Here is a 137,295-nt window from a genome sequence, read left to right as displayed (position 1 = left end):
CTGCCAGCTGATCTGAGGAGTCCTGAATGTGTAACAACTCTTTTGAAGCATGGAGATAGTGCTACTTTAGACACTAGAAGTTTCACAAGCAAGCGGACATGCAGGAGGAGAAGAACCGAACTGAACGAGTTCTTGGAGCCGTCTCTCAAACAGAACTGATTCCAAAAGTTCTCACCGTTGCACTTTCAGAAGAGGTACGTCCCCAGGACACGGTATCTGTTACCGGTGGATAGCTGGAGGAGCAAGCAGGGGAGGAAAGCTGCTTGGAAATTTCTAAGGGACAATTGGGAGGAACTTTATAATCGATACCAAGGTGGATTCTTAATATCCTGCCAACTATGCCAGACGTGTGAGCCAGCACAGGCAGGACGCAGTCACAACCACAAAACCATGGATGAAATGCAAAGAGTAAATTTATGTTCATTAACCTCGCGGACCGGGGGATCCCCGAAGCAGCACCCAGGCAGAGGCAGGCAGCGCGGAGCTCCGTCCTTCCGTCACTTTTGCACAATAGACACACTTCCAGCATCTTGCGTAAGCAAGGCAGATACACCCAAAGTACTTACTACAAAACTGAAGAAGTCAGTAGGCTCTAGAATCCTTTCTGCCCACCATGCATTAAGAGCCCCAGGAGGTGCCAGCAGCTCTCCGGGCTGCGGCTTCCCGCCCCGCGGCTTCCCACCCGGCTCTTCGCCCCGGAGGGCCCACGCGGCAGAGGCCCGTGGCCATCCTGCACGCCTGCCCTCGGCTGCTGCCCGCCTGCTGCTGGCCTCCTCGGCCTGTGGTCTTCACGTATGTTGTCATATTAAAAAAACCCCAAAGAGAAAGAGTTACTTCCTCGGCAGCTGCGAAGGCCTAGTTGCAGGGGTGTGCTGCAATGCCATCGTTTTCTTCGTTCTGTAACAAAGCTAGCTCATCCAGCACCGCTTTGCCAGAGCGACATGTGTGTGAGGATTAATATCAGCTTTTCTCTGTTTTCAGCACTAGCTTGTACGCATTTAACCAGTGGAAACGCGGTGCCTGTGTCCCTTGGTACTGCGTGGCGGTCAGCTGCCCGCAGCGGAGCAGCTCCCAAGGGTGTCAGCGCCTCGCCAGCGCGCTGTTGAAGGTACCATCCACGCTCTCCGGCGCTTGGTTCTTACTTTCAGGTCCTCGGGAATTCAGTTTAGGGCAGTCATTCACTCAAGTACTCCCTCGGTTTTCAGCGTGTTTTTGTCTCTTGCAATCTTCCAAACGCAACTGTAAAACGTGATACATTTCATATCCTTTCTCCCCCTTCTTAGACACGTTATTTCTCGCCTTGTGGTAGTACGGTTGTAACTACGATGGTGGACGATTGTAGGATGCACACAAGGCTAGGGCTGCAGGCAGAGGTGTGTGCCAAGCACTTCTTTTCTCAGATGGTCTAATTGCTGTGTATGCAATTACAACCTGAGAACAATTGTTACGGGTGTATTAGCATCGGAGTTACATCTGTTACATCTTTGTGTGCCAAAAAGCATGTCTGCGTTTTCTCACTGTACAAGTGATACGATACCTTTACCTACAAACGTTTCTTGGGTCTAGTTGCCTTCTCCACAGTTACTGGTTCTCCTTGCATTAGGAAGGTTTTCTAGGAGTCTATTATATGCTGACATTTGTTTGCATTTTTCTTTATGTTAAAAGATAAAATTGTGTTTTGATGGTACAAAAGGTTAAATTTCAAAGATACTCTAAGTTACGTGATTTTTTCCTTTCTACGTGTATTTTTCCAAACCCAAACAGGCAAACTGGAATTTGAGATCAGTGTGCAGCTGCAGGGTCATTATATTCATATACCCCATACCTGCTGCTTTTCCAAAGATGCAATAAGTTGAGAAACTTTAATGTTTTAAGTCGTAAATAAAAAGTTTGATGTAGCCATACAAAGCTATTTCTTTCAAGATCTGAGAGTGGGGAACGGAAATAAGAGATAAGAAGATACACATCTACTAATTTAGGAGACAATGCTGTTAATATTTTGGTTTTCCTATTATGAGAGGGCTTATACAAAAAGTACATTGCCATTTTCTAATTTCATTGGGAATTATTTTGTAATAATGAAATGACGAACAATGAATAGAGTTAATTTTTTCTTTTATATTGAGTTCTGTTAAACTCTGCCACAAATATCTATAATTTTCTTGTTGCCAGCACAGTGGTTTTGAGGCTTTTGGTCTCATTTTCTTAGGCTTGTGACTGGCATGAGAATGCTGTCTTCCTTTTTAAGCACAATGCGTTCCATCCCAACATTGTCACATCTTAGCACCTCTGCTACCAGAGGCACTAACTCACACAAATAAGTAAAAAACTCATATTGTGCCTCCTGGTTGCAGAAAAAAAACAGTTTCTTACCTGTAATTAAGCAAATTATATGTAAATACAATCTACTTTATATTCTGTATTTCAGGGAGCAAACTACTGGAAACCGTGATCTTTTGCAATTGCAGAATATCCTGCCTACTAGGATTGTGCACGTTGCTGGAGCGGTATGGTGAGTTACTCTGTGAATGAACAGTAAGTTGTATTTCTTCTGGCAAAGAAGACAGGGAAAACTGATGTTAAGGAAATCACTCTGGCAGTGTTCTCATGTTGAGGAGAAGTGCTGTGTCATATTAATTAAAAGTGCCGCATCCAAAACTGGTAAAAGGATGATTTGCTTTTACACAGTGGATGAAGGAACTGATTCAGTTTTACACAGTGAATAATAAAACTATAGAAATCATTGCTACAAAAAATATGGGAGACTGAGCCCCTTGCTTCAGAAGTGGATTTGATGTTTCTAGAGGCAACAAGAAAATACGGAGTTGTTTTGCAGATACAATTTTGAGACAGCATTAGCTGTCTTGTTTTATGCAAAAGATATGTCTGAGACATTAGAAAGAGATCGAGTGGCATAATTATCCCACAGCTCCCTCTTGTAGAATAGTTACACTTTTCTCCGCAACCTGCAGTTTTCTAGGCTTTATCCCATTTGTTACCTACCTAGATTGTGCAGAACCCAGATTTGCTCTACTGTTACAAAAGCTTTCTTCTTAAAATTGGACAGCAAGGAAAGGTGAAACCCTGCCTGCACAAGTCATGTGATGTGTTTGAAAATCAGTTTAGGCAAAACTGGTGCAAAGGAGGACTGCATAGAGCCAGCTCTTTTGTTTATTCTGGGTTTATTCCCATTTGGCTAAAGTGGATTTGAAGTAAATCAACTTTAATGCACAGGAGCATTCACACAGAGATTGCGACATCATAATCTACTACATTTCAAATGGGTTTGATTTAAAGCCTGGCAACCAGTGCACGTAGACAAGCTTTCTCTGGGAACTTCAGGAATAGGCTGGGGAGGGAGATGGTTGGAAGAAGCTTTGGGCATGAAGCGTGTTTAAGTACATGCAAGTAAGACTCCTGGCTATGGTTCTGCTTGTGGCTTGGTAACGTCATTCCAGGAATTACGTCTGGATGTCACATACTGCTCAAGTAATTTAAAAGCTAAGATAACTTTCCATATTGAGGCTATATATCTCCCTAACTTTAGGTTGTACAGTCTATAGGAAAAATCAAACCTCCGTCTTGTCTGAAATAGAACACCGAGACCTCTTCCAAGGGACACTATGAAACTTGCATAGTTTTATTTCATAAATAACAATGATACAACCTTGCTTATTGCAGATGGCTGTCATTGCAGGTTTGACTCATGAAACTAATTTGTGGACTGCTGAAATATTCTTTCCCTAGATACTGATGTGATCAGTTACTGAGTGAGAAGCAGCTCACCTACACAATCATTTCTAGCCAGAAACAACTGAATGATGGGTTGAATACTGCCATCCACTGGCTGGCTGCATAGAAAACTTGTTGAACTTGAATTTCTTTAAGGTAATATTAAAAAGTAGCTGGTGGTGTTTTGTTTTGGTTTTTTAACGTGTTTAACTTCCCTGTCAGGACTTTCTAATCAGCCTGTATGATGATGGGATTAGTCTACAACAAGGTTACCTCAGAAATTCTTTGTATACAAGTGGGTGATTTTGCTTAGAGACTATTAAAAAAATAAAAAGGAGAAAAGTTCTTAGTCCAGCAGGTAAGGTTTGGCTGTAAGGAGAATTAGTTTTCCAGAACATAAGCTGTCCAGCCAGAGGAAATACAATAATTTATACAGAAAGTTCAGAATACGCAATCCTTCTTAATATAATTCTGTTTTATAACATTTCTGAGCTATGCTTAGAATGCGTATCAGTGGCATTAATTCTAGCGTGAGCTTTTTGTTATAGACACAGAGCTTGAAGAAGTTTCTTGGTTGCTTCCTTTTTCTAACGTCTGCTTTACAACCGACAAAGCCAGCTGGCACTGTGAATCGCTCTTAGTACAGAAAGGCAGGCTTGTGATTAAGTCACAGGAGTGGGAGTGCGAGGTTCTATTTCTGGCTCGGTCACAGACGTCCTGGGTTATCATAGGCAAATCTGCTAATTTTCACTATCGGTCATATGGATAACCCAACTGCTTGCTGGAGTGGCTTCTCCTCCCCCCGCAATGAAGGAATGGACTGAGGGCATGTCGTGCTCTAGGAGTCTCCAGCGAATGTCCTGGAAAGCAGTGGTAACTGAACACCGCAGAGCAGCGCTAAATTTAGAGTTTTTCTAACTCGTATGTGGGGATGGCACGGGCAGAAAAGTGGGTTCTTTGACAGCTTTGTTCATTCTCCCTCCCTGCTCTCAGAAGTTTCCCATGAGACTTTAAACGTATTCTTGTTAGGTACTGATGTGCCCGAGGAAGACAGTGTCAGAGTAGAACAGAATTTAATTTAGGAAATGACAGCAAGCTCCAACACCACCTTTACTAATAAAACCAGTGTGTGACAGATTTCAGTGTTGTGCCTGATTCTGATGTTAGCCACAACTGTATTATCCTGAAACAACTCATTGATAGTGACCAAACTATTTGCAGAGTTAAAAACAAAAAAACCCACAAAACACCAAAACCAATCCAGAACTTGATGTTTTGACTGCATGGGTGTCTGAGGCAAATTTCAAAGACGGCATGATTGATTAAAAGGTATATAGTAATGCAGGATGATGTCAATGTAGGAATGATTAAAGAATTAACTAGTAGCTACTTTAAGGACAGTGCATGTTGTTCTTTATTAACTACAACCATGCAAGACAAAGTCTAAAGAAATACACAGCAATCTTGTAGGAAATAAAAGTTATGTTCAGAATAGTTCTTGCAAAGGACTCAACTGCATAAAATGTACGTTAAATGAAATTCAGTCTCCAACTGTAATAAAAACTTATTTTTATGTGAATAACAAAAAAGACAAAATCAGTTCCCTCAGAGGATTCACTTGCTCTGTTTGTTTTTGCAGCAATAGCTTGTGAGATACAGGAAACTAAGTAGGACATAAACAATATAAACTTGACTGGGCCAGCAGAAATGGTGAAAAGAAGGTGCAATTTAAAATACTCATTTTTAGTGATCTTAGATCCTGCTAGTGACATCCATCTTTTTATTTTTTTTTTTTTTAATGACTGGTTTTATTTTAACAGGTCCCTTTACACAGGAGAAAAAATAACAAGAGACAAACACACCAACCACCATCTTCATAGAATCACAGAATACCAGGTTGGAAGGGACCCCAAGGATCACCTGGTCCAACCTTTCTTGGCAAAAGCACGGTCTAGACAAGATGGCCCAGGACCCTGTCCAGCCAAATCTTAAAAGTGTCCAATGTTTGGGAATCCACCACTTCCATGGGGAGATTATTCCCATGACTGATTGTTCTCATTGTGGAAAATGTTCCTCTTGTGTCCATCAGAATCTCCCCAGGAGTAACTTGTACCCATTACCCCATGTCTTTTCCATGTGACTCCTTGTAAAAAGGGAGTCTCCATCTTCTTTGTAGCCACCCTTTAAACACTGGACCATGGTGATAAGGTCTCCCCTAAGCCGCCCGTTCTCAAGGCTGCACAGACCCAGTTCTCTCAGCCTTTCCTCCTGTGCCAGGCTTCCCCATCCTTTGTGGCCCTTTTCGGGACCCGCTCCAGCCTGTCCGCATCTTTTTTATATAGCGGGGACCAAAACTGAACACAGTGTTCCAGGTGTGGCCTGACAAGCGCCGAGTAGAGTGGGACGATGACTTCTTTATCTCTGCTGGTGATGCCCTTGTTGATGCAACCCAGCATCCTGTCAGCTCGCTTTGCCGCGGCAGCACGCCGTTCACTCATCTTGAGCTTCTTGTCCACCAGGACCCCCAGGTCCCTTCCCACAGAGCTGCTCCCCAGCTGGGTAGATCCCAGCCTGTGCTGCATTCCTGGATTACGTTTTCCCAGGTGCAAGGCCTTACATTTGTCTTTGTTGAACTTTGTTAAACTTCTTCATGGATTAGATTGTGCCGTGAAAGGCTGAGGTCATCTGCTGATTCATTTTATTGCCCAGAACAAGCACGTAAAAACTTGATTAAAAATGAGTAATGGAAATGGGAAGACTGGATGGAAAAAAATTGTGCTCAGGAAGAATCTTGAGCTGAAGTTTGTCTTGCGCAGATGAGCAAGAAGGGCAAACCTCTAGAAGAAATATCACCCTTTTATGGTTAGAAGTCTTCCGTTTCCAAGCAGTATTAATGTATAGCAAGTTTATACCCATTTATTCTTGTTTTGAAATTTTCCTTTAACTCGCTGAGTTTTTTCCCCTCCCTGGTGATTAAATACTTTCTTCCCACCAAGGAAATACAATGTCATAAATAGTTGAGTTCCTGGCAACTAGAGAGATGTCTTTTAGCTCTTTTATTGATTTGGGAATACTCTGTTGGATCAGCAGCCGAGCATTCTTGCCAAAGGTGGGCTAACGGGCGTGTTCTTATGCTGTTTAGTTGGATGCACTGTAAAAAGGTACTGAATGTAGAGTAATTAAGGTTTCAATTTGGGGGTTTTGTTTGGGGCTTTTTGGTTTGGTGTTTTTTGGTGTTTTTTTTTTTTTTTTTTTAAATTACCAGAAACAGAGCAGACATCCTGTTTTGGAGCAAATCACTACTACTGCTGCCTAACTGGCTGTTACCTCCTCGCTCCACAGGGCCTGGTCACTACCCCTATCTCCTTTCCACTTCCTTCTCTCCCCTCCCCATGCCTTTTCCCGCTTTCCTCCGGCAGCACATCAACAAGGCTTAAACGAATGGAACTCGTGAAAATGTGCAGAAAAGGGCAACAAGGCTGGGGAAGGGTCTGGAGCACAGGCCTTATGAGGAGCGGCTGAGGGAACTGGGGGTGTTTAGCCTGGAGAAGAGGAGGCTGAGGGGAGACCTTATCGCTCTCTACAACGACCTGAAAGGAGGGTGTAGTGAGGTGGGTGTTGGGCTCTTCTCCCATGTAGTTAGCGATAGGACGAGAGGAAATGGGCTCAAGCTGTGCCAGGGGAGGTTTAGGTTGGAAATTAGGAAAAATTTCTTCACAGAAAGGGTGGTCAAGCATTGGAACAGGCTGCCCAGAGAGGTGGTGGAGTCCCCATCCCTAGAAGTGTTCAAAAAATGGGTAGATGTGGCACTTGGGGACATGGTTTAGTCTAGTCTACCCTTGATTGGCTTAGTGTGGACTTGGTAGTGTAGGTTAATGGTTGGACTGGATGATCTTAAAGGTCTTTTCCAACCTAAACGATTCTATGATTCTATGATAATCTTATTAACGATGTTCACTCGGTTCCTCACTTCGGTCATGAACGCGCAGGGCTTCAGAGGCAGAGCTCGCTATTCAGGAAAGCAGTACTTTTGGCTACTAGTGCAGGAAATGGCCAGTAGCCAATGGATGCGTTTGACCACTGTGGAAATATGTTTCATTTTAATGGCAAAGGGAAGTGTCCTGGGCGCACCTCGCTGTTGTGAGGGCTTTTTTTTTTTTTTTTTTTTTAAATTTTTAATGCTACGTAAATGCAAATCATGGAAAACGACGGGAATTGCTACGTGCCCCGCGTCACAGCGCCCTCGGGCGGCCGAGGCTGGCGGCACCGCCCCGCCGGGCGGAGCCGAGCCGGGCCGAGCGGTGCCGAGACAGACCGAGCGGTGCCGAGCCTGACCGGGCGGGGCCGAGCGGTGCCGAGCCGGGCCGGGCGGAGCCGAGCGGTGCCGAGCGGTGCCGAGCCTGACCGGGCGGAGCCGAGCGGTGCCGAGCCGGGCCGGGCGGAGCCGAGCGGTGCCGAGCCGGGCCGGGCGGGGCCGAGCGGTGCCGAGCCTGACCGGGCGGAGCCGAGCTGGTCCGGGCGGGGCCGAGCGGTGCCGAGTGGTGCCGAGCCTGACCGGGCGGAGCCGAGCCGGGCCGGGAGGAGCCGAGCGGTGCCGAGCCTGACCGGGCGGGGCCGAGCTGGGCCGGGTGGGGCCGAGCCTGACGGGGCGGAGCCGAGCTGGGCCGGGCGGGGCCGAGCCGGGCCGGGCGGAGCCGAGCGGTGCCGAGCGGTGCCGAGCCTGACCGGGCGGAGCCGAGCGGTGCCGAGCCGGGCCGGGAGGAGCCGAGCGGTGCCGAGCCTGACCGGGCGGAGCCGAGCGGTGCCGAGCGGTGCCGAGCCGGGCCGGGCGGTGCCGAGCGGTGCCGGGCCTGACGGGGCGGAGCCGAGCTGGGCCGGGCGGAGCCGAGCGGTGCCGAGCGGTGCCGGGCCTGACCGGGCGGGGCCGAGCCGGGCCGGGAGGAGCCGAGCGGTGCCGAGCCTGGCCGGGCGGGGCCGAGCCGGGCCGGGTGGGGCCGAGCCTGACGGGGCGGGGCCGAGCTGGGCCGGGCGGGGCCGAGCCGGGCCGGGAGGAGCCGAGCGGTGCCGAGCCTGGCCGGGCGGGGCCGAGCCGGGCCGGGTGGGGCCGAGCCTGACGGGGCGGAGCCGAGCTGGGCCGGGCGGGGCCGAGCCGGGCCGGGAGGAGCCGAGCGGTGCCGAGCCTGACCGGGCGGAGCCGAGCCTGACGGGGCGGAGCCGAGCTGGGCCGGGCGGGGCCGAGCCGGGCCGGGAGGAGCCGAGCGGTGCCGAGCCTGGCCGGGCGGGGCCGAGCCGAGCCGAGCCGAGCCGAGCGGTGCCGCTGCGCCGCGCCGGCCGTGCGCGCGCGGGGCCATGGCCACCTGGCGGCGGGACGGGCGGGTGACGGCGCTGCAGCGGCTGGGCTGCGCCGGGCTGGCGGGCGCGCTGAGCCTCAGCCTGACGGCGCCGCTGGAGCTGCTGACGGTGCTGGCGCAGGTGGGCAGCCGGCACTGCCGGCGGGGGCTGCGCGGCGCCGGCCGCAGCCTCTGCCGCGCCGAGGGCGTGCGGGCCCTCTGGAAGGGGAACCTCACCGCCTGCCTGCGCCTCTTCCCCTACAGCGCGCTGCAGCTCGCCGCCTCCCGCCGGTAAGCGAGCGGCCCCGGGCCCGGCCGCGCCTGGGCTCCGCGGGGCGGGGAGCGCTCTCGCCCCGGCCCGGCGTGTGCCTGGCAGGAGCGGAGGGGATGGGAGCGGAGAGCTCAGTCCGCAGGAGCGCTGCAGGCTCTGCCTGAGCGGTGCCGCCCGCTGGCTGTGGGTCCCCTCTCCCCAGAGGCACGCACCCTGCCTAGTAACTTCATTTATTTACTTTATTCGGCGCGTAGCAACTCTCAGGGCCCGGTGATGTGCCAGCAACTGCTTACAAAGTCGGAGGTGTTCTCCAAATGACGAGGGGTTGATAGTCTGTCAAATCTCTTCTGCTCAGCCAGATTCCTTCAGAAACAAAGTTGCGGTGCTGCCTGCAAATGTGACTGCCACGTCTGTTCTTTGCAACCGATTTATTTCATTCATTTATACGCTTTCAAGTATTTGTATTGTCCGTATCAAAGAAAATAACAACAAAACCACGATTCACATTCTTTACCCTATTATGCAGCGGTTGTTAGGCGAATTCGATCGGTTTTGAAGTCCATACGTGACATTATTCGGTGCAAGATCTTGTTTTCGATAATACACAGGCATTAAATTAAGGTAAACACCGGCAGGACTGCAGCAGGAGCAGCACGGAGCAGCGCTGACTGAGCTCTGCCAACCCACGCTCTTTCCTAGCATTCCCTTTTGCTGCCAGTGTCTTTTAGCCTTTGAAAGGAGTGCCTGGCTGTTCGCATGCACCAGCACGTTTTGCCGCTTTGAGGGTTCGTTTTCTTTCTTTCCTTCGTGTTTTTTTGGTTTTTTGTTTTTTTTTAATTCAGGTCAGCTGTGTGCATGGCATCCACTTGACATTTCCGCCCAGCTGGGCGATGGGTTATTCCAGTTCGTGGGCCGTGCTGGGTGGGGAGAAGCGTGGGCCCAGCGGGCGCTGGCCAATCCGTCCCGCTGCTGCTCTCGCCCAGCCTGACGCTGCGCAGCCTGCTGGGGTTTGTCCTTCATCGGGCTGAGCAAGAGTCATCCTCCCAGCTCTGCCTCCGCCTTTCAGGAAATGATCGATGGAGCGACCCTGGAGTCGGGCAGCTTTGTTGTGTCCTTCTGCTTGTAACGCAGCGTAATGCAGCTTGTCATACTTGTAATGCAGGCGGTCGAACGAGGGGAGGGATGATGGCAGTGGGGAAGCAGAAACAGTGATTTAAATGGAATTTAAAGTTCCCAGAAGAGTCAGTGTGTTGCACCGGTATAAACAAGTTGATTTTGAGCAAAATAACTTCATCATTTGTTCAGCTTGAAACAGTGTATTCCCTTTGCGAGGCTATAGTTTGTCTATAGTTTGGATAGGGTGTTCTTTTGAATTACAAGTGGAAGTCAGCTACCAGGAAATGAAATAAAAGCTGCTTACACATATTTCTTGATACATTATTTGAGAATTTTAAAATGTGTTTTCTAGTGAAAGAATGATGTGTATAAAGGCAAGAAACACAAAAAGAGAAGTGTTATGTGGTAGCTGAAGTAAATAGTAACGCCAGTTGCAGAAGGACCTGGGCTGAGTACAGCCAGCAGCCCCAGGAACGGCGGCGCAGGGGGAGCTGGCTGGGGAGGGGGGGTTTAGCTGACTCCGCACCCCGTCTGCGGTTACTGCGCACAGACTCTGTCTTTCCGTGGCGGTTTTAAATGTTATCTGGGTAGCGCCTAGAGACACCTCACCACCCTCCCCACGCATTCGTGCACGCACAGGAAAATCAGGCTGTGTTGCTTTAGGGACTGTACAAGACACGTAGGAAAAAAAATGTTTATGCCCTTTCGCTTCTGCTTGGGTAGTCTTTCTGCTCTGGAGTCTCTCCAGGGCACAAGACAAACAGATGCAGGGATCTGTCATGCAGTAGAAAATGCACGCTCGTGTGAAAAAACGTTAACCGAGCAAGCAGTGACTTGTAAATCTTTGAAAATTATTTTGTTTTGGACATGACAACACCGTGTAGTTTAAATGTAAATCTGCTGTTTAGGCGGTTTAGTGAATGCTTCCAAAATAGAATAGAAGTTTCTATACCTCCAGCTAAGATTCTCCTCTCAAGTGTTTTTACTTGCTTCTTGCTGCCTCTGTGACACTTCTCCCTGCTGTGGCAGTACCCTGCATACATAGAAAAGTCCTTCTGTGCATCACAAATGCATGAGTTGTAGGTTAGCCTTTAAAACTTTGTGCTTCAATTTCAAAATTTTAAGTTTAGACTTAACCTCCTGAGCATAATAGTGCCTGGACATAAGTCTTCTCTAGAGAAGTATCCCTGTGGACCTTTCTGTCCCAACATAAGTGAGAGAGGAAGGTTCAGTTGTTCCCAGAAGGCCTGTGATGATGTTATCTGCATAATACTTCTTACATGGTAACTTTGACTGGGGGGTTGGACCAATGTCTCTAACTGATGATCAGAGAATTTCTTGCAGATATCTTTTAAGTCATGGCAATTTTAACCGTGTAGATGGAAATATAAATGACGATTCTGTGGTCAAAAATTACTCTGAAAGTCTCTTGCAAAGCAAACAAGTAAATAGTTTGAACAATTAGTCTCCGTATCTTTGAAGATGTTTTTGTTGTTGAATTGGTGCTCTGGACCTCCAGCACAGTACCGCAACTCAAGCTATGTGAGCTTAGTCTGTGCTGGGAACTGTGCTGCAGGTAGAGCCATGCAAGCTGCCTCTAAAAAAGCTCTTTTGGGTAGTGGAAGTATTTTAGGTCAGTAACACCAAAATCAAAGCAAATTGCATTCGCTGAGTTCTATATTCCAGTCCCTGACTTTGTTGTTAACTATAACTTTTGCATTTCTGCACTTCTGTGCAGCATGGATTTACCCAAAATCTCTTTGGGCTCTTAGGCATGTTTTTCAGACCCTGCTCATGTTTGCCCGTTCAAATGTTCTGTTTTATAGAGGTTCCGATGCTTGTGTGGTGTTATATATAGTAAGGTCTTGGATGAAATACATGTTAAAGTTTCAATTCCTGCTGCTGAAGGGGCTTGTGGGCAGAAGAACAATTACATCAAGAATAATCTGCCTTAATTTTTCAAGTGTTTTGTTCATACTGTCATTAATAGTACCTCTTCTGTGTGTTTACTCTAGACTTGTTATACTTTTCACGGACGAGTTGGGTCATATTTCCCACTGGAGAGCCATCATGGCAGGAAGTCTGGCTGGCATGGTTGCAACCATCGTGACTTACCCCACTGACGTAATTAAAACACGGCTCATTGTGCAGAACCGACTGGAACCATCTTACGAAGGAATTCTTCATGCATTTTACAAAATTTATCATCAAGAAGGACTCCTTGCACTCTACCGTGGCGTTTCACCAGCTATATTAGGTAAAATAATAATGGGGAAAAATCACCTCATTGCACGTTGTTTATTGCAGCTGTGCAGTGCATTCATTTGCTCACTTGATTTCAAAAGCAAATAGTAATGTTGTTCTGTGGAAGGTAGGTACATTTACAAGGCACAACAATACTCATTACCTCTGCTGCAGCTTTATTGCTTCAAATTATGACCAAATGTGTAGCATTTTACGTATGGTTAAGTGTTCAACAAAATACTCTTTTCCTTCTTTTTTAGATGATCTAGTTGTGCTTGGATGCAAGATTTCCACCATTTGACTCTTAAAAAAAATTAAAATATATATATACACACGCACACACAGAGTGTTCCTAATTCCTTCCTAGGTGTGAGATTGTCTCCCTAGCTGTTCAGTGAAACCAGTTACGAGCATTAATGTATAACTGATGCGAAAAGTGAAGATTAGTGATATTCTCTCTTTACATGAAATTACTTTTTAATTACTTATTTACTCTCATAGCTTTTTAAAATGCCATTTAACTTTGAGTCCACTTTTTCACAATATGACATTCTAAAAAATGCATAATAATAATAATATATAATCCCACTATAAAATTGATGACAGCATGAAACAAGCAAAAGAGGAAAGAAATATCCCTGATCAGCTTGTCTGAAGAGGCAACTCTGTTTACCTGTACAACTGCTAGGGTTGGGCTGGCCTGGAGAAAGAGCTTGTCACAAAAGAGATAACCTGGAGAAAGAGCTGACCTGTCATGGGACTAAAGCAGTTAATAATTCTGACAATGCGCACATTTTAATATGTAAATATATGCCCCCAGCAGCACATGTAGATGCTACAGTATGGCTGTTTGGTGGTAAACCAGTGACTAAAAAGTAAAGTTCTTCAAAGTATTGATCTGGTTTGAGCAATGCAAGGTGTAAACTGGCAGCAGCTCATCCCATCTTTCTAGGTTATGCGATGAGCAACTGTTTTCTTCGTGTACAGTGTGTTGATATAAACCTGCCTGGTTTGCTTTCTAGGTGCTGTCCCATTTTCTGCAGGCTCATTCTTTGTTTACATCAATCTGGACAGAATCTGGCGAGAACCTGTAGTTCATTTCACTCCTCTTCAGAACTTCATAAATGGCTGTGTCGCAGCAGGTGTGGCACAGACACTTTCTTTCCCCTTTGAAACTGTCAAGAGGAAGATGCAGGTACAGAGCATTCATGTTACTCGTACTTTGTTATGGGTGCTCGCTGCAGGAGCTTGGGACAAGACTAGCCAGATGATCATGAGTGCCACTTTGTTTCTCTCCCCGGAGGGCTACAGAGACTTTGTTTTAGGTTGGTTGGGTTTTGGTGGGGTTTTTTTTTGTTTTGTTTTGTTTTTTTTAAAGTCTGAAAATTATTGTTACTAGCATGTTGTTGCAATTTTAAGGCGGGTTCAAGTGCTATCATAGGATATATGTATACTCTCAGACTCTGTGTCTCTGGCTTTACTTCTTTTCTTTTTCATAGCAATTCCATCAAATTCTCACAGTTCAGAACTGGCAAGCCTTCAGTCAAACACAGGCATTCAGTCCCCTTGGTGGTAGGCAGGATGAATGAGATCCATCTCATTTTCAGAGTGTGTGTGTTTGCCATTTATGCCTGACCTACGTACTGGCAACCACAAGAAACTTGCACAGCAGGTATTAAGTCTGAAGGGTCAGAACTATCCTTGGTCTTATTTCTGACTCCTCTAGTTAACGAGTGACTTTCCAGCTGCTGGTGCTGCTGCTTTCCTGGAGCATCAGTGACACGAGAGTTACTACATCAAGTTACTATATCATTTTATATTATCTTGTTGATCTTTTCTCCTGAAAGTTTAGTAATAATGATCTTAAAAAAAAAAAACAAACCCAAAAGACGAAACAACCACTATCCCCACAGCTTCCATCTCACTGATATAATTCATTTGATGATGTTGACTTTTCATTAAAACTTCATCAGTAGAGTGACAGTGAATAGCTGTCATTGTCTGGTGGCTCTCTAGCTGGGGCATACGAGTTTGTTCTTTCAGCCTAGTTCATGGGACTGCAGATTTATGGGACGCTTTTGTGATCTTATAAAAAAAGCAGTTATTTGGTGTGGCAGCATTATATAGATGCCCATCCCCCTCATCAAGTAGTAGCCTGGTTGGTAAGTCACAAGCTAGAAGAATATCAGTGAAACTGTGAATTCCCCTCTCCTGCTCTCCAGGTTCCCTTTTTCAGACAGGGCTCAGATCCAGGGGCCTGTGGCACAGAAGCCTTCGTTTGTTGCCCTCTCTCCATCTTGTAACAGAGGACCTCAGCATGAGAAGTAATGTCTCATGTGGCTGATGTGTCCAGAAATCAAACTTTAAGCTGTGCCCTTTCATCAGGTATCTCATAAAATGTCTCGGGTGAGAAAGATTCTGAACACGAAAACTTGATCATTTTTCCAGCTGTATCAGTGGCATTTACTGTGCTGTTTCCCTTTTAATATTTTTTGATGATACATCAGTTACTTGAACATTCAGTTTTTGTAATCAGTTCAAAAGTAACTTTCAGTTGTAACTGGTGTGATGTTAAGTTCTATGTCAAGCTTTGTCTCAACAGGCAAGTAGAGAAGTGAAACAGGCCCACCTTTCATTTTCCTGCCACTAGGCTGTACTCTTTCACCAAAGGGATGCTTAAAACATCTGATTGGCACTTCTAGGATTAAGAAGGAAACTGGATTTATTGCCTAAATATGTAGGAAGTGGATATGCTAAAAATATTTTGGATGGAAAAAAGGCTTAACAACAGAAAGGGTTTTTTTCCTCATAAATGCATTACATCAACTGAATAGTGATTTTTCCAAGGTTAGAGGAACACCTCCTGTTCAGTGATGTATTCTGAAGGCATGGGAGAAGGCAAAGGTGTTTCGGAAGAACTAGCTGCCCAGGTGTGAAAGCCCATAATTTGTTTGGTACTGGAAGTACAGCCGGGCTTTGCAGGGATCAGCTCCGCTTTGTGCGTACTTGCTGGTCTGTTCAGTTTGCGGGGTGGTGGCCGGAAGAGAGGAATGTACAGGACAGCACCAGAAAAGGTATCGTGCCAAGGGACCTAGAAAGGGGGAGAATAAAGAAGGGGAAAAAAGAGCTTCAAGACATTTCAGTGTTCTGTGGAAAACAGGGGAGCAGATACTTCTGATCACAGTTTTTCTCAGACATCATATTCTGATCAGCCTCCATGCAGTGATTCACCTTTCTAGCTGATAGGAAGAGGGGTGCACCAAAGCCTTCAGCTACCCCGGGGCCTGGTGCAAGTGCTCTGCAGTGCATGTAGGGAAGTGCTGGCTTTGTTTTGAAGTAATGAACACTGGATTCATGTATGAAGAGGAACCCAGCACATTGCGGAGGTCAGTATCAAATTCCTCTTCCTTCCCTTCTGTCCCACTGATCTGACAGATGGAGGTAGAATATTGCCAAAGAAGAATTTTCCAGTGAACCTGTTGGTGATGGGGAACCAGGGAGTTGTAAGACAGTCTCTGGAGCCTCAAAAACTGAGAAATTAGGACACAAGGCTGTCTTTGATTCTGGGATGGAGTACAAGCCTGAGACCAGAACATCCAGTTCAGATCTTTACCTGACATGGTAGGCAATCTTGGAAGAGTTAGCTCCATCCATCTCCTCATCTAGACAACGCTTGATTTGTTTGCACAGGTTAGAAAATGAATTCTGCTATGGGAGGAAGGAGAAGGTGTTATTTTTAATCTCAGTTGTAATAATTTTGTTTCATCCTTTCTCACGTTACATATCTGAATCCTACACTTCTGACGTTGGCAGCTTCTGTCACTGACATCTGTGGGAGTAGGAGCTGACTGTCAGTGAAGAATTCTTCCTCTCTGTTTTGATGATGATTTATGATGTCAGATTTGCTCTGTAACCATGGCTTCTTCCCCCTCTGCTATTAGAATTATCTTCATCGTGGTGTTTTGTTTCTTTTTTTACAAAGATGCTGTGTTTGCTAAATATACTTGAATGTTTTTCTTAAAAGAAATGTTAATTAATGTGAGTGAGTCTTACTGAATGTGAGTCCTCTATGTTGCGCTTATCCTAATTTTATTCCTTTGTCTTCCTTTTTTCACTTTGCTCCTGATTGGCATGTTAGAGAATTAAGAGGTACTGTATGCATGTTTCAGCATGGAAATATGGCTTTTGTTATGCATCTGTAGAAGGGGATTAGTGAAGGAGAGGGTTATTCAAAGGGATGTTCTATATCAAATGCTTTCCTGACTCACTCTTATGCTATATCAGTTTCTGAACAAAAACTTACTGATCTTTATATCCTTCTGACTGTTATTCTTGGCTTTCCTTCCTTACCGCACAATATGATGTTCTTTGTTAAATCCAGTATCTAAGTGATATCCAAGTACTGCACTTTTACCTTGTATGCAGACTTGCATACAAGAACACTTTGGTTTTTTTACCTTAAGCAGGGAAATACCTGCCTATGAATGAGTCTGGGTCTAAGGGAAGCACTGGTACTATGTTTCCACTTCCCCACATCATCTTTTTGCCTATGATGACCTTCATAAGTGCAGACTGGACTGAGCTCTGGCATTTCAGTAAGGGAAGATGAATTTAGAGCCATACAGAATATGCCACGCAGAAGATTATTATTAGAATGACACCGATCCCAGGCTATGTGTAGAGCACATATCTATAAATATGCAAATGGTCAACGCAAACCTAATACCCAAGTTTGGCACTTCCCTCTGTGCACATGACCCTCAGAGGAAGGCTCAGATACTCCTGGCTGGCATTTCTCAGCCTTCATTCCAAATTGACTTGTGACTTTGGTAGTTTTGTTAGGCAAAATGCGCAAAGGTGACCCTAAAGTTTCACAGATACTCCATCAACTGTACCGTTACTCCTCACCTGCTTACATGAACAAACTGCATGGTTTGCAGAAGCTCAGTCCTGGCCCCATATTTTGATGGTATAATTTGTTTTAATTTCTGTGACTAAAACTTGCTGAAACTCTCCTTCGCCAGTAAATGCTACTCAGGTATAGCTTTACCGTCAAACCCTTGTAATACAGAAAAAGCATACTTTTAGTGTACTGCAGGATTTAGCACATTCTTGGTGTTGATTGCACAGCAACCTCAAGTTGTGAGGACATCCCTCTGGGGAAAGCATTGCTCAGTAGTGATCTTTCTGTTTTAAAATCCAGGCTTTGAATTCCCTCCACTGCCATAAACAAACAGGCTCACTGTTTCTGATTAGTGTAGACTGTTGCCATGCATCACCCAAGAAGTGGCCTCTTTTTGATGACAAAAGTGAATCAGTTAGGCCTCAGCTGCCTATAAATCTGCAATGTGATTTTTTGTTTGGTTGGTTGGTTGGTTTTTTGAAGGGGGGGTTGGTTCTTTGGAGCACAAGATGCTCTGCAAGTGGAAATCTGTTGTAAATTATGTAAATGCTATGAGTTCGCAGTAACCTGGAGAAAACTAAGCAGTCATTCCCTTTGTGAGGTAGCCTGTTTAAAGTAAATGCAATCTTGTGCCTGGTTGGCACATTTGTAGTCTGAAGTCAGTTAAATGAGATACTGAAGTCTCTCTTTAAAAGTAGTACTGTTATTTAAGTATTTATTTAATAAAGTTAGCCCCCTAACTATGTTTCTTGCATGGTAAAAGTCAGTCTAGCAAGAACCCAGTGGCTGGGTTATAAACAAAACTTTGGAAAATAAAATTATAAATGTTTGTTAGAAAAGCACCTTCTCCCTGCTGCAATGAGGAGACAGCGCTCCTGTGTTGCTTAAACATGAGTGACTTGCAAAGAGTGCTCCGTCATTGGAGATGCTCACCGGTGCTGGCATGGCAGCCTCTGAAAGCTCTCAAGCTGTGGTGTCCCTGCTGTTTGTGAGATCTGTGTTCTTGTCAGCTGGGAATATGAACGTTATTGGAGTCATGACCTGGTTTAAAAATAAGAAATCCTTTTTGGGTCATGTGGTTCACACGACATCTCAAAAGCATACGTGCTCTGAGACTTCGTGCGGGAGACCCTTTAATAGTGAACATCATGGGAGCCTGAGCCTTGAAAATTTTCAGAGATGGAGCCATTTGACCACACAGAGTGGCAAATTCCATAGTGTGGAAGCAAATAAGGAGCAATATTAATACTTCTAGTCTGACTTGCTGTGGAAGTAAGGCTTTTATGGTTGCTAGCTGTCTGTCCTTGCCCCCAATAACTTTTGATCCTGCTGTCCAACTTCAACTAAACTCGACAGAGGCGTGGAGGTTTCAGAGATACTAACTTCCTTCAAGTTGTGTGAAAACAAGTGCACAGATAGAGACGAAACTCCAAAAATATTTCACCTGAGGGAGAGGCTGCAGTGTGAGTTCTTATTTTTCTTACTTCTCCCTATGATCTCACGCTCCCCTTCATGCTGCTGGGATTCAGGCATCAGCCAGGACCCCATGCCCTGGGTGGTACTTGAACTTGGGACCAGCCTGGCTCCTCTGATTATTAGCAAATAGGTAATAGACATCAGATTCTGGTTTTGGTAAAATCCCTTCCTCCCTTCTCTTTTCCCCTATGTCTAAATGCTTTGAGCTACCAGCATTTTTTTATTGTTTCATTGACGTTGCTATAAAGCTATTTTATACCACCTTCTCTGAGGCTGTTGCAGTAGTGCCCTACTGCTTTGGGAGGTACTTGGTCCAGTAAGTGGTTGAGACAATGCCTGAAAAAAGCTACCAAGTGTAACATGGGCTTTGCCCTCTGTAACAGCCTGGATCAGCTTTTGTGCATCTGAACAAACCTTGGAAGCATTTCTCTTAGGTGCCCAGACTTCCACAGGAGAGAATCATGAAGACTGACTGCCTGTGAAGTTGAAACACTGAACAGTGCCAGTGGAAAAACTGGATAAGAGGGGAAAAAATCATAATTCAGGAATCAGAAGCAGGACTGGGCTGATCTAACAGTCAGGTCTGCCTTGTGACAGCTCGTGCTATGTCTAGTGGTATTTAACCCTGTTCATCCAAGGAGCTGTGGTGTGTTAAGTATGTAATGCTCGCTCTGAGGTGGATTACAGCAGTAGCTTAGCACTGCAGCACAGTGGTCTGCCGAAGAAAGGCAGGAAAACACACTGTACCCATTTGAAATGCAGGAGGCCTGGGGGAGGGCAGAATGCAGTTCTCTCCAAATGATTTTCCCAGCCACTGAAGTGGCCACCACGCTCCCATCCTAGATTTGGTAGTGCCAGCTGAGCATGGCCACCGGCCTCGTACAGCCTCCGCAGCTCTGTGATCAGTGTGGTATGAGCAAGAGCTCTCTAATCTGCTTCGGGGCAAATCGGATGGGTTAACTCAGCCCACCTTTTTAAACTCAGTAAGCTCACCTAGCTGATGGGGCCTGACAGGGGTTAGGGTACGCTGCTGCGCACGCATAACTATCATAGCCGTAATTTTCAGCAGGGAGACAGTAATGTCTCCAGAGTGACAGCTATCTGTGACTGTTACTCCTAACATGAGTACTCTTGCATCAGTTATACAGGAGAGCCACATATCCATTTGTCTGTGTTTAGAATGATGTGCCTGCGACATGTAAGGTGATTAATTATGCAAAATACTCCAAAAACAGGAGGTAAAACTTGATGGACTCTCTCTTCTTTTATGTCTGATTTATTTTTATTTGGTGCAGTTACTTACCTCATCCACATAAGGCAAATGGAAATATGTCCTCTGTAAAGCCCCAAACCTGTAAAACGTTAATTTTCTTTACGGAAAGGGTGGTCAAGCATTGGAACAGGCTGCCCAGAGGGGTGGTGGAGTCACCATCCCTGGAAGTGTTCAAAAAACGGGTAGACGTGGCACTCTGGGACTTGTTTTAGTGGGCACGGTGGTGTTGGGTTGATGATTGGAATGATGATCTTAGAGGTCCTTTCCAATTGTAATGATTCCTAGTTTTTACTTTTCATTATGAATAATCCAGCCACCAAGCCAGGAAACACGAAATTGCTGCTCTCCCCTTAATTGGTTTAGTGGTGGACTTGGTAATGTTAGGCTAATGGTTGGACTGGATGATCTTAAAGGTCTTTTCCAACCTAAACGATTCTATGATTCTTCTCAGTTCCTACACAGACAGCAGGAGGTACGGGAACTAGCGTTGCTATTCACTGTGTGAAGTGTGGGACCAAGCTAGTCTGCCTAAGGGTTTGCACCATTAAATAAACTAGTGCTAATGTGCATTAAAATGGTGCACCCATTTCTAAGGATTGAGCTGAACCATCATGAGGCATTCAGGAATCACGCAGAGGTGTCCATGGTGCAAGGGGTTTGCACTGCCTTGAAAAAAAAGACCTCTGTATTCCATATCAAAGATTTCTCCATACTGCAGGTGTTAAAAGCGGGGAAAGCTTAGGTTCAGTAACAAAGGAGGGATTCTGCAACAAACCCTGAAGCCTCAGGTTACCACAGGCCTGGCGATAATGTATTTCAAGCTAAGAGTCAAACTTTTGAGCAAGCAGTAAACTGTTTTGCTCATTTGGTGCCATTGATCTCAGAAGGGTGAGCCGATTTGGCCCCAGTTCAGGTTACAGAGGAAAGGACATCGTGTTCCTAGAGTGCAGGAAGCTGGAGGTCAGCTGCTCCGCCGTGCTGCTCTGGAACCGGTTGCCTCCTGATAGCTTGTCATCGTTTACCTTCCCACATGCCTGAATACCCTTGGTGGACTTTAGCCAGGGGTAAGTCAGCGTTACCAAACCAGTGACACAGAAAAGACAATGCCTGCCGAGGAAAGCTGTCCTCCAGGAGAAAGGATTGAGTAGCCCAAGAGAATGCATGCTTTTTTTCCCCAATATTAATACTTATTTACATTTTAATTCTTTCTTATTTGAGTGGAATGAAATACTCTTCCAAGCATTCAGCCTTCTCTTGAGTGAAATTTCTGTTGACTGTAGTAGCATTAGCTTGAATGAAAACTGCAATCTTTGTCCTTCGGTTTCCTTTGAGCTACAATTACGCTTGCCCGTTGCATGTGTCCTTATTAACCCAGACTGCAAAGACTTCTTATTTTAGCTTCCAGATTAAGAGTGTGAACCCTTGAGCTGTGTTGTGAAGTGTCTTCCTGTGCTTTTATTTTTATTAAATTGATCAGAAAGTGTAGGATGCCTGAATCTATTGAAAATAAATAAATAACAAGCAATTTCACTGTATCTACCATCAGAATAGCATACCACTTATGGCAGCTATTCACTGTTCGTTGATCTTTCATACTCTGTGCCAACAGTACTGCACACTCAAAAAATAAATAGCAAATCTTTGTACCAACAAACTTTATGAACAGGGAAGGGGGGGCGGAAAGTACATGAAGTGAGAGGGATGTATTTCCAAGTAGTCTCTGATACATGTAAATTCAGATAGTTGCAGATAGAGTCTTCAGGTAACAATTAACTTTAACAATTAACTTGACATTTGTCATGACACTTCACCCTTATTTAAATATTTTTTAAATATTAAAAAATGTGAGTGCAGGTAGGTTGGGGTGGGGGGTTATATATACATGTGTCTCTTGGGTTTAGATTGTCGAAATAGAACAGAGTGCTGACTTTGGGGATGTATCACAGTGACTTAGTAGACCTGGTGACCTCTGGAAACTAAAAGATTGTGTTCATGAGAGAGCAGATGGAGCCAATTCTGCATTTGATGTGCTTTAATCATTTAGAGAACCCATCGTCCATCAGAGGTAAAAAGATTAGTAACTTAGCCCTACTACTAGTATGACTAACAACTTGGCACTCTGTACCAGCGCAGTGGGCTGTACTGTATCTCCAGCCTTCTGCAGTATGAGACAGCTGTAACTGGGGGGGGGGAAGGAAGTCTTTAAAAATGTTCGTAACAAACAGGTTTCCATGCACCAGCCCGTAGTGCCAAGGGGTGTCAAAAGAAAGGAATTCAAGCTGCTTTGAGGTGCATGGTGTGAAAAGTCTCTGTCATAAACCTGATCTTTTTGGTGTGAGATTAGCTGTTTGTTTTGTATGTCATAGTAGGTTTCTGCAAAAAAGGTAGAGAAACTAGTTTGATCTGTTTGGTTACCTCTGTTTTCTGGCTCTGGTGCCATAGGGCAGTTGTGAGGATTGTGGTGTTGCAGACATGCTTAGATGATGCAGAACCACCCGAAACCCACAGCTATTTTTTTCATTAAAAACCATCCCAAATGAAAACGCCTTTCTAATTCTTTTCTTTTATTAATACATTTTAACTTTGTTTAGCTGTGTTCCAAAATACTGAAGTTTTAACTACACACTGATACAGTTTTTAGTTTTCCTTTTGCAGTAGGTGATTCTGAGATTCTGTGGACAATTCTTATTTAAATACTGTGTCTGGGGTCCCAGAAACATACTGCTCCTGTAAAGCAGAAAGACTGGCAAAGCGTACTTCACCCCACAGACTGAAATCTTGAAAATGGCTGTAACCGTGGTGAATGTTACTATAAATAATCTTTCAGTAAATCTCTTAAGAGATCAATGTCTGTGGGCAAACTCGAAATCTGGGGGTTTGACTTACCTGTTCCTTTTTAACTGTCTTCTGGATGCGTTTACTGCATGCAGAATCTTACTGAAACCTGCAGTGTGCTTGTCGCCTGTCTTGGTGTTGTAGGCAGGGGTACTGTAATCAAAACCCTTTGATTTGTGCCTTTGCAATGTATACGGTAACAAAGAGGATTAAGTCAAACTCATGCAGTTAATTCTGGCAGGTCATGCCCTGCCTACCACAAAAGGACTTAAAAAGGAAGGGAATCGCATGTTAACAGCATTCCTGCTTTCCTGAAGCATTTTAGAAACCTGTCCCTCTTCACTGCTTGGCTGCCTGTAACTTCCTTTACCAAAAAAGCTCGTGGAATCTGTCTGACAGTCCAGAAAGCAGAACAGGGTTTTGAATCCAGCTCTCCTATGACTGCAATTGCATATTTAAGGATACTTAAATCATTTGGGTGCTCTTCGGAGCATCCCTGGTGCTAATATAACCATTCTTAGTGGTCCCTGAAGTCTCAGTTGCAGCACTTGGCATCTTCTGCAGTACAATCATGAGAGTCTTTGTGCAGGAGTTTCTCAAGTACTGTGGATTAAGGCTTGAAAAGTTATTTCTCTCTTTCTCACTGTTGGATTTAGCTATTGCTTTTTAAACCGTTACACCCTTTAAGTAACAGAGCCAAGCAGACAGCTGAGCTTCCTTGTAGCAAATGAGCATAAGCGAACACGTGCACGACCTTTGGCTACCAGACTAGCTGAGTTACCTTGAACTACCTGCAAAGGCAGGGCTGGTAATACTGTAAAATCACAGCAGTCTGCTGCCTCTCTGGGTCCTAAAACAGGAAGCTGTGGGAGCTTGCACCACGGTTAGGAATTACAGAAACAGCTGTAGGCCCATGGAGTTAGCAATGCCAATGCAGAGACAAGGGGATGAGCAATTAGAACAGTTGAAATACTTTCACCCCCACAAAAGTGATCCCTCTCTTACAAATCAGGTACGCTGTTGAGAAGGTTCAGAGAAGCAAATGCTTCTGTTTTCTCCTCCTCAAACTGTAAAAGACCACGGGTTAAATCCTCAGCCCTACTCTCATCTTGGGTAAAAGAGCCAGGACATGATAAAGGGATAAAGGGGATAACAAATCAGGATGTGGTGGAAGCCTACTTCCTTCTTTCTCACTGCAGACAGCTGCTTTCCCAAAATCACCTCCCTAAGCACTGTCAAAAGGAAAGTGTATGGTTTTACCTGTTACCTGCCATTAGAAGTATTTCACATGCATTTCAATCATGCACAAAAAAAGTGAGAAAAAAATAATGTGATTTTTTTGTAGATAAAGACAACTATGCAGTTAGTGTGTGGGGTGATAAGGGTTTTTTTGTTAGCTTCAAAATTTTAGCAGTAGACTTGCCAGTAATGCAAGGGGATGCAACATTATTAGAACTATTTGATTAGCAACTTCTCTTATATACCTGGAACATGAGTTTTGGTCTGTTTCCATTTCCAGCATCTAAGTTGCCAAGTATTTGAAATGCTATAGCTGAGGCATCTAGAAAATGTCATCACCACTTGTCAGTTTATGAGAGGCTTGTCATAGGCTTAGCAGCTCTGAGAAGCTGTAGGTTAGTCTGGCCAAGGAGGGACAAAACGCTACACCACATGGTGTTTCAGATCAACAAGGGGATAATGATACCCATATTCATCAATCAGTTAACTGTACAAGTCCCATTTTTATCAAACTTCTGCCCTGTGGTGATCAGCTTGCATGTGCAAGTCACCAACCTGTGTCCCAGGGTCCCCATGCACTCCTGACTGGGAAGTGTCACTTGCCATATGTTTGAGTGAAACCCTGATTTGCCAATGCAAAATAAACCCATGGCTGCATGTGCACAGATGGATGAGAATGGGATTATTCAAGGTCAGGTTATCCTGTCTGTGCTAACGCAGTAGGAGATTAATGAAGGAAGGATTTTGCTGTTAAAAATGACCCTCTACACTTCCTCCATGTGAACAGACACTGTCTATACTGCAGTCGGAAATGTCGCTGCAGTTCGGCAGGATGCTCCCAAGCTAACCTTAACCAGTCTGGATCAACTGGCCGTGTAGCGAAGATATGGGAGCGCAGGCACCAACTGCTCACCTACAGCCCTCGGTGGGCTTCTACAGCCTGGGCTGAAATCTCTGTTCTTCGTTTCTCTGTGCTGTTGCTACTCAACCCGTAGTACATGGGTTCACCCTTCTCATTGCAGTGTGGACGCAGCCTCAGCAGCCAGAGTGAAGTCGGCGCGCTCTTCTTTTTGATCAGAGTTACAGGAAGGCAGTGTGGCACCTGGGGCCAGCCCCAAGCTTCCCACTCGTGGGTGCTCCGCTGCCAGTGATGTGAAATACCTCTCCCCAGACCTGAGCAGCTGGCAGATGTGGGGCTGATGCGTTACGCGGCTCTGGTTCGCACAGTTTGTCTTCACAAGGGTGGGATTTATTTCCAGTAATGTGACATGGCACGAAAGGAAGTGCTGTGTGAAATTACTGCTCTCTTTCTCTTTCGTACCTATTAGACAGTGAATTCCCTCCCTTTTTAGGTTGTATTTCAAGGCAAAATAGCTGATTCTTTTGCGTGGACGGAAGAATCCAGATCAGTGTTGAAACCTGGCATTAAGTGTTCCTTATGTACTAGAATGGAGAAAGTAATTATCTTTAATTACTTTGGTTTTCCTTTGCTTGTTCTAAATCCCCCTGGGTGTCTTTTGAACAGGCACAGAGTCCTTGGCTTCCCCACTATGGAGCAGTTGATGTCCGTTTTACTGGCATGGCTGACTGTTTCCGGCAAACTGTGAAGAACAAAGGCGTGCTCGGACTTTGGAGTGGACTCACACCCAGTCTGCTCAAGGTGAGGTTTTGCTTTCATCCTAATCAAAGACTATCCTGAAGGAATCAAGACACGCTTTTGGACAGCTGGGGTTATAAAGCTTATGACGTGCCTCTGTACTTATTAGCAGCTTACAGATGACAGAGTCCGTGACAGAACAGGTATTACCTCAGGCAGGTTATAAATCATATTTCCCCAAATGTAAGCTTGGCTTCTAGATGTCACTGCTTTTGAGTTCATTTGAATGCCCTTAGAGAAGGGAGTGCTGCTAACACACAAGCCAGGGTATGGATAGGGGCTTGCAAGTGATCCACTTAAGACAGCTAAACAAGTTCTACTGCTCAGCTGAGCTCCCATAATTTGAAATGTTGTACCAAGCTGTAAAGAAAATTGCGCTTTTATAAGCCACTTCCTCAGAAATCAAAAGTAGTACTTTCAACCAGCTATTTAATGCATGCGTATGAGTTACTACAGCCCTTACTGAGTTGAAAGCATGAAATAAAGCACAGTAGCTTAAACAGAAGGTAATTTGGTTTACATAAATACATTTTATAGTGGTGCAGTGAGGATTACCTATGTGGAGAACTACAGGTCAGCTAATGAATGGTAATTGAGTGACAATGTGATTGATTGCAATGGCCTGCCTGTGCCTGGCCCTATCTTGGCTGGTATAAAGCCACATGGCACCAGAGCTGCTGATTCTGCATGGGGCAAAGGGAGAAAATTGTTTGGTCACTCTGCTGTATGTAGAATAAATCCCACATTTCCTACCAGGATTTGCTGAGGTTTCTTAGGATTTGCGTAGGTATTTGACAAGTTGTGATAATCTATAGGCATCTATATCACAGACCTTGTTCCTTACAGTATTGTTACAGTGAGTTATGTACCAATAATAAACTCCTACTCTTAGCATGCTGCAGGTGCCAGCCTAGTTTGAGGAGAGACTGATTTTATAGAAATGAGCACAGCTCTATTAGCAGATCTGATCAGATTTGAAGTCCTAGAAGTTTCCTTGTTTAAAACATCTAAGCTAAGAATGCTACTAGTGAGTCTAATATTGCTGTTTTATCTTATGTTGCCTTTTTTTTATTATTTTATCAGATTGTCCCATACTTTGGTGTTATGTTTAGCACCTTTGAATTCTGCAAGCGGGTCTGTCTGTACAGAAATGGTTATATTGAATCTCCTTTAAATTACAAGCTAACTCCTGGCGTGGACCAGAGTTTACAGCCACAAGAACTGAGAGAATTAAAGCTCCTCCGAAGGGAAAATTTTGAGTCAAGGAAATCAGCTCTTGAAAATTGACATCGGAGTGTCCATTGCAGATATACACACTACCTTTCTTGAGGAACTTTGGAAGAAAGACATGCTGAACTACAGGAACCAGCGTCTCAGTGGATTGCATGGTTTTAGTACCGAGACACCAATGCCAGGAGTGAATAAATCTTATATCTCATTTGCTGCATGGATATAAACAGTATGAAGAGCAAGCATATACTGAAGAGGAGAGATGCAACTAGTTTGAAAACACTATGCTATTGGAACTTGAAATTACCTTATTCTAGGTGCTTTTCAATACTGAATAGCCATTTTGAGATAAAACCACTTGCAGAAAGGCAAGAGAACTGAGATGAGAGTACAAATTGTATCTTCAAAAATATTAAGAAAATTCAAATGGATTTTTTTAAAGTAATCTGAGATACAGAGTCAGCCAAAAATGATAAACAGACTAGAATACATAAAACATGCAAGAATTTCTACTGAAATATCTTTTTTTTTTCTTTTTAGTGATACTATGTGGACATGACATTCTGCAGATGCAGGATTAGTCTCAGTTCAGTCACACTCCGGAATCCACTTTTCAATTTTTCCGACTTACTTGAGAATAATAATTTTATATGAATCTTTGGCATAAAGATGTCAATATGCTGCTGCAAGTGTGCTTTTGCTAAGAGAGAACTGTAATGTGCAAAACTAACTGTAATACACTGGAATGACAATCTTGCAAACTTAAGTGCATACTAGAAAATCTTCCCCCCTTTCTCCTGTGTTGTTACTGCATGTACATGAATTATTTCAGGCTTTGAAAAATAGTTTTCCTTAAGTTCTCTAACTGAAATATTTCCTGAAAAATGCAGTTCTTAAATGCGTTAGATATTTCAGAGCCACAAGCCTTGACATGTTGTTTTGGTATTCATAAAGCTCTATTTTTATATTAAACTACTTTTTAGTTCCTGTGCACAGACTCAGGCCTACTGTGTTGCTCAGAACTTGCCAGCAGAATAGCAGTGTGCACACACAGCCTGTGATTTTGCTGCTTTAACTGCTGTGATCCAGGAGTCACAGATAGTTCCTGTAGGTAGGAACCTCTCTGCAAGACCACTAGCTTATTGCCAGTGCCAACGCAGTTGACAGGCCTCCGACCAGTCTGTGGAGCTTTTGGACAATAAAAAGATCGTCTTGGTATTGTACCTGAGGACCTGCAGTATTGCTCTGGTTTATTTGTAGAAATACAGCTATGGAACAGGCCTATCGTAGTGCCTTCTGATAGAAAACCTTAAACCCCGTGTCCACGTGGGAAGGCGGCTCTGCCCTCTGCGGCGTGTCCCACCAGCCGTGGCACCGTGTGAATCGCAGCAGCTCGGTAAGGCGTGTGCACACCAGCTGTGCTCCTGCCCCGGCTGCAGCAGGATTTGCCTGCTGGTTTACACAGCTTCTTGTGTGTGTTTTTGTACTGTTTGCGTCTCTGCTGGGTGGAAATAAGTAAATCTCGGAAACTGCTTGGTTAGGCCAGGTCACAGCAGGATGAGGCAATGGCAGATTGATGCAGGAATAGTCTGTGACTATGGAGAGAGATTTGCAGGAGGATTTGGGATAATTGTAAGGCAAGCCTTGCACCCGGAACTCAACACTGGCGTACCTTACAGCTGAGGTCTTGCAGTATCTCTCTTAATGGGCTTGCTTGGTTCTGCTGCAGTGGTGCTTCACACTGGTTTTCTTCTCAGAGAAGAAATGCAAGCACTGATAGCAAAAAATAAGATGGTAGAGAGCAGATCTGGTGACTCGTGCATCACACTGAGGCTGTAAGTGCTTTTCTAATCAACCTGCCTAGGGAACGTGTTTCTCCATGCCTCAGTGCCTCAGTTTTCTCCATCTGCACAGTGCTGGTGGTAATACTGAGACTTATTTGAGACGTATGAATAAGGAGATGTGACTTGTGAGCGCATTGGGGAAGAATGGATTTCTAAAGAGTGTCCTTACCTTGTCTAAGCATACCTGTATGGTTTTTACTAATGTTGTATTTCTAAATAGATTTTGAAGATCGAGTGGTGGGTGCATATGAATGTCTGATCAGCTCCTCAAACCCGGTAAGAGTCAAGTGAGTCAAAAAGTTACCTCTAACTTGGTTTTGATAAGCTAATAACACGTTTGGATTGTAATGTACTCCTACGACCTATAAATCACTTACCTTTTATCAACCAAGCCTCTACTTTGCGTAATCAGATCTGTGCATGAGAAATCCCCCAAAAGGTAACAAATATTTAAGACGGCACTGAAGCAAAGTGCCTCAGCACTGGATCACTGACGTGTAAAATGGTGTACCATCATGAAGAACCAGCTAATAGCAGAGCTAAATGGTAGCGTCACCTACCTAAGAGTTGCAGGTGAGCTGTAGCTCGGGCGACGTTTGGATGTGGCCACGCAATAGAGGGGTAGGTGGTACGTGGTGGGGTGTCAGTCTGAGCATCTCATCGCCGCCGAGCCCAGCCGTGTGACTGAGGCAGGGAATCCACGGGATACCTGGAGCTCTGTCCCTCCCGGGGCATCGGTGGGCAGGGGCTGGCGATGGCAGAGGCCTCCGAGTGGGGGTCCGGCTCCCGAGTGGGCTGGATCCTGGCCCCGTCCCCAGATGAAACAGACCCTGAGCCTCCCCGCTCCTGCCTGAAGCACAGCCCTGCTCTCTGCCCCGCTACCTTCTGTATCGCCTTCACGACGGCGCCCGGGCGGCGCGGAGGGGCTGGGGGGGACGCGGGCACGGGAAGGCCCCGTCACGCCAGCGGGCTGCCCGGGCGGGGGGGGGGGGGCGAGGGAGCGGGGCCGGGCCGGGCAGCTCCGACCCTGTTCCCGCCGGCGGCGGGGGGCTGGCGGGGTGCCCCCCATCCCGGGGATGTTTGGCTGCGTGTGGTCCCACGGATCCCGCCCGTGTGCCCGCCGGGGGGCCGGGCCCCCTGCGCCCCGGGGACGCCGGCCATGTGCCCCCCGCCGGCTGCCGCGGCGGCCCCGTCCCCCTGCGGCGGCCACGCCCCCCTCCCGCAGCCAATGGGCGAGCGGGACGCCACGGCGCGACGCCACGGCGCGGCGCGCCCCCGCCCACGTGCCCGCCCCGCCCCTATATAAGGGCGGCCATTTCGGGTGCCCGCCCCGCCGCCCGCAGCGCCGCCTCCCGCCGAGCCTCGCCCGGCTGCTTCGCCTCGCCTCGCCTCGCCTCGCCCGGCTGCTTCGCCTCGCCTCGCCTCCTCCCGCCGCCGCCTCCTCCCGCCATGACCGATGCGGCCGTGTCCTTCGCCAAGGATTTCCTCGCCGGCGGGGTGGCGGCCGCCATCTCCAAGACCGCCGTCGCCCCCATCGAGCGGGTCAAGCTGCTGCTGCAGGTGAGCGTGGGGGCCGGAGCCGCCCCAAGGTCGTCGCAAGGAGAGGGGGGGCGGCGGCGGCGGGCCAGGGGGTCGCGGGGTCGCGGCGCTGACGGCGGCGTCTGGGCCCCCGCAGGTGCAGCACGCCAGCAAGCAGATCGCCGCCGACAAGCAGTACAAGGGCATCATCGACTGCGTGGTGCGCATCCCCCGGGAGCAGGGCATCCTCTCCTTCTGGCGTGGCAACCTGGCCAATGTGATCCGGTACTTCCCCACCCAGGCCCTCAACTTCGCCTTCAAGGATAAGTACAAGCAGATCTTTCTGGGCGGCGTGGACAAGCGAACCCAGTTCTGGCGGTACTTCGCCGGTAACCTGGCGTCCGGCGGTGCCGCCGGCGCTACCTCCCTGTGCTTCGTCTACCCCCTTGACTTTGCCCGAACCCGCCTGGCAGCAGATGTGGGTAAAGCCGGTGCTGACCGGGAGTTCAAGGGGCTCGGTGACTGCCTGGTCAAAATCTTCCGGTCGGATGGCCTCAGGGGCCTGTACCAGGGCTTTAATGTCTCTGTCCAGGGCATCATCATCTACAGAGCTGCCTACTTTGGCATCTACGACACCGCAAAGGGTAGGTTGACCAAAATGGCACTAAAAGGGAGATGCTGGGCTGCGGCAGGCCTGTAGTGCGTTTCGGCAGATGCTGGTGGCTCACCTGCCGTTCTCATCAAAACCTCTCTCCCACAGGCATGCTTCCGGACCCAAAGAACACCCACATCGTTGTCAGCTGGATGATCGCTCAGACGGTCACTGCTGTCGCCGGTTTGACCTCCTACCCTTTTGATACAGTTCGTCGTCGCATGATGATGCAGTCTGGCCGTAAAGGAAGTAAGTTTCTACCTCCTTGGGTAGGAAGTATCTGGCGTCCCTGAATCAACAGTTGGTGGTGGAGCTGAGGTGAAGGCAGAGTGGCTTGGCTTTCACCAAGCCATGTAGATATTCTCACCTCTTGCAAACAGCAGGGTGTGAGAGGGGCTGCAGAAGCGGATGTCAGGTGGGGGGCACAGATGCAGCACGCCTGTAAGGTGGTGTGCACAAGTCGGGTATCTGTCAGTAGGTAGGAACAGCAGAACTTGCCCAAGGATGTTGCAAACTAGTGTCTCTGGGGCAAGAGGAGACATCCCTGGTAGCAGGCACAGCCTTGCTGGCTGTGCAATAGCTTTTGGGTCTGGAAGCGTTGGTGTCAAAGCAAACAGCAGCTGCCTTCTGCTCGAACCGGTCCTTCCAGTGTCTCCTAGGGGTAACACAGCAGCAGTGTATCTCCTGGGCGATCTTGTCCTCTGATGCACTAATACTGGGGAAAGTCAAGAAATGGGATGCACTTGAGGTTATGAAGCTGGCAGATATGTTAGGCCATTTCTGACCTGGATGCCGGGGGTCACAGGTGTCTGATTCCTAACGCTGTCTGTCTCCCGCAGCTGACATAATGTACACTGGCACTATTGACTGCTGGCGGAAGATTGCCCGGGACGAGGGCTCCAGGGCGTTTTTCAAAGGTGCATGGTCGAATGTACTCCGAGGAATGGGTGGTGCTTTTGTCTTAGTCCTGTATGACGAAATTAAGAAGTACACATAAGTTATTTCCTATTGTGAACTGGCATGTTGTTATATGTAGTCTGTGACCGCTCATGGACTTGTTTGAAAACCGTCTAGTTACTACACAGCGACGGTTGCTGTTTATACAGGTTGGCATGGGGCAGGGGCAACTGCCTGCCCTGTCTTTCTCAAGTTTTTCCCCCTGATGGGACTCACCATGGTTTCTATTTCAGTCACTCCTGCTTAAAGAGTACAAAGAAATAAAAATCTGAAACCAACGTTCCTTGTCTCATGTTTGTTCTTGCTGCAGCGTGAGGGGGGTGGGGGGTCTCTGCAGTGATTGTAGAGAAGGAGGAAAGACGAACCACCTCCATCCTGCACACCTTGCTACCTGCTAACTACCTGTGGCCTCTGGCAGGGAAACACGGTGCAGGCTGCTGAGGAAGCTGTGTGGTGTTTCCTCCCCAGCGGTGTGGGCTGGAACAGGGACTGGCAGCTCTGAAGGTCTCACCCAGCCGGAGACCCTGGTAACCAGAGATGATGCAGTGGCTGTGTGCCACCAGTCCTGGCTCTGGCCTGTCTGCTCTCCAGAGCTGATGAAACCTTGTTTTGAAAGTGCCAAGTGCCTAAACCTTCTGCAAAGCACAGCCCTCCCCATGGCGCTGAATGCCTGGGAGGCTGGAGAAATGTCTAAGGGGTACTTGCCGCTGTCTGGAGGAGCGGAGCTTAGAAACTCTGGCTTAGAAACTGAGCTCCCTACTCGGGCATGTTAAAACCCAGCCAGGGAACATAAGTACAGGTAATTGCTGCTTTTCTGTAGAGCCCCTGGCTAGCCTTGCCCTCGCATGAGCTGTTGTGCTGTGGGATGTAGTAGCTGAGCAGAGACAGCTCCAGTGCCAGGGCTGTGCTCGCCAGGCAGGGAGCCTCATCCCCAGGCTCATCCCTTATCCCTGGAAGCTAAGTTTGTCCCAGCCCCAAATTCTGGGGGGAGGGTGAAATTCCTTCATGCTTGCTGGGGTAATTTGGGGAAAACGCTGCAAGACTGGGCAATGCGTGTGGCTTGGCCTTTACCTAGGCATCTCTGTGGGTCTGTGAGCCGCCCCACTGAAGCTGCCTGGTTTCTGCCAGGGGAGCTGGGGGGGTGGGTGGATGCTCTCCTGGTCCTCTGCCCTTCAGATCAGCGAGTCTTTCCTCACTGCCCCCACGCCTTTGGTCCTTTCTGGCTGCCCAGGCCTGCTCAAAGCAGTTGATCTCAATCACTGAAACCAATCTCAACCACTGTCCGAGACAGAGAAGCAAGGCCTTGTGTTGCAAAGGGCGGTAGTTGGTTTTATTGCTGAAATCGAAGCGGGGCAGCTGGCCATGAGAGTGCAGCACCGTCCCACCGCAGACAGCATCGGCGTGCTTGGGTGCCTGCAAATGGGCGTGTGGTTCATGATGGTTCTGACACATGATACAAATAGATGGTCTCATGCCACGCTGTTGAGCCAAGAGCTTTTGCTGGTGATTTTCAACTGCCCCTGGGCTCCTGCGGTGTGAGATCCCCCGCTGCCTGCCGTGGAAACAAAATGGGCTGAAAGTTTCCCCGTGAGACGCGGAGCAGTGCCACAAGTGGTGGGCAGCATGCTGGGGGGAGCAGGCAGCAGCCTGGCAGGGGGCTGCACCATGGGGCAGCCTTACAGGGAGCCCTCTCCTGCTGCACAAATGCAAGCTAATTAATTAAGGGCTCTCAGCTCTTATTGCTTCCCGCTGCTGAGCTCTCCTGGATTTCAAGGGCTGTCCTGAAATGCTGCTGGTTGCTGAGCGTGGGGCATCCTTTCCTCTCCTTTCCTTCGCAGGGGATGCGTGGCTGGGCTGTTAGCACAAGGAGGTAGGTGCATCGTTTCTTCCTCCACACAGTGGTGGGTGATCAAGGCGCTGTGCTGGCCTGCAAACGAGCTCGCTGGGGGACCTGTACGTCCTTAGACCGACAGCATTTCGCGCTGGGCTTGAGGTGCAGGGCTGGCACCGAGTGAAATGGGTTGTAGCTACCCATGCTAGTTACTGCCTTTGGGACTCAGGAAACAAGCACGAGTTTCACAGCTTTATTTAGCTCTGGTGCAAGGGAGACGCGGGGCAGAGCCCACCGGTGGGTTTTCCCTGCGCTCTGCTGCCGGCGAGCGCGGGCTGGCAGCCCCTCTGGCCTGGGACCCCCTGGGGATTTGACCTCCCCTCCCGGCAGCAACCATGGGAGCAGCTTTAGCTGGGGAAGCAGGTTGGGGGGTTCAGCTGCTGCTTTTGCCTGCCACAGGAGCACGTTAGAGAGGGATTAAAAGCTTTGGTTTTGCAGGGAAACTGAGGCACGGGAAAGTGTCTGGGGCCAGCCCGTGGCAAGGCAGCGAGCTGAGTGCAGTTCCTCCAACACAAGTGTTTCGTCCACCAGACTGTGCTGCCCCAAGGACGGCAGGGGCAGGGGTGGATTTTCCTTTTAAACGCGATTCTCTTGTGGGGAATACCGAACATCTCGTAAGTCACGATTTCCTCCACGGGAGCCGTGCCCAGCCCAGCGTGTCGGCCCCTTTGCTGGTGGGCAGGAGTGGGCGAGTGCCTGTAACGCCGCTTTCATCTCGGCCCCTCGCCCGGCGGCCGTAAATCCCAGGATTAGGAGCTGTTGACACAGCATGGCTGCGCACGGGATGGCATGAAACACTTGTCAGTGGCTGGGGCAGGTGGCGAGTGGTGCCGGATATTTGGAATGGCTCGGTGCGTGCCAGCCGCCCCGGGCTGGGCTGGCCGTGGTGCCGGGGGGGCTGCGGGATGGGGCTGCCCTTGCCCCCCGCCAGCGCTGCGGGGCCGGGAGCGTGCCGGTTGGGCTGGAGGCTGTGGGACCACCCTTTGCCTGGAGGTTTGGGTGCCAGGCGAGGCAAGGCAAGGGCAGCCACCCTCTTCCTAGGGGGATTTGGGAGGCACTAATGGCGGCAGGGATGGGAGCAGGGCTCTGGGGCCCGCCCCGGGTGGCAGGAGGGAGGTGTGATGGCTGAGCTTCCCGGCTCTCTCCTCCACTGGAGATGGCTGCAGGGCCAGGCAGTGACCGGGGAGGACAGCAGTGTCCCCCAGCCCCCATCTCACCCCACATCCAGGCTGAGCTGTGCAGACCGCAGGGGAGCGTCGTGGCCGGGGTGTCGCAGGGGCGGTGGGGGGACAGGGGCGAGCAGGCACACGCGGGCGGGAGGGATCCTCATCCACCTGGCGCAGGCAGGGAGCAGAGGCTCGGGGTGTGCCTTGGCGGGCAGCCCCAGGCTCGCTCTGCCTGCATGAGGCTGCATTCCTACCTCGTGTTTCCAACTTCACGTCTCTGCCTTCCAAGTGCCACGGAAGCCTGACCTCCTCCAAGCCGTGCCCAGTGCTTGGCGCGGCTCGGTGCGGGGTCTGAGCGTGGCAAAGCCGAGCCCCAGGGCCAAGACCCCTCAGCTGGAAGGGGAGCAGCAGAAATCAGTTGTGTTGGGTGGAGTTAACACGCTCCTGAGGAAATAGGGGCTCCTCTGAAAGCTTTCTCCAGCGCACACGCTGCACCTCTCGCCGCGGGGGCTGGTGCCTGGATCTCACCAGGCTTTGCAATGGAGACCGTCCCACCTCAAGGACCTGACCTGCAAAAATCCAGCGCGGCGCCAGCTCATTGCTATCCCCCCCGCCATCCCCTTCAGCGGTTGTTGGGCTGCCCCAGGCTGTGTCTCTGGGCTCTGGATGGAGCCAGGAGTCCCCCTGCCCCTGTGTCCTTGTCACCCTGGGCCAGGCACGGCCCCAGCAATCCCCACGTGCTGCCTGCGCTGCTCTGGCAGCAGCTGGCGCAGAGGGGCAGGGGAAGATGCAATGCTTTGGGTCACGCAGGGTAAAATCGGTTGTTCCCCGTGGGGTGGGTATGTTGAAACCACAGGCAGGACTGATCCTGCCACTGCCCAGCCATGCGAGGTGTCCCCGTCGGCTGCCCAAGGCGCATAGGTCGGGCTGCAGGGCGGGAGCTAAAGCCAGCGTGCCCGCGGGGACACAGCCCCGTGTCTGCACACCCTGGTGCCACACCGAGCTGCAGGGGGGGAGCAGTTTGGGGCACACAGAGCCCTCAGGAGCTGCCGAGACCCACACCAAGACCTGCAGCATCGGGGAGGTTCTGGGAGGTGTTGTCCCACCAAGGGTTTGCTGGTTGTCACTGTCTCATCCTGCTGGGGTTGACGGGAGTTACAGCCCTGGCTGCAGGGACGGGGCGGCATTTTTCTGGCTGACAAGCAAGGAAAGATTGGCCACTTGTGCCTTGAAATCCACCCAAAAAACCAGCATGCTGCAGCCAGCTACGTTCATAAGATCTCCCCAGCAGCGAGCTACAAGGCTTCCTCCCCCATCCCTCGGAGCCCAGCCCTGCAGCCTTTTAAACAAGCCCATAATTTTTAATTTGTATTTTTAAATGCCTGGATGTGGCAGTGCCCCGTGGACCTGTGGGGCTCTTTAGGATAACACCAGCAAAAGATGAGTCTAGTCTGATTTAGACTGACTGGTCAGTGCCATTCCCAAGCTGATTGCGTTGTCATACACCAAAAAAAAGTTAGTGTGCCTTTATTAATATTAATTTCAATAGTCTAGGGAGTCAGAGCAAGCCATCTGTATGCCAGTCTAGCGGGTGAGATAGCAGGAACACAGAGCGCAGCCCAAGGAGAGCTGTAATAGCCGACCAGAAATATTTGCCTTCAGGTTTCGAGGCTGAGCTCTGCACATGGTCCGGCCACCTGGTCCCTGCCAGGCACCGCGGTGCCATCGCCCCGTGGGGATGCATGCGGAACTGGGGAGCTGAGCGCGTCCCGGCTGGGGCTCGCTGCTGCCGCGTCCCGCAGGCAGACCCTCGCGGTGGGGCGGTGGGCGCAGTGCCCCGCGCGGCTCCCCGGGCACGAGGCACCAGCCGTGGGCGCAACGCAAGGGAAGCGTTGGCCCTTGCTCCCTTGAAGGCAGCTTTCTGCCCTGCGCAGCCGTGCTGAGCGGGAACATCTTCCCTGTGCAGGGTTACGGGGCCGGGACAGCAGGGCCGGGCAGCTCCGCAGGGCTCCCCAAACACCCTGCAACCCTGCCCTGCGAGACAGCCCTTACGCGGCTCCCAGGGCCCCGCTCCCTCTGGGCTGTTAACCTGCCCGGAGCCCTGGCAGCTATATGCCAGTAAATATAGAGATACCAGTAAGTATAGAGATACCAGCTTCTGAACAAGCCTTAGCGTTATCAGCACCCCGGAGCCGCTGTGGTGGCACCAGCTGTGTGCGGGGAGGCAGGCGGGAGGACCGATGGGCTCGCATTCACCGTTGCTGCGTCTCTTCAGTGTTTACAGACTGCGTGGGGTTTTTTACAGGTTGTGAGGAACAAGGCAGTGTGGAGCTATTCTGCCACGGTAATTCAGACTAGGTTCTTGCAAAGATGCTTAGAAACTGGACTAAGCCATGAAACACGCTAAGGTAAGTCTGGCCATGCGTGGCATTATTTTTGGAACAGATCCCCTCCTCCACTTTTATTTCACGCGCTACTTTTTGCTTTGCAATACCTCTGCATCCAGACAAGTTCTTCTGTACAATATAGTGCTCAGTTAAACAAACAAATCTATCACCTACCTGTATTTACAGATTTATAGAAACTAATGTTGGCTTTTACAGTAACACAAAATCTGACTTTTCTTTGGGTCTGAACACTGCTGCAGATTACCCAGTTGCTACCAGGGTGTGGGAAACTCTGCAGAACAGCTAGTTTTATCTATTATAATAGGACATTTAATCAAGCATTTGAACTAGGTGCCCTGCTTCCTGTTGCTGTAGTCAGCTAGCACCTTTTAATTCATTTAGATCTAGAAATGAAAAACCCAGCTGGATTTAAATTGTTGTGAACTAGATCTAGTTAGGGTAAGAAATACATACTCAATGTATTGGATCAGATTCTGTGTGTTGGAGTTGTTTCAGCCACTGGCTGCATAACTGGAGTGTATTAAAAGTATCTCAGGGACTGCTAGCGTGACAAACTACATACTCCTGTATCTGACTGGGTCCGTGAGCGCATCCTGAGCCGAACTAGGCAGATCTCTAATGACAAGAATGAAAACCACTGACTGAAGACGGGCTGCTCTTCTAAAAGGCAAAAAGGAGGAGTGCTTGTGCTGCAAACGCTGCCTCAAGGCTCGAGGTGCGCAGCTGAGGGATTTGATGGCTGTTGGTAACTGCTACTTTGGACAACTTGCGCTGAGCTGTGCACGCACCACATCTTCTTTGTGCCTCACCAAACTGCAACAGTGGTCCTAGCCCCACCTGGCAGCCCCTTCACAGCCCCACATCAGCTGAAGCCCTGTGTTTTGTCACTCCCAACCTTAACCCTAACAGTAAATCACGCTATCCCTGAGTCAGCTTTTGTTCTGGCTGTCGCTTGAAGCAGGACCGTGCTTCATAGAATCAAAGAATCTTTTAGGTTGGAAAGGACCTTTAAGATCATCCAGTCCAACCATTAACCTAACATTACCAAGTCCACCACTAAACCAATTAAGGGGAGAGTAGCAATTTCGTGTTTCCTGGCTTGGTGGCTGGATTATTTTTTAATTAAAGTAAAAACTAGGAATCGTTAAGGTTGGAAAAGATCTCTAAGATCATCAGTCCAACCATCAACCCAACACCACCATGCCCACTAAACCATATCCCCAAGTGCCATGCCTACCTGTTTTTTGAACACTTCCAGGGATTGGTGACTCCACCACCCCTCTGGGCAGCCTGTTCCAATGCTTGACTACCCTTTCCGTGAAGAAATTTTTTTCTAATATCCAATTTAAACCTCCCCTGGCGCAGCTTGAGCCCATTTCCTCTTGTCCTATTGCTTGTTACTCATGAAAAGAGACCAACACCCACCTCACTCCAACCTCCGTTCAGGTAGTTGTAGAGAGCGGTAAGGTCTCCCCTCAGCCTCCTCTTCTCTGGAGACTAGGTAGTCTGCATCGCAGCAGACCTCACGTGGTTCAAAACCTATTTTAAAATAATTTCAAAGTCTTTGACGCCTGCTTGGAAAAAACTTCCTAATTTTTTATAGAGACCAACCCGCAGTTACTCGGGGTTTGGGTGGCTCCCGGAGGAAGCCTGAGGCCCTCGCCTGGCTGGACCGTGCTACCGCACTCGGGAAAGGGGTTTGTGTAACCGAGTTGTACCCACTCCTTCCTCCTGCCCTTCCCAAGTATTACACACCACCTTATCACTGCTTAACTGGAGAGCCTCTGCATATAGTCTTCTGGAAATAGGCTTCAGATTAGCAGATGATCAGCAGTGACCAAGACCAGCGCTGCCTGAGTTAACCTGAACACATGCTTACCCAGCCCGGCATTAAATTGGCAACAACTGGTGCATCCCAGCCTGCCAGCTCTGGAGCAGGGTTCACTCCATCCCTTACACCTTATTTTCCCAAAGAAAGGAAGGATACATCCTTAGGCTAAGCAGACCTGAGTTTTCCCAGTCAGGGTTATAAAGCCAGAATAGAAAAATCTTTATTGATTATAGGAAGTCTTCCATAATAATTGTGGGAGACGAAGCATCTTGTTCATTGCTCACGTTATTTTACAACACTTGGTAAAGTAAGAACACCCTAGGAAAAGTATTTTAGTTCAAATCTGTAACATGGCATTTAATCCCAAGTAGAACAACAAAGATGTGGGCTACAGAGCACTGTTATTACATCACGCAAGAGACACAATATATTTCCCAAACAAGGTACTTTACACCCTTAACGTTACACTTCTTAACATTGTCTTTATCCAAGTCCTTAGTGGTCAGTGCATTCAAAGCAATTTTTCCTTCTCCTTCACATTTTACAACTTGAAATACTGATACTGTTTTGCAAAACGGGTTAGTTCAGACGTGCAGTTGTATTCTACTTTAAATGATCACCAATCACAGCAGTAGCTTCCAACTATGTATTTGTACTCATTAGTGGTGTAATACGCAGGCAGTTTTTGTTTTCAGTAGTTTAAAACAGGGTTGGATTTCATGTTCTTGTATCGAGCAGTATCTGTTGGGACAGTGTAATTCTGTACAACTGTGGCTTTCTGATGTTCAATAGGAGCTGGGACTTACTGTGCTGGCTACCTTTGGCAGCCTGTCTGCTGGTCAGGGCGAGCAGCAGCATGATTCCGGAGCCTTGCACCTGAGTCGTTCCAGACTGAGTTGGAATGGCACATCTCTCAGGCTGCTGCACGTTTTGGACACATTTGAAATAACAAAATCAACAACAGGCACAGAGCTGACTTTTGTAATGATTTTTTTGTTGTACAGTTGACCTATTGTTCTAATACATTTATGGAAATCTTACACATTTGAAAACTACCAAAATAAAAAGACAGGTATCTAAAGGTGCACTGAACTCAGGAAGGCACCCACCGAAGACTTTCCCAAAAGTGAATATTCTGGCTGGAACAGCTCGTTCATAACACTGGGTCTGTAGACAACTGCGGTTTCAGCAAAGTCCCCAGTGCTGTGGGAGCTATTACAATCAGTACCAGGGTACCACTTATGACAGAGAGGTACTCATCCTCCAAGCTGGCTGCAGCACATTGCCCTTGAACGTTGTCTGTTACTTCTGCTTTGTTGACAGATCTGCGATAGCTCCTGGTAGCTTTCTCCTGTCTCCGAATACCCAGTAGATCTGCAGCATTTCATTTGAACTGGTTATCAATCAGGGTTCCTTTCATCTTGGCTTTCTTGGCTTCCAACTCAGCCTGATGAAGAAAATTAAGACAATGAAATAATGTCTGGATATGTTTCCCTTCAGTGGTCTAATGAGGTTTGGTCTTCTTGCCTGAAAGCTGCAAGCTTTTCGCACCAGGAGCAAGAGTAGCTCAAGTTCTTTGCCAACTCCCTCCTCCCCTGAGGTACAAAACAAGGATCACCTTTAAAAGCATAAAAAGCCCAAGACTAACTGCACAGTAGACAATTTCATACTTTCTGTCCTCAGGTGGAAGCTGCGCATTTCCTCCCTCCCATCTACTACTCTCCTGTCACAGCAGGTAAGATCAGCTGTGATGTTCTTGCCATTAATTCTTCAAGTGAACCCTTCCGGTAGCAGCTGAGCTGGCAGGTCCTCCACAAGGGCCTGAGCTTGCCCTGATGCCTCATGGCAAAGCCATGCTCTGCCAAGCAGGCTGGAGAGCACAGCATTAGGGGTGCTCTGGTTGGCGAAGCCATGGTCTGGTTTCCCCTTCCCTTGTTCCTTGTCCAAGAGGTCATGGAAAGTCTCCCTGCAAAAGCTCTGCTGGCTGCTCTTCAGTTAGCTCTATAGGTAATTGTGTAAGATTTTAAGTTCAGAAGGACTAGAACATCTCTATAAAACCTGTAAAGGAAAAGTCATCCTCACAAAGCTACAAGTTATCTAGGACTGCACCAGGACCTCTCTTATACTTGTAGTCCGATCAGCAAGACAGCTTTTGTGTACAAAGCCAACAGATCTCAGGGACTCACGTTCAACACCATAGAAAACACTCACCAACTCCTGTAGCCTTCTTTTGCTCATGCCTTTGCGTTCCAGCTGTTTCTCAATCACTTTTGCATTCTGTGCGTAGGAGTCTGCAATCTCCCTCTGAAACACATACAACATCACTTTGCAACAGCAAACCCCAAAGTAACGCCACCTCATCCAAATGGTGAGACGATCATGGCCTCTGATCAAGTGTCCAAGCCAACTGCCCAGTTCAGATGTGACTGCCACTTAGTGCAGACAAAACTCACTGCTTCAATCTCCTCTTCCTCTTCATCAATTGTGGAGACTGTGACAGAACTGAACTTGCCCATGTCTTTGGTCCGTTTGGTCATCATCACCTGGGTGAGAAGCAGAGTATTTTGTTAAACCTTGCCAAGAGTTGTGCTGCTAGGGATCACTTCCCCCTCCAAAGCTTTTAAGGCTTTTCACACAAGTCATTAAGATCACCCAAACTCCGTGGGTGGCAAAGGAGAATTATCCCCGGTGATTTCTGGGCTTAGAGCTGTCACGATCAGAAGCAAACTCACTGACATATAGTAGATGAGCCAGATTTTGAGAATCACTGTGCAGACTACCAATCTGACCTACTTACAAATGGAAGCTTTCTGGTAACTGAGCCTAAACATCAGGCACAGTCTAGATTTCTAAGTTTATTTTGCTTTCCTTCAGTGCTAGGACTCTAAGCTGCAGTGACCTCTGTAAAGGAAAACTTAAGGCAGGCAGGGAGAATACACCAAGCTGAGTTGTTGTTTAGCATTCCTTTATTTTTTTTTCCCTTCTCCCCCTGCCATTAAGTGATTTTACTCACCACACCTTTTTGAAAAGCAGAGCTAGCCCTTTTATTTCTCTAAAGCCAATTACCTTTTTGGGAGGTTCTTGCTTCTGCGTATATATGTTTGTTTTCCCAAAACCCTGGCCAAATTTGACCACAGCACCATCAACAATGAACGTCACGGGAGCATTTTTCTGTTGGTGTTGATAAAAGAGCAGCAGTCCGCATCTGGAAACAGAAACACAGGTAGCTGTGAGGAAGTGCAGATTCAGGGGTTTCACCTATGGTTACTTCAGATTCTAAAAGTCACCAGAGAGCCGCCACGGTCACTCACTTGCCACACTTCTTCCTGAACTGCCGCTCTATGCCTTCTGGTCTGGGGGAGAGAGGAAGAGCTTGAGAGGAGCGCACAGACGGCAGGCACCAGTGCCTGGCTGACAGACCTGGGCCGGCTGAGGCAGCACGGCAGGGCCGGGCCAGGGCAGCCCCGACCCGGGCCGCGGAGGGGCCCTCCCGGGGCCGGGGTGGGCAGAGGCCGGGGCCCGGCCGCCTCCCACCTGCGCAGGAAGACGCTCTCCTCCTCCTCCGCGTTGCAGAACTTGTGGGCGTGCTTGGCGGCGTCCATCACCCTGGCGCGGTCCCGCGGCCGCATCGGCAGCTTCTCCAGCTGGCAGTCTGCGGGGCAGCGGCGGGGCCGGGATGGCGGCGGGGCCGGGACGGACACCCGCCCCCCGCCGCCTCCCGGGCCCTCAGCGCCGACGGGGCCCCGGCCCGCGGCCTACCCCCGGCCCCGGCCTGCCCCCGGCCCGCCCCCGGCCCGCGGCCTACCCCCGGCCTGCCCCCGGCCTACCCCCGGCCCCGGCCTGCCCCCGGCCCCCGGCCTACCCCCGGCCTACCCCCGGCCCCCGGCCTGCCCCCCGGCCCCGGCCTGCCCCCCGGCCTGCCCGCGGCCTGCCCCCGGCCTGCCCCCCGGCCCGCGGCCTACCCCCGGCCCCGGCCTGCCCCCGGCCCACCCCCGGCCCCGGCCTGCCCCCGGCCTGGCCCCGGCCTGCCCCCGGCCCGGCCTGCTCCCCGGCCCCCCACCTGCCCCCCGGCCCCCCGCCTGCCCCCCGGCCCGCGGCTCACCCAGCACCAGCACCATCTGCCCGCACAGGCAGTAGTAGACGTGAAGCGGCTTCTCCCCATCGTCGTACTCCTCGCGGTCGCGGGTGTCGGAGCAGACGACGGAGCGAGACACCACCTTCGGCATGGCGGCGCCGGGGCCGGCCTCCCTCCCGCGGGCCCGGCCTCCCCCGGGCCCGGGCTCCGCCCGCCGAGCGCGGCCCCCGGCGCGGTGTTTGCAGCAGCAGCAGCGGCTCTGTCCGCCGGTGTTTCTGCGGGCTCTCAGGAGCGCTGCTGTCCCCTGAAAGGAGCCCGGGATGGCGCGGTATGATCGCGCCTTAAATGCAAACTACGACGGCAAAATTCAGGCCTGACGTCATTTCTCTTCACAAACAAGCCGGGCGGAACCGGGTGCAGAGGTGCTCCGAGCCGTGGGGAACTGGTTCCACCATTTCCCTTTGCGTGCAGTTTCAGGCAGCCCCGTCCAGCTCTGTCCGTGCCTCCGCCATCGGCTGCAAATGGGGGTCCCTTGCGAACGGGGGTCCCTTGCGAACGGGGATCTCTTGCGAACAGGGATCTCTTGCGAACGGGGGTCCCTTGCGAACGGGGATCCCTTGCGAACGGGGATCCCTTGCGAACGGGGGGTCCCTTGCGAACGGGGGTCCCTTGCAAATGGGGGTCCCTTGCGAACGGGGATCCCTTGCGAACGGGGATCTCTTGCGAACGGGGATCCCTTGCGAACGGGGATCCCTTGCAAATGGGGGTCCCTTGCGAACGGGGATCCCTTGCGAACGGGGATCTCTTGCGAACGGGGGTCCCTTGCGAACGGGGGTCCCTTGCAAATGGGGGTCCCTTGCGAACGGGGATCCCTTGCGAACGGGGATCCCTTGCGAACGGGGGTCCCTTGCGAACGGGGATCCCTTGCGAACGGGGATCTCTTGCGAACGGGGGTCCCTTGCGAACGGGGGTCCCTTGCAAATGGGGGTCCCTTGCGAACGGGGATCCCTTGCGAACGGGGGTCCCTTGCGAACGGGGATCCCTTGCGAACGGGGGTCCCTTGCGAACGGGGGTCCCTTGCGAACGGGGATCCCTTGCAAACAGGGATCCCTTGCGAACGGGGATCCCTTGCAAACGGGGGTCCCTTGCGAACGGGGATCCCTTGCGAACGGGGATCTCTTGCGAACGGGGATCCCTTGTGAACGGGGATCCCTTGCGTACCTAAAAGCGAGGCACCGGTCAAGGGCTGTTCCTGATGACAGCTCATCTGTTTCTTGCTGCGTAGGCTGGGTAAGGGCAGGAAAGGTCAAGAACAGCAGATGTTCAGTGCAGCCACGAAAGCAATATTTTTATTATTTTCTTTCAGCTTCTGTGAAAGGCAGTGGGTCTTCCGTGTCTTTTTCTGAAGCCACCTCCCCACATGGCTGTATTACATGAAGTTACAAGTGAAGATAAGCTAGAAAAATGGGGCCTATCCACTCTACTCCAGACAACAGCAGAGAGAAATTCTTTACTCCCAAAGGCAATTAAAAGAAGGTAGAAAAGAGATTATTTTCCCTTGGAAAAAGCTCTCTGTGGAAGCAGAAGGTGCAGCATAGCAGGTTGGGCTGGTTTTAGCTGGGGTAATGTTCCCCACAGTAGCTAGCACGGGGCCATGGTTTGGCTGTGTGCTGGAAGCAGTGCTGGTAACCCAGGGATGTTTGGTTCCTGCTGAGCAGCGCTGACACCGAGCCAAGGCCGTGGCTGCCTCTCACCCCACCCCAGCAGCGAGCAGCCCGGGGGGCACAAGGAGCTGGGAGGGGACCCGGCCGGGACAGCTGAGCCCAGCTGCCCAAGGGAGAGCCCACACCCTATGGCCTCACGCTCAGCACACGGAGCTGGGGGAAGGAGGAGGAAGGGGGGGACGTTGGGAGCGATGGCGTTTGGCTGCCCAAGGCACCGTGACGCGGGATGGAGCCCTGCTCTCCTGGGGATGGCTGAGCACCTGCCTGCCCATGGGAAGCACTGAATGGATCCCTTCTTTTGCTTTGCTTGCGTGCGCGGCTTTTGCTTTACCTATTCAACTGTCTTTATCTCAGCCCACGAGTTTTCTCACTTTCACCCTTCGGATTCCCTCCCCCGTCCCACCGGGGCGGCGGTGCGGGGCTCGGCTGCCGGCCGGGGTTAAGCCACGACAGGGTGCAGGGGTCAGACGCCTCCCGCCGCTGCCGCCCCCCGCCCGGCCACCCCCGTCCCCGCCCGCCGCCATTCCCGCCCCGCCCCCCCATGGCCCGCCCCATCTCGTGACGTCACTGGTCCCGCCCCCTCCCCCCCGCTGCAGCCGTTGGTACAGCCCGCTGCCTTAGGCACCGCCCCTCGCCCCCGCGCCGCGGTGGTAGAGGCTGGGCCGGGGGGGGGACGACTCAGCGGCATCCGGCTCCGCCCCCTCTCCCCGCGGCAGTTGGTACGTCCCGGGATCGCCCGGCAGCAGGCGCCGGAGTCGGTGCAGCCCAGGGCTTCCCCCCGCGCCCGCCCCAGTGGTAGAGGCCGCGATCGCTCCTGTTCGTCAGCGCTGCCGTTGCCTCAGTCGGAGCTCGCTGCCGCCGCCGCTGGCGCCCCGTGCTCCCTCTGGCAGTGTATGAGTGATCTATAACCCTGAGCCCGCCATGTCCACTCCGGCCCGTAGGCGCCTCATGCGGGACTTCAAGAGGTACCGAGGCCGGCGGCCGAGGGGAAAGGGGAGGGCGGGCGGGAGGAGGACGAAGGGCCCGGCTCTACCGGGGGAGGAGGGGGGCAGCACAACATGGCGGCGGGGTAGGGCGCGCTCCGCTGATTGCGTAGCGGCGGTCGACGCCGTCCGCCTGCGGGTTACGCTGTTTGCGCAGGGGCGTGTAGCTACCTGCCTGGGTTACGCGAAGTGCGCAGGGGCGGCCGCTGGCCGCGGGGGGCGGCGGGGCCGGCGCCTCAGCCCTCCCTGTGCCCCGCAGGCTGCAGGAGGATCCCCCGGCCGGGGTGAGCGGGGCGCCCTCCGAGAACAACATCATGGTGTGGAACGCCGTCATCTTCGGGTGAGTCGGGCGGGGGCGGGCGGCCGGGGGCGGCGGGGGCCGATGCCGCGCTGCCTCCTGGGGGGGTCCGAGCTGGGCTGCCCGCGGGGTAACGCTGTGCTCTGCTTCTTCCCTCCTCTAGGCCCGAGGGGACCCCTTTCGAGGACGGTAAGTGCGGCTACGCGCGGGCCTGGTGTTTGGCTTTCTCGGGGTAAGCTGCTGCCGTTTGACACGGCCTTGGCGTGTCACTGCCGTGGACTTTGCAACAGGTGTGGGCCTAGGGATGGAGAAGGGAGGTGGGTGCATATCCGCCTGACCCCGCATCCCTGTGCTGTGTCCAGGACTTATGTAAATATTTTTTTGTAATCCTGCTCTGAGAAAGTGAAAGTGTTGTAGATTTAGCTTGCTGTGTTGATTTACAGGAACGTACAAATTAGCTTGTAGGTGCTTGCTTGTAATCGCTAAATCTGACTATCCTGATCTAAGCCTAATTTAATGTACCACTTTAAGAATCTCCAGACTTTTCTGTTGAACCCTGGATCGTGTTTTTAGGGACACTCATGTTTGGAGAACTGTTGAAAACCTGGTGTAGAACTGTTGTCATTTGTCCTGAGTTCTGGTTTTTCTGATGCTGGAAGTGTTTTGTAAGTCCCAATGTGAGTCAGCTGAAGTAGGAAATGGGGTGAATGTTTGAGGAAGTTCAGATTTTTTTTTTTTTCTTGGCATCTACTTCACTCTGCTACAATCAGTGTCATTCAGGGTTAAAGATTAAAAGCACTTTTTACCTTAAAAGCTGACTAAATAGGTCCTCGTAACATACCTGTGTCCTAGTAATTTCCATCTGGCCTTATTCCCTTTTATAGCTTTACTGATGCTGTATGAATACTTCAACATCTTTGTGAAAACTTGTTAGACATGAAATACTGTCTAAGTGAAATCAGTGATACATTTTTTTTTAAGATACTTTCAGTGCAGGCTATAATTAATCCTAGATCTCCATGACTCATGACAAAAGCATAGGAAAAATTCCTTAACTTGTATGTTGTTCTTGGCTAACTCCTTCGTCTCTGTTTATCCTCGGAGGTAGCACCTGTGGGCATGCCTGTAAATTGCAGACTTTTTTTTCTGTGAACATTTTGAAGATTTTAAATATTTCAGGCCTAAGAAAACTCCGAAGATGCCAGTTACTTTTTAAAATTTATTTGATTAGTTAAGAAACTTGCTGTAGTAGCTGCTTCAGAAGTCTAATGTTTAGAACTTGAGTATTCCATAACATCGCATAATAGAACAGGTAGACTAAATGTATTCTGTTATCTCGTCTCGTAAGCCTTAAAGAAGGGCTCCCTTAAACTTCTGTGAGGGTTGCGAGAGCTGCTTAGGTTCTTGGTGCGCTGCCGCTAATGGAGTGATTCACTGTTTGGAGCAGAATGCTGTCTCCTTGCAGTGTGCTAACATGCAGGTTGTTTTCCATGTTCAGGCTCTTCCAGCTCGGTGTGGGCTTAACAGATGCTCTAAGGGCTTTTTTCTGCGTATATTTCCATTTACTTGCAGAAGGTTGGAGACTGCTTTTGAGACCCCTGACATACTGATTTTGTCTGTGCTTTCCGCTGTGGCAGCATTGCGTCTTTATCTCAGATACTTGGGACATGTTGCACTTGCAGCAGTTTGAAGTTCAAACAGATGTTTGAGTCTGCTACTGCTGTCCTGCTGCTTTGGTTGATCTAATAATATAATCTTGGTGTGTGATGGATTGCTCTTTTCATAGCAAAGTGTGTGTTTTCACAGTATGCGCTCAGGAAAACAGATACGTCTTGTGTTGCAGGATATGCTTATCTCTTTTTCTCTGGGACATATCTTACATTGTGCTAGATAACAAAATACTAAGTGGTGCCTAGAGATACGGGTGTATTGGTGCCTCAGCTGTGCTTTTCCATTAAGTGAGTAGAGTAGCACAGTTCAGATAATGGTAGCACAGTTCAGATGCAGTTTAGTTTAGGGTTTTTTTGCAGTAGGTAAAATTAAGGGGATTTTTATTTAACAGTATTGAGCTGTTAGTTTGGGCTTGTGTAACTGTGCAGGCCCTTGTGAGTCAAAGGTACACTGGAGCTCTGTAATCCTTCTCATGGAGCCTTTGCAGGGCAGTGTTCTTTGGAAGTCGCTTTGTATTTTCGTTTTTAGGCTCTGTCACTTCCTGGTGATACTGTAAGACTTCAGATACTTTAGTTCTTGTGAAAGTAGCCTGTGAATTTTGTTTGTTTGTTTGTTTGTTTAACTAGAGGTGTAATAATTTCAACATTGTGAGAATTACTGTTCTTTTTCCTGATTCTGATGAGGCCCTTCTCCAGTCGCAGCTTCTGAGGTTTCTTAGCTTTGTCTGAACTGAAAACCTGAAGTTTAAACACATTTGTTTACTTGCTGTGCAGCATAGTGCAGCTAACAACCCTCCCTCCCCTCCGCCCCCAGACTTTAGAGGGTGTTTTCACAACTCAGTGCGCAGGCTGACTCGGCCTAGGAGCAACTACTAATTTAGATCAGCAGCATTAACTTCCATCTTCTGGTTTAAGAGGATTCGATTGCAGGTGTCTGCAGTAGGACCCCGGGGATATTTATCCTGTCCTTCACCGTGTTTCTAAGAATCTGTATGTGTGTGGCATCTAAAGTGGTAGTGCTGTCACAGCGATGGAAGCCCAGGCTCTCCTAGTCCTTCAGACCTGTTTCTCTGCAACTGGATGATACTGTGGTTAATGCAGAATTCCTGGCTTGGAGAGAGTTAAGTAACACGGCTGTTGTAGTATCCTGCCTTGCTGTCATTGTGCAGGAGGCTTGAACAGAGAAAGCAAGGCATTTGCCTTCTCTGTGGTTTGTTCCTTGCTTATGGAATATGGATTCTGTGCCCTTAGGTGGGGGAGGAAGAGATCGTCCCTGTTTTATAGACAGTGGACTAGAGGGGGCTGCTCTTGCTCCTTGCAGCGAGGAGGGCCCGGCGGGGGCGTGGGTGCTGCTCTGGCAGGGGTTACTCAGGCCAGCATACGGGTCGTGGAGAAGCCTCTCTGTTAGCCGTGCGAGAGTCTCGCAGCCTGAGGTAGGATAAACAGATCAACAAGGTAAGTAAGTACAAGAAAGAAAAGAGAATGTTCTCCTAAGATCAGTGATGATCCTAATATCAATAATGACAGTGAATATGATAATTTGTGTTTTAAAATTGGCTGTCTGGGGCAAGTTGCAAGGAATACCAGTTGAAAGCTTTAAAATTAGTGACAGAAAGAGACTGGATGCTGAAGGCCTCATGCTCAGTTGTGATAGCTGTTTCACTTGTGTGGGCTTTCAGTGTGAGTGACCCTTGGACTTTGGTTCATCGAATCTCTGGATTTGTCCTTTAATAAAGCTCAATCAACAAGGTGTTGTGTACTGTGGAGCTCTTTCAAAGAGCCACTGCCACTCTGGGTCTTGATTTGGAAATTTGACTAGGTAGATACTCCAGCTGGAAGCTGTCTAACCACTCACCAGATTTGTATGGAAGGTAATGCTGTCCTGTCCCTGGCAGGACAGATAGCTTCCCTTTCTTTCAGTAGTTCTAAATGGATTCTAGGACCAAACTGCCCTTGTTACTGCTTTTTGGCCATCTTCTCTGTCCCCTCTGCTGCCACTTCAGTCTGTTCTAGAATAGCATTCATTTTCTCGAGTATGCTTGTTGAACTCTGCTGTTTGATGGTGTGTGCTCAGTTTTCAGCCTATTACTTGCTTAGTCACTCTTCCACAGAAGAAAGTGCCTGCTTCCCTACCTCATAAGGAGGCTACTGAGAACCAGAACTGGGGCAGGGAAAGCTGGGAATCTCCAAGATTTAGAATCAAATCTCTAAGCATTCAATTCTAAAGGGCCAGTGTTGCTTGGGATTGTCACCGTGTAGGGAAGGAAAAGTAGTCCTGAGCTGATGTTCGCAGCTCGTAGAATTTGTTACTAACTTTCCAGTGCTGGCTTTCAGACTGATCTCAGATCTGGCTCTGTGCCTCTGGACTAGCTGGAGTAAAGCTTGAAAGCCCCACTGCAGACTTCCGCTAATTTGAACAATCTTAACTACACTACTCTTGTTCTTTTGTTTTACAGTAAGATAGCATGCTGTTGGCTTTCTGCTCTTACGTTGTTAGGCTGCTAATAAAAAACAAACATGCAAAAACTTATTTTTAGGATGTTGAGAATTCCCACTGCTGTATGGAAAGCTCTGAAACATCTGTACTCTGTCTTCATATGCAAACTGGAATGTCAAAGCAATGACCTTCATTTCTTGCAACTCGATGTTACAGTTTATCTCCTTATAAAGGAAGTAGTCCCTGGGAAATACTGCAGGTCCTTGCTGATCTGAAAAAAAGGAAAAGGGGTTGAAAAATCTGTTCTCTCGCTACCTGTTGTTGGCATGTGTTTGCCAGCCAAACAAAGGAATACATTAATTATATTTGTGCTGGAAAACTCCCTCACAGTAGGAAGCAAGGATGAGCTTTATATCTGAGCCCCTGAGTTTTAATTTGGGCACAGTGTTGTGGGGGCAAAAAAACCTGTCACTGATACATAAGAATGCCTTTTCAAAAAAGGTAATATGTCTGCCCTGGCAGCTTGTAACAGCTATTACTGTAAGGTGCATTCCTTTTACGGGAGAGCTGTATATTTATATGGAGATGCTTCAGATATTTCTCTCTGGGCATACCCAGGAGCTTTGTAAACTGCCTCCCAGATTGGTTGGTCTGAGGCGATAGCACGGTAAAGAGAAGCTTGCGTGTTTTCAAGTGGAGTATGTAGAGTTCCTTAGTTACTGATCTGAATCACTAGCAGTGCTTAGTCCCTTGGACCCGTATTTATGCAGCTTAGTTGACTTTTTATTATCAGATTGTCATAGCCTGAGGAGAAGGGCTAAAATAACTTATGTTGGTGCAGGCTGTTAAAACGATTGGATTGGGACTTAACTACACAGTTTTCTGCTTCTGTTTAATTAGCCTTTTTCAAAGGAAGACTAGTTAGCGTGAAGTAAATGATCAGATTTTTATTTTAAAGTGTCTGATTTGGATAGTGCTGCTTTCAGTACTACTTTTCTACAGTAGGACCTGATTACCTTACAGTTGTTGATAAAAATGTCTTTTCTTGAAATTTAAACAGGAAGTAAATAAGAAGGTCCTTGTCATGATAGCATATTCCAGCCTCTAGGACTTACTAAATCATGGCCTGTTAAACAGATGGTTATACACCCACTTGTGTTGTTTTTACAGTGCACTGGGATTGGGCTTTGTGGAAGAAAACCTCAAGGGCAGATTTATTCCTTACACAAATATTCCTTACACATTATTCCTTACACCCCTTTTGACAGGGGTGGTGGTTTTGGCAGTAAAAGTAAGTCACAGGAGATACTCTCATACCAGTACTGTCTAGGACTTCAGAGTTAACGACTAACTCCAAAGAGAGTAGAAGAATCAGTGTAGGACTGAGTAATCTGTACTCCGTATCCAGCATGCACGTATGAGCACAATAGCGCAGCTTATGCTTGTGGAGGGATGCTGCTTATTCATCCCTTGTGTAAATTCATTCTGAATAAAGGTCACTTACCTCTCTTTCAATTCCAGGAACTTTCAAACTTACAATAGAATTCACAGAAGAATACCCGAATAAGCCACCTACTGTTAGATTTGTCTCTAAAATGTTTCATCCAAATGGTAAGTACTTGCACAATGCTCATTTGGTTGGTTGGTTGTTTTTTAGTTATAGCTTGCTGTAGTGCTGTAGAGAAAAGCCTGTTTATTCTAAAAGTTTCTACTATCTAATAAGTTAGCAAAATTCCAATGTGGTTCTGTGTAGTTTTGGTAAGGATGAATATGTGAGCAGTGCTCAGGCTTGAAATGAAAGGGGCAATAAAAGGAGCCTCTGACCTTTCAGGTGCTGCAGCACAGTTTTGGTGGGACGCTCTTCTCTCAACTGCCTGTTGTTGAACCTTGCAGAAGAATATTTTGTATTTAAATAGCAGTGCCTTGGGCTTTTGTCTATATGTATTGCATACATAGCATAATGACACTGCTGAATGCAGTTGTCTTTTATCACTTTTCTTCCCAAAAATGCCTGTAAGAATGACATACCTTGAAACGTAGTGCTAGTTTCCAACTATAGCCAGTGATAGTAAGATCATTTAATTAATCCCCTTCCTTGGTAATTCAAGGTTGGAGATGTATTCCCTGCATCTAAACAAATACTAGCTTTGTGAAGAAATACCAGAAACTTTCAAATGTAGCAAGTAAGCATGTGTGGGTAAAGTGTATTAAGGGAAGTTTCTTCTAAAGCTGCCATGAGAAAGGCGACTAGATGCTGACTGTTGTAGATACTTTCTGGGGAAACCTTTTGCGTAAACAGCTCTTTGCCTGTGCTCCTTTATTTGGTTCACTTGTAGGTAGCTTAAATTTTTTTGCCTTAAAATCTGTTAGTGGTTTTTCATTCATTCCATTGTGGTAGTTGCAATGTCACAGAGAAGCCTGATGTTGAAGAATAAGCAGAGGTTGAGTTCAAATACCTCAGGCAGCTGTCAGCGACAGGCTTCACCTCTTCCTACCTATGGGCTTGTTTGCTGGATTTAAGTCTGTCAGACGCTATTGACTTTTGCAGTGTTTGTCAGCGCGTAGGTTTTCAGGATCAGGCAACACTAGGGAAAAACTGAGTAGCTGTACAACTTCTGTTTTAAGCCATTCTTCTTGAACCTTTTCTAGTCTATGCAGATGGTAGTATATGTCTGGATATTCTTCAGAATCGTTGGAGTCCTACTTACGATGTCTCCTCCATCTTAACATCCATACAGGTAAAAAGAACTCTGCATGAAAAGGCAGAATGAAATTGGGATACTTTGACAAAAACAGCTCAAGGAAACACTTGGGTTTGTTTGGGGTTTTTTGGCTCCTGGTAGCCAGTATAGCAGCTATACCTTGATGTTTGCTAAAGTGCGAATACTTCCCAGATGTACATTGACCAGAGAGTGACAGCAGGTGGTGGCTGAAGGGACCCATCCTGGTATTGCGCTCCTTGCGTATTGCTGCTTGGCTGGCAATTAAACAGCCGCCTGCACTGCAGAGAGTCAGACCGATAGCGAAAGTAACTTACAGCCGGAGTAATGCAATGTGCCTTGCCTGTGTCTAGGTGAACTTCTGCGCCCTTACTAGTAGGGGTAGTTCAAGGAATATGTTGGAAAACTATGCCTGCTTTCAAGTGCCTAAGAATCTTTTTCTCTTTGCACAGTCTCTATTGGATGAGCCAAATCCTAACAGTCCAGCAAACAGCCAGGCAGCTCAGCTATACCAAGAGAATAAGCGGGAATATGAAAAACGGGTTTCTGCAATAGTAGAACAGAGCTGGCGTGACTGTTGACCCAGGATGATGCAAATGAACACTCTGTTGATGAGGAAAATAAACAAAGTGTCTCAGTCATCTTTTTCCTCCTAGCATTTACTTTGAAAGCAGAATAGCTGTTGTGCTGTTGCCACCCTCCCTTGCTGAAGCTTCTTCTCCTTGGACATCAGAAAGCACCCACTTTGAAGTCAAATGTTCTGTACTTGGGTTACTTGCAAAAGAGTTACTGATGCCGAATTCATTTTCTGTGGTCCCTCTCCAGTCTTAGGGCAGTATTGTGCATTTCTGTAGTGTACACTAAGCTTTTAATTGTAATTGTGTTATACACAGTGATGCTTATGTGTAGCTTGATAAAAGGGATGTTTATATACATACACATTTTTTAACTGATATTAACTAAAGTGCTGATCTGTCCAGGCTGGTCATTTACCTCTGCTATTGGTTTAGACCCCACTGCATTTGTAAGTACTGAGTGAAGAAATAACCTTGTTTCCCTTTTGTATTGGTTTATCAACTCCTTACTCCTGGAAAAAAAACCCAACTCTTAAACTGATTCCAATTCAAATATTTAGTAAGACTGTGGAACGCTAGTTACTTCAGCACTTCACATGCAAGATTTATGTACAGATATACATAAATCGCTACAGTTGTGGTACTTTGATCTTTGCTTAGGGTGAGAAACAACCCCCCCTTTTTTTTATTTTATTTTAAAGGACATGCCTACAGAGACTGCTTCAGTAAGTTTCTGTAGTCCTGTCACTGAGGCATTACTGGGCAAAACCAGGTAGAGCTGTGGTACTCGGAGCGAAAGGCCTTCCGCATTAAGGAAGAGGTAAAACCTGAAGTGTTCCAGCAGTGGAATTACTCTCCTTCAGTGTCTTTTTCCCACCCATTATCTTTAGCTGAGAAAGATAAGTTCTTTGGGATCCAACTTTGCCTTCTGGAAAGTTTGAATAAAGTACGGGGTAGGCACTTGAGTCTCTGCAGTTTCTGCTCTTTGTAGATTACTGTGTGGTTTGTGTGAGCTACTGCTGCATGCTTGAGTTAGTTGCCCTTCAGTTTTATGAAAGTATTTTTTCAACTCTGAAAAAAAAATTTGTAAGTCCAGACTCACTTTTTTTGTAAGGCTAAGTTTCTACGTTTGGATACAGTACCTTAAGCAGCAGTGTGGGATGAAACCTACAATTGTGTTGTCCACTGTTCCAGTGTCTTTTGTGTGCACATTGGTCTGTTAGTCGAGAAGTTTAACTTTGCACAAGTAACCCATGTAAGAAACTGTACATTTTTCAGAAGTTGTAAATAAAGTGTAACCTTAGTGCTTATTGTATAAATAGGCAAGAGGTGTATAACTGTGGTTATTTTAACTGGGATGGCAGGTGGCTGGTGTGGGCTCGAGCTCCAGGCAGGCTCTTGCAGCAGGATGGTGAAACGCTTCCTGCCCTCCGGCTGCAGCGCGGGGGTCGTGAACGGCAGGAGGAGGTGCGAGGGGCAGAGGAGGGAAGACTGGCCAGCATCGACAAACGAGCAGAGAAATGGAGACACGGACACAAGTCCTGGCAAAAAAAGCACTTGCAGGAAGCTCAGCACCGTGGCGTGCCTTCCGAGTGAACTGCTGACAAAAAAGGAGCCTATGCTAATGAGTTGGTTACAGCAACTTAACGGGCTCACTAATGAATTGACACAGCAATTGTATTTGTTTTCCTCCTCTCTTATGAGGGAGAGAACAGGATTTAAAATGACTGACACGTAACACAAGCTGGTACTGCTGCTTAGTTCTACAAGTAAGATAGAAGTTGCCAAGCGCTTCCCAAAAAAATTACATGGTGATTTGTACCTGCTGTGGCAACAGCTCATGGCCTTCTGGCTTACATGGAACAGCCTTTTACCGCTGATGTCCTGCCTGAGTTGTACGGGCTCGTTTTTCCTGAAGGACAGCGTGTGTCAACGGAACCCTCGTAACGGCCAGCATGGGCGACCTCTTCGGTGCATATGGAGGAGGCAGGGCAGGCCCGGCCTGCCTCAAGTAATCCTCGGGGTGGTTCTTAAGCAGTCCCTGTGTGAGACTCCTGAGCCAGTCAAGCAATGAGCACCATAGTTGCACCCGCTAAGTTATAGACCAGTGGGGGGGGGGAGGGGAAACACCCACCAAAACCACCACTAAAAAAAAAAACCACACCCAAAAAAAACCCACCAAACCCCCAAAAAAAGAAAACCCACCCCAACCTGCACCACCACCTGCATCGAGAAGGGTGGCTGAAGCCAACCAGGACTATCTTGACTACTGCCCTGTACCAGCTGTAACACTCTGCAAGCTGTTGTGAGCAGAGCAATTTCTGAATGGGCCAAGTCATTCTAACATCACAGAAGCCCTTGTATCATCCCTCCATTTTTGTATGTGTCTTGCTAGTCACTGAAGGAAAAAAAAAAAGAGCAGCAGGAGTGGACACTTAAGGCAGCCAGAAACCAGAGAATATAGCTTTAAAAAAAAAAAAAAAAAAGATATTAACCCCCCCCCCCCCCCCCCCCCCCCCCCCCCAAAACCCAAATCCACTGTTACACTGCTCTTAGGTAAGGCTTTCAGCCACTAAAGTAAACCACATACTGGCTCTCCAGAAAGCATACGGCTGCGTAACACGCCGGAGGGGCTGGCAAGTGCCCGTAACACCCAGCCAGCCCTACCGCCAGCAGCGGAGGCAGCCGGCCGGTCCCGCACCAGGGCACCGTATGCGGCAACGCGGGGTGGCCGAGAGTCACAGCCGCTGCCCGGGCCAGAAAGCGCAGCCCCGCACCGGGCAGCTGCCCCTGCTGAGGTACCGTTGCGTTTCGCCAGCCCCCTCCTCCCAAAAGTGGCATTCTGCAGCCAGCATCCAGCAGTGGCACTCTTGCTGCCTTGCGCAGCATCGCCAAGGTTTGAAGACCTGCTGCACGGCCAAGCTGCGGAGCGGGAGCTGCACTCCTGCTTGCAGGAATATCTGCCCAGACGGTTCCAGGCTTCTTCCACTCCTACATCACCATCTGCTAGAGCCCAGCGTTCTTGAGAGCAGACTTCAGCAGTAGAGAGAGGGAATAAGGCACACAAAATAACCCAACAACAAAACCAACATACTTTCAGAATTAACTTCCAGATTGTATTTTTTTTTTTTTTTTTTACAAAGCCGGCAGCAGGATGTTTTTACTTCAGCAGTCCAAGCTAGCAGAAGCTGGGCTGCAGCCATCCAGGCAAAGAGAGGAGGGGATGCTCACGCTCTTCTTCCTGAGTGAGTCTTACCTGCCAGGTAATTCCCTTCCTTTGCACGCTGTGGGGATGAAAATGCCTCTGAATGCACATCACCAGGACATCTGCTGCATCAGTAGAGGTCAGTCACCCTCTCCTCAGCACCGAGAGTATTTAAAAAGAAAACAGGAGGTGGAAAAGCTAGAGGATGATGTAAAGAGATGGAGAGGCAAATATAGGCAGCAGAAAAACAAAAGTGATAGCTGATACACATAGCAACAAGAGGACAGACAAAAAAAAAAAAAATTCATTAGGACTGGCTTTGTGCTGAAGAATGATCAGCGGGCCCTACTGGTGACAGGGAAAAACCCAGCATCTCTAGGCATGCCTCACTCTTGGCTCTTCCAAGGTCAATTCCTAACCTCTCATGTTTTCCAAGCACGAAGCGCACGTTCCTCCAAGGCTCACAAAGCACCGTGTCCTGTGGTACCGCCGGCGGAACGGCACGGGCGGACATCAGAGTCTGCCTCCCCGGCAAGGAGAGAAGCCGGCAGCGCGTGCCCGTCCTGCAGAGACGCCACGCTCGCACCACACGTCAGAGCAACACCGGGAAGTTTACTTGCGAATCGCCCCTGACATACACAAGCACAGGTACAGTAATGGAGCAGAGAAATAATTAGGCACAGCTTTGAGTTTGCTCAGGATTAAAGAGCTTATGTTCAAAGTAAAAAAAAAAATAAGTTACATAACAGTCCCCACAAGCTACACGAGCATCTTTGAGCGTGGGCTCTGCCTTTACCTCCCGTTTTTATATTTCACACTTCACCATGGTATCCGCACATGTCGAGCAGTGCTCCGAGGTAAAAACGCCCTGGAATTATCATCGCCCGATAACACTGACGATTAAGGTGCACTCAGTAACTCTCAGTATGGGAGGCTCAAGGTACAAATCTGTGAATAAAACTGCACCGTTAAACTGGTTAAGGACATCTCTCTACATACATACGCAACAGAGACAAAACTTCGCTATACATGTATTTCTCAAGAATAAATGCAGTTTTCACACACTTTTTTTTTTTTTTAATACAAAGTGTGACAAATCCTGGGTTTTTTTCCAGAAATAAAACTTTATTTTTATTGTCATTAATCCCAACTTTACATACAGGTTTATTCCCCCAGACTGCATTTCCTTTGCTTTTTATTCTTTTTTTTTTTTAAAAAAAAGGCATTTTTTTTTTCCTTCCTTGGTCAAGAAGAATAAGGGAGCTATAATTTTAAATGATGTCAAATTCTTTCTTGTTGGACATGTGTTTTTGCTATTACAAAACTATTAAAATGTGAAGGAACAAATAATATCAAAGACACATACAGTAACAGCACTACTGCTTTTGGGTTGTGCTAATATACTTGAACAGAACTCGGTCAGTTCTAAACGTCTATCGACATTTTAGAAATTATATTAACGAAGTAAGAGACTTGAACGTTAATATAACCCACAACAAGAAAAATGCAGCATCTCTTTCTTTAATCGAATAGCTGGGAAGCTCAGTCTCGGGTACAGTGGGACACCTAACCTCAGTTTGCCTGGGGCATGATAAGCTCGTAATGCCCAACCTGGCCTTCTTGCTTCAGCTGGTCCAACAGATCCTCCTTGCGCCGCTTCCTGCTTACCACCAAGTATCTGTTGTGCCCCTGCCCGTGAGATTTACTTTTAAGACCGTATTTTTGGGCGATCTGATGTATCTGCTTCCGCTCATCCATGGTCAGTTCTCTGGAGAAAGTCAAGTCAATGTGACTTTCTGAGCGTGCATAGTTTCGAATGATCTCTTCGATATCTCTTTTAGCGATTTTGTTCACCCTTTCTACATCAAGCCCAAGTCCTTCCCTTTTAAACTGCTCCTTCACAGAAATAGGCTCTCTAATTCCTTCACCATCTTTCCCTAAGCCACCGCCTGTCCAGCCCATCTTTCTTAAAATTTGATTCCCAATGTTGTCTTCTTTGATCTTCTGTTTGAAAGCCTCTTCTGCCGATCGACCCCGAATCTCATTTCTGGAGATGACGTCTTCGACGGTGCCTTTCTTCAGGTTATTAACAACAGTTGGCTGAGTCTTTTTGAGGATTTTCACGGCTTCCTCTGCTGCCTCATGCTTAACAGATTTCTTCACTCCAACTGCTTCCGCGATGAATTCATCTTCAAGCATCACCTTGCATTTCCATCGCATGCCAGTCATCCTTTCAAAGACATACTCCACCGTCATCTTGTTGAACTGGGCGGTGTCATTCAGCGTACACACTGGGTTACTGGAGTTCTCATAAATCACGAGGTCCTTCAGGTCCTTCTTCCTTCCGGAGCCCCGCGATGAGCAGCCCACTTTCTGAACCTGGGTCACTTTGATGGCTGCTATATTTGACTGCATCTTCTGCAGAATTTTCAGTGCCTCCTCGGCTGCTGCGTGCTTGCTGGTCTTTTTAGTGCCAAACCCCTCAGCTAGGCAGTGATCTTGTAGATACACTTGACAACGCCACGAGCGGTTGGGCATTAATTCGTATTTATATTCAACAGACATTTTGTTATATGAGGCAGAATTGTTAAGTATTCCTATTGCATCGCTGGCATTCTCTGTGAGGACAAAACTAGTCCAGTGTTTGTTGGTATTAGTGGAACCTTTCACAGATTCAGCACCAGGCTGCATCGGGACGCAGTCCCTGTTGGCAACTACAAACTCCTCATGAGGTTTGAGAGCAGGAGGGAAATCTGGGCGACTCACGCCTGCCTCGCACACCACCAAGTCTTCGTGATAGGTGTGCTTGAACTTCCGCTGAACAACTCTAACTTCCACAGACTTCTTTAGCAGCTTGACTGCCAGCTCCGCAGCTCGATCCCTGGATCCATTTTTGCTGCCGGCGTATCCGGTGGCCAGGTAGACATTCTGACATCGCACTTCACAAGCAAAGCCATCTGTTAGGAGCTTCTTGCTCTTGGGGAGGTCAGCAGGGGCGATTTCTTTCAGAGGAACATAAATATATTCAGGATTTGTCTTGCATGCCTGAATTGAACGTGTCAAAAGATACGTATAGTTAATTTTATCCGTCCCAGTGTTTGCATCTGGGTTAGCAAGATTTTTCCAGACAGCTGCTGACAGTTTCTCGATAAAACTCTGCTTCAGCATTATAGCTGATGGAGGGAAAGACTCTGATGCAGACTGGACAGTTGAAGGAGAAACAGAAACCTGCAACACGCTGCTTGTGGTAGAGTCCATACTATTCACAGCCTTCTTGGTGGCTGCTGCTGCTGCTGCCTGGCCTGCAAAGCCAAACCCGGTGGAGTTGGAGAGCTGGGGATCCACCTCCCGTGCACTCGCAAAAGAATCTGCACAGTTTTCAGCGGGCTGCGCTATGCTGTTTGTATTCGCCTCCTGGTTCACCTCCTGCATTTGGTTATCCAGAGAATCTTCCTTCTTGTCATCCTTCTCAGCACTGGTGACAAAGTGTATGGGTTCAAAACGTGGTCGCACCCGGAACCTGGGTACCGTCTTTTTGGGCGGCTCAGGAATCTCTTCCGGCTCTGGACCTATGGGGTAGAAGAAAGTGACAAGATTACCAATATGTGCTATGACAGGGAGACAATGTTTTCACGCAGTGATCTCCAGGAGGAGCCTGCAGGTTCTGAACACAGGATTTCCACTTAGCCACAAACCAAAAGGCTTCCTTCCATAGACACCCGCAACTGATCAAGTAAGACCATTCATTCTTGTGCAGGTCACTACAGTGGTATTTCCAGCTCCACTGGAAATTCCACCATACAAAAATCTCTACATATTTAGTTACAGGGATTTTAGGTCTGAATCACTTGCTCTGCCCCCCAACATTGCCCATTGAACCCATCCAGTAATTTCTGAAGTTAATCCACTCAAAGCTACTAAAACAAGTAAAAACTATGGCCGATAAGACAGCACACCAGAGCGGGACTAGAGCCGCAGCTCTGACTCTGCCACTGGGTTGCAGGATGATCTCAACCTACTTCATGTTCAGGTCTTCTCATTCAACAGAGGAACACAGTGATACCGAACCCTCCTCTCCAAAACATGCAGGGCTGTTAATGACAGTGTCAACAGAAGCATATTTTCTGTAAACGTAACTGCCCTTGGCTAAAGGACACCAAAACATGGAGAAATCTGCCCAAGTCTCAGGCGACAGCTGCAGCGGCTGGGGGGGCCCCATTACACGTTACTGGTAGACCTCTTCTTTCTTAACCAGAAGAAATGTAAATGAGGCAGAATATCCCGATATGCACAGCTACTGCAGAAAATGAGAATCAAATAGCTGATAAGCAAACACATTACATCTAAAAGACGGTTATACAAGACTTCCCCTGTGAAAGATTTAGCCCCCACAGGCTGAAGTGGTACGTGTGTGTAATTTCATCAGAGGTGCAAAAGGCCACCTCAGCGCCTTGGAATGAGCTGCCTAATCCAATGCCAATGTGTGCAGCTGTAATATAGGTCTGGCAACACATCTGTCTAGACATACACTATCATAGCGTATTTATCATAGCATAGTTCATTGCAGATGAAAAAAAACACTTCGCACAGAGCATAAACAGGCCTTCATGTTTAAATCAGGTGACAAAGCTCTTATACATGTGTCAAATCCTTCAATCGTCAGTTTTAATGAATTATGGCAAAGCTTACATTTCTTGCTGTTTGGTATTTTGATGATTGCAGCATCTAAAGGGCCTCACCAGCAGAACAGCTCTTCACGCTGTCTGTGTAACATGCAATAGAGAACCCTTCCCTTCAGAGCTGCTGCCTGAGAGACGGACAAAACATGGGAGAAAAGTAGTCGTCTTCTCAGTTTTGCAGCTGATCCATGGAAGCACTTTGACACCCAGCAATTTTTCTGTAAAGGAAGAAACTTCAGCAGAGCTAGGAATTATATCCGAGCCTAGAAGAGTCCTGTGCTGTCTGACCATTTGTGCTTTAAACGGCCAAACTACTGACTGACATTGCCTCACAAAGCAAGGGCTTGCATCCACAGCCTGCACCTGCACACATGAACAATTCCCTGGCCCTTCCCTCTGGAGAGAGGGCAGGGAGCTCTGAAGGTGCTGGAGAGGAGCCAGCGATGGTGCCACTGAACTGCCAGCCCTCTCTGCCTGCTGCATTTCCTCCGCTAGAAAAGCTACAGCTGGAGCATCGATCCCTGAGACCATGGGACTGTGCTGACATATGCAGGACTCTTCCCAGTAGGGAGGGGGGAAAAAGAATCCACTGCTACCCAATGCTCCAGGCAGGTCATAACTCAAAATCAATAAGCTGAAGTCCATACCTCCATGCACATGTACAATCCCCTTTCAGGTCGGAACACCACCCTCACCACAGTGAAGGGCAGCCAGGTATTTAATTACATAGATTCAATTCCCTAACACTACCACTAGGGAAAATCACTTACCTGGTAATTTCAATGAAAAATTATATTTTCTTAAGCAAAAAGAGAACTCTGCATGAATTATGTACACTCCACAACATGGCAGAGGAGGGGAAACGGCTGCAGTCTAGCAGAGTACATCACGGTCACTTCTCTTAGTTTGCCACGCTGGCTCTCTCGGAGGTGGCCCCGTGGCACGTTGCTCTCCCCACGCTCCCACTATTGCCCACCAAACACTGACAGGGACAGGGGTCTCCTCAGACACACGGGCAGACATACTCACTGTCAGATGGAGAGCGGTATCTTTTTAGCTTCCTGCTAGGGACCAACTCGTACGTCCTCATTTCCCCGATATCGATGCCTTCAGCCATCTTGAGAACCTTCTCCATGACCTGCAGGCCGTATCTGTGTGGATTCAACAGCAAACCACTTCAGAACAGGTCCCACAGGGGCAACACACACACACACAAGCCTTTCTTGTGCAAAACAAGAACTAAAGCTGCCGGAGACGCAGTACCTGGTGCAATGGAGATGCTCCCCCTGATTTTGCTGAACTATTAACACGGGACCTGACCACTGGCCCCATGCCGTAGCTAGTCCAGTGCTGGCAGGCAGCCTGCACACCAGCTAACAAGCTACCCGGCTCTAAGCAAACCCATTTACAAATAACGAACTGTGCAGCCACCAAACGGATGGTGTTTTAAATTTAAATACATTATCTGTCAAAATGTAACATTTGGCAGAGCTACTAGGAACACTAAGGCGCACAGGGGTGTGGAGGAGTCTCCGTGGGCATCGCAGCTTCGGTGAACTAAGCACAGGAGCGACCGACTGGCACTGACGTCTTGTCTGGGTCAGCAGCCACAGACCGTACGTCACCAATGCTGAAATCACGGACGTCAGATGACAAGGCACTGCTCAGCCTTTATCGACCACTCTTTAAAAAGCCATATTCATTTCTAGCTTGGTAGCTGTAACTGAAACATTTTAAATCCCTGAGCCATGACAGAGGTGAGGTGGCTGTAACCAGCTCCGTGCAAACCCTGACCCTGCTGCAGCACGCTCACAGTTCCACGCAGCCAGGACACACACACCGTACAACCCCATCCCTCTTGGCCTTACACTCCTGACCATCTAAGTTTTCCATTGCTCCAGGGATCTGTCATGTGTTTTCAAGCCATTTACATGGCTGAAGCTGAACAAGAAAAAAACCCAAACCTTTCTAACCAAGAAGAACCTACAAGCATGGCCTGGAACTAGCCTCTGACAGCTTTGCACTGTGCTTAAGAAAGGAGAAAAAGCAATCTTGCACCTGTTCCGTGGTGTGCTCACCTTCAAAAGTCAAAAAGCGTCAGGTCACTGCCCATGGACGGGAGTCCACAACGGTCCCAACAGCTAGTGCTGCAGTAACGTGCACCAGCTTTTAAATACTACTGTTCCAAGGGCTCTGGAAATCTACTCACTCTCCGCTCAAGAAATGCCCTTCCTGTTCCTGATTTAGAGGGCCAGGCAGATGTTAGATCCATTTAAATCACTAGGTGAGAACTCTGAACACACACTGCTGTGGTCCCTGCTTCACCTGCGGGTACCCAGCACAGCTCAGCTGCCAGCAGAGAGGCAGTGGAACCACGCACGGGAAGAAAATGCCAAGAGGGATCAAAGGGTGGGGATGAGGGATCAAAGGGTAGGGATACCCTCATCCTCCCGCAGCCAGAAGGAAGAGGGGTGGGAATCTCTATTCCTCTCTGGCTTACAGGGAGAAGAGTACACTGCCTGTGATAGGAACATGAAGGACGATGCCCTTTTCCAGCAGGGCACGAGAACAGCGTTAGATTTGACAGGAGTGTGTCACTCTTCTTCACAAAGGATGGAGATGTTCAGGGCTCAGATTTCTGCCCAGGGGAAGATCAACCACTCGAAACATATGTTTGTCTAACCTGGCCTTAGAAATCTCAAGTTGTGGAGACCGCACATGGAGGCAGAGGAATCCCCTGCCTCCATGCCTAACTAAAGTCTCCCTGGTGTGACTGAAATACGTTACCTCTTATCCTGATCCCAGCAGCTCTGGAGCATAATGTTTCCCTCTCGCCCCCATTTTGCGGCCACCTTTAACATATCTGAGAACGCATGCATCTTCTCTCATCCACCCCAAACTGAATGAATCCTGTTACTTAACTCCTTCCTCATAGACCATGTTTTCTAAGCCTTCTGAACATTCTCCGTATCATCCCCCACCAGAACACTCCCTCAGGTGTCATCAGCAAAGACTGATTTGTATGTACTCTGACAAACAGGTTGCTTTCAGCTAGCAAGTAATCAACGTAAAAAAAAAAAAAAAAGAAAAAAGAAAAAAAAAAAAGAAAAAAACCCACCAAACCAAAAATCAACCAACAAACCTAAGAGAAAACAACAAAAATCCCCCAAACTGAAGTTATTCACTTGATACTGCAACAACAGCTCTTCTCAAGCAGCAAAAGGCAGTTCCAGAGAAAGCTGTGGGTCCCCTCTCTTCCCCAGACAACTCTTAAGTGAAGCTGCCAATCGCCCTTTAACAGCGCAGCATGTTCACCGTGCCCGTGCGGTGTGTTCACGTTCGTGCACAACACAAGCTTTGGGGAAGCAGCCTCACTGCTAATGGCTCTGCACCGCATCACGCCGAAATCTATTGCTCACATCTCCCCTGAGAGTTGCAAGTAGAGATGTTCATCAGGGAAAGTATGTGCACCTACAGGCTTAAACCACATCACGTTTTAGGATTTTAGATCTTGCCACGTAGTTCTTCACTTCTGTTATCAGTACCCTACAACCATATTGTTGCACTGATTCCCAAAAGCACTATCACAAAGGCGCCCTCCATTAAGACAGCACACGAACATGTAAGATGAGCTAACGGACCAAAGAGGCTACGTCTTAAAAAGATACGTTCAATTTTAACACACTACTCGAGCTTTAGAATTTGAAGCTGGTTTAAAACTATGCTCGATTTTGGTGCTTGCAGAGCAGAATAGTTTAGTACTTGGACCAGAAAGAAATAAGAAAACATGCAGATCTATGTTTAAAACCGTTGACTTGGCTCTGTACGAGTGACAGAAAATATTGCCCAACAAGGCTTTGGGATAGTAACATTAATAAAAGTCAAACTATATGCCCTTCAGTGTTTGCAAGCTCCTCTGTCACTGCACAATTTGCTGAAGTTAGTCATTAAGCAGTTGCTTCTGTCTTTAAAGCCTTATGTCCAGTTAAAAATAATCACATCAAAAGTGTCAGTCGGGATGTGGGTGACGTTTCTGCAGATCTCCACAGCCTTGCCAGTTACGGTACGTTGGTTTCTGCACATTAACGGCAATCCTGATGAAGGGAAACCTCTGCCATTCACCGGGCCTCTTTCTCTCAGAAAAACTCAGCTTTAAGGGGATCGTACAGGCAGCTTTACGCTTGCAGGGATACATTCTTCTCACTTAAAACTGCAAAGCACAATATCACGTGCTTAAGGAGTCCCCAGGGGCGGGACATCGAGAACAACTTTCAAAACACACGGACACTTTTTCAGCAGCTTGCTCCCCTCCGCACGCCAACACACGCACACTCGAGCGAAGAAACTGCCCAGGAACCGAAGTTCTTCCGCATCGGCCCCGTCCATCCCAGCTCTTCTGGGGTTACTTCTAGCAGGCAGCTGGGGCCGAGACTGGGCCGAGCAGCGCCGGGCCACGACGGCAGCCGGGGCAGCCCGAGCTCCTTCTCCCCGCCCGGCGCCGGGGGCGGCCCGGCCCCGCTCCGCTCCGCTCCGGGCGGCGGCTTCCAGCCTCCACCCCGGCTCCTGCCTGCAGACCGGGCCGCCCCAGGCCTCGGGGGGCCCCTCCCGGACCCGGCTGGCAGGCGGGGGCACCCGCGCCCGACGGCGAGCGCCAGGCCCCGGCAGGCAGCGGGGCCGAGCGGCCGGGGCCCGCCACGGCCACCCCGCGGGGCCGCCCCCGGGCCCGCGCCTCGCAACCCCCGCCCCGCCCCGCCGGGCCTCACCTGCAGCCCATGAAGACGTGGTTGGTCCAGAGGACGGAGAGCGAGAGCAGCTGGTCGATGGCGGCGCCGGGGTAGCCGTGGAGGTGGCGGAGGATGAAGCGGCGGCGCAGCCCCCATTGCCGCTCGGTCTCGTTGTACTGCCGCCACTGCTCCAGCACCGACTCGGGCACCCGCTCCGGCTCCGGCTCTGGCGGCGGCATGGCGGGCCGCGGCTCGGCGGACGGTCCCGCGTCGCCGAGGGGCCGTGGCCGCCGGTGGCCGCCAAAAGCGGCCCGGGCGTGCCGGCGGGGACCAGGCCCCACGTGCGGACCAGGCCGCGGTTCGCTGCGGGCCGCCGGGGAGCGCCGACACGGCCCGGCCTCAGCCCCGCCGGGCCCGGCCCCGGCCCGCCGAGCCCGTGCGGTGCCGGTGTCGGTGCCGGTGCCGGTACCGGTGCGGCGGGAGCGCGCGCCTCCCCCCCCCTCCCCCCCGCGCCGCTCTCGCCCCTCGCTCGCGCGGAGCGGCCCAGCCGGCGACGCGTCACGTGGCCGCCCGTCACGAGCGCGCGAGACGCCGCGAGAAACCGCCGCCACTGCCGGCCGGCCGCCTCGGCTGCCAGCGCCCCCTGGCGGCGGCGGGAGCGGCGGGGCGGGGCCCCAGGCGGGGGGCGGGGCCCCAGGCGGGGGGCGGGGCCTCGGCCTCCGGGAAGCCCCGGGGCGGGGGCGCGAGGCCCGCGGGCACCCCCCTCCCCCGGCCTGCCCTGAGCCGCCTCTCCCCGTGCCCGCAGGCAGCGCCTCCCCGCCGGGCACCGGTTTGGAGGAGCCCGAGGCCGCCCCGCCCCGCCCCGCCCCACCGAGGGCCCCTCCGCGGGGCTCCCCCCGCCGGGCCTCCCCCGGGCGCCGGCTGAAAGCGGGCAGCGGCCGGTGCAGAGCCGCCGTGAGCGGGGCAGCCGGGCCGCGGGGCTGCTTCTGCCCGAGGGGCGAGGGAAAGCGGCGGCAGCCCCCGCCCCGGGCGGGGATCTCTGCCTCCCGGTGCCCACCGAGGGCTCGCCGGGCAGCCAGGCCCGGCACCCGGCCGATGCCAGCAGGGCCTCGGAGCAGGGCCCTGGACGCGCGGGTGGCAAACACGACAGCACGCGTGCAGGCTTTCGCATTTTTTATTTCAAATTTACATTAAAGTTAGAAAGATGTCGGGCTAAACGGTGCTGGTTCTTCAGTGGTTCTCGTGTAAACGTGTAACTCGGTGCCGTTCTCGCGCGGTTCCGCGTGTAAAAAGGAAACACAACGGGGGGAGCAGAGATGGCACGCGGGCGGCGGAGGTGCGAGGGCCGGCTCCAGCGCCCTGAGGACGCCGCTCCCAACTCACGGGGGATTCGCATGGATCGCTGCTGCTATTATTATTACCCAAAAGTACCATTCGACCCACGTCCACCAGCCGATGGAGGTTGTTTAATAAGGCGGTGAGACAGAGGAGGACACCAATGAAAACACACGGTTCTTCTAACTTTATTTCTTTGTTAAAATTAAATATTTTGTGGCTGCCAACAGAGCAAGTTGCACCATGTTTATATTTCCTTTGCCTCTGAATGCACAGTTTCCGAAACCAATCAAACAACAGCATATTGAAAATATTCCTTAGGCTTCACACCTCATGGAAGCCCATGACATTTATATTATTAAAGACAAAATTAGAAAAAAAAAAATATGCCCATAACAATGTTTGAAAATTTATTCGCTACATTGTTAGTCCAAGCATCGCATTTCTGTTGCTCTTCAAAATTCCAGGTACACAATCGGTTCCCCCATACCACCCTGTCTTGTCACACAAATTACAAGACACTTCAATTTTAGATACCATGCAAGTCAGTAAGACAGCTTCTTTCCAAGACACTAACACTGAAGATTTGTTCCCCCCTCCCCAGACATAAGACCCTTAAACTCTTCTAGAAGTGGCAGTCTTCTCCCTCAGACCCAGTGCAGCTGGCGAAGACAGATTAAAAAAAGCTACAGAGAGAGAAAAGGGGAAAAAAAGAGAAAAAACCAGCATATTAGCAAAAAAGAGAAAGACATTCAAAAAGCAGGAAAAAGATGCAATGTGAAAACAGCTGACAGAGGAGAGATGGAACCTCCTTGTGGTACCTCAAGTACTTCAAGGAAATCACAAGAGTGATTTTTTTCTTTAAAGTCTTTAAAAAGACTATACATAACTTTAAATAACATTCTAATAAGGCAAATGGTGAGGAAGAACAGACAGTGACCTGCAGTATGGTGAAAAAAAGCCACATTAAATGGTTCTTTTAGGAGATAATCTAGAAATCACTGACACACTGATACTGACTGGTTTTGGGAGCAGGCTGACATTTGACAGTAGAGGAAGAAGTAAATATTCAAACTAGTTTAAACTTGCTTAAAAAAAACCCCACAAAACAGTCAGATTTTAATGGGAAATAAAGTTGTATATATGGTGAAACAAGATACCTGAGAAAATACATTGCAATCAACAATTTTAACTGTTTTAATCATCCAGACTACCTTTCTGGTAAAATTCCCAGCGGGGGCTTGCACTAAAACCAGCATTACCTATCACGGCTAGGTCTGAGGTGTGCTTATCTTCCAAAAACCCAGGATCTGAAGGGTTTTTGTTGAAACTATTTGGCAGCATGCATCCTGATCTTTCAGCAGGGTCAGGACGTGTGGGTTCACCCCCATACAGAGAACTTAGCCTGCGCACGGTGTGACCGAAGGATCAGGGTCACAACAAGCAAGTCTGAAATGGAAATGAGGATTACATGCTCGTCTTCAGGTAGCATGAATTAGCAAAAGAAAAAATAAAAGCAAATAAAAAAAAAAAAGATAGATGATATCATGAAAATGACACCAAGTATAAAGAGAAAAGAGGTTTTTTTATCTCTCAACTATGCAATAATTAAACTAAGGTGGTGGTGTCATTTTAACGTCACCAATAAATACATTTAAACTGCGTTGTTATTTCGCCAGCAAAAATAACTCACAGAACTTATTTCCACATCCCTTATTTATCTGGGTGGAGAGGGACCATGAGAAAGGGGAATCCATTAATTGGGGGGGGTGTGTGTGTGTGTGAAAATCGTAGGATTTAAAGTTGCAGCATCCAAAACCTTGTTAGGACTAATTTTACATTGTTTAATAAACGCAATAACCACCAGTACATAGTAAAGACAGAATCACAATGAGGGTATAGGAGAGAGCAGGGGTAACACCATGGAAAGGTCACAGCTGAAATGCTGTCACGTTTTATTAGACCCTCCGATTTACAAGTAAATGAAGGTCCATTCCAGCCCATTGTATTCGGGGGTAATTACTCAGTACAGAGCCATGGGTTACTGTAAAAGAAGGGCAAAGAAAACAAAAAACAAAAGAAGTAAATGTTAACCAGAATTCACTGTCTGATGAAGTCTTTATTTAAAAACAGAACTCATCCAGAAATACACACAGAAGACACCTGCAGGCAAACCACAGTTGCACTTGGCCAGAGTGAACTGGCCCCAGCGAGCAAAACGCCCTCCTTTTTAGTGCAAATCTTGCAGTAAAACAAGGCTTTTGCTGAATAGACAATATGAGAAGCAACTTGCCAGCATCTGTACACTTCTAAACAGATGCCAAATAAAAAAAAAAGGTAATACTTTTTGCATTAAAAATCAAAAATTGTTGCAATCATTGAGAAGAAAGCCAAAAAACCATCATCGTCTTTCTTCACAAACACTGATATGTACAGCAAGGTGACCAGCTTTCCCTGAGATTGGATCCAGGATGTGCATCCAGGCCAGCACACTGAGAGGGAGACAAGGCAAGAGATCCTTCGTGACCCCTGCAGCATTCAGAGAACACTTAGTTGCAAACCATGGATCCAAGTTTGAGAATCCCCCAAGCCTGGGGACTAGAGGTTTCGACTCAGGCCCACGCCTGTGACGTTGTCAAGTTTTGCAAAAAGTCCTTTAAAATTATTTGAGTCACGCACGGCAGCACGGGGTGGTAATGAGGGGTTAGATACAGCAAATTAAAAAGGGGAGAGGGCAGCCAGTCTCTTGAGACAGCACGTCCCACCCCACGGCAGCATCGGCTTGCATTCGCAGCGGTCCCACGACAGGGGCTAAAGGCACACCACCAAGCAGCCGGGCTCTCTTACCATGCAGCCCTCACACAAAATGGAGGGAGAGACAAAAAGCCGAGCAACTGGGAAGAGGGGACACTAGCCCTACGAGCGCTGGCAGCCTGCTACCGCCCGAAGGGGAAGAGGTATCAGCAATGAGCATCTCTTGCCAGTTCCACGTAGGCTATTGCTGCGTTCTTCACAAGAACAACCATAACCCAGAACAGCCAAGGGTGCGGACTCTTGCTTAAAACAAAATGGTGAGCGCAGGAAGGGAGCAATGAGTAAAGGTGAGCAAACAGGCACAATGGCATAGCTGCGTGTTAACCGAATGTGGGGGCATTCGCTTCTGGTGCGAAGGGAAAGGTTCTACAGGAAACCCGAACTGAAAATGAAAGAAAAAGGCAGATTAATGGTTTTATGGATTAATGACAAAAACCAAAGTAAGAATACAAATGTTTCCTAACACACCACAAAAAAAAAAAAAAGAAATGTTGCTAAGTGTTAATAAGGTTTAATTTGATTACAAAACATGCTTTATGCAGACACACGCATGCATACACGCACACACACTCAGCAGTGGGATGAACCAAATTTATTTTCTAAAACAATCCTTTTCACAGTTTTGCAAGCTACAGGACTCATCAACTGTGACTTGTTTGTATCCTTGCAAAACAGTGGAGCCCTGCAATACTTTATAGATCAATATGGAGAGTATTTTTCTGAATTCTGGAAAAGTACCATATATACATATTTAATTTAGGAAGGACAAATGCCCATTGAAAAAGACACTGCCTGCATTTGTGTAGTGGGAACAAAGAACTTCATTTGATTCAAAGCCCGGCACACAACAGCGTACAGTTACGAGGACTGCCAAAAGCAATCCAAAACCAACAAATATCAGTAATGTTCACTCTAACTGCACTTTAGCTGTGCCTTCGTACTCAGCACCAGAATAAACACTGTTATTCTTTAAGCTTATTTTTCCACATTCAGAGCCTGATAAGCAGAGAATTGTTCTTTTCATTGTTTTACAGTTACCGTTGGCAGCAGAGACATTCATTCAACTGGACTGCTCAAGACGACTGCAAGCTCCAGTTCGAGTCAGTGCAAGACCCTTCTGAAGCTCTTCTGTTAAGTGGAACATCCCATTGAAATTAAATTCAAATGCCTCTCACTGACAGCGTAATGTTTACTTGCTTTTCCATTTCCCTTGGTGGAGCTAAGAGGGAAGGAATCCTGGAATCAGCTTTTCCCTATTTAAGGGCAGACCATAAGTTAATTTGGACTGTATCCTGGAAAGAATGTAAACCCTAGCTTTGTCTGCAGGGAAGGGTGGACTCGAGGCTGAGTTTTTAGGGTGTTTTATAGTTAAGTGCTGCTGTTCCAACAGGCCCCTTCTCTGAGAGACCTGTGCACCTCAGCCTGGGGTGCTGTCATCCTTGCCTTGGATAATAAGTATTGCTGCTCTGTCAAGAAGCAAGACATTCCTGTGGGAGCTTTCTTTTTCCTCTCACCAGAGAATCAAGAGCAAATTAACAAGGCTCAATTAAATACACTCAACCTAGCTATAAGCAGACCACTGTCATTAGCAGTTTAACTAATAACCCGAATGAGGATGCCGCTCTCCTGCCAGGCAGGTGCATTTCTTACGCATCTTTGTTTAAATGAGCCATCATTTCACAATAGATTCTGGCACTTCACACTGCAGACAGCCAGGTTTGTGAACCCTTTCAGGCAACCCTATCTGTTCCACAAGCCTGCCCATGACTACGTGGCCACCTTACATCCCTGCTCACATGAAGACAGAGACTCTCTGGACAGTCACAGCAACTGCAGCAGAGCAGACTCACAGCATAACACCCTGACAGGGCTCTGCTCCAAGCGGGAACTCTCCACGCCTTGGGAAAACTCCTCAAACTCAGATGCTGGCCTTATTCAGCAGAAAAGTGCTCTGGCAGGCTTTCTGGACATGTCTTGAATAGAGACACCACTAGCCTTACCCTAACTGTGGGCACACTTGGCATGGCTTCCAGGAGTGTGGGTCTCTGTCTGTCTGCTACAACTGAACATCCAATCCACGGGTCACCCATGTGACTGTTAAAAATGTCATAAAGTCTCTCAGTGTATCTTCAGAGCCTTCAGCACCTGCTAAATGCTCAGCCCATCATCTCTTGTTGTTTTGGACAATCAACTATAATTGGTCAGCAGGTGAATATTGGTTTGGTTACTCAGCAGTAGCTTCTTTAATGCCCCCTCATACATACATACACACACACGTACACACACACAGTTTGGTGATTCTCTGGTGCTTTGGGACAAAGGAAAGCTCTAGGTTTGGCAGATTTTACCATCTGTTAGTATGTGAAGGGGGGATAGAAACTAGTCTGGCATCTACCTTCACCTGCACTGCTGTAACCACAAGTTAACACTACAACTTGGAGGGGTGGGAGGGAAAGAGGAGAAAGGGAAAAAACATTTTCATGGCTAGTTGGGTTCTATCATCAACACCACATCTCCATAGCAATTGTTGCCATAGTATCAACATGGCCTATGCGATTAAAGAATGTAATTTATTTCTAAGGGAGACGGAATAAAGAAAATAGAGTCAAAAAAGTGCTGGGAAGGTTTAAAAGGAAGAGGACCTAATCCTTATTTTTCTACATTTCACGTCCTAATACTGAGTCTCTCTGCATTTTACTTCGCAGAATCTTTAAAGACAAACTTCACTGCATCCTTTTTCTACAACTGCATATGTAGAGAGAGACTGGTAGAACATGTATAGTAGGGGTGAAAGCAGAGGAAGACAGAGATAATACTTATAGGCTTCTGGACTTGCACAGGGTCTGCTTTTTTAAGAAGTGTAACTGATCCCACTGTGAGGTCTATATTAGTTAATGACGCTTACCAGGACAATGTGCCTCATGCACCATGCAGCCAAACAGCAGCTAACTGTAAAAACAGCATACGTGTAAGAGCTAATAATGATGATAATGATGTAACAACAACAACAAAAAAAGAAACCAAGTCACGATTAGTGCAAATTACAGAGCTTGGGTTTAAAAGAGTTACCTGTCAAAGAAAAAGACTAGTGTACTGCCAGCCACTACAATTACAATTAAGCTACAGCTTGTGAAATTCATGGATTGTTAGAGATATTTATGATTCAAATACTGAAATGAATTATTAAAGACAACTGGAGAAGTTACAGAGTAAAGAAAGCAGCACCATTTCCAACACAGCTATTCTCCTGGAGGAGAGGCAGGCCTTATCTTCCCAAGCCTTACTCAAGCACTGACCTATCTCTTTCAAGGAGTTTTCTGTGCCTTTCTGTGTCCTTAGCTGACAAGGATGGTACCAATGCTTTTCCATATGAATGTGCTTGGTGTCAAGGAGCTCTTCTGAGATCAGAACTGCTTCTAGGAACAAGAGTGTGACTTGGGCCACAGCAACTAATCGCTCATACTACAGGGCATATCGTCTCCCTTTTTTGTGTTCCTGACCCTGACTGATCTCAGGGCTGAAGTCTGCAGTCCTCAGTGTGCAGATGTCTGGGGGCTCTAAACACGAAAGGACTCAGTTGTGTATTCCTCACACAGTCCAGGCTGGGGAGAGAAGTCTGTCCCCAGTAAGTCTCAGGCTCCTCAGTACGAAAAGATATTAAAACCCCCTGAAGGTAATTCAAAAGAGCACATCAAAATACGCAGTGGAAAAAGGAACGGACAAGTGAGGAAAGGGCAGGAGCGCTAATTGCTCATCGCAAAAGAATGTTGACACTGAAGCAGCTCCAGCTCAAAGCTAAAAAGACTAAACCAGGATCGCGTTCTGGTTATTGGGTTTTTCTTCTCCTGTCTCATCTGATTCCAAGCTTAACAGTCAAGGGCTATTTTCCCTGACAAACAGTCCTGTCAGCTCTTTGGGCACGTGCCATATTGTTCATATTAACAGCACTTCTCCATGTACTTAAGACTCCACAGCACAGGCAACATTTACTCTGGACTTGCCCCAGGGATGTGCAGAGAGGGGATTATGGCAGTGGTATAGAAACCAGACCCTTGTTTATCTGCATATCGCTCTTTGTGCACATGCTAAGGTGGCACAGCACTCCGTTTTGGGAAACGTACCACCATGAGAAGAAAAGGAACTGCTTGTAGCTACGTGAACCAGGAGGACTGTTTCAGCTGTACAGCTGGTTGCTCTTGAGCAACTGCAGAGCATTAGGAGCCTGGCACGGGCACTGCAGACGGCCCAGATCACAGGACCCCGACGAGGGGCTGGATCCTGTCACACCAGTCCCTGGCATGGAGAACCTCTGCTAAAGCCACACAGTATCTCTCACTGTTTCTGTGGAGGGCAAAAAGCTGATTTAGGGCTGGAGAGAGTACTAGCACTAACAAGGAGCTACAATCTGTCCCCTTGTTTTGCAGCCTTACATTTTGCAGATTCCAGAATTCAAGACTGTTAGTCTCCCTGAATAATTTCCACAGTATAAGCTTTTTCCCAGTCTAAACAAGTAAGACCCTCAGACAGGACACGCTCCTCTCTGGGGGTAGCAGGACATTCCTGCTACCCACACCCTAGCCTTGGCAGCCAATATTGTTCCGCTTCATTACAGGCACTAACAGACCAAGGGAGGAGCAGGGAATCTCGGGGAATAAAAACAAGTTCATCCTCTCCCATGCTGTCAGCAAGCAATGAGGGAGGCTAGCACTGCTCCCTGCTCTTCAGGATGACAGCTGAAGGTAAAACGCTTCCAGCAACTGCTCAGCCTTACTAGGGATTAAATCTGGCTGCAAACCTTCCCCTGGAAAGGACTGGCTAGGTTGGGAGAGAGATATGAACACCCAGAGAAATAGTAAAGGAGAACCATTACCAAAAAGCAAATATCACTGGGTTAGCAACTTACTTTTTTCTTTCCTTATCTCTTTTAAGAGTTTGCGATCCTCCAGCCTGCTGAGCCTGAGATTGGAGCAATTCAGCTGCTGTCTTCCTTTGTTTAAATGCATTTACTTCATCATCCAGAGACTTCTTCTTATCCTCTAGCTTCTTTTTTTCATCCTGATGTAACTTCTTCAGGCGGTCAAACTTTTCGTGCAGCTAGAGGGGAAGGAGAGAGGTGAGCAGGACCCAGCACTACCAGATATTCTGTTCACAGGAAAAGAGGAAGACGGAAGGATCCCATGAGATCTGAGCCTGCAAGTCTCCCTTGGTCTCTACATCACTTCTAGCTCCCTGAGCTGACACTGCATAGACAAAGGGCAGGGAACAGTCTCCTTCCACAACAGCTTACAAACCAGGCAGTGTTCTAGTGACGCACCATTGCACAGACAAGCGATAGAGGATTGGAAGGGTATAACTGTAAAAAAATTTTAATCCATTTCCAGAAGTCTCCGCCTTATTCCTCTTTAAAGGTCAGTAAATTAATGGATTTTTCACAACGCTAAGGAAGTTGTATGGGTATATTCTTTATATAACAAGCTTATACCAGGGGCTGTTTCCCTCCTTGAATTTTGCCACACTGCAACTCTCCATCAGAATCAAGACTATGGCACTTTCTGTTTAACTGCACTATGGTGCAGTTAAGTTGGCCACTACAAGCACTGTGATCTAGTTTTGTCCTACAGGATGAACACCTTAATGTCCCCGTGACCCCAAGTTAAACTTGAGACTTCTTGATAAGAAAGTCCTAAACAACACTCTGCAGAAAGTGCTTTGGCAGCAGCTACCTACTTGGGAGTGGATCTATCACTCACAACCACGAAGAGACAAGTACTGCAGTCTTCACCTCTTTTTCAGCCTCCTTCAGCTCTGCTTCTTTTTCCTTGACCCTCTGGACAAACATTTGCCTCATCGCCTCTTCCTTTTTCTGCAGTTCCCCCAGAAACTCATTTCTTTTGGCTTCATAAGTCTCTTGTAAGCTAAAAAGAAAGGGAAGTCCAGTGACACGACTTGGGACAAACTCTGCTTGCCCTGAACCTCTGAAATCAGGCCCTCACCATGAATATTGCTTGTCCACAGCACATTTGCCACTCACCCACCCACACGTGCCCAAGGTCTTCTTTATCCAACCATTTCTGGGATCTGTAAGCTATTGCACTTTTCTGTATGTTGAACGTTGGGCAATTCACAGAGACCAGCTGGCAGCAAACAGTAGTTCAGAGGGACGCTGCTGTACCTCTGCAGCACAGACATTTCTACTCCTATACTTGCAGTTTCACAGTCAATCCTGCACACGCTCTCTGTGTTTTCACCTTCTCTCACTCAGCCAGCACCTTTGCTGAAATCTGGATTTATCTGAGCTGGCAGGTTTTCTTGCTGCATTGGTTCTTAACATGCCCTCTCAAGGACACACACATACACACACACACATGCAGCACAGCCAACAATGCCTCCCTCGAGCTCTCCTGTCTCTTTCAGGGATCCCACCTGAAGGGTTTGCTGTCTGGGTCGGTGTCCTTGAAACCCATCTCTTCCAGTTTACATCGCCGGTACAGCTCATAGTGGCGTGTGTGGGTCTGTTCACGAAGGTCTTCCATGTTCACGCGGATCAGCATCTCCCGCAGCTTCACGAAGTCGCAGTGAGCTTCATTCTCCACTGCAAGAAGACATGATAAGGTGTAAGATAGGGGCAGAAACAAAGGTCTCTTCCCACACTCCCCATCTGTCTACTCCTTCAACAGGGTTAACAACCCTTCCGAGCAGAGAAAACTGTCACTATAGGCCTGACACACAGATTTAACATGGGATAATACCCAGCGAGATATTAAAGTCCAGCAGGCCCTTGCTCCTCTTATGAAAGCCCACTGCCTCCTGGCAGAAATGTCACCATTCATGCCATGAAAATCCCAGGGCTCAACTCACCCTGCACTGTGCCCCAGGGGTACTGACGAGCTTTCATCATTTTGTTTCCTATTTTCAGCTCCTCCGTGCTCCCGATCACTGCAAACGGCAAGTGGGCCTGCAACACATTTAATGATACCCACATTAGTACCTCTCAACGCTGGCTGACTTGCCAGCACACAGAGATTAGCACAGCCACTGAGCAAGACAGTCATTATGCACACGCTAATCTCAGGGAGTCTAGTCACTGGCCACTAGCCCAAGACAAGGCGGGAGAAGGGAGGGTCCTTTTTGGAAACCTTGTTAGTGCTACCACTCTATATCCTCTACCTGGCTGATCCTCCCAGCCACAGGGTCTCAGGTGAGATGAGCCAGTGCAAGACTAGCATCACAATGACAGCTCGAACAACGTGCTGCGCGGCTCTGACTGCGGCGCTGTCCCGGGGGCTTGCCGTGGCTGAGGAGAACATCTGCACAAGCACAGAAGCAATGAAAGAGGTCTTGGAGCCTTCTTGATTTTATCCCCCCACCACTCCCTCAGCTCACACTGGAGCACAAGACAACTTGCTCTATCAGATCATGAGATCGAAGTCCCTCCTTCACCCCTAGAGTGACAGCCCTTTCCTCCCTGCTTGCTTCAGCCCTGGTGAGTAAGGGCTGAACACATCCCTGCACCGGGTCAAGCCTCCGCATCCACGTGTGCCCTGAGGTCTGCCCCAGGCCGAGCTGGGAAGGACTCTGCATTCCCTAGGGCTGTGCTGAGCCTGCCCCCTGCTAACAGTCCATAGTGCCTCATGCTTCCTATGGCTGCATTAGGGCTCACCCTCGGCACCCCCCTCTCCCAAATCCCGCAGCACTCCTTTATCAAAACTGGTTCTGAGAAACCCAAAGGAGTGCTGCTTTATAAAATCCTTATGATGTTGATGCTACGTGCAGCCACTGCTAGATGGCTGCATAGCTAGAGGACAAGGGAGGCCAAATCCAGGGATCACACCCATGAGGAGGGATCCTGGGGACAGCAGAGCAGAGCTGTACCGCTACCTCAATTGTGCCTTGTTATGCTCTTCAAGTTGACACACACTCCACAGACAACAGTTGTTACAAGTACCTGAAGGCTAAGAACAAGAGAGATTCACTTATCAAAAACTCTGAAATAAAAAAGTCACTTCTTAGTAAAGAAGATACTTTTTGCCTTCTGCAAAAAGACTAAGAGAATCACCCAGTGCTAGCTCAGCAGAGTTGGAACAGAAAAGCTCCTGACACCTCTCTAAGCTCAGAAGACCTCACCTTATACTCCCTTCATTCCCCAAACTCAGGCAGCCAAGCAAATCCCCCAGACACTGCTATTGTACGTTGCTGCACTTATCTGTTGTGCAATAAGTGAGATCTCTCCCCACCTCCGCTTGCTCCTGGGAACTATATCACATTCTGCCAAGCTGCAAAGGAGTCAAGTGTAACAAGGTTTCAGCACTTAAAAATAAAGTTGCCAGCTCCCTGCACCCACCCCTTCTGCTGCGTTTTGCGCAGTGGCATTTGTTAGCTAGAGCTTTTAAAGCGCGCTGAGTTCTGGGCAATTAAAAGGGCCCCAGGAAGCCAATTATATGGAAGATCAGTGACCCTGGGCTGCTCTCGAGCAGGCAGTGAAGTTTTAATTCCACAGGTTATCTGAAAACTTGGACAAGTTCATGACAGCTGGTACAAGCAAAAGATTTCAGAGACGATGTTTTCTGCTTTCAGAGTGTGGCTCATACAGTCAAACTGCAAGTACAGCAAAACTGCCTGCAAGCACTCACAAAGACGGGCTCTTCAGCTTTTATTCCTTGGCCTCCCAGCTCTCGCATGGGACACATGCAGAGGAAGCGGGGCTGGTGGCCGGTCTGACGGGGTCGGTGGCTCTGCGCACCGGGGCCTCCTGGGTCCCCCTCCGTGCCGAGTTACCGCTGCGATCAGGCTGACGCGCCAGCGCCTGGAGGGACACGGGCCAGCACGGAGCTGTGCCTGCGCCACGCAGGGTAAGCTCCCTGCGGGAGAGGCCAAGCAGCAGAAAAAGGAGAGTGGTCTCCTAGGCTGAAGGAATCTGATTTTCATCAGAAGGCTGTCTAATTGCAAAGGGCAGGGGATACAAAACACTGGAGGGGGAGGAAACAAAGCTGTCTCAACAGAACAGCTTCCATACCACAACATGAGGGAAACTCCTCCAGCCAGCTTTCAAAGGAATATTTGCCGCCTCATTTCTACAAGCTGTAGTTTTTCCTGCCTTCAAGACAGACCACACACAAGCAGCAGCACTATCCACAAACACTTCTGCACATGGGGTCAAGACGAGTCGTCAGCGGTCCCTGTGGAGCAGGTCTCTGCCTCTCCACCGACCGCAAACAGACCTTGCGTGTCCCACGGTGTCCCGCTGTGCAGCCACCGACAGGCAGCCTGACGGGGGAGAGGGCAAACAGAGACCCCAGGGCTGAGCAAGGGCCACACACCACCTTCGGCCGCTCCGGGAGGAACCAGAGACGTCACACCATGGGGACACGCTGGCTGCTGCTGCCAGGCACTGGGTGGGCTCTTCACCTACTGCAGGTCAGGCTCCTCACCACAGGACATGCTGGAACTGGTCTGTCTCTGTGTCCAACTGCTGGAAACTCTGAAACGCCCCAGGTACTAAACCCCACAAAGGCTACAGCCTCCTCTGCAGGCCTACACAGTGCTATTTCCAGAGGAAAAGCCATCGCAGTTCTGTGGTGCCTGAGGTTTCAGGCCAGCCGCTCCCCCTCCAGGACACAGGATCAGGCAAATGTTTCCTAGTGGCAATGTGCTCCCCACTGGTGACCCTCTCCTCCACAGCCCACCAGAGCTGCCCACTTCTCTTCCCATCTTGCCACTTCTGGGCGAGAGCTTCGTGACCTCCCTGTTGGCTTCTTCATGTCCATGAGGAGCATCCCATGGCCAGCTTCTCCCACAGCTGTAAATGCTTTTTGTTTGCTTGGTATCCAGAACTCCGGGAGAGTGAAGTAAGGGGATTTCCAAGGGACAAAGGAAGCAGTGGGAGCAAGAGGAGCAACCTGAGACAGTGGCAGATACACCGTGCTATGGCCGCACGGGAATAGTCTGAACCTCATCCGTCCTAGGGGCCTGGTCACCCCCAACAGCAGTCACTTCCTCCATTGGTACCAACTGTTCGGCTGCTGCCTTTGCCAGGGAGAAAGTGTTGGTGATTCCCTTCTTCAATCAGCAAGGAAGTTCCAGCTCCTACCACGTGGGATAGCTCATGTAGCTGCATGTGGTTTCATTTAACTAGCAGGTGCAGGGAGAATATTTTCTTCAGTAATTAGACTAATTCATTCAAAATGGAAAAGCCAATAGGGAGTTGAAAGAACAGGAGAGCTTGTTTTTCTTATTTGATTTAAGAATAAAACCCAGATGGGAAGAGACCTAAAAAGTTTTGGACAGTGTTTTCTCTGAACTTGTAAATACATGCTTGGTGGGATTCTCAAAAAGACCAAATCAGTTTTGAGGAAAATCAGGCATCTTGTTCTGAAGATTTGTTTAATCTGATTATTTTCTAAATACTTCACTTGACACCTTTGTTCATGGTTAAATACTTTTGTTTCTGATCATGATGGCACAGATTTTAAATCCTTCAGTTAATCAAATCCTGCCAGATCAGGCAATATTTTCTTTGTTTGGTAAGCCAATCTGGAATGCAAAATACTCTGGAAAAAAATTCCTAATGCATCCAGCACAAGTGGATATAATAAAGTAAAATGCATATGAAATAGTGCATTTGCATATTTTGAAGCCTAATTTTACTTGTCATGCAAAAGACAACTAATGCAGGTTATAAGCAAAACATTAACTAATCAAAAGACCAGTCTCAATTTTCTCTGTAATTAAAAAATAAAAAAAACCTAACTGATCCAGAGAAGTTTCTAGTCAGCAAGAAGCCTACTTAAGCATGAAGACTGCATTTATAAGCTTTCAAAGATGTTGATCTGTAACAGGCAAAGACAATGTAGCTTGCTGTAGAGAAGTACAAACACAAAGGTTAAGGCAACTGATTTAAATCAAAGGTTCCCATTCCTCAATTTTAAACATGACTAAAGTTGGCAATTTAAGTCATAAACCTAAATCAGCCCATCCTGGCTCTTTTACTGGTCTCAGTCCCTCCACAAGCTCATCTCCTGACCTGAAGCATAAGCAGATTTGTCTTATGTTGTTAATAAAATCAGTCTTTGGATAACAAGTTTTCCAGGTCTGCAAAACAGCCTTGATCAGATTCAGATTCTGGCCTGCTTAGTCCCCACAAACATGGTAATTATGATTTATATCGGTTTAATGGAGGATTTAAGGAGTTGATCTCTCTGTGCAGCGGCTGACACAACCCAGAATGTCTAGGACCCGAGACTGCAACTCCCTCCCAGGAGACATGTAAATGGCTGAAAGACAAGCAGAGGTTTACCTCCACCCTCAGAAGGGCCAAGGGGAGAGGACTTCTCCCTGTCATCACACCTCTGGCTCCTTGAGGATGGAGTGATGTTGCATCTTCGTTTCCAAGAGTAACGGTAGTCCTGCACAGTGAGAGCACTAAGCACTGAGAAAGATGCCATCACAAAACTACTCTGCCCAGGAAACCACCAACAGCTCTTACGGTAGGACAAACTTCATGTTTCTTTCAGGCCTCTCCACAACACTCTACAACTACTAATATTAGATCAACAGATGACACAAAAGCACGTCAGCTAGACCTGTACTTCTTCAACAGCAGTTAAGCAAGCAACTTCCCACTTGCTTTCCTGTGAAAAGCCTTCTGGAAAATGGGAGCATGGTCAGGATGTGCTGGCAGAGGGGCCAAGGGACAGCTTGCTCCATCTTCAGGGAGCCACAGACAGGCAACGCCAGAGCCAGAATGAGCACCTGCAGGCACCTGGTTAAGCTGTGTAACTCCTTGCCACAGGATCCTGGAAGTGCACTGGTGGGGGGCATCAGGTGATGCATGGGACAGAAATCTAGAGAAACCCTTGAGCTGAACATGGTTAGAGGCTAGGGAAGTATCTGGGGGAAGTGAAGCATTGTACACATTCCCTCTCTTCTTATATACTCCAAAAGCGACCAAAAGCAGGTGTTTAGGGAAGAGAAGGGCCACTGGGCTGGATGGGCCTCTGGTCCCAACCTTGTGTTTTATTTCTCACATCAGCACTTCGATGTAGCCACTGCTCTAACCAGCCTCGTTGTATCCCCCTGTCCATCTATTCTGGCCAACAGCACCAGAGCCAGAAGGCCAAACCAGACCAAGGACCCAGCTAAGTAATTTGATCAATAATAAAACAGCAGCTTAGTGCAGACAGGAGTCCCAGAGCTGGCCAGCTGAAGGGACTCTGCTGCAAGGACAGCCACAGGCAAGAGGAGACACCCATGGAAGCAGGGCTTTGCAGGAAACACCAGCCCAGGAGAGCAAAACTGTTTCGTGCAAAAAACACAGGGCGAGGAGCAGAGAGGTGCATGTCTGTAGACAGCCTGCCCCTCACACCAGACAGATAATACCCATCTGATTACTTCATAACCCAGGACCATCCTTGCCCAGCACAGCCAGGCCTCACCATTTTCAATTTCCTACATGTCCCTCGACAGATATGCATTAGGACAAGGAAGGGGTTAAAAGACCATCTGTTTTCTGACTAGAAAAGCCCACCACCAGAGAGGCAGTAGCCTACCACAAGGCTCTGCTAGCCTACAATGACACTACAAGGATGGGATCCCTGTGAAATCCTCTGGTTTTAAGACACAAAATAAAAGGGAAACTGGATTTAAGAAACACCCCAACATGGGCCACCAACCCCTCCAGTGACCGTGCTGTTCTGGGAAAGGAGGATGCCAAGCCACTTACATTCATTGTCCCATTTATCTCCGCCACTGATTCATCGTCTGTTGGGAACTGGTAGATCTGAACCCCATTACTGACCAGTTCGCTTGTGATTTTAATTTTAAATTTGGTCAGCTCACTCTTGGAAATGGCATCAGATTTGGCAATGATGGGAATGATGTTCACCTAGAAAGGAACAGAGCAGTAAGAAGTCTTCAGCTTTGCTCCAGGGAGTTTTTCCAAGTCTACAATACAAAAACTTAAAAGTGCTCCATAAATCTACAGGATTTATCTGCCAAGCCACTCATCTCCACTAGCATAAAGGCTATTCAAGATGGGGAGATGTGGCCTGGAAAAGCAGCAGCGTTTCCACCAGGTGCATGGCGGACCTGCCCAGTAAGAGTTAAAATGCGCCTACCTTGCTGTCAAGCTTCTTCATTGTTACCAAGTCCAGGGATTTCAGCGAGTGGCCTGTCGGAGCAATGAAGTACAAGCAAGCATGGATCCGGGTGTCATGGTAGTTGTGCAAGACCCTTTTTATCTTCAGTTCTTCTTGCAAGTAGGCTTCAAACTGAGCATCAATGAACTCAACAATGGGCTTATAGCTTTGGTGAAAGGGGAAGAAAAAAAAAGAAAAGAAAAAGTTATACATCTCGCAGTCAGAGAGGTAAACAGACAGTGCTCCTTTGCTTGCCTTTAAGAAACAAGCTGCTTGTTAGATTTCACTTCCCAAGACCAATTCTCTCAATTTCCCTTCCTCCCCACCTGTAAGAAATTTAAAAGTTGCACTACTGACAAGGAGACATGGCCCAACATCAGACTCTAGCAGCCTGTTTGACAAAACACAAGAGATTCAGCAGAGGACAGGAGACACACCACCCTCTCCAGGGAAAGTGGACTCTCATACTTTGAAATGTGAGGGTGAGACACTTTTAAAAGGAAGGATAACACAGACTCTTCTGCAGCAGTGTGTAACCCTTGCTTGCACTCAGGGAGCAAACAGCTTGCTGCTCTCACAGCCCCAAGTCCTGCAGGTGGAAGATATGTCTGCCTTTGCCCAGCGCTCTGGGGCAGGAAATCCCTGCAACTCCCTTGCAAGGCCATCTGAAACACAGAGCCTGCCAGACTCACAATGTAAGGGACATCAGCGCATCTTAAACAAAATTAGAAAGAAAATCTAACAGACCTGCAACAAAGCAAATCCCATCTGCAGTGCCTCTGTGAAGATGCACCTTGGAGACAGTCTGCTGGAATCGCACACCCCTTAACTGCCACATTCCAGCCACGGCGGGACATGAGCTGCCATAGACACTTCCCCAGGGTATCTCACTGCGCATTTGATTTATGGTGCTTCCTTTGGCAACATGGAAGAGCCCTGCCAGGAGTGGCTGTTAAGCCAAGCGATCACTAGACCACACTAGTGGTTTGGTCGGCAGCTTGCGGTCAGCAAAGCACACAGAAACAAGCACAGATGCCCTGGAGCTCTCTGCTCTCCCCACCAGATGAATTTGGGCAGAAGGCTGCTAGCAGGGCAGATATTGCTCTGACAGCATGAGAAAAGCTGTTTTGATAGCTGGAGCAGTGCTGACACACCACAGCCTCTGTCACCTCTTTTACCTGTCCCATCCCAAAGAGACAACAAGGACAACCCATAAATAGGAAGGAGGAAAACTTTACAGTGCAGTCTGGCCCAACTAGGGCTCAGGGAGAGACCCTGCATGAGAAAGCCGGGTCATGATACAGCCTCTCTCCCCCTTCACTCACCTGTCCTCTTTGTTGATCTGATCCCCAAAGCCCACTGTGCTCACAATAGTCAGTTTGAGGTTGACGTTGCTCTCCTGCAGGTCGTAGGTATTGGATTTCAGCTGCACCCCGGGCTGTGAGTGAGATGCTGGATCACCTTCAAACTTGGTGTTGAAAAGTGTGTCCATGAGGGTGGACTTACCAAGGCCAGTTTCCCCTATTGGAGAAAAAGAAAGTTTAAACATTCTGTTGAATATTAATATGGCTTGGCCTTTCAGCTTCCAAAAGTTAACAGGGGTGAAATTGTAGCAGATGAAAGCAGATCTCATGCTCCAAAGGGATCGTCTGGCAAGCAGAAAGCCATGTACAATGGGAGGTCTGTATTCCGGGCAAATTACATTTCACAGTCTAATGGCCATTAATATTGCTAGAAAATAAGAGATGAAAAGAAAGAGGTGAAAAGGCAAAGGGGAAAGCATCGTTCAGATCCTGCATAAACCCACAACTACACTACAGAAGATGCTGTTTTCATTAAAAAGTGGGAAGGGGAATGGGGCTTGTTGCCATTTCCAAAAAAAGATGCTCCCGATCAATAAGCCTCTAATAAGCAGCCACTGAAATAGCCTCCTTCCATGCAGAAACACTGAGAGGTGGTTCCAGTCCTACAGCAAGTTGTGCAGTTGGTTTGTTGTACCCACAACAGATTGCATTGGGGGATGAGCCTTCTAGACTGGGAGGGGACATTTTCTGTAATATCTGGTTTCCATACCTTAGGGGCTACACAAGCCACACAATACTCCAAAACCTGCTTCCAAAAGTTCTGCAGCATTCAACTGCTATTTGAATTCCATCTATCAACAGGGAACTATTTCCTTGTCCGGAAGGAAGAGACAAATCCCAGAGACGAGTCTTAAATTTGTTTTAGATACATCCCAGGAAGAACAAAACAAATCCCTCTGTGTACTCATTCCACAGGGCAGCCTCCCTCACTGTGCTCTGACAACAGAGCCAGCTTTCTGAGCTCAAAAGGATCTGACTTTGTGCTAAACCTCTAAGCAGTCTGGTTTGCTGCCCTGTGAGGGCTGTCATGTTTTGGGGAAACAGCGATTTCTGAGCTGCCCAGCTGGCTTTTGCTGAAACTTCAGGAAGCAGCCGAACCCCACCCGCTGCGAAGGCCGCTCCTCCAGCCTGCTGCGGGACCACAGGGAGACTGTGTCTGGCTGAAGCAGCCTTCCCCTCCCTCCCCAACCCTCAGCTCCCAACCAAGACAACTTCATCATTTTCCTACTTCGCTCAGAAGAAAAGGGCTTCTTATTTTTGTAAGCTTAGAGCTCTGCAACAGATCCAAACTTTCATGAAATGCCCAATTCACCAAGGGGAAACTCCTCCCCATCCTCCCCAGTCCAAATCTCTGAGCCTCACCCCTGCAAGCAGGCAAATTCCTCTCTCTTGGCCCCAGAAAGGACTTTTCTCACTCAAGGCTGAAGTACATGACAAGCAGGGCAGGGCAAATATCCACTGCTCTGGGAACCGAGCGGTCTCTGATTGCCAAGATCATATATCAAGCACCTTTCCAGAGGCAGCAAGATTCATTAACATTTGAAAGTCAACGTACACCTTAAGCTGCAGAGCTGCCTGGGAGCCAGCTAAGAGCTTGTGCTCCAATGCCAGCTACAGCCAGAACAGCCACAAATCCAGTTGTTCTTCGCACCAACCTCATTTGCAATCCGAAGGGGAGAAGAGGGAGTCAGCACTAGGAGCTGGCATTGCTGCGATCCCTCGTGCTACGTTAATGCATCAGCCATATCTACACCACCGCCGACCGGCGTGCATGGGCAGGAGGAAGGGAGTGGGACCCAGCAAAGCACAAGGTTCTCTCTGTCGCTGGAGGAACAAGCTGGACCATCCAGAATACTCATGGCTGATCATGGCAAGCCTTTCATTGACTTGGAATCTTGTAGTCTGGGCTTCTGGGGTACCATTTGCCCCAAATGGGGAGCAGGTGCACAAAGCACAGACCAGAGCATCACCACAGTTTGGGTGGGGATTTTGAGAGTTAACAGTGGACAGCCTGCACGACCCGCCAGGCCTTTCTCAGGGATTCCAGGAAAACAGCAGCATAAAAAAAGACAAAACTCTAAACAGCCTGAGAAGGCTGCAGCATTTCCAGAGCCCCTGCCAAGGGACGGGTGGGAAACAGCGGGGAGTTGGCTGCTTGCCTGCAAATGCTAGGATCCCTGATGGGGCATCTCAGGATGGGGGAGCTCATCAGCCCTGGGGTGCGGGAGCATTGCCCATGCAGCAGCCTGCAGAGCCCCTCCTGTGCCGCCGTCCCGCACTCTCCATCCCACAGCCTGGCAGGCCCCGGAGCAGGGTTGGATCCAGCAACCCATGCCCCGAGCCTCCAGGGCCGCAGGACAGGATGACAGGGGAGCAGCAGCAGCAGCGACCAGGGCAGGGACCTGCTCTCTACAGCGGATATGCAAGGTCACGTGCAAACCACGCAGGCTTCCAGGCAGACAAAACACCCTGTAAGCCACCTCTTGTTTCTGCCTCCCTCCTTCTTTTGGGTGAAAGGTGCTCATGCGAGGCCAAGACCATTGTTTAAACGCATCCTGAACATGCTAATCGTTGCCTACTTTAAATCAATCTAATGTACTGCTTCCAGCAGGAATGACTTTAACTGTCAGAGGGATCAGGAGAAGTGCATAAGAGATGCAGGCAAATTTTTAAGACAGAACACACTTTTATATTCCATCTCATGCCAGCTACACAGGGCCAGCAAAGGCAACTTTGAATTCACACACTGAGGTTTTCCTTTTGGAATAGGAGGATCCGAACTGGTAAGGCATTTTTCCATAGGTGGGAGCTGCCCATCCAAACACCTACAACTTTGCGTTTAAAACACAAAACAACCAGCCACTAACATGGTGTCTCAAACGTGAAGTCTGCACACCAGAAATTACATTCAGCCAGCAGATACCATCCCTGCGCTGTGTAACCCCACTGACACGGCACGGCATTACAGCCTGCCAGGGAAGAGGAGAGTGGAGGAGAGAGAAATGACTGTCTCAGCTGAAAGACAGATGACGTTAACACTGACGGAGTGACATGAGATGGTAGAAGATAGAAGATGTTAATAAAGTGCTTTGCTGCGTTAAATATGACCAGAGCTAGGGAGCAGTGCTACTCTGAAGGGCAAAATGACAGGAGGGAGGATTTCTGAATCTCCTGGGAGTTTCTGCCTGACACAGAGGCAACTTTCTGCTGGCTGGAAGAAGTAAATGGTGCCAACTGCTTCTTGTAAGGACAGGAGTCCAGATGGAACAGATGGCCTGATGAAAAGGACAAGTAGACTGTGCTCGTTCCAGCAAGCAGCGCTGGAATCTTCTCCAAAAAGCAGAAATGATGAATGGGGATTAAGGGAGGCAGAATTACCATGGAAAAAGCAGCGGTGTATGCAAACTAAGTGAGAGGCGTCCTTGGCAGGGAGATTATTTCCTGATGTCAGGCTTATAGGCACACATGTGATTTCATCTCCAAAACTGTATTTAAGGATTATGCAACTCGGCAGTGGTCTGCTCTCCCAAAGTAGGGTTGACAAAGCGCTGTGCGGAGGACAGGGCAGGTAGGGTGGCCTTTACTGTTAGAGTTCTGCACCAAGGAAGCTCTGACAGCTACTAAAAAGCTGTAGCACTGTGCCTTTCATCATGGGATAGATTTTTGCTGTTAAGTCTGACTATTTTCAGAGATGTGGAAAAAAAGAAAATGGCAAGAGACACCACACCAGTCAGGCTCCGGACATGCAGCAACCTTACACCAGTGCCTGGAAGGCACCATCCACTCTTAACACCCGACAGCCTGCCAGGCTAGAGACGCTGTGCCGGGCTCCCCACACCTCCTCTTGGTCTCCTGAGACACGCTCCCCGCTCCGACTGCACATGCACGCAGCGTCTTCAGTGCTTGATAGAAATGGTTCATCGAATCCCTCACTGACAGAGCAGTGGCACCACTTGCAAAAACACAGCTGGGACAAGCACCACTCTCCTCCTTTCAGCTACTCCACAGAGATCCTCTGCTCTCCTGTGTTGCCTGGGCAGGATGCTGCTCACACTCCCTGGTGCTCTCCAGCTGGTGACCAGGCAGAGCCTGTGCCAAAAGAGAGAAAGCACCAGTGCTGCCAGGAGCGAGTGATCCTGCCATTGGTACCACAAAACAACACCTCACGCTGGGCAGGCAAGCAACACGAGGGCTACCCAACACCAGCTATTCTGGGTGAGATGGAGATGGTGAGGTGCGAGGTGGACGTGAGGTGCTACCATAGCTGTCTCTGACACTGGCCAGCAGCTAAGGTGGAACAGAAGAAGCTGCACCCACAGCAAATGCTCCTGCCTTTGGGAAGCTCCCAGCTTCCCAAACCAAACCAGGTATCTTTGTGCTGAATGCACCTTCATGACTTCTTCCTTCTGCAGAAATTTTGGCATCCTAAGCACCCCACAGCAGTAAGCTGAATTATACACCACAAAAGCTGTACCTCCTTTTTTGTGCCCGGCAATTTAATTTGCTTTTCCCTCAAACACGTTAGGTGAAAAAACAAATGACTGATTGCTGGCCCCCTTCTCCACATCACTCAGGATTTAAGAGGCCCCAGTCATATCATCCTCAATTGACTCTGAGGGGGAACAGAAGAGCCCTTGGAGTATTTCCCTGTTCAAAGGCATGGAGCCGCTTTCATGAGAGCACTCTTCCACGGCAGCGCAACACCTGTCCTTCATGAGATTAACAACCGTGGCTCCAGATATCAAATAATTCAATCTTAAAGAAAATGTATATGCATGCACAGCCCTTTCGTGTGAAGAAATGGGAGCTAATCCAATGCAGCAGGTTTGTTGAGACAAGCCCTGAGGCAGCTCAGCCTGATAAGGCCATCTCTCACGGAGAGAGGAAAAAACAGTTCTTTTCATCTGACAGGCTTACAGAGACACTGCACGATTCGCCCATCACAAGGCAAAGGCTGGGCTGCGGGGGCAAGAGGAGCAACGTGGACTCACAAAAGATGCTGAAGCACCTCAGAGGGCTACCCAGCTCCCAGCCACCGCTGCCATCCGCCCCAGGGCACCAGCAGCAACGGGGAGGAGAGGCCTGAGGAGACTGATGGCTTTTCGGTTAGAGAAACCCTGGTATCTCCTCAGCTGGTTGCACCAGTGACCATGAAAACAACCATTGGGCAACTTCCAGGCTGTACAGCTCATCACCCCACAGAAAGCTGCCTGCTGGGGAACAGACAGCAGTTCCACACAATGAAACCTGTGCACATCCCTCCCTTCCCCAGCCAGTGAGAGCTCCCACCTGCCAAGGGATTCACTCATTTGGAGTGAGAGACCTCAAGCAGTTAGTACAGCCCCTGTTGGTACTGTTGGTACAGTTGGTACAGCCCCTGGGAAAAGAGAAAGTATTTCTGCCACAAAATAGTCATTTCTCATTGCACTGAATAGGCTGCTTAGAACAAATCCCCTGCAAATCCCGGGAGAGAGGAAGGGGGAAACTCCTCCTCATAATGGAATAGTAGTCTAATGCAACTATAATCTACCCTGCCCAAAACTGAGAAAGTTTGCATTAAAAAAATGTTCTTCCTCTTTCTTTCCCCCCATCTCACTGATAAATACAGTCAGCACAGAAGGTCTCAGCCATTAAATACTTCTTCAGCCTTTGCACTGAACTAAGAGGCAACTGACATTTTATCACAGAAGCTTTAAGAAGAAAGTGTTGTGCTGAGGAATAAAATATCAGAGAAACCATCAGCAACCCCTAACTTCTTATGGGAGGTTCGCTCACTTACTCTATCTTTGGCTCTAGTCTCAAAGGGGAGACAGCTTTCAGCATGAGAAGAGCTAAAAATTGCTCCACTCTGGATGTTCTGCTGAGAGGCATTTCTGAAGCTTTCCTTGGCTCCTCCACCAGGAGCTGGAGCAATCGGTGGCTCAGATCCAGTATGGCGCAGAGCAAAATTGTCATTGGATTTCTCCTCCAACAGATGTCAAACACAGCTGAAAAATGGGGGACAATGAAGTGCCTTTCTATCATGCTCAGTGGCCTATGGGATCAGTTCACTTACGTTGTTTTGTTGGCTCCGATCCTCATTTGCTCCCTGTTCTTTCAATTTTTCACCCCAAACTCCTACTGTACAAGTGAGACCCAACAGAATAAATGACAGAGGGACTCTGAGACTTTTTGTTTTCCTTCTCCAGGATGTTTAAGAGTTTAACTTTGTTACAGTTAACAGAGGTACCAGAGAACTCTTAAAAGACATTTTAAAGCCTGACCTCCTCAACTCAAGATTTGCGGATCCTTTTCTAATGAAGCTTATTAAATTTTTCCATAAAGTTTCTTTATTTCAAGATTGACCATGTCTGTGTTATTACTATTCATAGCAGACTGACATTAATAACTAATGTGCATTGATCTTGGCGAATCTTTGTTATTCAGATCAACGAGCAATTAATGCATTCCATTTCCATCCTGCACAGAGGAAAGCAGAAGCATTCAACTCCTCTCCACACATCAAAGTGAACACATAACCACAGGAGGCATCCACTGCTGCACCTATAACTTGTAGAAAAAAAAACCACAGCAGCTCAATAAATGCAAAAGGAAATACTGTAAGACTTCAACCTTTGGGACAAGAGTTTCACTAGGTCATATCACATTCACGTACTGTGGAAATCACCTAGCGACTCAGCCTGACAGTGACCTCCACTTGTCAGCAAAGTTTATCATCTCACAGGAGTGCCACTGTCAGGCAAAGTTTTCTTCTCAGCTCCATTTAACAGGCTCTGCTCCCCTCTCCTCACTCTACTCCTCTCGTCTCAGGCTTAACCCTGTCCTGGGCAAACACCAGGTCTATACCATGAGTGGATCCCTCATGGGAGGGGGCAGACAACCTTTGTGTGGGTGCAGAGCTGACCACCAGCTAAGATGAGCCCCCAGGAGGTATCCGCAGCTGCAGCTCTCCCCGCTGTCACGCCAGGCACTGCTGGGAGCATCTGCAGACAGGGCTTACTCCGAGCAGCCATAGCCACGCAACAACCTCCCGCTCCCAGAGGCGGGGCACCAGCATTAGTAAACCAAACTAACCGTCCTATCAGACAATTATTAATTCCGTATTATTAATTTCCTTATCCACCTTACCAAATTACCGTACCAAAGCCATACAAGGTATTACTTCTGTCACCTGGGAGCGCCTCTGAGGAGGGACCATTTGGGATCCCAACCCTGGGGAAGACCTGTGAGACAGCCAGACGCTGCAGGGACAGACACCAAGTCCTACTACAGCGCCAGGCCCCAGCTGAGATCCATACCACATGGCAGCTTGGATAACTGTCTGACCAGCGAAGGCTTGGCCAGACACTATTTTAATTCAAGTATGCACAGAAGGGAGAAGAAGAAAAAATAGCTTTTAGTGATTTAAGAGGAGCATGACTGGTATTTTGTTAAAATAATTATAATAATAATTCAATACCTAACCAAACAAGACCTCAGAACAAAGTTCTCTGGCATGAGTACCTATTTTCTTTTAAAAACATGAAATTGAAACATACTAGGAAAATAAAGATCATAATAAAAGCCTGGGATTTTAGGCATTTTATTTCTATGGTTCACTGCTTGGTAGAAAGCCATACTGCATAACCTCAGCAGGGATTTCCCAGGGCACCAGTAAATCTTGTTACTGAAAATAGACAGAACAGTGGGGGAAATTTAAATCAAAGCTACCTTGTTAACTCTGTCACCTACAAGCTACATCCAGCTGCAGAGAAGCCCTTTTCAGCAAGAGAACTTCCCAAAATGGAAATACTCACCCACACACAGGATGTTGAAACAAAACCCATGATTAACTGACTTATTAACCAGCTGGTCAGGCAAACTGTCAAATCCTACGTGTCCTGAAAGCGGGACAGTGCGACAGCCTTCACCCTGGAATACAATGGAATAGTTGTGTCATTTTCAAGCAAAATACACTTATCTGTATAAACCCTTAAGACCTCCCAAGCAGAATCAACAGTCCGAGCAGAGATTCGCACGTATACTGCAAATCGTACGCTGTAAACCGTGTCAGCATGCTTCCCTCTTTTCCAAAACAAATCCAGACGGCACAAATAGAATGTTTAATTTGCCACACATTAGAAGGTAGCCCTATCAGAAAAATATTAAACTGTGCAAAACACATACCCAAACACAGCTGCTGAAATAAAGAGGTGGCAGAACATTTGTTTCTTGAGAAATTATGTAGACACTCAAGTCTCACCTTATACTGAAAATAAAAAGAATCCCCTGTGCAAAGGAATGTATTCATGATGCCTCCTCCTATAAGCCTATTGAATTGTAACTCACATGTAATCCACATTCACAGCTGCAATTACAGAAACTAGCTAGAAACAGTTAGGAAAACTGTACCTACATCTAGTAATTGAACAACCCAAACACACTGCCTCTGCAAACCTCGAGAGTTGTAGCACAGAAACAGCAGAGAGTGCTGTCTTTGAGCTATCAAACACAGCAGTATCTTCCATATTGTTGCAAAGATGAAAATGTCAGACTGCAGACAGGAGTCTGTCCAAATCTATAAAACAGCCATTAGCACCAGAAAATCAGGGATCATTGAAGGAAGCTGCAAGGAAGCTGCTCACATGGGCAAGTGGCCAGACCATGCAAGGCAGCAGGTCTTCTCCAGCTTTGAGTGTTGCTATCCAACCCTCAGAGCGTATCTTTCAAAGCTAGGAACTGAACAGGAAAAAAACATCTGAGAAGTGTCCAGAACTGAGCTGTTTGTAATCCCGCAGCCCCCTCAGAAGGGAGCCTGCACGGGGGGTTGGGAGCAGAGGTACCCAAACCTGCCTGCTGGGGGGCATAGACTGCTCCTGCCCAGCCACCCGAACGACTTCACGAGAAGCTGCTCCCACGCCCCGCTCTCTCCTGTGCCCGACAGCACTAACCCTGTCTCCCCGGCCAGGTGACCCCTTTCTGCCCTGGGAAACAGAAGGGCCCGGCTTCCAGCTCCTGCTCACGCTGTGCTCCACACCCAGCACGGCCGCTTGCTTCTGGAGCGGAGGGTCAGAAATTTTCACCTGGCCATTGCACAAAGGCCTGTGTATGCCAAGGCACTCTGGGTTCCAAACCTGCACAGCAGACAGTAATAAACTACATGCAGAGGCTCAGCCTCAGAAATGGCATCACGCAAAATGGAGAGTCGGTGCTAACCCCACGTATTTGTGTGTACTGGAAAGTTCCCCTCCTGCAGCCCCCCGGAAAGGTATTTCCCTCTCTGGAGCAAAGGCTTTTCTTAACAATGTATTTTAGTGCCAAAACCAGAAAATTCCCCTCTGGCCTTTCAGGGACATCACCAGTTTGCAAGAAACACTACAGCCAAAAGGCAGTAGTTTATAGGGTGTAATTTTTAACTTACTCTTTCAGAATCCCATTTTCACACATCTTGAAAGCCTGTTTATAGGGACAGGAACACTGCTTTTCCCTCTTCGGTTAGTGGCACTGGTATTTTAGGCTAGGAAAATATCCCCAAGGACTGCCCTTACTACAGTAGCCTGTCAAAGTACAATTACTTGCCTTGTTAACTGTTTTACTGGTGTGGGTTTTTTTCCAGATATGAGGCTCTAAATACACTTCAGCCATTAACCATATTTACCACCCTGTGATGTGTAAATATGTTTCTCCTTAGCCATATTTTGTGTATTAGTCTGACTCTTCCTGCCAAGATGTTCACCAAATATGGCGTTTTATTAATTCCTGAGCACCTTGCCTCCAAACGACATGTTCATCAGGAAGGCGCTCGAGTTCCCCAGCAGATTCTGTTTTTGCCTTCTGAGGTCGCAGCTCTGAAGCCCAATACAAACCAAGAGCTAAAGCAGAAGAAAGGGAGACCATCAGGCACGCAGATTTTGTGACGACACACCTAAACTCTCCTAAACTGCTTTCACCAAAACAAAAACCCAGCGCTGGGGTATCTCACGGCAGTGTTTGATCTGCAGCGAGAGAGCACCGTGGCCCTGGTGAAGAACAGATGGGTGGACAGAGTCCGCAAAGGCACGAGAGAGAACCACAGGCAGACTCCTCCTGGGGAAGGAGAAATATCAAGTGTATTTTTAATACTCAGCCTTAAAACTGCACCGTTGGAAGACTGTTTGAACACTACTCTCCCCAGGAAGCGTGGGCGGGAGTGTAGGCTCTCATTAAGAACAAATCTTCTCCTTATCCCTAAATATAAGTGTGGTCCAGATGGAACAAAATAAACTGTAGAAGTTAAGCCACTCTCGGCTGAAAGGAGGCATTTACTGTCACACAGAATTCAGCCTGCAAGTCGTTTCCTGTAGTCTCTTTTTCTAGTCACCTGTGGTTTTATAATGCAGTTAAACCACACTTCACATCTGCTACAGGCCAGGAAACAAGTACTGCAAAATCTGATTTCCAGTCACAGCAGCTGAGCCTTCATGTTAAGCACAAAGCCACGAGGTACACTGTGCTACTCTGGCTAAAAATCCAACTCCTACTTGGCCAAGGCATCGAGAGATCAGATGGGGTGAAAAATGTAAGAAATAAAGTTTTAAGGTCAGACTGGTTTTGACACACATCAGAAAGTTGTCAGCAATTACCAAATCTGCGGCGAGAAAAGAAACATTTTCTATCTGATCCACCAAGAAACAGTGCAAGTCACCGGTCTTCATGCACCAAGTGGTGTCTCTGTATCCAGAATGCTGCTATATATAAACAGCATCATCATAAACAACATATGAACACAGTGATTAGTCATCCTGCCTTACATTAAACGTAGATTTGGATTACCTTGTTCAAAACTGAAGGAGAATATGTTAAGCTTTTTGCTGAAAAAGTGTTCAAGAGCTATCTTCCATTATTTACCTTCAAAAACAATCTTTCAGGTCAAATTTAACACGTATAAAGAGGTACCAACAAGGTAAGCAAGGTTTAACTATTGTCTGTGTGAAGGCTTTTTCCACAAGCATCAGTGAGTACTGGATGTCTGAGAGACCTTCCGTACTCTCTATTTTAAAGTTAGAATCTTCTTGGAACAAAAACAACGATGGGATCTCTGGGAAGCCAGTGTGAACACTGGCACCACACCAAGATACCAGATGCCTTTTTTTTTCCCCATATACACAGGGTGACCCCCTAGGATAGAATGGGCTGTTGTTGCTCGGGAGGAAGCAAAGCGTGTTTGCCACAAACAAGATTAAAAGAACAAAAAGAGCAACACACGCTCTTGCTGCATTACCAGGCAGAGTTACTGCAGAGTGAAAGCAAGGAGTAGCCACTTGGAGAGGTTATTTTATTTTTTTTCCCTGTCTTTGGAAGATTTACAGACCTTTTGTTAGGGCTTCTCCGTGCCACAAAAACCACCACTGCCTACTCTGATTCTTACAGAGAACAATCAGAAATCTATGGAAAATACAAAGATGTTATAATAAATGACCCCAAGCCTGAAAGCGCTGCACATTAAACATTAGTTTACATAAAATGGGCAAGATTTAGACTCCAGGTGTTTGAAACACTCCAGGGTCCTCGGGATGAAAAAACGATTAGAGGAAAATCTTGCTGAATGTGCGTCTCTGCCTTGATCTGCTTTACACGACAAGTAGGTACAGCGCTGTCAGCTCCCGACGTCCTCGGAGCCCCAACAGCCTGTTACCGCTTTGTGAAGGTAAAGCTGAGCATCCTCCCCGAGACATGCAATGGTGCTGCTCCTTGCAAATGTCAGCGCTCCATATTCAGGACAATTTCTGGTGGCCTGGACTAAAGGAACAATGAAAAAGGATACCATGGCAAAGGAAAAGCCTCCACTTGGCAATATTCAGGCAGAGCACAGCAAATAAAGAATGCTACAGCTCTGAACCCAAGGGACCCAGTGTCCAAACGATGCCCGCACAACAAGAAAACACTCCCAAAGACTGCAGTACAATACTTCTGCATCTAATTGCAAAGAGTGTTTCTGTTTAGGACACTGATGCTAACATTTAGTACTTCCAACACAATCTCCCACCTCTCCCCAGACAAGAATCACATCAAACGCCGAGGCCTTGGAGACTCCCTTCAGAAGATTTCCAAACAGCCAGATAAACACAACAGCACCATCCCTCAACGAAAACAAATCAAGCAATGCTCACAGAGCTCCACCACCCCTGCGGATGCTCACAGGAGCCACTCCCCTGCCCCTCTGCCACCCCATAAAGCTGACACCTGGGGGTTAACCCCTACACCTGAGACAAATCTTGCACACGAAGTCAAATGTCAAATTGCAAAGCAAGGCAGAACCTGAATGCCGGTTTCCACACCACAGTTTTTCACATCATCTTTAAGCCAGACAACATCAGATCCCTTCTCACGACCTCAGCATTATGGCAGCCACTTCCCCAGACTGCATTTGGCTCTGATTAAACAGCAAATTAGAGCAACACTTGTACCAATTACTTCTCACTTGTACAAGGGTGTAATGCTCTTATGCAATGAGAGAATTATCCAGCAGACTGTATAAACATCCTCCACAAGATAGATGCAAAGCAGGAATGTAAAGTGTAGATAAAGACTTTGTATTTCTTTTCCTTGCTTGGCTGATAACAAATCGTCAGGACGTATATAAAAGAAAAACCAACAGAAAAGTGGAGAGAAATAGTTCTGAATCAACCACCACAGAAGGCGAGAAACATCTCACCAAAGCTCCTAACCATTGACCACCCTCTTCAGGCGCATTGCATCATTCAGCCATTCAACATTCACAGACGGTCAAGTGCTTCCAAAACCTCAAATTCTGACAGCTCTTAAGATTACATTTCTTTATGCCCCTGCCAAAGGGCTGCAGAAACGCCATGCTGTTTGGATATGTTCCCAGGAAAAGTCTCCTCCAGCAATTAAAAAACTACATATCTATATCAGCAGCCTTAATGATTTTTCTGACCTGTACTACAGAGATTGGAGAGTCAGACAGTGGCCGGCAAGCCAGTCGCCGGCACCTGTCCTCCGCCCACGGGGAGCAGGGTGGACACATCCCCTGTGGGTCTCAGTGTTTAAAACCTGCGCCCTCGGTGCCGGCAGAGGACAGGAGAGGGGCCTCCGCTCGGCGGTGACGGGGCCGCGCTGCCCGCCCAGGCAGGAGGGGGTTTCAGCGACCATCTCCACAACAAATGCGGGTTTAGATCAAGGGTTCGCTGGGACAGAGGCAGGGTGGTGACCCCAACTCCCCCACGTACCCAGCCCCAGCTCTCGCACGTGTTTAACCCCCTCGGCACACACGGAGCAGCCCTCTGCATCACCAGGACATTATGGCTGACTGCTCCATGAACCACAACCACAAACAGATGCCTAAGACCTGGGCTGACAAGTCGTCTGTCTGGACAAAGACATTTTCAAATTGCAGCACACTAATATCATGTCTGCCTCAGAGCTAGCCTTCCCTTTTGCCTCCGAACAGAGGCTGTGCTGTATCATAATTCATTCCAGGACACTAGCAGACATCTGAAACTCCTGTACATTATCTTAGGAAAGCGTAACGCTCAATTTCTTTAAAAGACGGGAGCAAATGAGTCACTTTACATACCTTGGCAGTCACACACAAGGCAATGGGTATGTCCAGGAGGAAATAACATCACGAACTGGCAAGGAATGGCTACATCTACCCGTTCAACAAGACTGGGTCCATGCTAAAACCTACTGCTTTGAAGACAAAACGGCAAGCATTCATCTCAAGTACTATTTCTGTACTAACGCACGGACACGAAAGTTGGAACCCCATCAAATCACAGACAAAACGCTTCTGCATGCAAACGGGTTACAGAGGCCGCCTTAGCATTTCTCTAACAAACGCAGAGGTGGCTCAAGTCCCTCTGCTCCTCTTCTGGATAATTCTCCGCAGGCACACGGAGAGCTCTGCACCGCGCCGTAGGGCGGGCGAGCAGCGGCGGCGGCAGGGGTGCCCGCGGGCAGCCGGGGACGCTGCCGTGGGGGGACCCTCGGGGACAAACCGTGGTGGGGATGCGGTGCCCATGTTCGGCACGGGCTCCCACCACAGCTCCTCCATGGCACACGGTGCCGGGCTGGCGACCTTCCCCGCATCACACCCTAACGAGCACGGGATGACGGGTTTTTTGGGAGGAGAAGAGCATCCCTGGGGAGACGGGGATGGCAAGGAGCGCTTCGCCCGCCACCACACCCTGGCCTGGCGAGGGGCCCCTGGGTAGGGGTGCAGGAGGCGGCCTCCCCAGCACAGCAGCCCGGCCAGCCCGGGGCTGCGCTGCGGGTCCCCTGGCCCAGGGACGGAGGGACCGGCGGGACGCGACCCCCGGGCCCACCCCGGCGCGGACAGCCCAAGGTCGCCGGGCCAGGCTGCTGCGCCGCAGCCGCGGGGGGCACCCCAAACCTCCCCTCCCCCAGGTGACCCCAGCTCCCCTCAGAGCGGCCCCCAAGCCCCCATCACCCGGGAGGCCGCCGCCGCCGCCCCGGGCCGAGCCCCGGAGCCGGCGGGAGGCGCCAGGCCGGTGCCCCCGGAGCCCGCGCCCCGCCCGGCACGGCCCGGCACGGCCCGACCCGACCCATCCCGGCGCCCCGGCCACGCCAGCGCTCCCGCCTGCGCCCCGGCCACGCCCGGCCCGCAGGAGGCCGGCGGCGGCGGCGCCCGCTCCCACCTGCCGCGCCACCTCGGCCGCCGCCATCGCTGCCCGCCCGCACAGGGCCCGCCCCGGCCGGGCAGGCGGTGCCGGGAGCGCCCACCGCGACGCCGCGCGGGGGGGGGCCCCGCCGCGCCCCGGCCCTGGCCCCGCCCCGAGCCGCCCCGCCCCGCCCCGCCGCCCGGCTCGGTCCCGCCGCCGCCGCCCCCTCCGGCAGGCGCGGGGCTGCCAGTCCCCCCCCTGCGGCCGTCCGCGATGGTGCGGCCCGGGCTGCGGGCGGGGCCGCGGCCGGAGTGCGGCGGGGCGCAGCGGGCCCGGGGGCAGCCGCGGGCGGCGGTGAGCGGGGCTGGGGCGGGCGGAGCCCGCGACTGGCGGCTCCGCAGCCCCCAGGCCCCCTGCCAGGCCCGCGGGCTGCCCGGCGGGCCGCTGCCCGCAGCCTGCTGCCCGGCCCTGCCCGCCACCGCGGCCTCCGCCGGCCCCTGCCCGCCCCCGGCGCGGCGATGGGTTCCCTGCCACGGACTCCTCAGGGCAGGCCCGGGGGACCCTGCCCGCCTGCCCTGCGGCCCCTCCGGTAACGCGGGCCGTGCGCCTGGCCCAGCGCCGGAGCAGAGCCGTGCGGCACTGCGGCTGGGCTGGCGGCTATGGCTTGGCTCTGTGGGCCTGGGGTCTCCCAGCCTCAGTGAATCACTTGCTATTTAAAATAAAACGTCTGTCGGCCTCACGCATTTTCCCTGAGGTCCATCGGGATGGTTTGCGCTCGCCCAGGAACAGGATTGACGGTGGCTGCACCAGTTTCTCTTCCAGTGGCAGCGCGGCCCCTTTCCCGGCCCCTCTCGGCCCGCCGGTGCGGCCTCAGCTCCCCGGCCCGGCGGGCAGGGCCTGGGCAGGCCCGTCTGCTGCTTTGGGGGTGTAGCTGGTGCCACTTGGGTTTCCCTTCATTTGATGCCAACACAAGCATCAAACAAAGGCTGAGGGAGAGGAAACTTGGTCCTTACCCAGAGCAAATAACTTTCCCAGCCCCTGGCACCCCTGAGTAAAGCCCCCAAGGTTGGCACCCTGGTTTTAGCCCAGTCAGAACTCACCAGTGCAACCAGTCCCTAATGCAGGCATGACCAGAGTGGCCCTAAATGGGTGCTTTGCTTTGCACCATCGATGCCCTCATTCCCCGAAAGTACCACCTTGTTTCCCTCGTTGTTTTCCCCAGCTGCCACCCAAGAAGCATTTTAAACTGTTCCCCAGGATCCTACGGCTGTGTGGGTCAAGTTCTCTGCCTCCCTGAGCCCGCAGAAGCCACCAACAGCCAGTGACAAAACCAGAAAGGGAGCAAGGGGACAATTATGTTTTCACCACCAGTAGTTTGGGCTTTATGGGATGACTCCGGCTCCCCACGTGTCCCAGAAAAACTGGTCCAAGCGGCTGGAGAAAGGCAAATCTCCCTCAAGGCTGACAACCAGCCTGGGGCAGGTCGGAGCAGGGCTAAAGCTTAGGGAAGGCAAAGCAAAAGGGTTGAAGGGGCTGGCGTGGCTCTTAGCTGCCAGAGCAGCCACAAAAACACCTGGTGACAGTTCAGCCATGCCATGGGTGTCTGAGGAGTCACAGATAAGAGAGGCCTTGGGAGAAACAGGACTGGGGGCTTTTGGAGCAGAGGAATTTGTCTTGATTCCTAACAAAATTAGGGTACAAAACTGCTGGCGGCTGCAGCTGCCAACAGTGTTGAGCATGGGGCCTTGCTGGGAAGTGAAACACAGCAAGAGAGGAAGGCCAAAATGGTGCCGGGCTGAAACATCGGGTGGCAAGAGACCCAAAACACCACCCCGGGCTGGGTGACCCTTACAGCACAGAGACCCGCCGGCCATGGGGAAAGCAGCCCCTTGGGGCAGCGGCCTCGGCCTTCCTGAGCACAGCACCAAGGAGAAGCATTGCCATGGTGGGGTGCAGTTGGTGGGGGGCTGTAAGGCCGGTGCCTTAGCAAGGCACCCGGGGCTTTGGGGTGCTGCCGGGGCCAGAGGAAGTGTCCCCGGGATCAGTGTTAGGGATTTACGCATGCTGGCCACCATAACAGGGTCCGACCCTAGGATCCCGCTGAGAGCGCCGAGTCCGAGTGAAGGTTTCCGATCAGTCTTTTATTCTTTCTTCGGTTACAGCTCGAGCTGGGTGCCTCCGGAGAGGGACCCCTACCCCAAGTCTCGCCTCTCAGTTACACCCGTACCACCCATCACCCCACCCCCGAGTCCCATCACTGAATTCTGGTCGGTGTCTCCTGATTTCTTAGCGGTTTTCACGGTCGCTGGGCTGGCCGCCTTCTGAAGTTACTTCATTCTCTTGGAATTGTCTCCTTGGTCCTTACCTTCTTCATTCTGCTCATATCCACCAAATTCAGCGAGTTCTTTGTTAGCAGCACTAGTTTTACCAAAAGTTTACGCTCGCTCAGCTCTTGCAGCCTACTTCAGCTGCTAACGCTAGGCCACGAATGCTAAGAAGAATACAGTTAATCAAATTTCTTCAGGCTGCCTGGGACCCCCTGCCTCGGTGCACCCATCGGTGCCGCCGGCTCCCCGCGGCCCCGCGCACCCGCCTGCACTCCCTCTGTGACGCCGCAGGTAAGCGGGGCCCGTGCCTGGTGCCGGCGGCAGCCGCAGCCGCAGCACGACCAAAGGTCGCCTGCACCGCCCCGGCAGCGCGGCAGCGCCGCGGCTCCGCCGCCATGCCCGGCGTGCCCTCCCGCCGTGCAGAATCGGTTCCTCCTTTGCCTCCCGCCGGGGCAGGAAGTGTGGGGTGAGAGCCGGGGAGCGCGAGCTGCGAGCTGTGGCCTGCCGGGGAGCGGGCTGCCGGCCGGCCCCGCGGGAGGCACGGCCATGGCCCGGCAGGAGCGGGAGCAGGGCTCGGCGGAGCAGAGGGTAGCTGGCATCGCCCAGACCTTCGCCTTCCTGGAAGCCACCCAGCCCCAGGCAGGGAGCCTAGCCCGCAGCTCCCATCTCTGGCCGGCCGGCACGGGGAGCAGGGAGCGTTTCCACCCGCTGCAGAAGATGGACACCAACAGGAGCGTCAGCCAGGGCAGCCAGCGCCCCGGGAGCTGGGGTAGGACGGCAGGCAGGCTCTCCACCGTCCCTGGCAGCACCCGGAGGAAGGAGCTGAAGGAAATCCTCCTGCAGAGCAATAGTCCCAGCAGCACCGTACGGTTTGCCACCGCTCAGAAGACTTCCAATGGCAGCAGTCTCCTTGCAGGGCCGCAACAAGAGCAGAAGCCTGAACAGAGCCCCGAGGTGCTGTCCCTTGCCCTGGATCCCCTGGAGCACGAGTGGCTGCTGACGGTGGCCCAGGGCGATGCGGACAACATTGTCAGGCTGCTGGACCTGGATCCCAGCCTGCTGACCAGGAAAGACTTTGTGACGGGCTTCACCGCTCTCCACTGGCTTGCCAAGCACGGCCACCACGAGAGCTTCATCCAGGTCATCTCCCACGCCCAGAAGAAGGGCTATCCCGTCAACGTGAACATCCCCACGGCCAGCGGCGGGCTCACCCCCTTGCACCTGGCCGCCCTGCAGGGACACGAGCTGCTCATCAAAGTGCTGGTGGGAGCTTACGGGGCGGACACCAGCCGCAGGGACCACAACGGGCGCAAGGCTTGGCAGTACCTGAGGGCAGACACCTCCAGGGAGCTGAAGGAGCTGGCGGGGGCCTTGGAGGAGGACCTGGTCCAGCTGCGCTCTCACAACACCAACAACAACTGTAAGTCATCCAGAGAGGCCAGGGCAGGGCGGGACTGTGTGGACTCCAGGGCTGAGGGGAAAGCCCAGCGCTCCTGGAGCCTGTCGACCCTCCGGGACTTTGTCAGACAGAAATTTGCTTTCTTCCAAGAGCGCTGAAGCTCCCCTGGCCTATTCGCCTGCAAACCTGCGCTGAATAGCAGCTGGAAGAGCCTGCGGGGAGCTGGGAACCTGGTGAGGGCTGGCACTCGAAATCCCAGCCAAGCAGGGATTAACCCCCTGAACAGGGGCACCACAGCCACCCTGGGTCTCTCATGGTCTTTTTGGGCTGTGCCAGTCTGAGTGTGCGTGGGGCAACCACGGCCATCGGGAGCACTGCCTGGGGACAGCCCTTCCAAAACAACGCCTGTCCCCGGAGGGGGTTTTGCCCCCTGCCCCTGCTGATGGGCAACCCCCACGGCGGGGGCTCACGTGCCGGCCCCGCTGCGGGGAGCTGCTTCTCCGACACCCTGCGTGCCCGTGGGGGGATGCTGACCCACCACGGGAGATGGTGTCCCGTGCTGGGGACCAGGGGTGGACATTTGGGCTGCCTGTCCCAGGCTGCCAGCAGACTTGGCGTGTGACTGTCCATGGGTCACGCAGCAACTCGGTGACTTGGTTCTCCCATCTGTATAATGAGGCCATCGGCACTGCCCTGGCTCCCAGCAACGCTGTGAGGTTGGACTGGTCATGGTACCTCGGGTGCCTGGATGGAGACACTGGCAGAATATAGTTAAATATTTCGCAACCATACCCTGAGATGCCAGAAGCCTGGCACTGGGCTGACGATGGAGAAGCAACTGTGGCTTCAGAATGAAACACCCCGCCCCCCCAAACACTTTTTTATGTGTGCTTCTCTGCCGGCAGGGAGAATGGGTACAGACAAGCAGACTGTGCCACCGAGCTGCAAATGCTTTCCAGCTCCCTGTGAGATCCCCAGATCTCTGCCACGTGTGCCTCCTCTGTGTTGCTGTTTCTCAGTAAAGTAGGAGCTGGAATGCCCGGTTTGCCAGAGGAGGCCGGGCCCAGAGAGGTCTTCCAAAGTGCAAGACAAGTCCCCCTGGCAGCCCTTCCCTGGGGACCCCCGTCTATTGGAGCCTGAGACGCTCAGCCCCACTGGGGACGGGGACGGGGACGGAGCGGAGGAGGCAGGAGGGACGCCCGGTGGGGTGGCATGCGGTGGCTCCCGCAGGGACTGGAGTCCAGGAGCAGCTCTGGAAAGATGATTAATTGCTCAAAAGCATGGAAAAAGTATGAAGGCTGTGAGATTATCTTTGTTGCTACTGAGGTCATGCTCAAAAACGAAACTCTTGAGAAACATCCCTACAGCAGTGTAACCCCACGTGTATGTACCGGTAACTGCATTAAAAGGGCAAAGCTTCTGCTCGCCTGTTTGTGTTTTGTTCACCAAATGGAGCTCTGCCCAGCTGATTTCAACTTGCTTTTCTCATTCTCGAAGGCCAGGGCTGCTTGAAAGTATCTTCAGAAAAACAATGGCCCCTTCCTCTTTTTCATCAGCGTGAGACCATTTCCACCCCCTTAAATAGCAGTCCCATTTGAGAAGTGTCTCTCAGACAGCAGCTGGGGAGTTTCTGTTCCCCATCGCAGAGTGGCAGCCCTTGCAGAGACACCTCGCTTCGGAGGGGAGTCGCAGTTTCTTTCCAGCTGCCTTTCTGGGGGTCTGCAGAGGTGACTGAGGGACTCGAGATGATTGCTGGCCTGGCTGCGCAGGTGAATTTGCACCTGGATGCAGAAAGATACATGGGTAACTCCCTCGGGGGAACCTGAGCCTGTGGGTTTCACAGCCCCTGAGCAAACCCTGTTTATATTCAGATCGTGCTCTGAAATGCTGCTCGGACACCAGAATAACCCAGTCTGCAGTGGATGATACATGGAGGAACAGCCTCCAGACGAGCATATAGTGATCCGGTGACCAGAGAGTGTCCAGTCCAGGTGCCTGGGTGGACACATACACATGTCTGGACATCTTTTTAATCACTGAGGTCAGCAGCGGAGACATACGAAACACACTGGGAATGGACTTCGTGCCTCATCTATACCTGTTTTGTAATGCTTTAACTCTAATAGATTAAAGACTACGGCAGCATAGCTCCTTCCAGAACTTCTCTGGCCGCAGCCGTGCCCCAGGGCAGCAGGCTGGCTTCTCACGAGTCTGGTGACACCAGCAGAAGCTCCATGAAAAGCACAGATGTCAAAACAGCTGCGATCTTTAGTTCTGGTAACCAAAGTGCTGTTGATAAGACAGGTGGGTGCATGTCTGATGAAATATTTTTTGACCTGTTAATCCTCCGTCATGCTTTTGCAGTAGCGTACTGCCAGGGAGAGGGTGCGGGACAGCTCTTATATCCTCCTCTGAGTAAGGCAGAGAGTAAACAACGGAATTAGTGAGAATTTCCTTGAAGGAGCCGCTTCCTTGGTATTTGGACCTGCAGCTTAGTCACGCGCCAGCAGGAAACCTGGACTTCAATGTTCCATTCAAAAGTAAAATTCAACTGGCAAACGCTACACTTAAATACAACTAAATGATTTTTAGAAATTGCCTCCCCTTGACAGCTAACCAAAACCCCCTAAAGGCAGCTTTTCCCCCCCATCTTTTGGTCGTGGGTTTGAAGCAGTATTCTGCTCTGTGGCAAATTAGGCAGGCGCTTCAGGAGCAAGACCAGAGCCCTTCTCTGCATGGTGTTACAACACACTCACCAACGCCTCCCCCTGCCTTGCCTGCCCTGCAAGGGTTCCTCTCCACAGAGCAAAAAAAAGATCTTCTTCAAATCGCAGCACCCTTTCTGCTGCTGTACCTTGTGTTTGCCCCAACCACCACACCGCTGGCAGTGACCCAACCCCCCTGCCTCGCACAGTGCCTTTTCATACCTATAGAGGGGCAGTCGGTTTGGAAATACGGACGCGTTTAGAAAATATTCCTCAGGTACGCAATCAGCTCTAACTTCTCACTCAGAAAAGCAAAGCATATCCACCAAAATTAATGGACTAGAATATCCAAATTATTTAGACTTTTTTTTAAAGCTTCTGTTGATGTCTCAGTTATCGTGTGTTAGCCCAGTTCTGCAGAGATCCCTGATTCCCCCGCCGCAACTCTCACAGGGAGGGAGAGGGCACAGAGAGCTGCCACAGGAACAACAGAAATAATTCAAACCCAGAGGTATTTGTGTTGGTTAAGTCTCTGCAGAAGATTGATTTTTAACCCAATGTTAATTTTTACTAAATTTACTTGGTGCTATCCTTTAAGGTCCAATTTGAAAAGCAGATTCGGTCAAATGGGGAGGGGTTATATTCCAAAGCAGGTCCTTGGTAGAAGCTGCTTCCATCTAATAAAAATAGCACAGTCATGATAGTAATAGGGAGACTATCTAATAAATAGTAATAAATAGTTCAATCTATTGCTCAGGAAAGCTGTCCCACAAATGCCATGGAGAAAACTGTCTCTTTCCATTCTTAAGTCCATAAAACTACTTTTTTGCTCCTCAGCCAGGCCCCCATAGACACGATGAAAGAGGAACTCTGCCAGCAGCTTTGCCTGCCAGCAGCCATGGTGGGGAGAGGCAGGGGGTGGCTCGCAGGGCTCCAGGGCTGATCTTCGATCCTCAGCAGTGCTGTTATTTCCTGAACACTTGCTTCAAAGAGGAGAGCACAGAAGAGATTTATAAAAAACACTGGGGTAAAAAGTGTTTGCAGCACGTGGGCCCCTGTGGAAACGTCTCTGGCAATGCTGTTTGCTGCTTTCCTGTCGCAGTGACTTACTGCTTCCCCCAATAACAAAGTAGAAACTAGACTCTTACCAGACAGGAAAAGAAGGTAGAAGATACCTCTGAAGTGTCCTGAAGCTGGTAAAAATCCCAGCCTTGCTCTCCTGTGCTCACAGAAACCTCCAGCACACCTTAGGGAGCGTCATGAGCTCTGAGCAAGGCGTACGTTTGTTACGCACTTATGCGTGCTTGGCGTATGCTGCAGCCCAGCCTTATGAATGGTAACTTGGAGGAGATAAATCTGTTTACCTTCAACATGAAAAGCAGCAACGCAGAAGGTGTGGCAGCTTGAAGCTTCCTCAGGAAGCTGTCACCCAGGAACTGAGCCACCACGGCAGGCTGAACCCAGAAACAGCACCAGGGCACTGCGCAGCTCTCAGCGTCAGGACGGGCTTTGCCGCAGCCCTACCCAAGAACCAGCTCGCACCTTGTTATTTCCAGAGCCTCTACCCCGGGTCTGCCCTGCAGAAGGGAAAGGAGCAGCAGCCACGCTGGGCTCTGTGCTCTCCTCCCCTTCCCTGCAGTAAATAGGTGATGTTTCACAGGCCGCAGAGGAGAATGCCGGTGTCAGGGACCTAGAGTGCCGACTACTCTGATCAGTGTAATTCCTTCTTTCCTCTCTCCCCTTTTTTAAATAGCTAACTCTTCCTTCGAGCAACATCTTGAGTTACTACCCTTCTGCTGAGAATGTTTTAAATTAAGCTGCACCTGTGGCTGGCATCAAGACCAACTTGATCAAGCCAACAGAGAGCTCCAAACAAAACTCAGGTTATTTTATGTCCTAGGGAACATGCAGACATTATGTACTACAGTCCATAGGAGTACTGTATTTTGTAGGACATAAATCTAACCACTGCCCTTGCTGTATTCTTCCCTTTCCTAAGTGAAATTTTATTTCATGGGATTATTCCACTGCACCCGCTCCCCAGGCAGGATCTTAACACCGGGCTCCAAGGGCTGCCCTGCCCCACGTCCTGCCTGAGGAGCTCCAGGTGCTGCTGGCATGGGGGCCAGACTCGCACGGGGCAAGAAGCCGCCGTCCTTGGCTGACCGCAGGCGCGAGGCTCCCAAGGAGCCAGCTAGCACAGGCTGGCCTTCGGGGGCAGCCATGCCGGTACGCTGCTCAGGCGCAGGGCAGGTGGTCTTGGTAGTCAAGTATCACCAATCATTGCCAGCTCCGTGTTCTCGCTCCCTGGGCAAGTATTTTCACAGTAGTCTGGGCATGTAACATTTCAGCATTTGCCCAGTACCGTAGTGCCATCATTCGCACTGTTCAACACTTGCAGTTCAGACATGCTCTGCCATGAATAAAACAAGAGGTTATCTGACTGACCAACAGGCCCAGCTACACCTTGCTGTGCGCTCTACCCTGGATGTTCAAAAGGGTCACGTGGGAGATGACAAGTCAAGAATCCACAGCTGTGACAGGAGCCAGCCACAGGGAACAGACATGCATCCAGTATGTAAGCATAATGTAAGAGAGGGTGGCAACTGGGGACTCTCTTGGTTTAGCAAAAGGTTTTGTTAGTTTGGATGCCCCTCCCCTACCACAGCACACCTCAAAGGGGAAGCCACCTTACCCCAGAGCATTTTCAGTGTGCTTTGCTTTCCAGCCCCAGGAAACACATCCAGCAGCTATACTGACACATCTTCAGCAAATCTGACAATGCTTACTTTTCTTAGTAACATTTCATAAATCTACCAGAAATGTAATCCAAAGTCTTCCCCGGGGTCAAGTAGTAAGAGGCTGACACTCCAGAGTTACTGTAGCCATGGTGGTCTATGGATCGTAAAGTGAGGTCTGCCTTTTTCTAACCTGCCTCTAAAGAACTTTAACTATTTCAGTTTGTCTAATAAAAGATCTTCTTCAAATCATCTCCTCTAAAATCAGTTGATTTTTACTCCTTTTCTTTAAAAAATTGGTATGCTCTGCTCTCAAAGTAAGTGAAAAGGAAGACGCAGCCTACCCTATGTGAAAAGAGCTGACAAGGTTTCTAACACCAACTGAGATTATATTCACAGTAATGTTAGTTTTCATTCTCTGTTACTATCCCACCATATCTATATGGAATAATTTCAACCAAGTCATTCAGGTCTGTATTTATTAGTAAGCCTGTACACTGTCAATACTCATGATGCCTGAAAGAAAGAACACTAATAGAACACGGTCTTCATGTTTCAGATGCAAATTATTTCAAGATTTTCCCAAGTTAACATCAATATCCCAGACCAGCTTATAAAAAAAAAACCAAAAACAAAACATCAGGGATTGCAGATCAACACTACAGAAGGAATCACTTGGGGGTTGCCGAACAGCGTAGAAGGTGTATCCATCTGACGCAGAAAGACAAGTGTTTAATTAGAATTCCCAGGAGACAGTCTCTCTTACAAGCCCAGCTTGGTCCTTCTCCAGTGTCTCCTCTTGGAGTTGTACCTAAGACAAAAGCAGTGTAAATTAGCAAAGTGCACACAGACGTTTGAGGATCCAGGAGGACTGAAACCACCCTGAATTAGCTCAACAGTAAAGGACTGAAATCGTTCTTGTGTGCTACAGTGGCAAGCTACCAACAATAATCAGTTGTATACTTACTTTTTAAAATTGCCATGTCTGTTTCTTCCTTCATTCACTAACTAACTAGCACATTACTGCAACAGCATCTAAACCTCAGAGAGAGAAAGATGCCTGCGGAGAGATGCGTCAGCACTGGCATGTGAATATCCTACCTCCTCTCTTGGAGGCAAGACCCGTGATCTTGTATTGATTGTCCGACGATAACGAAAACTACCTCTTGAATGTAGTTCATAGCCTAACACAAAAAGTATCATCTTTGTTCAAAATATGAAAGGAAAAGATCCTCTTCCAGGAAAGTATATTCACTTATCAGTGTACTTGTACATGTTAAGAACAAACGGTTTCACCACCGTACAGGTGAAGCCAAAGACAGCATTAACAGAGTTACTCTCAGCAGGAAAATGGCAGTACTCCCACAGAATGAAGCACTGTAATTGCAGCCTGCTTTAGCAGAGTTTGGGTAAAACTGATGACCGAGGTACTGAAGTGCCACAAGACAAAAAATTCATGATTTTGCTCCATGATAAAGTATTCCAAAGTACTGCAATTTAGCTAAACCAGAACCCTGTTTGGTACCTGGAAGACAAGAATACAGTCCGGGACACACAACACTGATTTTTCCTAGAAAGAAACAAGTTAGCAGAAGGAACAGGAACAGAACTTGGCAATTCTGTGACATTTCACTGCCTGAGCCAGCCACTACTACTGTCATTCTCCTCACTACTTAGGACAAAAAACGATCTGGGAGAAAGGATCCAGTTCCCTTAAAAAGTCTAGACAAGGGAGTCTATGAGATAAAAAGTTAGCTGCACAGCGCGAGTGACCGAACTATACTGGTTGAAGCTTTTAAACCAGAGGGCTCAGATATGCACCTCCTTCAGCATGCCTCACATTCACCTACTGTTCTACAGTACTCTCACTGCATTTTCCTAAATACAATGCTTGAAAACAAACACTATAGGCAAACAAAAAGGAACTGCTGCAAAGTAATTCTGCAGTCACGTCAAGAATCTCATGCTATCAATTTCACCTCCGTACACCAAAGAAGCCCTTTGCTCCCTTACGCACAACCTTCTGTATCTCAGAACACGCACACTCGGGAAGGTACTGCTCCTAGAAAATGCAGGAACTCGAGAGGGACAGACAGCTATGAGAGAGGGGACAGGTGTGGGGAAGGGGAACGTCAGAAGCAGAGAGGTTACCAGGGTACAGATTCTGGAGTAAGTTATCCACACGGACAGTTCACGCTTTCAGTTTCGACGTGCCATCGCTGAGTACCTGTGGATGCTTGCAGAGCACTGGAGTGAACTCAACTGCTACAGAAGGAAAGGGCATGGCAGCCCCACACCGCCTCAAGAAAGCGCAACGGGCCAACAGTATCTGCTGCAGTTGTGTATCTGCACTAGCATACTTGTATGGTATTCACTTTGGCCACAAAATTGCACTTTTGCTTGCATAAAGGCTTTTACACAGCCAGCTTCTGACTTCAGTCCACACCGCACAGGCAGCCTGACGTAGAGCCTGTGCGGCTGTAGGCCGCAGTTCCTCAGAAAGCAACAGCCGGCGCCATTACCTGATCTTATTGCCCGTTTTCATGCGAATCCATTGCGGGATAGGCCGGTTCTGCTTCTGCTTCTTAGCGAGGAAGCGTTTGATCTTGAACGTCTTGTGAGACGACTGGAAGAGAGAGCAGCCGTTAGTCCCGCACGGCAGCCCCCGCACAGCCCCGGGCTCGCAGCCGGCGGAGGGCGGCTCCGCCGGGCCCGGCCCGGCCCCACGGCGGGAGCTCAGCCGCGCCAGCGCGGGGGCGGGAGGCCCCGCAGAGCGAGGCACCGGCGCGGCCCCCGCCGCCCCGCAAGGCCTCGGCGAGGCGGGGCCGGGGAAGTTGCACCCGGGGCCCTCCCGCCCCGCCACCCCCGCCCGCCGGGAGTCCCAAGCCAGCCCGCGGCGGCGAGAGGGCTCGCCGTGTGGCGGCACGGCGGCGGATGGCGGCCGATGGTCTCACCATGGCGCGGAGCTGCCCGGCGTCCCTGCGATGGCGGCGGCGGAAGAGGCGGAAGGGGCGGGGGGAGGCGGCGAGAGCGAGCGGGGCAGCGCGGGCTCCGCGGCCACAGCACCCCCTGGCGGCCCGGCGGGCCCCGGCGCAGACGCGGCTCAGTGAGGGACGGCGGCGGCACGAGTTTCTGCGAGTTTATTGGGTTTAGTACAAAACAGCTATGGCTAAAATTCGCTAGCTTAGGAGGAGCTGCTACTGGCGAAGTCTCTTTCCGGGCTGTAAAACAATACTTCAAGTTATGAGGGAAGGTGAAGCGGTACTGAGAGGGCAGGAGTTAGGAAACGTTTCGGACTCTAAAGAAGGGAGAATGCTGGAAAAAGAACAGGATGCTCAAACCAGCTACATCTGATTAAAAATAAGCATTTCAACGTAGGTAGACTTTACATGAGAATTTGTCAAGAAGTATTCCAATATTAAGCCAGCTTATTCATACACTCCAACTTAGTTACTTTATCCAGAGAACCAGGGAAGAGGAAGGGCTCTCCCTCCCTAACGTTATTCCTGCAATGCCAGATGTTCTCCTCCTTTCAGGCCTGAGGGCTCCTGTTCACCAGCACCTCAAGAACCCCAGCCTGCGTACCTGTCTCGCTGCTAGACTGACATAATTCGGCTATCATTGCCTCAGGTAGGAGCACCACACAACACAGCAACGCCTGTGTTAACTCTGGGCAACTTCAAGCTTGCTCTGCTTAAGTGCATCAAACACTGGCTCCGATCGCTTTACAGTAAAGCTCTGGCTTTAGATCCAGGTGTCATCTCCTGACCGCATGACTCACTCATAGTTAAGGCCATAAAGTCTTTCTACTTTGCAAAGATTCTCTTCTCTGTTGTAGTTAGATGCTGGGAAAATAAATTCAAATAACTGAAAATACAATGAGAACATATTTCAAATTCTGAATCTACAACCGAGGTTCTTTAACCAGAAACATCCAACAGCACAATGCCCCCTTTTCTTCCTTTGTTCCTTCTTCACTTTGAAGGCACTTCTGGATTGCGTAGTACATGCTCTTTGGCTGCACAGACAGTCAGAACACATAAGGCTTGCATGCTAGTCACTCCTCTTCCTTCGTATTACTGGTCTCACTCTCTTGTTTCTTATCCGCTCCCTGATCTGTGGGCTTTGCAGCACTGTCTTCATACTGACACAATCTGCTTCGGCTTCGGGCTCCTGGCTGGTACAGCTGCATTGCTGGACGATCCTGAAATAAATCAAAACTATTTAGACTCTTTCATAGCCCCACGCTATCATGGTTATTATGGCATCAGTGATACTAGAAATGGCTCAAATCCAAACTTTTCAAGGTGTTCTAAGTTAAATTATTCCACCATGGTGGCAACGTTAACTTCAACTCTCTCAAATCAAGGTTGTCTCTGTTGTAAGGCAACATTCCTGTTCAAGCGACAAAGAACACTGCACATAGCTGAAGTTATTTGTAAAGAGTTTCCTCTTGAGACGAGTTCAGCTCACCCTTCTCTCAGAATAGAGGCCAACTTCAAAGCTTTCTCAAAACCCTGAGTTTCATTTGTACCCAATAATGCCTTAAGTGACATGGAAAACTTGCATACTGATGCTGCAAGACCAGATTTGCAGAGTATATAAAACTAAACTCAAGACATTATTTCTTGAGTCTACAGGAGATCTGTCATATTCTGCACATAGCAGTCTTGTCCCTGTTTTGGGGGAACCTGTTCAACCACTCTCCCACTTTGAGATGTATTTTCAGCCACATACAGCATCAGCAGAGATTACTGATGCTCTACCAACACCTTAAAAATACAGCCTATGGCCTAAGTCAGCAAGTGGAAAGGGATCAGTGTCTTTAAAGTTTAGCCCATGGTATCTTGGCTTAATCCCTGTACAGTGACAACAAATACCACAAACAGTTTAGCAAAGTTTAGTGGACCAAGGAGCACGCTTTCTAGCACTGCTGACTTTGTTACCAGAACAGGGAGACTCTTCAACAGAGAAACCGCACGGTTCTTCCCTTACAGTGCCTAAAACCCACAAACGAGTCCTATGAATCAACACATGAATTTAAAAAAATCCAGCACCTTGTTTCTGATACGATCCCTCTTAATTGTATCCTCTTTTTTATCGTCTTTGGTTACTTTCTCAGATTTGTCCGTGCTGCTGGTAAAGTCTGTAAGATCACTTTTCTTTCCCTTTTCTCTGAGTAAGTCTCTCTCCTTTTTCACCTCTTCCTCTTTTCTTCTAAAAACCTTCTCTTTCTCAAAGCGCTCTTTCTGCCTCCGACGCTCCTCTTCTTGGCGCCTCAGTTTCTCCCTCTGTGCTCTCTCATATTCTCTGTCTCTTTCAAAATCTCTATCTCGGTCCCTGTAGTCCTTTACACACTCATCTTCTGATCTGTATGAAAACAAAACTGAAAATTAAGCTCAAAAGATTCATCAAAAAGAGCTGGGAGATCAATGTAATACTGGTGTAAATTTGCAATACGAAGCAGACAGACTGGTAGGTTCTAGGGAGCTTTTGGGAAGCTGTAGTAACCTGAGTCATGCACGATAACCAGAGATGACACTGACTGCTAGCATTTCCTAGCCTGCTACTCACACCGAGTCTCCTCCGGCTTTGGAAAACACCTAGATTTCTCTGTCTCATCTGCATTTCTCACATGGCAAAACTGAAACTTGCCCAGATCATGGAGCTGTTGAGAATGACACTTTCCACTTCGACCTTTTACAAGACTTAAAGGGACTACTAACTGGAGTGCACCTCTCCTCTTGCCATGGTTATAATTCTCTCATTGCAAGGACAGCGCTCACAGCCTGCCGTAGGTCACTTACACCTGCACTTCTTTTGCAGAGTTCCTACAGTGAGTTGCAAAAATATTAAAATTTGTCCACTAGTGAAGAATTGTCAGGTCATTGACACAGTTTTCCGTAATCACGGGGATGTGCACTGCCACAGAGAACACATCCCGTACCTTACATCAGAAAAATAATTTGAAAGGAATTTCAAAACATGGTCATGGCAGAGCTGCCTAAGCCTCAGTATGGTCAGGAAACAAGGTATATATACATAATATATATTTATAGCAAGTACTAGAATACTTTTTCGCCTTCTCTTCTTTTGTCTCCCCATCAGATCGTTTGGCAGATGCACTACTCGCATTTTTTTCCTCCCTCAGAGTCTCTTTTTCCAGTTTCTTGGATTTTTCTTTTTTCTCCAAGTCTTTTTCATCTTTTTCAGGCTTCTTAAGTAGCTACAAAGAAAACAGAAGTCTCAACTAAAAAGCTCACTCTAATACATATTGTCTGGCACAACACCGAAATTGCATCAAAGGAACCATAGTCCAGTAAGAAATAAACATTAAAGTAATGTTACTGCAAATTGTAGTATTTCTAAAAGCTGGAGTGTATGAGTAAGCATAATCCACACAGCAGACTAGGATTTTTCTCCTAAAGCAGGTCATTTTAGAAACCTTAAAAATAGTCTCCATTCCATAGTGAATTCAACGATTCTGTTTACCACAGCATGTACAACAGTCACATGACAATAGCTTTAAATATTACTATGAAGCATTACAGCATGTAAACCTTTACAATGCCTAACATCAAATATTACAAAAAAAGTGGTAATTTACTAACATCAAACTCATGTGATTCTTCACACAATACTCAAAACACATTTTGAGAGACTGATATACAAATAATACGGGAAAGGGAGTGTAACAGTTTATAATAAAGAACTGTTCTAGACCTTAATCTTTGGTTCTTCTTTTGATCTGTCTCTTTCTTTTTCTGGACATCTGTCTACTTTCTTCAGTTTTTCTGCTTCTTTTCTCTTCCTTCTCTCCTCCTCTTTCCATTTTCTTCTTTCTTCTTCTCTTTGTCTTTTTCTTTCCAATTCTCTCCTCCTCCTCTCCTCTCTTTTTTCTTCTCTCAGTCTCTGTGTGTGTAAAAGCAAAGAGAAATCATGTATTTGCACACTAGAAAACATCCCTTTAAGCCCAACAAGACACCCTGCCACAGTGATGAAGTATTTCATCACCAAATAACTCAACTCAAAACCACCCCTATTATAAAAGAAAAAAAAAGTCCTGTCATCTCTATTGTTCTGTTGTGAACCTGAACATGTTACAGCAGCATTTCATTTTTTTCTTCCTCACTCATAAGCCTTGATTTGTACTGTCTTAAAAACCACACACACAACACTAGCCTTGGCCTTTGTCATTCTAATTTTAATTAAATCTGCCCCACCTGTGATTTTCTCCATTGCTAAAAGTTAAAATGAGATTATGTGCTAGGAGAAAGATCATCTACAAGGACCTCAGCCATAGCTGCATTAAAAATGACAGCATTAAAATGGAATCTGTTTTGGCAGTGCCACAGAGATATTTAGCTGTGACCAGAATGCACATAAAGCACCATCACTCCTACAAAAGCCAGCATTCTAGTAGTTTAAACTATGTGAACCAGATGTTAACAAGGAAGTTGGGTCAAAAGCTTCTTCTTCAAAGAAAGGGCAGAAACCAATCAACACACACATTTCAATATACACACCCATGCTTTAAACAAGCAAGTTGTACTTGCAAGCAACAAGAAGATTCTGGAGAGAAGTCCTACCTGTTTATTCTTCAAGAAGTTCAATAAAGGAGTAGTCTTTTTAGCTAGAGAATATATGAAAACAAATGTAAACAGTTTGCCTTATCCAATAGTGCCATACCTACAACAAAACCCTACATAAAATGAAGAAGCCTTATGGATTATCCAGCCTATCTCCTCTCACATACAGCAATACAGCAGTGAAACAAGTATTCCAATCCTACCCCTGAACAGTGGCAACTATTAGGATTCTATAAACTTCTTTAGGACACTATAATATGATATCCAGTACACCCATCTGTAAAAGGATATTCAGCTTGCATTAGGCTTTTCCCAGATTCTCTCACTTTGAAAGAGGTACCTGTAACATGCTTAAAAAGAGAGTCTTCTGGTCATTTTTGTGGTTTTTTACCCAACCACAATATCTCTTAACTTGTGCCTGCATGGAACATCACTGCATCTCGCTGAAATGCAGCCACTCCACAGCCTAGTCTGACTAGCAGCTTAAAACAGGAAGGAATATTATCATATAAAACTTAAACCTAGAGAAGAATTTAGAGCATGGGAGCAAAATAAAATGCACTGAATAATATTAGCCTAAAGGTTTAGCAAATACCACGTGAGCACACAAAAGAATTCAGTCTCCTCAAGGTTGAGAAATCACAGCTTCAAATTACACCACATACATTTCTTTGTGCTCTAGGAAAGTGTAACTATAGTACATAGATTTCCATACCTATTAGCTCTTTGTTTCTTGCCTCTATTTCCTCCAACAAAGTTTCAGGAGTGGAGGTTAATTTTTCATCATCTGCACTGTAACTTTCCAAAAACTTCTTGTACTCTGGATCTACAGGGGAAGGCGCGGATAAAATTAAAAAAAGAAAGAAGATACACTGTAGCATGAAAAGAATTTGCATTGTACACTGCTGGAAGTCTAGGTTAGCTTTGTATAAGTTGTGTTGTTTATATGCCACCTTTTCTTAAGTTGGCAGCTCTCAAATGAGCTGCTGCATTATGTTTGTCTAGGACAATCATATTTAACAGATTTGCAGCTGACAACGTGCTAATAAGCTTCACATATAATTAAGCAAACATTCTATTGATAAACTACAGTGTCACAGTAAGAACATTATATTCAAATTACTGCTAGGACTTCAAGTCTACACACGTAAAGCAAACTAGCTAGCTGTTATACCATCTTCGATAGTTCCAGTTTTGGCATCCTTTTTCTTACTCTTCTTTTTTGCAGCTTTCTGGAAAGGTGCAAACTCAACTATGGCAGCATATTCCTGACCTGTTAAGAGGAGAGGGAAAAATACATTAAAATAGAGACCGAACAGATATAAAATAGAGTATATTGTCCATGCCTAAAGCAGGAGGATAAGCCTCACAAGAAATATGCAATACTAGAAGAGACTACTTGGCACAAAAAAATTATTGTATTTTGAAAGCCATTTAATAAAAACACATTTTAGAGACTCTCATTACATTAACAAAACAGTAAATTCACAGACTCACAACAAGAAGGAAATACTAGATGGAAGACTGCCTATAACTGTCCATTCAGCCACCTCAGCTGCACCACACCACATAATACCCTCATCCTACAGACTATGCATTCATTGTGCAAGTAGAAGAGAATACTTTAAGTTAACGCAACTGTGGCAAATCTCAATTTTTGGCAAAATACAATAGAATACAACACATTACAGGCAGGCTTTAAAGTTTTATCTTCTGACAAGAACACTACATTTATGGCTGCATAAATCCAATATTGCTGTTGGGTATGGCAAATACAGCGTGCTGTTACACTGCAAACCAGCTTATTTAAAAGATCTAGGTGTTACTAGAACCTTGTCATGCAACCCTCCTAAATAAGGAGTAATCTTGCGGACAGAGTTTTGTGTCACATAAAACACCCAGCTGGATGAAATGTAAAACATGGGTATTTGAAACAAAGTTCAAGGTGAAATCCTCAGCCTACTGAAGCCAAAAGGAAGACTCTTATAAAAGCTTTTGCTAAATATGTAAATTTAAGGTCTATCAGTGACAGCCTAACAACTTTTAGTGCTACCTAATGTAAGCATTTTGAAATGCAAAAACTAAAAACATGAGGTGTACTGAACAGCTAACGTGTATTTAGAAAAAAGATAAGCAGCGACTAAATACTTGGATGTTTAACCAATGAATTAAACAAAATATTTGTTTCCTACAGATTAATGTCTCTAGAGAGTGGTCACTTTCACAACTTCAACTGCAAGGAAAAAACTGTTCCTTCTACTGAATCAAGATGACTCAACTCAGTTGTAAATTGGAACAAGTAATAATCTGAATTAAAAACTGACCAAAAAATAAGTCACACTGTTAGAAGGGTCCAGAACAGGGGAGGAGAGTAGCAGAAGGGGGCATCATTAACCTCAACTGCGTTTAGGTTGGACAGTGATACCACCTACTCACTTTCACTTTCCAGAGTTTATACTAAGGTATGACAATGCAAGTATTAACCTCCGTAACACAGCAACTGCTTTTACATTGATACCACTACTACTTTGATGTATGCTTAACTGGGTTTTACACATAATATTAAAAAAAAAAATCGATTTAGAAATATACAAAATCAATTTAGAATCATTTCCACAAAGCGCAAGACATTTTCTCTGTTCTTTGACATACTGCGTGGCATTCACTTAAGGCACTAAAAAGGTTGTACATGCTATTCACATATAATAGCATTTAATTGCAAATACTCGCATCTAAATAGGCAACTGTTTTGTGAAGTCATCTGGTTGCTCCCAAGTCTCCCTGGCTGATTGTCCTCCTCTGCACTTGCTGGTTTGGTTTTCAGTTTGTTGTTGGTTTTTTTTTTTTGTTTAAAAAAAGGGAAAAGAAAAAGAAACTGCACTCAAGTTTTTAGTTTGGGGGTTTTTTTTTTCAGTTTTGGACTAATGATCTTAGAGATCCTTTCCAACCTTAATGGTTCCTAGTTTTTACTTTCATTAAAAAATATCCAGCCACCAAGCCAGGAAACATGAAATTGTTACTCTACCCTTAACTGGTTCAGTGGTGGACTTGGTAGCGTGAGGTTAATGGTTGGACTGGATGATCTTAAAGGTCTTTTCCACCCTAAAGGACTCTACGATAAAAACAGACGAGCCAGAAGCGGCCCCTCAGGCCGCTCACACCGCCCCTCCGCAGCTCAGCCCGCATGCTGCGCACAAGCCAGGAACGACGTGAGAAATTAGGAAAAATTTCTTTACGGAAAGGGTGGTCAAGCATTGGAACAGGCTGCCCAGAGAGGTGGTGGAGTCACCATCCCTGGAAGTGTTCAAAAAACGGGTAGATGTGGCACTTTGGGACATGGTTTAGTCTAGTCTACCCTTGATTGGTTTAGGTGGGCTTGGTAGTGTAGGTTAATGGTTGGACTGGATGATCTTAAAGGTCTTTTCCAACCTAGACGATTCTACGATTCTATGACGCGAAGGCAGAGCCGGGCGCCGCGCACTTGCCTTTGTGATCGACAAAAACATAGCCGTCAAAGCGATCCCTGAAGAGGACTATGTCTTCCTGGTTTTTAAAGTTGATGTAGGCCCTCGAGAACATGTGAGGGTACAAGCTGCAGAAAGACAAGACCGAGAGAGCGGGGCTGACGGGGCGGCGGCGGCGGCGCCTCCCGGGGCCCGGCTGCCGCCTCTCGGGAGCCGCCCGGGCGGGGCCGGCGGCCGTACCTGGAGTCGTTGGCGAAGAACTCGAAGTAGTCGTGCTCGGGCAGGGGCTGGAGGTGCTCCTCCAGCTGCTCCTTCGTCAGGCTGGGCGGCAGCCGCCGGATCACCACCTGCGGCACGGCGGCGGCGGTCAGGGCGGCCCGCAGCGCCGGGGAGCACGTCCTTGCCGCCGCCGCCGCTCCCGCCCCCAGCCCCCCCCCCGACGGCCGCCGCGCCGGGCCCGTTACCGCGGGCGGGGGCGGGGAGCCCGCAGCGCGCAGGCCGCACCTTGCTCAGCGTCTCCTTCTTGTCCTTGGGCCGCTCCAGGCGGTCGAGCTCGGCGCCGCCGGCCCTGCCATCCGTGCCGGCGGCGGGCCCGGGCCCAGACCCGGGCCCCGTCCCCAGCGGGGCCCCCGGCCCGGCGGCGGGCCCGCGCCGCTCCTTGGGCCTGGCGTTTTCCTTGTCCTCCTTCATCCCGGGCCGCGGGGCAGCGCCGCGCGCCCCCGCCCGCCCATTGGCCGCCGCGCCTCTCGCGCGACTGCGCCTTAAAGGGCCACGAACCGCGCCCTCGGCCGGGGCCTCCCCGCCCCGGGCCCGCGGACTACGGCTCCCGGCATGCCCCGGGGCCCGGCACCGCCCGCGGCCGGCGGGCTCAGCCTCCGGGGCCGGGGCCGGGCGGGCTGGGGCGCGGCCTCGGCCTCATTCCCCGCCCCGGCACGACCGAGGCGCAGCCCCCAGCAGCGCCGTGGCGGCCGCCCCCGCTCCGGGCTCGGCTCGGCAGTGGCGGCGGCGCGCGGCGGGGCGGGGCGGGGCGCGGGGCAGGGCGGGAAGGCGCGCGGGGCAGGGCGGGAGTGCCCGCAGGGAGCCCCGGCGGCGGCGGGGAGGGCAGCGCGGCACCGGCGGGATGTGGTACGAGATCCTGCCCGGTATGGCCATCATGGCCGTCTGCCTCAGCATCCCCGGCCTCTCCACCGTCTACATGCACCGCTGGTGCAACGGCGGCAAGGTCAGCGCGGGGCGGGGACACCGGGCGGCCTACGCCCCCCCCCCCCCGGCCCGGGGTCCCGGGGCCCCGCTTCCCCCGGGAGCCCCCTTCCCCGCAGCCCCCTTCTTCCCCCGGGACCCCCCTTCCCCGCACCCCCCTTCTTCCCTCCGGGCCCCCCTTCCCCGCACCCCCCTTCTTCCCTCAGGACCCCCCTTCTTCCCCCGGGACCCCCCTTCCCCGCACCCCCCTTCTTCCCTCCGGGCCCCCCTTCCCCGCACCCCCCTTCTTCCCTCGGGACCCCCCTTCTTCCCCTGGGACCCCCCCTTCCCCGCACCCCCTTCTTCCCTCGGGACCCCCCTTCTTCCCCTGGGACCCCCCTTCCCCACAGCCCCCTTCTTCCCCCGGGACCCCCCTTCCCCGCACCCCCCTTCCCTCGGGACCCCCCTTCTTCCCCTGGGACCCCCCTTCCCCGCAGCCCCCTTCTTCCCTGCAGCCCCCTAATTCCCCTGGGACCCCCCTTCCCCACAGCCCACTTCTTCCCCCGGGACCCCCCTTCCCCGCAGCCCCCTTCTTCCCTCGGGACGCCCCTTCTTCCCCTGGGACCCCCCTTCCCCACACCCCCCTTCTTCCCCCGGGGCCCCCCTTCCCCGCAGCCCCCTTCTTCCCTCCGGGCCCCCTTCCCTCAGGACCCCCCTTCTTCCCTCGGGATCCCCCTTCTTCCCCCAGGGCCCCCCTTCCCCGCACCCCCCTTCTTCCCTCCAGGCCCCCTTCCCCGCACCCCCCTTCTTCCCTCAGGACCCCCCTTCTTCCCCTGGGACCCCCCTTCCCCACAACCCCTTCTTCCCTCGGGACCCCCCTTCTTCCCCCGGGACCCCCCTTCCCTGCAGCCCCCTTCTTCCCCCTGGACCCCCCTTCCCTGCAGCCCCCTTCTTCCCCCGGGACCCCCCTTCCCCGCAGCCCCCTTCTTCCCCCGGGATCCCTACCCTCCCGGGCCCACCTTCCCTCCGAGACCCCCTGGGGAGCACCGTCCCCGGGGGCCGTACGAGGCAGCACTGTGGGTGCCCACAGGAGAAGAGGATCGCCCGCTATCCCTACCAGTGGAACCTGATGGAAAGAGACAGGCGGCTGTCGGGTGTCAACAAGTACTACGTCTCCAAGGTGCCGGGGGCCGGGGGCACGGGCAGGCGCCGCTGGGAGGGACGCGGGAGCCCTGCGCTGCTCCCCCCAGCCCCAAGCTCTGGGCTGGGGGCTCCCGCGGCACCGGTCGCTCTTGGGGCTGGCGGAGCTCACCCCGTACCCACAGTTGGCCTGCCTGTGGGCATGTGCATTTTACATTTTTTTTTTTAATTAGGACTTGGGTACTTAAGCATAGTTTGGAAACTGCATTTTCAGCTATGCCTTCTTGCAACTCGGCAATGACAACAGTGCAAATACAGCTGTTACTTTTTCTTTTTCAGGGTCTGGAGAACATAGACTAAGGTGACGGCACTTTGAAGAATCCACATACCTATATCAAATGATTTAACTCTCTAATAAAGATATATATGTATTCAGTCCTTGTATCTGTGTTGCTGTGGTGGGTTGACCCTGGCTGGACGCCGAGTGCCCACCAAAGCCAGGCTGTCACTGCCCTCCTCAACTGGACAGGGGAGAGAAAATACAATGAAAGGCTTGTGGATTGAGATAAGGACAGGGAGACCACTCACCAATCACCATCACAGGCCAAACAGATACGACTTGGGGAGAATTAATTTAACTTATTGCCAGTCAAAATCAAAGTAGGGTAATGTGCTGGTTTTGGCTGGGGTAATGTTCCCCACAGTAGCTAGCACGGGGCCATGGTTTGGCTGTGTGCTGGAAGCAGTGCTGGTAACCCAGGGATGTTTGGTTCCTGCTGAGCAGCGCTGACACCGAGCCAAGGCCGTGGCTGCCTCTCACCCCACCCCAGCAGCGAGCAGCCCGGGGGGCACAAGGAGCTGGGAGGGGACCCGGCCGGGACAGCTGAGCCCAGCTGCCCAAGGGAGAGCCCACACCCTATGGCCTCACGCTCAGCACACGGAGCTGGGGGAAGGAGGAGGAAGGGGGGGACGTTGGGAGCGATGGCGTTTGGCTGCCCAAGGCACCGTGACGCGGGATGGAGCCCTGCTCTCCTGGGGATGGCTGAGCACCTGCCTGCCCATGGGAAGCACTGAATGGATCCCTTCTTTTGCTTTGCTCGCGTGCGCGGCTTTTGCTTTACCTATTCAACTGTCTTTATCTCAACCCATGAGTTTTCTCACTTTTACCCTTCTGATTCCCTCCCCCCATCCCATGGTGGGGGGGGAAGCAAGCAGTGGTATAGGGCTTAGCTGCTGGCTGGGGTTGAACCAAATCTTCAAGCACCTTCCCCCCCCACCCCTCCCTTCTTCCCAGGCTCAACTTCACTCCTGATTTTTACTACCTCCTCCCCCTGAGCAGTGCAGGGGGACGGGGAATGGGGGTTGTGGTCAGTTCATCACATGTTCTCTCTGCTGCTCCTTCCTCCTCAGGGGAGGACTCCTCACGCTCTTCCCCTGCTCCAGCGTGGGGTCCCTCCCACAGGAGACAGTCCTCCACAAACGTGAGTCCCTCCCACGGGGTGCAGCCCCTCAGGAGCAGCCTGCTCCAGCGTGGGTCCCCCGCGGGGTCCCCAGCCCTGCCAGCAAACCTGCTCCAGCCTGGGCTCCTCTCTCCACGGGGCCACAGCTCCTGCCAGGAGCCTGCTCCAGCGCGGGCTTCCCCCGGGGTCCCAGCCTCCTTGGGGCACATCCCCCTGCTCCAGCGTGGGCTCCTCCCTGGGTGCAGGGGGATCTCTGCTCCCCCGTGGGCCTCCATGGGTGCAGGGGCACAGCTGCCTCACCATGGGCTGCACCGGGGGTGCAGGGGAATCTCTGCTCCGGCGCCTGGAGCACCTCCTGCCCTCCTCCTGCACTGACCCTGGGGTCTGCAGGGCTGTTTCTGTGGGGCATGGGGTGTGGAACAACCACAAATAACCACATAGAGTGAACAAGGTGCAGAGTCACATAAGTCAGAGAAATTTCTGAGACATTTCCAGCCCCGTGACTGGAAAATTATGCTTACTCAGCTGGACAGTCTACTGAAAGAGCAGCCAGGTCAGCAGCAAAATATCCTTTTACTCTTCTGCAGCCAGTGAGAGCTGAGGGTGCCCAGCAGCACTATAAGTTTTCAGCTTACTGCAACCAAGCCTGTTTCTCTGCTCTGTGCGAGTGTCTCTGTAATATAATTCCCTCCATTTGCTTGTAGCCATATTGAAAAAGTAATAATATTGCAGAAAAAGAAAATACACTGACGTAAACAGAATTCTTCTGGATTTACATCAGCATGAATAATAGCAAGTTCAGACAGAGAAATTTGCATCTGAATTCCTCTGCTGATTAGTTGGGTTGGGATGAAGTGTTTTGGATAGTCTATCAGTAGTCCTGAACTGTAACTCACAGCCTGTGTCACTGAGCAGGGACAGATACGTCTGACACTTCTCTGTGGCACTCTGTGTCCAGGCTCCGAGACAATGTGGTTAATTTAAGCTGTCCAGCTGCCCGTGCTTTCTAGATGTGGTCAGCCTTGGCTTTAGCTCCTGACAAGCTTGTCAAGGTCCCAGTTTTCTGAAAAGAGCTTGGGAATTAATGAAATACCAGCCCAAAGCACTTATGACCAGTTGGTCAGCTACAGTGCTGGCTGGAGAGACAGGAGAACTAGCAGGAAAAGAAAGATCAGGAGGACAAGAAATAAAGAGAGGGAAAAGATGTGGAGATCAGGACAGGAAGCAGAGGAGGAGACAGGCTTCCAAGGCTCATACAGCCTTGAGCACCTCTCCCAAACTACACAGGCAGCTGAAAAGCAAACCAGGGCTGCTTTAGGCAGCGTTTGCTGTAATCCAGATACCAAGGGGCCTTGAACAGCTCATCCTGCCCGGGTGAGCGTGTCTCCATGGAGAATTTTTGGGCTCAGAAGAGGCCTTTTCTGTTTGACACCATGCCTCAGGCTGTGCTCACCTTGCAGCATGTCCTGAGCAGCAGCTGGAAGCAGCTTCCTTTGTTGCATGAAATGCAATAAACGAGTGGCCCTCACCTGTCACACACAGAGGGCTCTTCAGGGGTCTGCGCCCCAAGTCTTGCCTCCCCAGCAGTTCCAGCACGAGACCTTCCCATCAGCTCCTAAGCCATTTTCCAACCTTTTGACCAGTTCCCCCTCAGATGCTTCCCCATGTCTTGGCACAACTACACCAGGGTCCCTCAGGATTCTTTCCTCCCATCTGTCTTTCAAAGCAGGCACCTATGCTGCAATTATTCTTCCCAATTTTGTTACTGAGGGGATGAAACCAAATGAGGAGAACTCCCGTAAGAAACACAGCACAAAGTGTGCCAATGAGCAAAGGAGAGTTTCACAGCTCTCTCTCGCTGTGGTATTACCCGTTGATAGTCATTCTTCCATCTCGTACAAACCTAAACAAGCTTCCCATCGCTCTCACTCTCTCCTTTCACCTTCAAGCAGTAAGCATCTCTAGCAGACCACAAAGAATGGGACCTACACTTCGCTCGTTTATTCCTCTAGTAGCTGAATCCTTGTAACAGCCCCTTGTCATCCTGGAAGAGTGGCTGCTGGGAATTCAGCACGCTGCGCTCTGCTAAAACATCTCTGGCCTCTCTCACGTAGCGTCCGTGGTCCTTTCCCTCTGAAGGGCTCTGTGTTACAAGCGCTGGTGTTCTGAGCTTACAGCACCTCTGCGCAACGCGCTGGACTGAGTCTGTGTTTGGCAGAGCACAGAGCTGGAGGCTGGTTTAGTTCCCAAATTGTGTGCACTGGCAGAAACATGATAAACAGAGAATCTGGCAGGATCCCACGTCTGCTTTCCTGCTCATACTGTCTTCCCCTTCCAAGCAAGGGCAACTGCTCTGGGCAAGCTCTAAGTAGGGCTGAGCGGAGGCGAGTTACGGAATGAGGGCTCAGTACAGGGAGACTGGCCTGCTGCTCTTCATGCTGTCTCAGAATCCCTTTCCAGATCAGCCTGAAGTTTGTCACCTGTACAATATGTTGCAGCTCAATAGAAAAAAGAAAGAAATTGCACTAAGTAGACTTTTTACCTCCAGAACCTATGCTTAGTCATATTGAACCTTAGCTTTTCTACTTACTGGCTATGGACCCCCAACTAGCAGTCCACAGACGTCGTGGTTTGACCCCAGCTGGCAACTAAGCACCACACCGCCGCTCGCTCACTTCCCCCCTGCCCCGGTGGAATGGGGGAGAGAACTGGAAGTGTAAAAGTGAGCAAACTCGTGGGTTAAGATAAAGACAGTTTAATAATTTAAAAAGAGAAATAATAATAATAATAATAATAAATTGTAAGGAAAAAATAGTCAGGAGAGAGAAAAATCAAAACTAAGACAGACAAGTGACGTAAATGAAAACATCTCCCCACCAACCGACGGATGCCCAGCCAGTCCCCACGCCAAAAACAAACAGGGATCTCGATGTAAATAAGTGTGCAATAGTAGCAGAGAGGTGGAGGAAGCTGCCACAATCTTGCTACGCAAAACCAAATGACCCTGCTTATCATTAGCTTCACTCCACCACAAGCACAGATAGCTGCCCCACGAGCATGTGCCTTCTCCATAATGAACTCATCCTGGGTTTACACAGGTCTAGGTAGTGTTCTTTTTTTCAGCAGATAGGCTTGCCCTGCGAATAAAGGCCAGCTCTCAGCTGGCCAAACTTGGATTCAATATTATTCTTGCCAATTACCCTCTTTTTATTCCGTCCTCCAGGCCAGAACAGTGTCAGTTTAGAGCAAAGTGGCTTAAGGACATGATTGAAAATAAAATAATCCTCACAGAAAGACTTACTTTCTAATGAACAGCTCCAATTCACCATCACCAACAGTCTGCTGGTATTTTGTGGAGAATCAAATAAATGCAATGAAGAAAGAATGGCTCTTCCTTATTAGCATTTCTACTTTGTGGATACATAAAAAGCATTAGATCTGTGCAAAATCAACTCTGGCCTGACCTGGCAGCTGGCTTTACATGACGGTCCCTTGCAGGTATGGGTGGGTACGGCAGGACAGAACCAGGTTCCAGAGTGTAAACAGGAAGATGCAGCCGGGCTGGACTTGCTGTTTGTGAACACCAGGTCTGCAGAACTCCAGGGCAGACGTTATAGAACTTTTATTTTCTTTATACAAACATACAAGACATCTCTGCTGCCAAAACTACAACATAGAGATTTAGGGGAGCAGAAAAACCCTCTAGAAAATACTTTGGTTTTAAAAGCATTTGAGAAAAAGAAGGCTAAAGGCGGTATGTTTGGAAATATGCAGTTGAATCAAAGATTACCACCACAGAAGCACTACCCAGAGTAGGCCTCCGAGTACAGAGTTTAAAGAGCGCCATTTAATACTGCTGAAACAGACCAAACTAAAATATCACAAGAGTTAAAATAAGGCTTTAATCTAGAACACTTCTACACACAAAAAAAATTTCCAATAAATTGAAAGATACATCCTTGTTACCACCTGTGTACATCCAGGGGTTCCAATCACTGCACCCCACTGCTCTGATACCTATGTATAACATAGGAGAAAAAGAAGCAAGCAACTTCGTTCTTCACAACGGGCTTTGGCAGATTGAAGATCAGACCCTCCTAGTACTGTTACTTTATACCCCAATTGAGGTCTGCTTGCTTTAAAGTAACTGAAGCCAGTCTGTATTAAATTACAAACTCATTTCTATTTACAAGTCTAGTTTGAACCACAAACCAAACTCAACTGTTTTGAGAAAAAAAAAAACAACTCTAAAAGACTTACGAAAAAATACCTAAGTGGGCAGTCTTAGATCTTAAACAGGAACTTAGGAGTTCCTTCATTTTTGCTACTGTTACTAGTAGCTTGCTTCTGATGGCCAGTCTACTCTCATTAATCAAAATAAAGGGAAAATCGCGCTTATCAGCATCAGGTAACAAAGCCCTCCCATGGAATCCTCCTACTTGTCTGATTCAAAGCGGGCACAGAACATTGCCACCTTTAACCTTCCCTGCCTGTTCCTGCCTTCTCTGCCTTGTAGCCTTTCACTTTACAGGGATTCCTTGGAGATGGTGAACAAATCATCCAAGAAAATCTGACAAAAGTAACTCTGTTTCCTTGATACAAGTAATCCACACCTGAGGCTTGGCCCTGTTGGGTGAAAGGCACTGCAGTACTTGCAGCTCTTTTCAAATCATGACTGGAACAGGTCAGCTGCTGCTTGTTAGAGTCTATGGTGTACAGTTCAAATAAAGAATTATTTTTCCTCTTTGCCCTTAGTCTTTCTGTAGACCATCTCTCGAAAGCTTGCAAGGATCTTATTCTCTCGTTTCCTCCTCTCCTCCTGGTTGAAGGATGCCAGAGCTCTCTTTTCATCTGCGCTGTAGATCTGGTTCTCTTTACGCAGACGCACAGCTTCCATTCGGCGATGCCTGCGGAAGAGAACATTGTGTGTATCAGCATGGGCAGAGGGATGTAACGCCCCTTCATGGCTTCCATCCACCAAATGGCCTAACGTTTTGAGGGGCTCATAAATAAAGATACCTACACTAGAGAATCCAAACTGCACACAAACCTTCGCAGGAAGGAGTGTGGCAGAGACAGAAACTGACTTCTGGGGGTGTCTGCTCTCAGGCCGTCAGCTGGAAGCCCCACCTACTCCCAGGGGGTCAGCTGCTGGCTCACCAAAATTTAAGTGACATTCCTGTTGGACTCACAGAGAAAAAAGTGCAGCCAACCTCTCACACTTCGATTTGTCTCCCACTGAAGAGCCAGCACATCACCACTGCTGGTCCAAACACACCAGCTTTGAGCCACCTGACACAAGCATCTCCTCATTTGAAATACAAGGTAATTAGAAGAGTATTACCTAGAAAGAATTTTTGCTCTTGAGTGGAAAAAGTGTCCTGAAAAACCTCACTGTCTATCTATAGCAATAGGGAATTTAGGACAGATTATTGTAAGCACACAAAGCGCCTTCTCTTCTGCGCTTTCAACTAGAGCTTGGAAGCAGTCTTTCAACCGGCCAACAGAGGAAGCAGCTCTTGAAAATTTCACTGAACCATTCCCATTATCAAAACCATACCTGCTCCCACTCATGACATAACCAGAGCTCTCAAATGATGCAATCTCTTCACTTGTCAAGCCGATTTCACCTCGCCGGGGTATACGTTTTCCTGCTTTTACATACTCTGCCATTGCTGCACCTTCACCGGGCAAGAGGGCATGCCCATAGCTTTAAAAAAAAAAAAAAAAAAGTGGTGATTTCAATCAGTCTCAAATAGAAAGAGCCCGAGTTAAACATCCACCTTCCCTATTCAAGTATACTACTTGCTACAGCTGCATTTTTAAGCACTTTCTTATTCTTTCCCACATATTGGCCTGTTTCTTCCTTATGGCTAACACTAGCAACATCATCTTAAATTACCAGTTGAATCCATTCTGATTAAACAGTAATGAAGACACTATAAAGTCACAATACTGCAGAGCATTAGAACAAAGGCATCTTACAACTGATTTTCTAGGAATCAAGGCTAAGAAGCATAAACCAGACTTTTCTACCTGAATTCAGGCCAGGGTAAAGGCTAGCACCACTACCACTTCTGTCTCTGAGTTTCTGGCACAGCATTTCTCTCTGATGCGTGCCATATTGTTATACGAGTCCTTTGGAACAGTAACCTTCAGGCTTGATTTGATCAAAGAACCATTAGAGCTGGCTACTCACTTCAAAGGCCTATCATCCTGAGACGCATGAGTTTTGGGAGCTTCTGGTCCAATCAAGCTATCAGCTTCTGTATTTTCTGCAACAATCAAATGAGGAAGATTAATATTGTGCCCATTGTTCTTTGTTATCAGAACAGTTACACAGGTCAGCAACACCTAAACAAAGAATTCACAAAAAGGACACCAAGAAGCTTCAATCCAAGTTTAAAGTCAGGTGAACCTACTTGATCTCTCAATCCAGAGATCCTCCCCTTGAAACGTTTCATCATCAGAATCTTCACTACTTGAATCACTGGAGTCCTTCCTGCTCTTCTTAGTTTTCTTTTTCTTATACTTCTTCCTGTGATAACGTCAAAGACAGACGTGCTATTTACCAAAATTTAAGATGAAAGAAAGTGCTTGGAATCATACTCATTACTTTCTCAAGGCAACTTTGACCTATGGGAAGACTAGCTGCCTGCATATAGATTGTTGTTGTTTCATAGAAAATGTCTTACAGCAAAACAAAGACAATACATTGTCCTGGTTTCGGCTGGGTTAATTTTCTTCCTAGTAGTTGCATAGTGCTCTGCTTCGGATTTAGTATAAGAATAATGTTGATAACACATTGATGTTTTAGTTGTGCTAAGCAGTGCTTACACTAGCCAAGGGCTATTCCATACCATATGGCGTCATGCTCAGTATAGAAACTGGGGGGAGCTGGCCGGGGGGCAGCGATCGCTGCTCAGGGACTGGCTGGATATTGGTCAGCGGGTGGTGAGCAATTGCATTGTGCATCACTTGCTTTGTATATTCTTTTATCATTATTATTATTATTTTCCCCTTTATTTTCTGTCCTATTAAACTGCCTTTATCTCAACCCACGGGTTTTACTTTCTTTTTTTCTCCCTCGATTCTCTCCCTCATCCCACTGTGGGGGACAGGGGAGCAAGTGAGCGGCTGTGTGGTGTTTAGCTGCCTGCCGGGCTAAACCACAATGTACATACACTGTTATGCCTTTCATATAGCGTTAGAGAGTGCCTCCCTACGTTTGCAGTGAGTCCTCTATGCTGCATGGTTCTATAGATTTAAAGAAAATCCATCAAATTAAGATTATTTGACAGCATTTATAGCCCTAACTACAAGGGTGCCCAGCCTTCCTCACCACCTGCTAAGAAAGTGGTGCTGCCCTCTAGTCAAAAAGCAGGTAGAATTACACAAAACAACCTGGAAACTTACTTTCTGTTCTTCTTTTTCTTCTTCTTGCTTTTCTTTTTATCTTCATCTGAAAAAAAAGAAAGTATATATATTATCAAAACAAGATGATTAGCTATAACTAAGTAGTTTACTGCACTGTGAATAACTAACTGCCTCCACCAGAATGCCTTAGTACACAGCTTCTCGGCCGTGATTTCTTTAGGTACCAAATAATACTGAGAAAGTCTTAGTAGAAAGCTACCTGCAGTATTGTTTGCTACGAGAACATATCAAACATCTCTGGCATGAGACTCCCGATGGATGCTAAATTCAGAAACCCTATTTCCTGAGGCCAGACCACAAGCACTCAAGGAAAAGGCACTGCAAACACAGCAAGATGGTGAAAGGAAAGAATATTGGATTGATGCTGCAGCTCTGTAATTTCAGAACACTTTAAGCGCGCAACACAAGCCAGAAGCATCGCTTTGCATTCGGAGGAGCAGAATGACAGCTCTCGCACCACACACATTCGCCAAACCCCTCTTTTCTTACCACTGGAGTTCTGCTCAGACTCCGACTCACTGTCGCTGTCCTCAGAATGTTTTCTGCGTTTTCTTTTGGATGCCTTCCGCTTCTTCTTCTTTCTTTTCTTCTTCTTTTTCTTTTTTTCCTCTAGAATGTTTTTAAAAGGTAACATTAGAGAACAGACAACGATCATCTAGCTCCACATGTGTTTCCTGATCTTCCCAAAGCAACGCTCTCCTTTGAACTGGAGCCCACCGCACTCACTTCCACCTATGAAAGTCAGTGAACCTCTTGCAAGCAACAACAGCAGATTCAAGACTTCAGTAGCTTCCCATTTTCCAAACAAGCTGTGTAAGCAAAACAAAATACCTTCTGAGCTGGAATCTGAAGAGCTACTCTTAGATTTTGCCTCTTCATCTTCTACTGGTGTATGCTCATCGGAACTGAATAAAAAGAAAAGTTTGCTATTCAAAATCTGTTTTGTAGTACTCAAGATCAAAGGCACACATATGATCAAACACATGCTTGCAGACCTTGAGTCAATACTTGCAATAAACTATTAAACAGCTAACTTGCAGCACGGGAACTGCTTTCAGAACCACAACACAAAGGTCACCTGATCTACAATAAATCGTATCTTGCATAATTGGTACATTGGAATTATTTGGGGGGGGGAGGGGGAGTAAAATAACAATCTCGTTTTGTTGACTCAGAAATGAGCTGACACAACATGAGCTGTGGCAAAGGGACTAGCGCAGGGATAAGACATTTTTGTAAGTTAAACTGACATGTTGTCACTATTACAAAAAAACAGAGGAAAGAAGAATATGCCTTACTCGGGGTCAGGAACCTTTGGTGACAGTCCCCAGACTTCAGGTGCCCCCAGCTCTCCAATTCTCTCTCTCTCATTGAGTCTCCTGTAACGGAACACATCTCCACTGAAGCCCGGGGTGCTACACCCAGCACAGAAGCGTTTCGAGGCCGGTGCCTGTCACCATTTCTAACGGCCTAAAGCAGCCACAGGCAGGAGAGGAAACAACCAGCGGCCGGGGGGCGGCCGGCAAAGCTCGGGGCACCAGCGAGGAGCGGCTGTTCGCACCCCTCCGGCCGGGCCCCGGCCCGGCACAACGGCGGGGAACGCGCCGGGCCCCGCCCGCCGCAGGCGAAGGCCGGAAGGGCTCAAAGCTTTGGGCAGCGCCGCCGGGCCGCGGAAGGGCCGCGCAGAAACGGGCCCGGCCGCCTCCTCCCCGGGAACCGCGGGCCCGGGCCCCCCCCCGCCCTCCCCGGGAGCGCCGGGCCCTGCGAGCGGAGGGGAAGAAGCGGCACGACGGGCCCTACGGAAAGCCCCGGGCAGGGGCAGCCCGGGGCCGGCGCTCGCCTCTGCCGCAGGATCTCCTCCTTCTCCTTCTCGTAGTACTCGGGCCAGGCCTTGCCGTGGTGGTGCCCGTGGTGCGCGGCGGAGCGCGGCCCGCCGGGGGTGCGCTCTCGGGAGCGGGACCAGCTGCGGCTGCGGCTGCGCCGGTGGCTCGCTCGCTTCAGGCCGTTGCGCTCGCGGGAGCGCGACCTGCGCCCGCGCCGCTCGGGGCTGGCGGCCGGCGGGCTGCGGGAGCGCGAGGCCGGCGCCATGGCGGCGGGGCGGCCGCTGCCGAGCGGTCACTTCCGGGCGGCGCGCGACTTCCGGCACCGCCCCCCCCCCCTCCGCCGCCCGGGCGGAAGCGGGGCGGAAGCGGGGCGGCCCCGCCCGCGGGGCGCACGGCCCCACCCGCCCGTGCGGCAACACGGCGCCGCGGCGGCGGCGTTCCCGGCGGCGGCCCCCTTTGTGCTGCCGGCGGCCGGCCTGCCCCGCGGCGGGCCCCCCCCTCCCCGGCAGCATGGACGTGCGGGCAGCGGCGGCGGCAGGTAAGGCGGCGGCGGCGGCGGGGGGCCGCGCCCCGGGGGCGGGGGGCGGCGGCGGGCGGCGGCGGCGCAGGCCCGTCCCCGCCCCGCTCGGCGGGCAGCCGGGCGCGGGGCCGCGGCCGGGAGCTGTCCAGGGCGGCCCGGGAGCAGCACTGCCCGGCGGACAGCTCACGGCCCGCCCCGCTACTCACCCCCGGGCCCCGCGGGGCTGTGGGCGCCGGGGCTCCCCCTTCCCCGGGCACCGGCACCTTCACGGGCGAGTTTTGAGAATGCGAAATTGCGGCACCTCGCAGCCCGGCCTGTCGTGGTTCTGGCCGCCGGTCTCGGCTCCCGTAAGGAGCGCCCGAAACAGCGGCGATTTGGGGAGAAAATGACCCAAGTTCTGTATTAAGGTAAGGCGCTCGCTGTCCGTCTTCTGTGAGCGCCCTTCCCCTTCAGGGTGCCGGGTTTGAGCACCTTGCAGCCGCGCTTTCTTACCAAAAATCCCGGTTTCTGCCCTGCCCGGGAAGCGCGGCCTAGCACCACTGGGCTCCTGCGAGCGGGGCGTACGCGGGGCATCGCGGCCGGCGCCTGTCCCGGGATGCCCACGCCGGTTTACGCTGCCTAGAGAAGATGTCTGAGTATGTCAGTCTCTTTTTCACAAACGAAACACTGTTTCGGTTCCCAAACCTATCATAAGCAGCATAAAAAAATACCTGGGCGGAGGAGGAAGCCTATTTAAACTGTGTATTATCTTGGGTGCGTGTAACCGCATGCAGAACGGGATGGAAAAGATGTTACCAGCGGTTTGCGTATGCGAGCGGTGTTACTGTATCCTGGGTCTGTCCAGGGACAGCCTCCTATCTCCCTGCTGCCGGGCTTTGTGAGTATTTTGAATATTGGGGACTACTGCTTGCCTAATTGAACTAGATAAGGCTATCTTTTAAAAGGCTGTTGTTTTGATGGGTGGTAGGGCCATTTGAATGAGACAGCTGGAAGTCTGCAGTGGCTGCATTTTTGCCAGCTGAATCCGTACTGCATGAATCAAGGCTCAGGGACTTTGTCTCTCTGAGCGTCCAGTCTCGGGAAGAACCTGAAGCCGAGGGCGATCCTGAGACTCAGCAGCCCGTACCCCCGCTGTCCTCACAGGCTGCCCGAGTTCCCTTACCCCTGCGGTACGTGAAGTCAGACGTCCCCAGAAGTCCAGGCCGCTATGCACTCCCAGCGCTGGTTACGTGAGGCCATGTCACCAACCCGTGAGAGAGATGGAAGCTGCTGGGCCAGGGACGTCACGTAGGGACCCATCCACGTGGCGAGTGAATGTACCCCTGAGGCCTTCATGGGGGCACGTGGCCCTCCCTAGCTTCTCCCCGGGGTCCCCCACAGCCAGGGCTCAGGGCTAGCCCCGGAAAGGGGTTGGAGGCCCTGAAACGTGGCCGGCGGCAGCGTGCTGTGCACTGGAGCCTGGCTTTCCTGCATGCCGACGCGGGCTGGCCGAGAGGCGGACAGCCCAGGGGGGTTCAGAGGCGCTGAGCGCTGCAGCGCTCGGCACAGCTGGCTGCCAGCCTTCAGTCGCGCCGAGGCAGCTCTCATGGTAACACCACTCATGTCTGCACCCGAGGGTCTGTCTTGGCAAAACGGTGACTAAAACATCTGCCTCTCAGGAGCACTCTGCACCTCTGTTACTTAATATTGTAAAGTCATTTGAAGTATTTTTATACACAGGTTATACAATGCACATATATACAGTATGTAACAGAATCTACAACAACTACTAACGTCGGTAAAAAGTATTGCTGGACTTTAAATTCAGTTATATGAGGCTTTATATAATGGGATTGACAGGAAAAATACTCTCTGAAAATTCCTAGAAGCACCAATGGTGGAAATTTGTATGAGTCCTTCAGAAGCGTTGTGTCGCGGATAGAGTGAGAGTGCACTTCACTCATAAGAGAGAGCAGCAAAAATGTACTATATCAATAGAAAACAGTGAGTTAACAAAGTTCAGTGGCAAATGCGACAGTGGCTTGACAAGGTTCGATGGCAAGGGACACTTGATTATCTACTGCGCAGAGGCCAGGCTCAGACAGGAGTGCAGGGAGACCCTCCCGCTGAGTCACGAGGTTCAGAGAGGAGCCCCTTGCGTCCTCAGCTCCTTCCCTTAGAGGAGCCTAGGGGCGGCTGGATCCAAACTTAGTCCCGGACTCGGTCAGGGGTTTATGTCTAAAGGATTATATATGCGCAATCAATCCTTTCTATCACTTAGCTAAGATCACAAGGTTTAGCACGCTGTGAGTCACTTACCGAGGATCTGTTGTGGCAAGGAGTCTCTCAACCTCGGGCAGCAGCCTTGAGAGGCGTCCCTGCTGAAGGGGAGATCCTGGCGTGCAGCCCGCGGCCGTGCAGGAGAGCTCCGCGGGCCCTGGGCTGTCCACTATTTATGGAGCAAGATGATTGACTTACAGCTGTATTTGCAGACCAGCAAGACGTTTTGGATGACTGTTCCAGGCAGCCCTTGGCCACTGTGTTGCCATCTGTCCCCAAAGCCCAGCACAAGCTGGATGCAGCCATCATGGCCCCCATGGTGGTTAGGGCTTACGCGGGGGGGAGCGCACCGCCACAGTGTTTTAGGTGAAATTCCACAGTGGAGTAATATTTCTGTCCCTAAAAGTAGTCTTAGCTAGGATAACTGTTGAATTTTGAATTTACTGAAGGCCCTAAGAGGAAATTCGCTGTCATGTTTATAAAACTTAATTTATTTTAATGTAAAATATATACTTTCATGACAGAGAAGGCTTTTTTGTCTCTCAGATTTGTCAAGTCTTTAAAAGAATTTTCTGTTCCCACAAACTGTATTTTTAAAAAAGAAGAGAGCTCTTCAAACTGCTTAACCTAAAACTTGTTACTGAATTGCGTATTTTTTTGTTTTCTCACAAAAGCCGACACATGACTTCTTCAAATTTGTACTTTGTATTTTCAGAGCCTCCATCCGAGAGTTTTTTGGGATCACCTCTGTGCATCAAAATAAAAGTTGCTATTTTGTCTCTTACCTATTTTTTCAGTTCCAAGACCACCACATTTAGTTCTATGTTCTGGATGTTTCTTGTCAAAAATCTTAGATAATTTTTTTTTTTAATTTGTCACTATATAAGTTATCTGAGTCAAATCACCAAGCACTTTCTAGGCTTATCTAAAAATAAAAGAGCTGGTTAGAGCATTAGCTCTGCCCTGACTGTAGCAAGGTGACAGTGGGGTTCAGATTTTATATCTGATATAAGAAGTTGCCATAGAGAGAAGCTTCTGCAAAAAGGTAAATGTCAAGGAGATGGTGCGACTCTCACAGCTAGACCAGCATCTTTTAAATTAGCCAGCATTTCTGTGCCTAAGGGTAAGCAGTTCAAACCTGATTTTTGAGAACTGATGATGGTTCAGGAGCAGGGCTCCTTCCAAATCAGTGCTCAACTCTATGTGTAAATTTTCCTGTTAGTTATTTAGAAATGAGATAGGCAAGGAGGAGAAGAAAAGTCCTTAAAGCTGAAGGATGAAAGGCTAATAAATGGTTTAATTTGGACCATCAGACATTTTTGGAGGGAAAAAAAGATTATACA

At 49.3% G+C, this 137,295-nt stretch overlaps 11 protein-coding genes and 1 non-coding gene across 18 annotated transcripts; 5 read left to right on the top strand and 7 right to left on the bottom strand.

The window, feature by feature from the left end:
- The first annotated feature begins 9,081 nt into the window (after positions 1-9,081).
- Positions 9,082-28,345, top strand: SLC25A43 (solute carrier family 25 member 43). 2 transcript variants are annotated; one of them, XR_012831603.1, is made up of 6 exons: positions 9,082-9,353; positions 12,465-12,706; positions 13,716-13,888; positions 25,945-26,079; positions 27,160-27,623; positions 27,847-28,345. XR_012831603.1 is itself a non-coding variant. In XM_075720652.1 (5 exons), the coding sequence occupies exons 1-5, from the start codon at positions 9,082-9,084 to the stop codon at positions 27,361-27,363; spliced, it is 1,026 nt and encodes a 341-aa protein (XP_075576767.1). In that variant the 3' UTR covers positions 27,364-28,345. The 2 variants fall into 2 exon arrangements, 1 of the variants encoding a protein (XP_075576767.1); XM_075720652.1 differs by having other exon boundaries at positions 27,160-28,345.
- A 2,254-nt stretch (positions 28,346-30,599) lies between these two features.
- Positions 30,600-32,457, top strand: SLC25A5 (solute carrier family 25 member 5). The gene is made up of 4 exons (XM_075720560.1): positions 30,600-30,710; positions 30,826-31,312; positions 31,429-31,569; positions 32,160-32,457. Exons 1-4 carry the CDS (start codon positions 30,600-30,602, stop codon positions 32,315-32,317), a joined length of 897 nt encoding a protein of 298 aa, XP_075576675.1. The 3' UTR covers positions 32,318-32,457.
- Positions 32,458-40,903: 8,446 nt separating this feature from the next.
- STEEP1 (STING1 ER exit protein 1) lies at positions 40,904-43,803 on the bottom strand. Of its 2 annotated transcripts, XM_075720553.1 has the most exons (7): positions 43,676-43,803; positions 43,108-43,225; positions 42,885-42,926; positions 42,640-42,778; positions 42,027-42,116; positions 41,785-41,877; positions 40,904-41,020 (listed from the first exon to the last, which is right to left on the bottom strand). In XM_075720553.1, exons 1-7 carry the CDS (start codon positions 43,797-43,799, stop codon positions 40,958-40,960), a joined length of 669 nt encoding a protein of 222 aa, XP_075576668.1. In that variant the 5' UTR covers positions 43,800-43,803; the 3' UTR covers positions 40,904-40,957. The 2 variants fall into 2 exon arrangements, with proteins under 2 accessions (XP_075576668.1, XP_075576669.1); XM_075720554.1 differs by lacking the exon at positions 42,885-42,926.
- Positions 43,804-46,188: 2,385 nt separating this feature from the next.
- Positions 46,189-54,121, top strand: UBE2A (ubiquitin conjugating enzyme E2 A). 2 transcript variants are annotated; one of them, XM_075720449.1, is made up of 6 exons: positions 46,191-46,337; positions 46,615-46,695; positions 46,817-46,842; positions 52,282-52,371; positions 53,410-53,498; positions 53,933-54,121. In XM_075720449.1, the coding sequence occupies exons 1-6, from the start codon at positions 46,294-46,296 to the stop codon at positions 54,059-54,061; spliced, it is 459 nt and encodes a 152-aa protein (XP_075576564.1). In that variant the 5' UTR covers positions 46,191-46,293; the 3' UTR covers positions 54,062-54,121. The 2 variants fall into 2 exon arrangements, with proteins under 2 accessions (XP_075576565.1, XP_075576564.1); XM_075720450.1 differs by lacking the exon at positions 52,282-52,371 and having other exon boundaries at positions 46,189-46,337.
- Positions 54,122-57,555: 3,434 nt separating this feature from the next.
- On the bottom strand, positions 57,556-66,902 carry NKRF (NFKB repressing factor). 2 transcript variants are annotated; one of them, XM_075720546.1, is made up of 4 exons: positions 66,703-66,902; positions 62,969-63,090; positions 58,832-60,829; positions 57,556-58,208 (listed from the first exon to the last, which is right to left on the bottom strand). In XM_075720546.1, exons 1-3 carry the CDS (start codon positions 66,900-66,902, stop codon positions 58,833-58,835), a joined length of 2,319 nt encoding a protein of 772 aa, XP_075576661.1. In that variant the 3' UTR covers positions 57,556-58,208; position 58,832. The 2 variants fall into 2 exon arrangements, with proteins under 2 accessions (XP_075576661.1, XP_075576660.1); XM_075720545.1 differs by lacking the exon at positions 57,556-58,208 and having other exon boundaries at positions 58,768-60,829.
- Positions 66,903-70,017: 3,115 nt separating this feature from the next.
- SEPTIN6 (septin 6) lies at positions 70,018-99,975 on the bottom strand. 3 transcript variants are annotated; one of them, XM_075720838.1, is made up of 10 exons: positions 99,939-99,975; positions 93,106-93,213; positions 85,271-85,466; positions 83,925-84,111; positions 83,531-83,692; positions 77,671-77,767; positions 77,236-77,404; positions 76,595-76,727; positions 75,716-75,906; positions 70,018-70,042 (listed from the first exon to the last, which is right to left on the bottom strand). In XM_075720838.1, the coding sequence occupies exons 1-10, from the start codon at positions 99,973-99,975 to the stop codon at positions 70,018-70,020; spliced, it is 1,305 nt and encodes a 434-aa protein (XP_075576953.1). The 3 variants fall into 3 exon arrangements, with proteins under 3 accessions (XP_075576953.1, XP_075576954.1, XP_075576951.1); XM_075720839.1 differs by having other exon boundaries at positions 93,106-93,220; positions 99,949-99,975; XM_075720836.1 differs by lacking the exon at positions 70,018-70,042 and adding an exon at positions 70,325-70,490 and having other exon boundaries at positions 93,106-93,220; positions 99,949-99,975.
- A 2,810-nt stretch (positions 99,976-102,785) lies between these two features.
- On the top strand, positions 102,786-103,796 carry SOWAHD (sosondowah ankyrin repeat domain family member D). Its single transcript, XM_075720862.1, has one exon. The coding sequence runs from the start codon at positions 102,786-102,788 to the stop codon at positions 103,794-103,796; it is 1,011 nt and encodes a 336-aa protein (XP_075576977.1).
- Positions 103,797-109,543: 5,747 nt separating this feature from the next.
- On the bottom strand, positions 109,544-112,080 carry RPL39 (ribosomal protein L39). Its single transcript, XM_075720640.1, has 3 exons — positions 112,036-112,080; positions 111,604-111,707; positions 109,544-109,892 (listed from the first exon to the last, which is right to left on the bottom strand). The coding sequence occupies exons 1-3, from the start codon at positions 112,036-112,038 to the stop codon at positions 109,844-109,846; spliced, it is 156 nt and encodes a 51-aa protein (XP_075576755.1). The 5' UTR covers positions 112,039-112,080; the 3' UTR covers positions 109,544-109,843.
- LOC142594868 (small nucleolar RNA SNORA69) lies at positions 110,347-110,478 on the bottom strand. The gene has a single exon (XR_012831621.1). It is a non-coding gene; the product is annotated as a small nucleolar RNA SNORA69 (small nucleolar RNA).
- A 124-nt stretch (positions 112,081-112,204) lies between the features above and the next one.
- On the bottom strand, positions 112,205-120,824 carry UPF3B (UPF3B regulator of nonsense mediated mRNA decay). Its single transcript, XM_075720435.1, has 10 exons — positions 120,639-120,824; positions 120,375-120,481; positions 120,156-120,262; positions 117,845-117,943; positions 117,386-117,496; positions 116,671-116,714; positions 115,805-115,993; positions 115,156-115,307; positions 114,139-114,451; positions 112,205-113,285 (listed from the first exon to the last, which is right to left on the bottom strand). The coding sequence occupies exons 1-10, from the start codon at positions 120,822-120,824 to the stop codon at positions 113,139-113,141; spliced, it is 1,455 nt and encodes a 484-aa protein (XP_075576550.1). The 3' UTR covers positions 112,205-113,138.
- A 430-nt stretch (positions 120,825-121,254) lies between these two features.
- Positions 121,255-122,866, top strand: NDUFA1 (NADH:ubiquinone oxidoreductase subunit A1). Its single transcript, XM_075720740.1, has 3 exons — positions 121,255-121,356; positions 122,404-122,493; positions 122,793-122,866. The coding sequence occupies exons 1-3, from the start codon at positions 121,255-121,257 to the stop codon at positions 122,811-122,813; spliced, it is 213 nt and encodes a 70-aa protein (XP_075576855.1). The 3' UTR covers positions 122,814-122,866.
- Positions 122,867-128,607: 5,741 nt separating this feature from the next.
- NKAP (NFKB activating protein) lies at positions 128,608-133,438 on the bottom strand. Its single transcript, XM_075720448.1, has 9 exons — positions 133,191-133,438; positions 132,649-132,729; positions 132,182-132,255; positions 131,840-131,959; positions 131,330-131,375; positions 130,336-130,451; positions 130,113-130,188; positions 129,474-129,623; positions 128,608-128,820 (listed from the first exon to the last, which is right to left on the bottom strand). Exons 1-9 carry the CDS (start codon positions 133,436-133,438, stop codon positions 128,646-128,648), a joined length of 1,086 nt encoding a protein of 361 aa, XP_075576563.1. The 3' UTR covers positions 128,608-128,645.
- Positions 133,439-137,295: the final 3,857 nt, after the last annotated feature.

This window comes from Pelecanus crispus, chromosome 13 (genome assembly GCF_030463565.1).
Source record: "Pelecanus crispus isolate bPelCri1 chromosome 13, bPelCri1.pri, whole genome shotgun sequence".
Lineage (NCBI taxonomy): Eukaryota > Metazoa > Chordata > Aves > Pelecaniformes > Pelecanidae > Pelecanus > Pelecanus crispus.
This window is presented reverse-complemented; position numbering and strand designations above follow the sequence as displayed.

Coding starts and splice junctions, on each gene's coding strand:
- UBE2A (XM_075720449.1), top strand. CDS start 46,294: ATGTCCACTCCGGCCCGTAGGCGCCTCATGCGGGACTTCAAGAG. Junction 46,843..52,281: donor GGGGACCCCTTTCGAGGACG/GTAAGTGCGGCT, acceptor TTTCAATTCCAG/GAACTTTCAAACTTACAATA. Junction 53,499..53,932: donor CCATCTTAACATCCATACAG/GTAAAAAGAACT, acceptor CTCTTTGCACAG/TCTCTATTGGATGAGCCAAA.
- NKRF (XM_075720546.1), bottom strand. CDS start 66,902: ATGCCGCCGCCAGAGCCGGAGCCGGAGCGGGTGCCCGAGTCGGTGCTG. Junction 63,091..66,702: donor CACGTCTTCATGGGCTGCAG/GTGAGGCCCGGC, acceptor GAATCCACACAG/ATACGGCCTGCAGGTCATGG. Junction 60,830..62,968: donor ATACCGCTCTCCATCTGACA/GTGAGTATGTCT, acceptor TCTACCCCATAG/GTCCAGAGCCGGAAGAGATT.
- SOWAHD (XM_075720862.1), top strand. CDS start 102,786: ATGGCCCGGCAGGAGCGGGAGCAGGGCTCGGCGGAGCAGAGGGTAGCT.
- UPF3B (XM_075720435.1), bottom strand. CDS start 120,824: ATGAAGGAGGACAAGGAAAACGCCAGGCCCAAGGAGCGGCGCGGGCCC. Junction 115,308..115,804: donor AAGAAGAACCAAAGATTAAG/GTCTAGAACAGT, acceptor TTTTCTTTGTAG/CTACTTAAGAAGCCTGAAAA. Junction 113,286..114,138: donor GGGATCGTATCAGAAACAAG/GTGCTGGATTTT, acceptor GATTTATTTCAG/GATCGTCCAGCAATGCAGCT.
- NKAP (XM_075720448.1), bottom strand. CDS start 133,438: ATGGCGCCGGCCTCGCGCTCCCGCAGCCCGCCGGCCGCCAGCCCCGAG. Junction 130,189..130,335: donor TCTCTGGATTGAGAGATCAA/GTAGGTTCACCT, acceptor TGATTGTTGCAG/AAAATACAGAAGCTGATAGC. Junction 129,624..130,112: donor CAGGATGATAGGCCTTTGAA/GTGAGTAGCCAG, acceptor TTTTTTTTAAAG/CTATGGGCATGCCCTCTTGC.
- SLC25A43 (XM_075720652.1), top strand. CDS start 9,082: ATGGCCACCTGGCGGCGGGACGGGCGGGTGACGGCGCTGCAGCGGCTG. Junction 9,354..12,464: donor CAGCTCGCCGCCTCCCGCCG/GTAAGCGAGCGG, acceptor TGTTTACTCTAG/ACTTGTTATACTTTTCACGG. Junction 26,080..27,159: donor TCACACCCAGTCTGCTCAAG/GTGAGGTTTTGC, acceptor TTATTTTATCAG/ATTGTCCCATACTTTGGTGT.
- SEPTIN6 (XM_075720836.1), bottom strand. CDS start 99,975: ATGGCGGCGGCCGAGGTGGCGCGGCAG. Junction 93,221..99,948: donor CGGCCGAGGTGGCGCGGCAG/GTGGGAGCGGGC, acceptor ATTGTATTCCAG/GGTGAAGGCTGTCGCACTGT. Junction 76,728..77,235: donor CCAGACAGCAAACCCTTCAG/GTGGGATCCCTG, acceptor CTTTCTTTTTAG/CTTACAAGAGACTTATGAAG.
- NDUFA1 (XM_075720740.1), top strand. CDS start 121,255: ATGTGGTACGAGATCCTGCCCGGTATGGCCATCATGGCCGTCTGCCTC. Junction 121,357..122,403: donor GCTGGTGCAACGGCGGCAAG/GTCAGCGCGGGG, acceptor GGGTGCCCACAG/GAGAAGAGGATCGCCCGCTA. Junction 122,494..122,792: donor ACAAGTACTACGTCTCCAAG/GTGCCGGGGGCC, acceptor TTTCTTTTTCAG/GGTCTGGAGAACATAGACTA.
- STEEP1 (XM_075720553.1), bottom strand. CDS start 43,799: ATGCCGAAGGTGGTGTCTCGCTCCGTCGTCTGCTCCGACACCCGCGAC. Junction 42,117..42,639: donor AGCAAGAACCTCCCAAAAAG/GTAATTGGCTTT, acceptor CTTCTCACCCAG/GTGATGATGACCAAACGGAC. Junction 41,878..42,026: donor AGGAAGAGGAGATTGAAGCA/GTGAGTTTTGTC, acceptor TATGTGTTTCAG/AGGGAGATTGCAGACTCCTA.
- SLC25A5 (XM_075720560.1), top strand. CDS start 30,600: ATGACCGATGCGGCCGTGTCCTTCGCCAAGGATTTCCTCGCCGGCGGG. Junction 31,313..31,428: donor CATCTACGACACCGCAAAGG/GTAGGTTGACCA, acceptor TCTCTCCCACAG/GCATGCTTCCGGACCCAAAG. Junction 31,570..32,159: donor GCAGTCTGGCCGTAAAGGAA/GTAAGTTTCTAC, acceptor TGTCTCCCGCAG/CTGACATAATGTACACTGGC.
- RPL39 (XM_075720640.1), bottom strand. Junction 109,893..111,603: donor AAAACGGGCAATAAGATCAG/GTAATGGCGCCG, acceptor CTTTTGTCTTAG/GTACAACTCCAAGAGGAGAC.